The sequence below is a fragment of the Mixophyes fleayi genome, chromosome 1 (genome assembly GCF_038048845.1).
Source record: "Mixophyes fleayi isolate aMixFle1 chromosome 1, aMixFle1.hap1, whole genome shotgun sequence".
NCBI classification, from domain to species: Eukaryota; Metazoa; Chordata; class Amphibia; order Anura; family Limnodynastidae; genus Mixophyes; species Mixophyes fleayi.
This window is the reverse complement of record NC_134402.1, coordinates 331,914,414-332,058,592: the sequence shown is the minus strand read 5'-3', so window position 1 is coordinate 332,058,592 and position 144,179 is coordinate 331,914,414. Positions and strand designations below refer to the sequence as shown.

Genomic DNA, 144,179 nt, shown 5'->3' with positions numbered 1-144,179 from the left:
AGCGCTACTAACCTGAGAGGCGCGGAGTCTAACACACCACCGGTGTTCACCAGGGACCCTCGCAAGCAGGTTTGGGCTTTGCTGCGTGCGATGTGCAGGTCGCGGTTCTCCCAGGAAGTCACCAGTGCAGCGAATAGAGGGTAGTCAGACAGGCCGAGTCGAAACCAAGGAAGCGAGGTACCACGAAGAGTAGGCAAGAGTTGTCAGGGACGGTCCAAAGGTCAATACCAGTGCGGGCAGCGAAGTACAAAGGAAATCCGGAAGAGAGGTCAAACAAGCCAAGGAGTATCAGGAACAGGAATGCAACTAAATGCTGGAGCAGGGTAGAACCAATACTCTGGCACTAGACCTGTGTCAGAGGCTGCCTATATACCCTAATGTGCCTCCTGATTGGGTTAAGGAGATTTAGGCGGTTTAGACATGCTGGCTGCAGACAGGTGAGTAGAGATAGAGTTCTGCTGCTAGGCAACAGGACGTGGATTACGGAGAGGTGTCCGTCTACAGCGCCAGTGGAGAGCGCGGAGACGGCACCTGACACCCTTTGCTTGATCTCCTTGATTCTGATTTGCTTGCTTAATGCCCTGACCTCTGCTTTGTTATCTCGACTTCCTTTTGAATACCTCTGAGCGCAACAAGCTCTATGGGAAAGGCGGCTGCTATAGGTGAAGACCTCTACATCCTGTTCGACAAGCTCATAAAAGTAGTCGTTAGCCATAACAGAGAGAATCTCCGAAATCTCTGCCATCTACTTTCATTTACAAAGGGCAGCTTAGGTTTCACTGAAGAATAGAGCCCTTTCATATGTGCATTAAACACACATATTTAGGCAAAATGCTAGCGTTATAATTACTTGTGTAGTACATGTGAATAAGTGAGTAATGTTTATTTTTAAAGTAATATACATAATAAATGTTTTCTTAAATGACAAGTACTAATATCATCGAGACCACAAACCTGCGTTTTACATTGCATTACAATGTCAGATGCTCATTGGCCAATAGCCATAATGTGGAAGTGTTTTTATCCTTTGGAACTAATGCATATTTTTTACCATGCACATATTTAACAAAAACACATGTTTATGCATGTGCTAAATTACTCTAATTTATATATAGGTGTTTGGGAGTTATTGATCTAATATCTGCAACTGTGTGTAAACATATACAATGATTTTTATTGGAAAAAAAACAGTTTAGCTTATCAAGTAAAAATAGACATAGGAGATAGAGATACAGTAGTGAGAAACACTAACAACCAGAAATTAATACAACAAAATAGTATAAGCTGTAATTATGTTGCAGAACCTGCAACATGAAGGTCAGTTAAGCATAGGATGACAGTATGGAAATAGGTGCTCTATGGCGCTAGTAGTTAGCTTATTTTGGAAGTAGAGTTTAACAAGCAGTTTTAACCAAAGAAACCCACAAATCCAAGTTCCCCTGTGATATGTGCATTAATTATGGTCCCTAAAAGAGTCCCACTAGTAGACTTCTGGCAATAAACAGTTCAGAATGGTACAGATGCATAGAGAGTGACTGGTACAGAAGGTCAGGACAGGGCAATTACAAGTAAATCCATATAACAAAGCAAGTGGTCGGTAGGAAGCAAAGTATTTTTTTTCTTCTAAATTTTGTCCAAAAACGTAATTTACAAAGCTGCCATTTTGGATGTGCATCTATATTGTGTAATTGTGTCTGTACATGAAGGTGTATGATGGTGGTGTGTGTGATGGTGTAAAATTTTCTAAAGGTACAAGCTGAACCTGAAAAACAATTTGATTTTTACACTTCTTCAGACGTGCTAGAGCTTGGGAGGCAGACAATCCATTGAATAGGATGCCTTATACACCATCCGCCATGTATAGAACCAAAAATGCCAATTTGAATAAAACATTAAAGGAGATGTCCACAAATAGAAGTAAACCTAACTCCTACCAGATGTCAGAAAGGGGAAGTCCAATACCTGAGACTCACGCTGTTTGGAAGATACTCACTCCTCATGGTGGCTTTCTTATGGCTGATCCTCCTGGTAGAAGACTTTTGAAATTCCAATCTTTCGAAACACTACAGATTGTAATGTGTGGAGAGCAGTGGCCATTCAGTGCTCTGGACGAGAGTATTCCTAACAGTAGGGATTGCAGTCATTGGACCCCTGTTGTTATGAAATCTTGGAGCATGATGCTTTCCTAAGAAAATGTATCTATGGATGGACATCTCACTTATAATATACAATTGCGACACTTTAAATAAATGTAGGCTTTATGATCGATATCTTCCTCCATTCAGGTTCTAATTAAGATATAAAAGCTTCAGCAACCAGTATAATAAGTGGGGGAAGGAAAATTGTTAATAAGTTGGTGGGCCAAAAGTGAAAGTTGGCAGTACTTAACTGTTGCCAAATTGATGTTTAGACAAAGTGTCTAAATATCAAGAAGTGACATGGTGGTGTTACTCAGTGTATATGCTTAAGCATTTATGCAAAATAAGATGTGCTGTCCTTGTGTAATTTTCTGTGTTTGTTAATGAGCATTTCAAACACATCATAAATATTTGCTAGCACTGAACTCCTCACTGTCTGACGTAAATCTTGAGCAGTTGTTAATAGACATATTATGCCTACAGGGGGGTATTCACTAGAGTTGACTATTCAGAAGTGCTCATAGCTACACATTAATTAAAGGCTGGGTACACACTACAAGTTTTTCAGCTGACTATTGGGTCAGTCAAGTAAGGAAAATGATAATGGCACAACAGCAACACCTCTGGTATGCCAGAGGTACTGCAGGCCTGGTACAAATAATAACCAAACATACAGGAGCTGCAGGAGACAAGGAAGCAGCCCCATGGAAGATGCTGCAGTGCAGCCAGAGGCAAATCATGACAGTCCTCCAATTACAATCCTTCTCCATCCCCCTCCACTCCTCCATCACTTCTGTGACTACAACTTCAAGAGTGTTCTCCATATTGCTAAGCGTACTGCGCTTCGTCTAGGCAGATTTATAACAGAACAAAAAATTCTAAATCTGTTGCTCAATATACCAAAAGCATTTTGCACAACTCTCCTTGCTCTTGACAATTGATAATTAAATATCCTTCTTTCTGTTGACAGAATTTTTTTGCGGATAAGGTTTTAATACATTGGTATGTAGTGCAATCGCTTCATCTGCTACATGTTAGCTGCCGGGCAGATAACGAACCCGCAGAACTGTAGGCGGAGGTCTTCACTTATAGCAGCCGCTTTTCCCATAGAGCATTACGCGCTCACAGGTAATCGGATGCTCCCAGGACTTTACTCCAGTGTAGTGTAGGTTCGTTATACAGTACCGCAGCGACAGACCAGGAGGCTGAGAAGATGGAAGCGGATGGTCAGATATAAGCCGAGGTCAGGGGTCACTAGCAAGGTAGAATGGTCAGATAACACGCCAAAGCTCAGGGTCACAGGCAAAACAGCAGAGTCCAAGGTACAGGCCAAAGGGTCAGGGTCACAGGCAAGCAGGCAAGGTCCAAGGTATATCAGCAATACAGGAATCCAGAGCAGGCCAGCAACAGTGCAGGACTGGACGCTATAACCGGCATGGAGACTAAGCCCTCCCTGCCTATTATACTGAAATCAGCCAATCAGAGCCTAGTTCTGAAATCACCCTCAGTCCCTGCCTAATTAACAAATAAGGATTTAATTAGCCCGCAGGCTTTCTGAATCTACCACGCATGCGCCCGGCTGTCCTGTATTGCCGGAACGTGGAGCTAGAAGGCTTAGCGTCCGACCGTTGCCTTAGCAACGACCGGGCTGGACCCGGAAGTGGCATCCCTGTCGTTAAGGAGATGGCCGGGACGCCGGGCAGAGCAGAGAGCGAGCCACAGCGGTTATGGACACCACCGCGGCTCGTAACACTACAAAAACAAAATTTAGTCCATATTTTGATTCACTTTATGTGGGCAAATTAAGTTCATTATTTTTAAGTTTGTCATCGAAAGAGTCTGCTCCAATGCCCATCACTCTTTCCATTTTTTCCAATGTCCACAAATAGGAATTCATAGTTTGCATCCTCTATGGCCATCAGAATAATGCTGAAGAATCCTTTATTGTTGTAGTAATAGGATTCAGTTTTTGAGGGTGGCATAATTTGCATGTTTGCCATCTATAGCACCGCCATAGTTTGGGAAATTCCAAAGTTTCAAAATCTTCAGCAATAACTTGCTGAAGATTTTGAACAATAACATTTCAACAATAAATTGTTGAAATGTTAAATTGGTAAAAGCATGTATTGTTATACTAACTAGTTTACATTCTTTTTTCATTACACAGCCTTCTTTCTTAAAAGAAGTCGGATTCTGTGATTTGGCAGAGCAACATGGCACAACAATGCATGCCAGCCAGCTGACAGTAGACAACCAGGAGATCACATATCTACTCACACAGCCACAAGAGGATCAAGTGACAGGAGGAAAAAAAAAGGGTCCACAATCAAGAACAAAGTGATGCGCTCATATGAAAGATGATAGAGTATGGAACCCAATTGATGTCAAAAGAACCAGACAAATTTGATCTGCTAGGACCAACTCTTGCAAACAAAATGAAAAATGCAAGTAGAGAAATGCAAACAGAGATGGAACGTTTGGTGTATGACATGTTTTTATATGGTTTATGTGTTCCTTAATTATGTGAAAAAATGTTTGTTTTGCTTTCCCATCTTCAGCCCATCTCTGGTCTGCACACTAGAGATGGGTCTCATACCCCTCTACAGTCATGGCCAGGGGCGGGCTGGGCCGGGGGGCATCACCCCCCCGGGCCGCTCAGAATTTTCGCTTTTAGGGACGGCTGGGAGCCGGTCGGCCGCCTCCCGATACAAGTTACGGTTTTTTACCTGCGGCCGCATCTGATGACATCAGATGCGGCCGCGTCAGCGCACAGGCGGCCGCATCACATGATACGGGATGCGGCCGCGTCATCAATGATGCGGCCGCATCCCGTGTAATGAGATGCGGCCGCCTGTGTGCCCCCCGCCTGAAGTCTCCCAGCCCGCGCCTGGTCATGGCCAAAAGTTTTGAGAATGACAAGTATTGGTTTTCACAAAATTTTCTGCTTCAGTATTTGAAGACCTTTTTGCTATGATATACTGAATTAAAATTACAAGCATTTCATAAGGGTCAAAGGCTTTTATTGACAATTACATTAAGTTTATGCAAAGAGTCAATATTTTCAGTGTTGACCCTTCTCTTTGAAGACCTCTGCAATTCTCCCTGGCATGCTGTCAATAAACTTCTGGGCCACATACTGACTGATGGCCGTCCATTCTTGCCTAATCAATACTTGTCAGAATTTGAGGGTTTTTGTTTGTGCACCCATCTCTTGAGGATTGACCACAAGTTCTCAATGGGATTAAGGTCTGGGGAGTTTCAAAATTTTGATGTTTTGAACCCCAAGCCACTTAGTTATCACTTTTGCCTTATGGCATGGTGCTCCATCATGCTGGAAAAGGCATTGTTCATCACCAAACTGTTCTTGGATGGTTGGGAGAAGTTGCTCTTGGAAGATGTTTTGGTACCATTCTTTATTCATGGCTGTGTTCTTAGGCAAAATTGTCAGTTGGTTTGGTTTCCAGCGCTGTTATTTGCATTTTTGTCTTTTGTCTAGTAAGACCCCACAGGTCTGTACAGCTGCAGGCACTAAACCACCGTCACTCTTTTTGAAGTCTCATATTCCATTGCGCTAGGTGTTTGGTTTATTTGAAAATTGTGAGTGAGCCCACTCCCTTGATCGAGAAGCAACCCTACACATGAATGGTCTCAGGATGCTTTACTGTTGGCATGACACAGGACTGATGGTAGTGCTCACCTTTCCTTCTCTGGACAAGCATTTTTCCCAATGCCCCAAACAATCTGAAATGGGATTCATCAGAGAAAATGACTTTAAGCCTGTCCTCAGCAGTCCAATTCCTGTACCTTTTGCAGAATATCAGTCTGTCCCTGATGTTTTTCCTAGAGAGAAGTGGCTTCTTTGCTGGCCTTCTTGACACTAAGCCATCCTTCAAAAGTCTTTGCCTCACTGTGCGTGCAGATGAACTTACACCTGCCTGTTGCCATTCCTGAGCAAGCTCTGCACTGTGGTGCCTCGATCTAGCAGCTCAATCAACTTTAGGAGACGGTCCTGACACTTGTAGTGGGCGTAATCATCCTCACACATATTAGTTTCTTAAAGTGAACTGTTCCATTATTTCTGGAAGAAAGCCAGATGACATATGATAATATTCACTCCAAATTACAATGATGTATAATTCCATATAAACGTTACCCAATCAGATAACTTTAGTTATTTTTATGTATTAGTCCATTCCTTTTTCTAATGCACATTTCATACAATACATATTAAAGAAAAGAGAGAAGGACCCAGATTGAATCTACTTCACGCGGGCTTGGCCCATAAATCCACCATTCTTGTGGTTCATATAACGTTTACAGTACTATACATCACCCTTATTCGAATATTACAATAATATGTATAATATAATATATTTTCCTCTGGTAAGTATTTATTAATTTATGCTTTTCCCTCTTCACCCTGACTGCCAATACTTATTTGCATTCTGCTACAGAGGATTGCAATACACATAGACCAGACTGCCCCAGGGGTTCATTGACAGCCCCAGTATTTTCTCCCAAGCCTTACATGACTGTTAGCAATCCTTTCAACCCTGCAATGGGTCTGTTCTAATTCAATATGTAGACGATTTGTTGCTGTGTTCTGATTCTTTTATGTCATGTTTACATGATACTAAATTGTTGTTGCTTCATCTCTCACAAACAGGGCACAAGGTGGCAAAGGATAAATTACAGCCATGTCAGACTAAGGTCAAATACTTAGGACACTACCTCACCAAGGGGCTAAGACACCTGACAACCGACAGGATTGAGGCTATACAACACATGACTCTGCCGCAGAGCCAGAAGCAGATTCGTACCTTCCTGGGGATGTGTGGATACTGTAGATCCTGGATCCCAGATTTTTCTATTCTGGCATTACCATTGCAGGAGCTAGTCTCTTCCTCAAAACCAGAACGTGTTGCACACACAGAAGAGTCAGAGCAAGCGTTCTTTAATCTTAAAGATAGTCTGACTAGAGCACCTGCATTGGGAATACCTGATTATGAAAAGCCTTTTGAGCTATACTGTACGGAAGCTGATGGTTGTGCAGCAGATGTCCTCACACAGAAACATGGTGACGCTAGCAGACCGGTACTGTGGCAAGATCACTCCCAACATGTCTCAGAAGTGTAGCAGCAACTGCTCTTCTGGTAAGTAAGAGCAAAGACGTAGTATTAGGACATAATTGAATTGTCTATACACCCCATGCTGTATCAGCTCTGTTAAATTCAGCCCAAACCAGACATGTTTCTTCAGCTAGATTCACAAAGTGGGAACTAGCCCTGATGGCACCCTCAAACTTCACCATCAAACGATGTAGCACCTTAAATCCAGCTACATACCTTCCATATGTGTCTCTAGAGACACAAAGGGTGGGAGGTGAGGAGACCCTGGTTGATGATGAGTTAGGCAAGAGTACTGACATGCATGATTGTATGGAACATCTGAACCAGACCTTTACTGCAAGGCCCGACATATGTGACACCCCCTTAGAAAATGTAGATTTTACGTTTTATACAGACGGGAGTTGTCATAGACAGACAGAGACGGGAGAGCTATGTACTGGTTACGCTGTGGTAGAATCTGAACCCCTTGGCTCACCTCACTCAGCCCAAGTGGCGGAACTAGTAGCATTAAGCAGAGCGTGTGAGTTGGCAGAGGGTAAATCAGCCAATATATATACTGACTCTAGGTACGCCTTCGGGATAGTGCACGATTTTGGGGCCCTTTGGCGTTTTAGAAACTTTACGACAGCAGCAGGTACGCCAGTGGCACACTCACAACACATAAAAGGACTTCTGAGAGCGATACAGTTACCCAGAACAGTAGCTGTCATAAAGTGCAATGCCCATACCTTTGAAGAAGACCCAGTGTCATTGGGCAACAACAGTGCAGACGAAGCTGCTAAATGGGCATCAGGGCAACCTATGACTGTATCGACCGAGACTATGATGGTTTTTCAGACATTAGACATGCAGAAATTAATTGAAATGCAAGATTTGTGTTCCCTGCAGGAAAAGGCGGTCTGGAAGGCGAAGGGATGTGGTCAAGAGTCCTCAGGACTCTGGAGGGATGGACAAGGTAAGCCTGTAGCTCCCCGAAAATACTATCCAAGCCTGGCTGAAGCAGCACACGGTCTGACTCACCTGGGTAAAGAAGGTATGTGCAAACTGGTGAGAGCATACTGGTGTGCTCCTGGATTTTCCTCTCAGGCTGGTAAGAAAGCAATGTCATGTCTTACTTGTTTGAGGAAAAATGTCGGGAAAACTATTCCAACTGAGCCATCCCACATCCCTCCGACAGACGGACCTTTTCAGGTAATACAAATTGACTATATCCAATTACCACCGTGCAGGAATCTAAAGTATGTATTAGTGTGTATTGATGTGTTTTCCGGTTGGGTAGAAGCATACCCGGCAGCCACTAATACTGCTGTGTTTACTGCAAAGAAAATTGTACAAGATTTTGTGTGTAGGTTCGGTATCCCTAGAATCACCTCTTTACTGGTGATATCTTCCAGAATATGTGTAAGCTCATGGGAATCAGTAGCAGACTTCACACCCCTTACCGACCACAAGCCAGTGGTAAGGTGGAAAGAGTAAATGGCACTATAAAGAACAAGCTTGGTAAAATAATGGCTGAAACTGGGTTGGCATGGCCTGAAGCTTTTCCACTAGTCCTCCATAGCATTCGAACCACTCTTAGACCTCCTCTTAATCTGTCCCCCTTTGAGATACTGTTCGGACGACAACCTCATTTGATCGTGAGTCCGCAAGACGACTTAAAGTGTAATAATGATGTGACTGTGCAATATCTTATAAAAATGAGCAGACAGCTGAAACAACAACAAAAACTCAAAAAGCTGTCACCTGATATGCCAGAAACGAATTGTCATGATGTTGAACCTGGGGACTATGTTATGATCCGCAATTTCTTACGTTCAGGTTGTTTAACAGACCGTTTGGAAGGCCAGAACCAAGTGCTGCTGACCAGTACTACATCACTGAAGGTTGCAGAGAGAGACACTTGGGTCCATTCCACCCACTGCATGAGAGTCAATAACCCGGAGAAAATGCAAGATAAAACTGAGACCGACGACACAGATCTGTCACTCGTAAATCTGTTCCGGGAGACCTAAGGCCCGCAGTCAAGACACCTGAACCAGAGACGTTGCATCAAGACTATCGTTCCAGCTATGGAGTGGCGGTTTTTGTTTTTCTTTTGTTCCAGGATTTTCCTTGTTTTTACTTTTTCTAGGACATTCTATTTTTGTGAAGGAGGATGGAGGACAGAGGAAGGTTCTGGCAGTGATACGGATGTAATGGAAATCGAGGAAAAGTTATTAGAATACCCAGAGCAGTCCATTATCAAGCTTGGTCCAGGGGTTATGAAAAGGTCTGCTAGCTCGGGAACTCGGAGACAGTGTGAGGGGCTATTGTCTGATGAGTATTGTATCTGCAAGTTCTGTGACTCCCTAGTTGAAGAGAGATGCATCCAGCGGTCAGTCCACCGGTAATCTGAATGTGGGCGGGCATCCTTTGGAGGATTATCACTCCCTGGTGGGTATGGTGCTAAACCAAACCGAGTGTTGGGTGTGCTCTCATGTGCCGCAGGGGCAGCATAACATAGGACTAGTGCAATTCCCATTAAACATCTCCGAAGTACTCGAATTGAGTGGTGGGAGGCCCATAGAGGGGAGGTACAATAACACTAGGTCCCCTAGTCTAACGCTTCGACAATACTCTGTAGACAGATCTTTGCTGTGTCTAAATATCTCTCATGCAAAACGTCTGGAGAATTGGGAAGCTGACCCATCAGATCAGACAATGGCTCGCCACGCTCATTTTGGAGGGAGACTGAGGCCACCAATAAGCAGGAATGTTGATGTAAGCCACAAATTAGGGCGTGTATCCAAACATAAGAAAGTATCCATTGGAAAAGTCTCTATTAGATAATTGTAAGAATGTCATCCATGCTGACACGTGTCTTGAGCAAATGGAGACACTAGGCATGGGTAGTTTTATCGAAACTCTGTGTGATATAATTAATGGACACACTGTTCCTTATGTTCTCCCTGATGATGTGTACTTTGTTTGTGGGAGGAAAGCTTACTCCTGGGTGACTCCGAGTTCCAAGGGCTTGTGCTTCTTAGCTAAACTGGTTCCTGAAATCATGACTATTACTCATGAAGAAATGGTTGGTATTCACACGACTACATCACCACCATACAAACACACACAGTATGAACACCGTGGCAAGAGAAATATGATTCCTGGTGAGGAACCCATAGCTACAAAATTGATTAGTGAAACCGCAGGTTTCCAAGTTATGGTTGCTCTAGATCTCACCAGGACCGCTCGGGGAACGTTAAACTTTAAATATATCCAAGACCTAGCTAAATTATTTGACAATATCACCGAGATGTATGATGACACTTTCAGGTATACTGGAAGGGAGCTACAAGTGTACAAGAAGGAGTTGGTGCAACATAGACTGGTACTAAACTATCTCACCTCTATTACTGGTGGGTACTGTGTGACACCGGCCACCCAGTTCGGTGTGAAATGTTGCACGTACATCACCAATAATACGGATGACCCTAAGGAGGTTATAGACCGGAAGATGGATAAAATTCTGCAACTGAAATGGGAATTTCGAAGGAACCATAATTCTTCGTTATATGAGGTCGGGGAAAAGGTGGCAGGTTGGTTCTCATGGTTGAACCCTGTGAAATGGTTCTCTGGTCTGGGGGAGTGGGTAATGGTTGCTAGTGTAGGTAAGCTTCTTCTCCTTATACTGGGTGTCATCTTAGCAATTGGTTTATGTGTCAAATGTGTTCCTACTGTGTTGAAGTATGGAAAACAGTCTTCTAGGAGAAAAACTGAGAACGAGACTGAAAGAGTGGTGCAAGACACCGAGATCATGGTATGTGAAGAAGTGTTGTATAACCCTGAACTTGAAACAGTGATTAGGTGATAGTTTATTATACTATCAAAGGGTGGAGCTGTCGAAGTCAGCAAATTGGATAAAGTCATTTCAATTAAAATCGAGCAAACTTGGTTGTCTTTGTTTGAAAAGATGCGTACAGTACGCTACAGCGTGAAAGGGCACGCTACGGCGTGAAAGGGCACGCTACGGCGTGGAAGGGCGTACACGGCTGCAACACGTGGCAACAACAGTATTTAGTCTTTTACATACATTCGCACAAACATGCACACTTGTAAAATAGTACACACTAATGGTAGTTGCAACACAGTCATTTATGTCGAAATATAGTAGTATTTATGTGTAATATCATGAGTTATATGCATACCAGTAAAACATATGGTACACGTTGAAGGAATCATGTCATGTGTGGTATCAAACTAATCCCCTTCACATTTGTGACTGTCCGGTTCACTCTGTGAAGGGATCGCAGAGCGCATACGCAAGTTATTAATGTTAAGGAATTATGGACTATTAGGATTAGTATTCTTGGTGGGAAGATCAGAGCTCATCCCCTGGAGAGATGACCCCCTCCTTTGGATTCCTGAGCTTAAACTAGCCTATGATCTGCAACCCCCTGGACCCTCCTGATGCCTGGACCAATAGAAGCAAGCCACACCTTTGCATTGTTTTACTGTATCTCTGTTTGCATATAAGCAGCAGCTCCTCATCTAGTGTTCAGTCACCTAGACCACAGACTTCAGGACTGAATGACTGTTCACTGGATCCAGAGCGCCTGCGATAAGTAACGGCTGTACTTACTATTATTTCGCTAAGATATATATACTGCTACTTTTTGAGAATAAATCTTTGTGCGTTGGAAACACAAATCGAGATTCGACAATCGTTATTGAATAGCGACAAAACGCTCATAACAAGAGACATAGGGATTCAAAGGGAGACCTAAGAGGGGGGAGAGCAGCCCCCCGAGGAGAGAGCCCACAAAGTGTCGCAATTGGAAATACTCGTAGAATTTAGGATGGAGCCTTGGATATTTAGAACGTAGGGCATCCCAGGAGATAAAGGCCCCCTGAAATAGTAGGTCTCCGACAAATCAAACTCCCGCAGTGAGGCAGGGACTATAAAAGGCAGAGGAGAGCCCAGGAGAAAAGGCAGGGTTATCCCAAAGAGGTAGGACAGTAAGAGAGGACACCGGTATCTTAAGATGGGGTCGGCAGGTCTGCCATATTGCAGCTGAGAATAGAAGGGTAGGGCATTGGGAGATAAGGGGAGATCTAGTTTGTTTTAAGAGACCCCATACACAGGACAAGATTGGAAAATTAAGATAAGCGGATTCGATGACAACCCACGAGAGTGCCGCGGGGGGGGCAAAGGAGGCTACGATCTGGCTCAGATGAGCCGCCGAATAATAAATTTTCAAATCTGGGAAACCCCTCCCACCACCTCTGGTGGGTCTCTTTAAGAGAGCCAGCTTAGTCCTGGGAGACCGGCCGTTCCAGATAAACCTAGAGAGACATTTTTGGATAGATGTCAGATCCGAAAGGGGGACTCGGACAGGAAGGGTCTGGAAATAGTAGAGGAGCTTAGGAAGGAGGTTCATTTTGACAGAGATGATCCTGCCCAGCCACGAAATGATCAGTGAGAGCCAGGAGAGCAATTCAGATTTGATCTTGGCAAAGAGGGCCGGGTACTTCTCCCGGTAGAGGGAGTCATAGGAGTCGGTAATGAAGATACCAAAGTATTTAATTTTCTTTCTCTGACACCAAAAGTTAAAGCGGGAGGTGAGTACCTGTCACTCTGGGGAGGGAATATTAAGGAGGAGAGCTTCCGATTTCATAATATTGATCTTGTACCCTGAGAGGTGCCCATAACGGTGTAATATGCTAAAAAGTCCAGGGAGAGACTTCTTGTGCTGCAGAAGAGTCGCTTTTAGATAATTTTAAGTGAGGTTTATGAGGTTCTTGGTAAGAGAGGACCTGGGGTAGATCCTTGCTCCATTGGTTTGGCTAGTGGAATGTAAATGACCGCCAGATGGAAAGCAAACCAGAAGTTGCCATCCACCACTGTTTTCGCCTAGTGAAATGCAGTTTGCCATTTCTACATGGAGATGGATGTTCTTAGATGTGGTAAGTATGGTAGTATAGAACACATGGACTGGTTTATCAAAGCGCAACAAGCCTTTCTGCTGAAGTAAACTGGTATGTTCTCCATCAAAAGGATTTGTTTTTAATTTGCCCTATATATTAAATGGTTTACTGCTGACAATAACCCGCTACTTTGTTTTTCAAGAACTGAGACGGTCCTACCTGTTCTGGTAAAAGTATCATCAGATGGTGTTTCATTTCAAAAAAAATATTATTCTTGGAATAAAGCATTTCTAAAGCAGTATTGTTTATATTATATTTATTTGTAAAACAAATTTACTAATACGGATGCAACTGTACCTCACCAGTGCAATGGCAATTCTTACACTTGAAATCTGCTATTTAAATCTCTTGCTGGCTGGCTCAAGTCAGTGACTAAATCATCATGCCAGCCAGACATCAAAAGATGTCCATATAATTAGCAAGTACCAAAAGAAAATAAACTCATCCCTCCACTAGATACTGCAAAGTGCAGCTTAACTGATGTAAGTGAATGTCAGCTACTGAGAGTGTGTGCACACTATGATATAAAGATTGTGTTTTTATACAGTGTTGGATTACCAGACCTACTTAATTAGTGCAATCAACTGGTTATAGGAAATAATCAATACAGAGAGGATTTATGTAAGTAGAGTTATGGGGGAGCGGTGGTCAGTAGCCAGAAAGTTATACTGCAGAAGTAACTACCGATCATGGGACAACCCATGAGTTGATGTTCGGGGGGGAATCTATTATTTCCCGCTATATACTCATCAGTCCCCAGTGTAAGCACTTCATATACTCCAGAGCTCCAATTTGTTATTTCTGTACTGACTCTGGAGTATGTCAGTCTCCCACACTGCAGGAACCCGTGAGGAACACACAGAAAATGGCGGAGGAGTTACATGGTCAGTAGCAAAGGTTACAGGTGGGTAGACAGATATGACCACGTTTAGTAAACATGTCATGGAGTTAGATTACAATGCATAAGGTCGCCCTAGCCAGTACCGCGTATGACTGGCTCATCTCCACCTACTCAGCAGGGAGTATTCTCATACGTTATCTGTGGGGCTGCGGTTTATGTCCCAGCACCGCTGCTGGGATGTGGTGTCCCCGGAGGGAGAGTAAGCAGCTCCCTGTACCTGGCACATAGCGACGTTCTGACAGATGTCAACGTCCTAGCGAATCAGAGCTCTGGGGGCGGGGCTCTCGATATCACTGGGAGGGGTAGATCGAGCTCGGGCTGTGGTATGTGACAAATCACTACGTTTGGGGGCGTGGTTTTGTGCGTTGTGTGGGCGTGACTTAGCGCGCCGTCCGCTCTCCCGGAAAACGTCGTGTGACGTCGCTGCCGCACAGTAGCTGCGGCGGGTGCTGCGGAGAATGGTGTTAATCAAGGAATTGTGAGTGTGGGCACTATGCCGGGAGCTGCCGCTGGGGGGAGGGGACAGTCCGCGGGTCAGGGGTAATGGCTGGGTCAGGTCAGCCTGATGAGGTGGGCAGCAGCTGGCACGGAGGGCTCTGTCCCGTTATCAGGGAGGATAAGTGCGGTTGGTGTCTTACACCTGGGCCTGTACATTGCTGTCAGCACTTAGCGGGGGTGAAGGGCTGTGTCTGGGCCTCAGGCCGGCCGGCTGCAGTGTAGACGTTATGCCGGTCTTACTGGCTCTGTTCCCTGGGGCAGTGCAATGTTACATCATCGTTGTACTGAGATGTCACTGATTTAACTTCCCAAGCCTGCACTTACCCGAGTGGCATCATTACATGGCAGGGAAGAGAAGCACTGACACCTGGCTCCAAGCAGATCTCTTAAACTTTTTGGAATATTGTTACCTATTTAGACTTATTATCGATACATATGTTCAAGCAAATGTTTTTTTTGGTTTTTTTTAAAGTGTCACAATTACCTACTGTTTTGGAATCAAGAACCTGCTTTGACTTGTACTCAATATAAACTTCAATACATAATGTTTATAAATAGATAATATAAATATATATTTCAATGGTTTTACTGGCTTTAGTTGGTTTTGTATATAGCAACTCAATGTGGGTTGCACTTTGTAAATTATCGTCATCAGCAATTTATATAGCGCCACTAATTCCGCAGCACTGTACAGTAAATGTAAAGTAAATGGTGTAAGAATAGGCATGTCATGCCATGGTTTGTGTAAGGAAAATAAAACAGATTAAGGTAGTTTAAAAAGTATGTGGTAACAATGTGTGCAGGCAGTTTATTATTCCAAGTCTTGGGATGTGGGATGGACTTTCTCAGAAATATGGCAGCACGTAATGTTTCATTTCTGAATGGTTTTCTCTGTAAACCATGCAATTCTGACATTCAGCGATAAAACATAACAGTTCACCGTTGTCTGCTGTATATTAAATGCGTTTTGCCTGGTTTTGTTTCACTTTAAAGATTTGCACTGGATATTAACCTTTTTTAACACTTCATATATGGCCAAATATCATTTAAATTAAAACTAAACTGCTTTCCTTTCCATCATCTACCAATGTTACTGCTACAGACATTTTTTTGTCTCATTTCAAAATACTAACTCCTAATCCCTTATAAGTTTGGTCAGTTATTTACTAACTGCTGTCTTTTCCCTGCTCTCTTTCCTCTTTCTATAGCTGCAAATACTGTAATTTGGCAATATATGTCGGTCATCAGTCAAAATTCTTGAATGTAGCCACGCATGCATAAATTCAAGTTATAACTATGCAAAAACTGTCCCATTACCCAAACTATTAAAAAGTTCTCTAACTTATATCTGGAATGGAGCATTTATTACCTTCTAGTGGGCATGGGAAAATACCACATGTTAACAGGTATTATTGATGTCTCCAAGTGTCCATAGCGTTATACTAGCAACAGCTTGAGTGTTACTGGAGAGCTACAGGAGCACAGCTAACGAGTCCTACAGAATCAAGGATTGAAATGGATTATGTTTAAAAAGTGATGGTTAATTAATATGCCCCTTATTAGGCAAGACTTTGACGTTCCCACGATACACATTATCAGTCAGAGCTACAATGCAAGAGCAGATTTTAATTTTCAGGGTCAGTCTCCAAAACTACTTTGGTCTTGCACCTATAAATGTCCTGGACAAACATCAAAAAGCTCTGTGTGCCTGCATGCTTTGCACTTTTCATTGTAAATGAATTCTCCCGTCTCCCACTGTAACTGTAAATTATGGGAGGGGGATGCTGTAGTAGTGGATTTGCTGCAAATATAAACATATTTTCCTTGCCCTTGGTTGAAAATACACCACAACCTTCCCAAAGTGAAAATCTTATATCCAATATTAATTTTACTTACTATATAAAGAAAAATAAGTTGAATATATAAAATACATAACATTGTGATGTGAAATGCACTTCTTCATGAAACCAAGTGTCTTTCATATATAAGTTGAAGCTAGTACTTCAGCTATAATAACTGCCTTTCAATAATACTATGGTAAACTTGGGTTTTCAACTTCAGTTGTAGTTTATTATAATATAGAAGTAATGGAAAAGCTTTGTGTTAAGTTATAGGTATTTATATTCAAATCTTAGCCTGCTTAGTTGTATAGCTATGGACCAAGTGGGTCCTCCAGCGCCTTAGTACAGCCATAGGCCGGTTCCTGGAATGGGTTTCCAATGGGGACCCACTATTTGCTTTTGGGGAGGTATGTTATATTGAGGCGGTGTTGCTCAAGAGTGCAAACCATGCATGCTGGAGTCCCATTTAAATAGGGCAAGTTTTGCAGGAATTTTGAGTAAGGCATCCTCTGAACATTTATACTATTATCTCTCTTTGGTGAGCTTTAAGGATAATTGTGGACTGTTTAGTATTCAGAATTACAAACAGGTTATGTATAAATATAACCAGTGGTCGAAGTGGAAATTTAGATGGTATGGAAAATGTAAGTGAATGGAATTTGACAGTATTACAATGAAGGCAGTAGAAGTGGCGTTATGACATACCAGCTTCGACCACCGAGTATAACAATATAAGCAATTGTGGGCATGTTTTAATTTTATACATTGTTTTTAAACTATTTTAAACATATTTTTACTTTTATATACAGGCTTATTCTTCATTGATTTAAATAAGTAAAATAGTGGGAGGTGATAGAGGTGTTAAAATATGGTTATAGATATAACAGAACTTCACAGATTGCAGCATTCGTTATTTTAGCTTGTTACACTATTCAGAGGTATTCAGTTAGCCGCGATGGTTTACCGATACAACGGTACAAATATATGCTCTTTTGCGAGGAAAATTGAGCGAAAGTTTCAGTAAAAATATACGCGAGAATTTCTTCCGGACACTTTCCGCTGAATTGAATTCCCCTCTATGAATTTTTGCTCTATTATACCTAATCTGTTTTTACTTTGAGACAACAATGGACAACACCTTTTAAGTGTCATCATTAAACTGCAGATTTTATACGGTACATTGTACACTTGCTAGCAATTTTTACTGTTTGATGTAGTGTTAGGCTGAGAGAATTTTGTGATTTGCACTTCATATGTGTAAGGCAAATAAAGTGACTGTAAGAAATTTATTGTAGCTTCCTCGTAAGATAAGCATTCTATTTTTGCAAACTGAAATGTGCTGGTGTATTAGTGCATACCTCTGTAGACATCTGTTTTTGGCACCTCTCCACTTTCATTTCTCTAAAAAATTTAAGCTGGTTTCAGTGAGCTCTTTCTTATTACGGAACTGGTAAATAAAACCTGTTACCAAAATGCAGTGTCGGCTTAGTCTTGTGGTATGTTGTGTTTTCTGGTTGACTACATTGATAAATAGCTGTCTCTGTATAAGGAAGCATTTGAACACAAGTGCAGGGACAAATGTGGATCTACAGCTGAATAATATAAGGTCAGAAAGCAGCAATCCTCTTGGGACAATTTTGTGGCCCCCACGCATGGATCCAAAGAAGCCATGCACCAGTGGTGCCGACGGGCACATTTGCAGGCACCTTTGCTGTTTCTTCTTGTCTACACTGAGCTCATTCTATGGTATATTTTCACTATGTCTCCATGTCACATATAGCGTGCAGGCTCTGAGGTCGTTCATCACTAGAGCACGTCTGCATAAGAAATGCTCTGACCCTGGAAGCTCCTGACAGCACATGCCTATGTCTGACACTGGGGCAGGGGTATCTATGCAATCCATGGCCAGTATAGGGCTTGCACCAGAGGGCTACTACTTGTCAATAGAACAGTATTCCTGTTCCATGGAATATTTGCCTCATTTCACACGTGGCCATGAAGTTTTGCAGGCATAACTTGTCATTTTGTGTTGCCAGTCCTACTCCAACAACACCACAGCTGAATGAAATGACTATCGTCATCCCAGCTCTACTTATACACTGTCATTTCCATGAGTTTACGAATACTGTGCATAATGGCAGCCTACTGAGCAACGAAGCAAAGGCAGGAGCGGATTGTATGGCCGAAAGTTTGCTCTCCTGTGAAATGGCCTGCTGCTAAATGTCTCCACACTGTCAGTTGTGTGTACTGTCTGTTGTATAGTAGGGATATCTCTGTACTGCGTGTGGCCTGAATGTAGCCTTGCGGCGTTAATCATTTTTCTATAAAGTTGTTGGGGTGCTTTTTTTGTTGAACAAAAGTGTATTGTAATAGACAATTTTTTTTAATATTTATGTCATGCGTTGAGGCCTGGTGCTGATTTTTTTTTTTTTTTTTTGGGGGGTGGGGGGGGGGGGAGGTGATTTTTTGCACCTCTTCTTAACTGCTTTAGTTTGCTAGATACTCTTTACCTTACTCCAGTGATGGCTAACCTGTGACACTCCAGGTGTTGTAAAACTACAAGCCCCAGCATGCTTTGCCAGTAGATAACTAGCTGATAGCTGGCAGAGCATGCTGGGACTTGTAGTTTCGCAACACCTGGAGTGTCACTGGTTAGCCATCACTGCCTTACTCAGTACCTAACTTTCATGTTCTTTACTTTTCTAAAATCCTGTATTCGCTGTCTACGGTCCACATCTTAATCTGTGCTATTTGCCTGACATATTCTAGTCTTTATTCGCTGGCCCAAAAAGCTATTTACCCTGGGAATTTTAAGCATAGATAAATACACAGCAGCAAGTTTTTATTTTACAGCAGTGACATCAATGCACTGACCCACCATTATGGACACAAACACTGTAGTTATAACTTGGTTACACAGTTGGCACACTTCTACAGGCACCTATGCATGCAGGTAAAGCTTAATAGAACATGTGCCTACACAGATGATGATAAAATGTTTTTGCTGCACAGGAAGATTATTATATTGGTTATGCATGTCAGCAATGTTAATTGGCAATTTAGTAGGATTTTAGGACAACAGTGTATCTGATAGGAAACTACAATAGAACCTTCTTTCACTTTAGATGACTCCAATTTTCATGCACTTTTTCACGTCTTTAGCGTGTTTTTAAATATTTCCCAGGGTGTAGGCGCCATCATGCCGCTCCTTTGGTAGGTGTATGTGTTAAAGGGATATGTCCCTTAATTTGATCCTATAGGCTATTTTCATTCTTGAAACTTTTGCCTGTTGTATTTCATTCGATTCACTTTCTCTCTTAAAATTGCCAGCACAAATAGATTATATAACTAGGTATTTGCAAGCTATGACATAGGACATATGACTGCGGCGAGGGCTGCAGCATTTACAGGCTTGACGTGTGGGAGTTTCTTAATCAGGTTACCGTTAGATACACTCCGCTGCTATATTGTGTATCCAACCAAATAAAGTTGGTAGGTAGCGATTAAGTCCACCTCTCCATTTGTTATGTGCTCTGTACTGTCGCCTAATAAATTTCCCGTAAAGTCCTGTCTTCCTTAAATAGCAGTATATTTGTGATTACCTCCTGTAAGACTGACACTGACCCTCCCCAAGCTGGCCACACACCCTGCGATATCTGGCAATTGGACAAATACCTGTTTATTGGGCTCCAGAGTGAGTCAGATATTAATAGTAATCATAACTGCAGTTAGGAGTTTTCATGTATACTCTGTTCCGTAGTGTTCTACAAAATTGTGTTTTGTGTTCTAAAATATTTTGTTTTATTTTCAGCCGAGTAGTTTTGCCGTGCTCCATCGAAGAGGTATGTTGTCTCTGTCTTTTTTTGTTATCTTAATATCTTATCTTCAGTCTGCCATGTCAAGCCGATGTATTTCTTTTTTTATTAGTTATTTATTTTACCACAGCTAAGTGTTTGATTTGCAGTGCCGAGCAAATTGCAGTAATATTTATTGCCGGGGAACCTCAGAGCGTGGTGGTGGGGGTCTTTATTTAGATTAAAGTATTTATTTCTATGGTGTATACAAAAAACATTTTCCCTACTGCACTACAAGTCCTAGCAGGCCCTGTACTGGCAAGGCACTACAAGGACTGCTGGAACATGTAGTTCCTCAAAAGTACCTAGTAGTAAAAAAAACAAAAATTAGGATTTAGGTGAGTTTAAATATTGATTTAAATACTAAAACGTTACTTTTAGTGTCTTTTTAGTATGGTTTTTTTTTTGTTGTTTTTTAGACTTTTGAGTACCGCGTTTGTGTCCTGGCTGCATGTTATAGCGTGACCTGCTGATGATTTTGCAGGGAATTAAACTAATAAAAAAGCCCATGCCATAGCAATTATAATTGCTTATTTAGGAGGGAGTGCACACATTTTTTTAATTCTTGCTTATTTTTTATTTTTCCTCAATTCATTATATTGTGTTCATTTTATTGATGATTTGATGGTCATTGGGGTGTATCTTTACACCAGGCCTTGGGAAGCTGCAACAGAAACAGCCTAGTCTGTCTGTGTACACTACTGCAGTAAAGCAAAGCAGATTTTTTGCTTGCGGCCCACAGTTTGACTTTCCCTGAAAGCTACAGGTGATGGGTATCTGGCATTAGGTTTTTTCTGCTTATTTGTAACGCACTTGTATGTTGGCGGTTTTATCGGACATGTATCCTACAGTTTGAAAGGGTAATGTGAGCTCTCACTAGTCACTACAATGACAGGACTGTTGGAGACCATCAGGCCTATTGTTAGTTTGTATTTTGATGTTTGGCCAGACAATACAATCATTTCCTTTTGCTACTATGTTTTATAGTATCAAGTGGGCCAGCTTTATTCCGTAGCTGAAGCAAGTAAAAATGAAACTGGTGGTGGAGAAGGAATTGAAGTTTTGAAGAATGAACCGTATGAAAAAGATGGTGAAAAGGGCCAATATACACATAAAATCTACCATCTGAAAAGGTGAGCCCTGCAGAGGTATTCTGGTATAGGTAACACAAATTGTAAATAATATATGTGCCAGTAGCTAATGAAACATTTATCACAAACCCCCCCCCCTCCCCCCAGTCTTGTGCACATCAACTTTTAGTAGTATCCGATCACACCCTTTGCATAATCACTTCCAACCTATTTTTATTTTCTTGTTTCTATTTTCTAACTTTAATTTGTCTTTCTTTTTTGTTTATATCTATCACTTGGCTGCCAGTCATCTTATTTGATTAGATGATTGTGGAAAGTCCTCCATTCAGTTTTGTAAACGCCTGCGACACAGTGACAATACAATGACTGCAAGAGGAAACGCTGTTGCTGGAGTGTTGCAACCTGTTTACTAGACTAAAGCACAAGCACACAAACACCTAAATGTGATAGAAATGTGTATCCCTTAAATACAAAATACTATGGAGCATATTCAATTATCCGCCGACATCGTGGCTTCGGCTGCCCATGCCACCAGTTAATACGGGACCGCAACAACGCGGATTTCCCTCAAAAAAGTACAGCCAGATACTAAAATAGTTTAAAAGAAACAAACCTTTGTTTAATAACATTGTAATATGAAAGGGCATGTTTCATAATTGTGTATCTTTCTTTTTCTAGTAAAGTCCCTGGCTTTGTAAAGATGTTTGCACCAGAGGGATCTTTGGTATTCCACGAGAAAGCATGGAATGCTTATCCTTACTGTAGAACAAGTAAGCAGCATTTTTATTTATCTTGTCAATTCATCATGGGAAATCCTATTGGCCAGGCCTGTCATGGGAAGGTGACCATTATTGGTTAAAATGTTGTTTCCTTTCAATGTGTATCTCAACGCACAGAAAATAAATGTTTAGGACTCGTCAATTGTTCATTAAAAAATCATTATTATTATTATTATTAGTCTTCATTTGTAATAGCGCCAACATATTATGCAGTGCTTTAGACACAGTTTGATCATTCACATTCGCTTTTAGCTCTGGTTCCTATAGGATCAATTTGGTCAGGTGTGATAGATATCTATACAGATCTGTTTATTAATTTACTGAATTTACACATGAATTCCTCTTCAAGTGCAACTGGACACCAGTTTACTATATGCTTAACCATGCACAGTGTGACAAATCTTGCGTGTTGCATTTTTGTCTGGTAAAAAAAACGTTTACTGCCTTGACCCACTCAATTCTTCAGGTGGACATTCCCTTGAAGCCTAAATTCTTTCTTCCCGTGGGAGCTCCCTCGGCATCCCATCATCAGAATAAATGAATTGGGCACATTCTCTCGGCAGCTACTTGCCAATTAGCGGCAGACTGGCGGCTGCAATCCCGTCCTTCCTTGCAGTCCATAATCAATAGAGTTTGGCAGACCCAGCGGATGGATTTAATGATCAGTATTATCCACAACTCCTCGAGAGCCTTCACCAAGATCTGGGATCCGTTGCTATCCTTCAGGCGTATCCACCCTTCACATAACTCAGTCTTATCGCTTTTCCCATCTCTCACGCTGGAACTAGTCCCTTCTCGCCCTCCTTTTTTTCTTCTTTTACTTTTTCCTATTCCTTCTCTCTCTCCTCCCTCTTTCTTCTTCTCTCTGTGTGAAAACTGAGTCACTTTTTCTCCTTATATTTAAATATTTGGTTGACTTGTTGAATTCCATGTTCTGTGCTGGTCGTAGACCGTGTGTGATTTTCTTGTTTTCTTCGATTTGTGTATTTACTCTGTCAGCTGGATTCTTTTGTTTGTGTGACTTTGCAAAAGTAAAACTTTAAAAAAAATAAAATAATGTTTACTGGCCTGTACTACTTCACTATCCGCTTATTAACACTCATGAACTTTTTTCATATTTTTCTTCCTTAACTGTTACATCCTCAACCTGTGCTGGAAAACAAAATATTATCTCTCTCCTCTTTCAGGTGGTGATATATCACCATATCCAGGCTCACCCACACATCTCCCATACATGTAATTCTGATTCAGAACATTATAGAAGTCCAGCAAACCTCACACACCACCTTTCTTCCGTCACTTTAAAAAATCCTTTAAACGTGCCCTATTGGTTGCATGTTCTGTTTGTAACAAATGAACCTCCATCCATGACCTCGTTCTCTCAAATAACCTCAATTTACTGGCAATAACAGAAACAAGGCTCACACAATTGGACACTGCTTCACCTGAAGCCCTTTCAGACAGTGGTCTCCATTTCATCCACAGCTCCAGGCCTGGAAGCAAACACGGAGGTGGGGTTAGACTACTCCTTCCTCTCTGCTGTGATCTAACATTCCACTGCACCACCCCAACAATTCTTTGAACATTTTACTGCCTTGCTCCCTCATGTCTTATCTTCTGACATCCCCACCATCATCTTAAGTGATTTCAACATCCTCATTTATTTTCCACATTGTCCTTCTGCATCCAAAGTAATCTCTCTAACCTCCTCTCTAGGCCTCTCCCAGTGGACTGACTCCTACTGCTCTGCATAGCCACTGCCTTGATCTTGTTTTGTTTAGGCTATGTTCAGTTTCTGATTTCTTCAACACTTCGTTCCCTCTCTTAATACCCCCTTACAACCTCCAAGCTCTCCTCCACCACAAGAACCTGTTCTACGCTATCAAGCCTCTTTATACCTACAGAAATCAAACGGTTCCAACTCTCTGCAACAACCTCTCTCCTCAGTTCTACATTCTCTTATCCTGGTCTAGCACTACAACATCTTATCCAAACCATAGCAATAGCCCTTGATCAACTATCTCCAGCTACTCTTTACACTCTACGTCAACCATGAAGTCATCCAAGGCACACCAATGAAACATGATGCCTTTAAAAATGTTCTTGCAAAGTAGAACTGCATTGTTGAAAGTCTCTTGCTTCTAATTACTTCCTCAAATATACTGCTATTTACACCCCTATCAAAATAATCTGGACGCTGCCAAATAAACTTCCTTCCAATCTCTCATCTCTGCTTGGATTTCTAACCCAAAATGCCTCTTATAATACATTTAAATGTCCTCCTTGCGCCCTACTTGAACGGCAATAAGTTCTCAATGAAATGGTATCCTGTTTCCCGACTTACAACCTGCTCACTTCCTTCCCTGCACCTCTGGAACCTTCTCTTAATTTGATCTGACAAATGAAGAGATGGTAACTGCACTCTTCTTCTCTTCCTACTCTACTCCCTGTCCTCTTGATCCTATACCCTCAGAAATCAGTCACTCCCTGTCTACTATGCTCATCCTTAACTGAAAACTGCAATCTGTCTCTTCAGTTGCATCTCTCCATCAGTATTTGAGCATGCGGTGAGTACTCCTACTCTCAAAAAAATAATAATTCTGGCTCTAACGCTCTTTTTGATTACCATCCCATCTCTGTGCCCATACTCCTCTAAGCTTCTTGAGAGGCTTGCCTACATATGCGCCACAAATCACCCCCACCCCTCAACCTTTTGGACCTTCTTCAGTCACCCTTTTTGCTTCCAACATTACACTTACACTGCACTGACATAGGTGTTAAATGATTTGATAACTACTTAATCTAAAGGCCATTACTTCTAATTCCCGTGGACCTCTCTGCATGGACACTGTTGACATCCTAAACTTTTTCTGTTTTCAAACTCTTATTGTCTTATAGATTGTAAGCCTGCAACCAGCGCCTGCTTACCCATTTGTCTGTCTGTTAATACTCAGTCTGGTTTGGGAGTGTATAAGCGACTGATTATAATTAAGCATCCCACTACACACTTAGTGATGCAGTTGTTATTACACTAACTTGCATATCATGTGTTTCCCCACCTTAGATATTTCGCTCGTATGGGCAGGAGTCATCTTTGCCTTCAGTTCCATGTCATTGTTTGTTGTTTGCACAGTGCTGAGTACTATGTTGGCGCTTTAAAAATAAAAAATAACATAACTGCGTTGCTAGATGCTACAGAAGGCAAAGACGACCTCTGCCCATATGAGCTAACAATCTAAGAGGTGAAGATACATGTTGATGGATACACTGCGCTAATTTTTGGCTCCTGGCATTTGGTGGATACAGTTGTTTATAAAAACGTAATCACATTGGGCCTAGTCTGCAACCCAGTCCATTTTTGGGTTCCTTTTTATGGTCCGTAACCTACTGTTACTGACCATGACTACTGGTGTCCAAAGACACCAGTCTCTTACCAACTGCGAGTGCCTACTATGCACTAGTTGTATAAGAGCAGTCTCTACCACCACCAGCCTCCTTCACCTGTACCTGGAACCACTTATGGGTGTTTTGTATGACTGCTGCAGCACCTGCTTTCTGGTGACTGGCTGGTTCCTCCTGACCACTTACCTGATCAGGACTGCTAGATCAGAACTGGTGGGTGTCTGGTTCAACACAGGACAGCTGGTGAAATAATTAGAGTTTAGCTCTTATATATTGGTCACAGGAATACAGCAGGCAATAGCGGTCAGGCAGGTTATTCCAAGCAGTATGGTGTTTATTTGCTCTTCAAGAGTCCTTACAATGACTGTTGCAAACTGGTTTGTAGTATTGGTGACTCACCCAGAAGTACAGATGTTATACACATTACATGGGACTTTTAATGCTCATTTATAAAGGATTTTTTTCCCCACACGTTAGCAGGGGTAATCCAGCCATTTACCTTTATGACCAACTAGCTGGGATATCCCATATAATCCGGAAGCAATGTATAATATAGAAGTCGATTTAAAACAATTTATCACTATATTTAATTTCCCAAATAACTTGTCTCATTGACACCTTTCAGCAGATAGGTCACAGGGGGTAGAAGATTTAGTGTGAGCCTTCTGGTGTGCGCTAAAGATTGAGGACAGTCTGTCTTGCAGGTTACTAATCCTGTATCCTCTCCCCAGCGAGGATATGATGAAGTGGTAGTCTCCGACCAAGGCATACTCCCATAGCGTGCTTGTCTAAGACCACCATTCTGGTTCTGCATGTGACAACCTTTAGCATGGAGAGGGTTTGCTGTCAGGTAGGTCCAGGGTGGTGTTACTACCTTTGGTGCAGCACATCGGTGAGGTGCTGGTATGTCTGCGAGATGCTGCTCTGGATGCTGGACTTGTTGAGGCCAATATTACAGGATCTGCGGTTGTGGGACACTGTGCCCTCTGGGCTTAGTGTCTTGGAGGTGGACCCTGTCCAAAATAACTCTGGATTTTCTGCATTTTTCTGGAAGTGTCCTTTTTGGTCCAGAACTGGATAAGACACTTAACCTGGCCACGGGAGGAAAGCGCACCTTTCTGCACATTCCCTGCCCTAGGTTTCATTCCTACCATTTTTCAGGGAAGCCAAAAGGTCAGTTTTCCAGAGACCAACCTGTCATTCCTCGTGGAGGTCAGCCGAGACAAAAGCAGGCTTGGGCATCTGGGCGTCCAGCTCCCAAGCCCACTGACAACCATGTGGCACGATAGGCAGGCTGCCCACCTGGGTTCTCTAGTGGTGGAAGTCTGTTTATCTTTGATATTTCTTCTTTAAAGCTTTCATTATATTATCTGCATTTGTTATGTTAAGCCTGACAAATACATTAAAGTATTGTTACAGAAGTGAGCTTAGTATCTATTATAACAGGTTACAAATATAAGTTTAATCTCTTAATTGTAATTTGCTGTAGAGTTTTATTTAATTCTGTCACAACTGCCCTTTACTTTCATCTGGACATGTATCGCTGCAATATATCTCTTGCTACATGCTAGTGGATTTTTGTTTTATTATTTTTTTTTAAAAAAATAATTGTTGAAAACTGGAAAATAAAGTATTCAGCATTTATAGATGTCAAAAAGTTTTTTGCTTCCTATCAACAAAATTTAGTGAAACAGTTTATCTTGATAACTGTGAAATGATCTATCTGTCGAATGTTACTGTCCTAGTTTTAGAACGTATAACATTTTGAGTCTAGTGCTGTCTTTTTTTTATCCTTTGATTTTTAGATGAATAATTTGGGGTTTTATACATAGAAAATGTATATTTATGCATATAAAAGTTTGAAAATGCAACATCTGTACACACTGCTAAATATGTTTCTCCTAGATTGATTTGTGTCACAGCAATACATGTATATAATCTAAATGTCCTCTTATTATTTTCCATGTATGTTCCAATTCTTGGTGGATCAGTTGTAACGGTAAGTTTGTATTTTGAATCTTTTCTCCTGTGTATACTTCTGTTACTATTGAATGTTGCACAAATGCTAATCCATTTTGAAATCTCAATTTTTATTTGTTCTTGCTCCTTTTAGCTTTTCATTGGGTTATACAATTTATTGCAATAACTTTATTTTACTAATTATTAATGAAGGCTATGCTTCCAATGCTGTATTTACCTTACAGGCTGGCTGAGAACTGTTTAGTTCCATTGTATGCTTTTATTTTACTTTTGGTATTCTCATTTTGTTTTGACAGTTGGTCTTTTTGAACCATGTTTTGTTTTAACTCAAATTTAATGGTGATGTGGTGTTGCTCAGAGAGCATAAGCATGCAAAGGTCTTATTGGCTCACAACGCTTCCATGTAGCACTTATGTGTTTGCACAAAGCCCATGAAGAATTTTTATGTATGTATTTGTGTGTGTGTGTATAAATAAATAATAAGCATGTAGTGTGTATCACAAATTTATAGACCCTTATCTAAATTAAAATGAATATGGTTTTAAACAAAAAAACAAGCAAAATGTCAGTTTTCAGCAACCAGATGTTTAATTCTGGTCTGGAACTCCTATGAGACACTAAAACCATTTGTGTTTGATCTGCAGCTTCCCCTCCTGGTAACTAGTTTTCATGCTGTCTACATAGGAAGAGAGAGGGGAGCGCTTCATAGAGTGACATAGTGTAGAACCATCTTTATTTCAAAGCTTTGAAAGATGCAGATAAGTGTACTAGTTTAAATGTATGAAGGATTTATCATAATGAAGTGCAAGAGATCAGCTTCTGTCTTTAGATGGGATGCAGGCGGGAAAGTCTGTGCTACAGACTCCTTCATGTACGTGACTTTGAGGTATTTAAAGGCAGGTTTATATGTGTGTGCACTATATTACTCTCTTCTCAGTACTTTATAATGGTGCCTTTTAAGCAGAGATGTGGTTTACGTTACTTTATGTAATCCCCTTTCACCCATCAACCACCTCTTTACCATGTACACCTCTTGGAAACATTTTATATCAGCCAATTTTAGTCTGATTGACCTGTAGTGCAAATCTATTACTTGCCTGCACTTTTAGCTGAAGCACAATAAACCTGAGAATGAGGAGTGTGAATGTTGTTATAAAAAAAAGGAATTATCTGCTTTGTTTTGCAGCTTAATATCTGATTGCCCCAAGACAGATAAAACAAACCATTGTCTTTGGAGTGTAATGTTAGACTTTTATGTGCATTTGTGAATTCAGATTTAAAGTTCATAAGGTTAAATGATAATGGTTTATAGAAGTAGTAACTGTAAGGCACCTAATAGTTTAAGCTCTTGCCTAAAGAGTAAATGGATATAAGGCTTGTCCCAATTGAACTCCGTAGAATATAGATACATTTAATAAATTATTTTGTAGAATATAGTAGGTGGGGGGGCTACTTAGGAATGTGTTTCACAAGAAGGTGGCTTCAGCAGAATCCACTTCTTTGGTATAAAAGTGGTGTTTTGTCTTTCAGTAGAACGAGCTCTCTGCAGTAGTTTGATTACTATATTAAATATAGTTTATGGCCTACAGGACTCGCTACTCTCTCTACGGTGCTGTAGGCCCAATTTATCTCCCCAAAATATCTGGAGTAAGTGGGTGGGTCATCAATGTGTATTATACGGGGGTCTGCTGGGGTTCCTCAGTCACCCCATTGTAATATCAGACCCTTGGATGAGTAACCCGCAGAGAAAACAGTATAAAATTGTGGCTTTGTGTAATGCCTGCTCTTCAGTCGCCTCCCACAACCCCCACAATTTAGACGAGGGGCCTGTGAAATGTATTATAAACCCCTTAAAAGAGCGAGTGAGGACAAGGCACCGTCATATGTGGCTCACTAAGCCTTAAGAGAGAAGTAGCGGAGTTATGAGGCAATGTATGAATGTGCTGTAGTATAAGCCAATCAGGATGTCGGTCAGCACAGATGTGAAGTTAGCAGTGGTCATGCAGACCCCTGCTGAATGGGGCTGGACTCTGCTGCAGATTTCGCTTGGCCATATAAAATCTCTTCACAATCCGACTGAGGCGGATGTGCCCCTGTTTGTGGAGATTGATCTATATACACTATATAAGACTGACTACCCAATGTCAGAACACTGTCCAGGAGCTCTGATATGAAACGGCTATGTGCAATCGTCTGCCCACTGGATGTCCACATTAAACTTTTTAACATTAGTGCTATATTTTATTTCACAAGTGAGTCCATGGTGACCTTATGTGTGTATGTATATATTACATTTGATATCTGTTTAGTTTAACCTTTTTTTTTTTTTTTTGCTTCTGATAATTAGAACTTGACTGAAAGGGAGGGTTCGGGTCTTTTTAAAAACTCTAGATGGCACACGTAAATGATCAAACATCTATAATACATGGGTCAATCACAAAACCTAAGCAAACACCTCTTATACCAAAACCACAGATTGTGGTTGGTAGTGTCACTGCTCTGAACAATGTCATGTATTGTTTTTATTGTTTATATACATTTTGTTAACGTAAATATCACACAAAAACATTCATATTAACAGCTTTCTCAAGGGCCTGAACCACATCTCTTCTGTAAAATGTATATGTTATATTCTTACAGAATGAATATATGAAAGAAGATTTCTTCATTAAGATTGAGACTTGGCACAAACCAGACATGGGGACTCAAGACAATGTAAGTCATTTGCTTTTCAGAACACGTAAACATGAGTTTGGTATCCTACAAAGTGTGTACAATTTTATTTTTACTTTTTTGTAACTTTTACATTTGTGTTTTGCCATGTATAATGTAAAGGGCACCTGTCACCTATATGAATATCTTTATAACAAATTCTTAACGCTTTTACGCTTCTGTATTAAAATATGGCAAACTGAATTTTTGCATACAGCGCCTCAGTGTGAAACCATCGAAGATCTAACTAACTGATGGAAATTACATTTTGGGAGACCATTTCTAAATTGAGAGGACAGAGTGTAGTATTGTTGTTCTGATATCAAAGAACACCTTCTCCTTTTATTGTTTTACAGCACAGTGCAAAAAAAAAATGAGAAAGGGATCTCCAATTACCCTGTTCTTCCAGGAGAGAATATCCAGCGCGCTAATTATATGTTGTGTGCAGATTCTTCCAGACTGCACAACTGGGCTGGTGACAAGTCCTCTTTCATGTCTTTAATATTGGAATTATTGTAAATGGTTTTTCAGTGTTTTTTTTGTTTTTTTTTAATCAGTTGCTAATGCATTTGCTTTTAAAGGGATTATTAAATTCAATTATATGTATCTGTCTACCTATTAGTGACTTAGAATATAGACTGTGATAGTTGAATGTTTCATATAGAACTTTTTTTTGTATGAAAAGCAGTGTGTGTGTGTGTGTGTGTGTGTGTGTGTGTGTGTGTGTGTGTGTGTGTGTGTGTGTGTGTAGAGATGACTGTAGTACTACTCAGTAATGTGCCCAACTGGCAGACGCAGTGTTCAGCAATAAGTACAGAAGTAACCGTAATAAGCCATTAGTATAGCTGACTCCTCATTCCTAATCCTGCCACAGAAGCAATCACTCTTTCATAATTTGACATAATGTACAGGTTGCTCCTCTATCTTGAAGGCTCCCTGTTGAGCAGCATTGCTGGAGACAGAGGGGTAGTTGGTGAGTGTCATGTATAGGTGTTTAGCACTGTGTCTTGGGATGTTGGATGCAAAGAAATGTTTATGCTTTAGTGATGTATGTAGGGCTCTTAGTGTAAAGCAGACAAATTGGTGTTGAGGCCACATGCAGCCTTCTCGCTCAAGTCTGTCCTTTAAAATTACCCGCAGCCCTTAAAGCGCTTCTGAATTACCTGAAAGGTAAATTCCCTCCTGTATACAGTTGGGCTAGTTGTTCTGTTAATGGGGGTCATTTATTTGCCATAAAGTATGTGACCCTGCAGCATTTCATCAACATCATCATCAACATTTATTTATATAGCGCCAGCAGATTCCGTAGCGCTTTACAATTGGGAACAAACATTAATAAGACAATACTGGGTAACACATACAGACAGAGGGGTAAGAGAACCCTGCTCGCAAGCTTACAATCTATAGTGTTTTAAATTAGCCAAAGACAGACTCCTTGTGATCCTGGGTTTTAGGCTTTATACTGACCCTAAGAGTCCAAAACCACTTATAGTTTCATTTTTTTGCACCCCCCCCCCCCTCTCTGTTGAAGTATATACAGTGAAACACATAGGGGCAGAGTGCTAATACCTGCTCACTCTATCTTGTTGATGTCGTAGTACATACTGCCTGCCTCCGGCAATTCTGAATCAGTGAGCCAAATTCTGCCCACTCTCGTACTGCATCAAGTACTGATCATTTCTCTTGTCCACCCCCGTCCCATATTTCTCTGTCCATGCTGGATCTGTTTTTCTTTAGTTTTTTTTTTTCACCCTCCCTTCTGTATTGCAAGGAGTCCAATCCCTTACCACCCGGCTGGGCATGTGACCTGGCTCAGCTGTCTGTTTTGAGTCCCTTTAATCGATGTTAATGTAGATTCTCTGCTCCCACAGTGAAAGGGATTTCAGAGCACGACTGACCTTATGTCCAAAACCAGCTGTTATTTTTATCGAAGCGCATCCTGTCGGAGATTGCAGGGAGTAGCATTAGGATTTCCTGGATCTACAACTGGGATGTTGTTTAACATCTGTAGTGATTGCTATTGCTTTCTTTTTATGCAATCTATTCTTTCGGCATATATGGATGAGAGCAGGGCAGATGCAACATTTTGCATCTTGAATGCAAGTCATCCTTGTCAAATACAATTAAGATAAAAAGGCCTATTTTTCCAGGTTAATATATTTTAAACGGTAATACTTTGTGTGAGACCTCTAATTTACTAGCACATATGATAAGTGACATTTGATTATTTTTTCCCCCCCTCAGGTGCACTGCCTAGATCCCAACATGTGGAAGACTGTTGAAGTGGTCCATATTGATATTGCAGATAGAAGCCAAGTAGAACCAGCAGTAAGTGAATCACTATTTTAAATCAGTCTGCAGATGCAGGTTTTAGCAAGAGTTATGATACTTTTTTTTTTCTATGCTAGCTCTAAATCGATTGAGACACCATCATTTTCTGAAGCTCAGTCTCTTCATGACAAACTGCATTCATTTCAGGCAAACAACTGATTTTTATTTTGTTAATAGATATGTAACTATGTGTTTGTCGGCAGCCTTAGTGATTATATTATAATTCAGGTGCTGCTTTGATGACTTGCTTCCTGTACACACCATAATAGTTGGATTGTATGTCAGGGTAATGAGCTGCTGATGAGAATGTGCACCAGTGTTTTGTTTTTTTTTTTTTTTTTGTTTTTTTCTGTCAATGTGAAAAAAAAGAAAAATATATATATATATTTATTTTCATATTTATTCATGTCCTAATGAAGGTGGACATGTCGGTCCATACTATGACTATAATTTATGCAAAGTCTGGAGTGCAGATAACACTTTGTGTATTCTGTTTAGAGGGTGAGTTCCAGCACCCAGCAGTCTGATAAAACATGTTTGAAATATTGGATTTTGTTTGGATGTTGCATGGGGGGATAAAGGGCATACACTTTCATCTTCCACAGTCAAGTTACTTTCAATTCGCTAGGGCAAACCCAGAAGTTCACACCCAATTTACTCCGCTAGTTCTAGGTAAATCAAATATGTGTGCAATATGTGTGCTTTACCAAGCACTGGCAAAGTTATAGGGCCAGGAACAAATGGGTATAGTTTAATTTCAAAACTTGGGGCAGCCTGGTGGTTAGCATTGCTTTCTCACAGCCCTCGGTCAGCAGATGCTGTGAGTGTTCATTTGGTGTGGCTGACAGTGCCACAAGCAAAACAAGCTTGCAATTCACACCTGCATTATTCTTCCATTTGTTGTGTATGTTTGGAAACTAGCAGAAAACCACAGCCTTCGCACAACCAAAACGCAGATGGGGCCTACAGCAAACCTGCCTACGACTTGGCAGTATCTTTTTCTTGGTGAATCCATATTTGATTCCACTGCAGTCACCACAAGACAACAATCAAGTTTACATACTAATCCGGGAAAGAATGGAGCCAGATGCATTCCCTTTATTTCGAACAGGCATCTGCCTGTATTTTTGCTCATGCCAATGCACTACCCCTCTTGCATGGGAATTTTGACACTATAGTTTTGATCTTGCCTAATATTAAGTTACCATTATACTGACCCGCCCCTTTATTGGAAACCATGGTCCTTGGTCCATTTGCACACAGGTTTTTTCATCCTGGAATATTGTTCCCCCAAAATGAGTTCTTGGTTTTTAACTTACCTTTTGGAAAATCCCCTCCTGTTTCTCTTGCACTAACAGTAGGTGGCCACTGCAATTCTTCCCTCCCACACACACTATTTCACAGAGGGAGCGTCGCAGACAGGGAGAGCACCATCAGGCGTGTTAGTGTGTACCCCCAGGAAAAGGGTCACCTGTTACTAGGAGAGTGCTCAGGGACCCAGCCATTGACCAGGGCAGTGTAGCAGACTGCTCTTGGGGCCACGGTTACATGCCCCATTCTCCCAGGCAGAGGTGAGGTGACCTGCTGGCGGTCTATGACCAATCCGGATTTCAGCACCGCATCAGCTCTGGCAGACAAGGGATGGAAGTGCAGGTACAAGGGGCATATTTTCTGGTGAGGAACTGTCGCCAGAGTGCAGTCCTCGCCAGTTTAACTGTGTGAATGGGCGCCATATTTTTCACATTAGGCGGGCTACAGAACAGAGGAGGAGCAAAGGCTAGTTACTCCCTCTATTTTCCTTTGCTCTGTAGGCTGTAGACGCCATTTTAGCCGCGGGTGCACGCTGAGACAATGTTCCCTGGAGAGGGAGACCAGTTAGATATCTCTGGCTCAGATTTAGATATTCTAACTGTCTGTGTTATTTTGTTACTCCTTTGCATTTGCATGTAATTTGACTAAAGTATATGTATTTCTCCCTCTGTAGTGGCACTCTGAAATACATTTATAATATATAGAGCATACACTACACCCATTATTCACAGTGTATACTGTTAGACATCTCTTGACCTAGATTCTTCTACAGTGTCTCTCATAATTGTCACCTCTTTCTTTTTTTCACTATGTCAAGGAGGGACAGGTTCCAAGTCCATAGCTGTTTCTGTAAACAATTTCACCTGCTCCAGGTGCCAATCTAAAATGACTGGTGGGCAGTCCGACCCGGAGGCCTTTGCACTGTCTGTGGGAGAGGCCGACATTGCGGAACCGGCATGGACCAAGGACTTTTCTTCCAGTGGCTACTCAAAAAGCAAAGTAAAGCATTTTTGTTTATTTTGATATGTTGGGAACACCAGAGGGGCTCCTATAAGAGCTCAGTCCACTGCCCGAAGAGGAGCGGCCCAAAGAAGCAGGCAGGCTTGGACAGGCCACCGTCCTGCACCCAAACAGACTGAAAAGCCGTCTGCAGGGCAGCAAGCCATGCTCGCCGGCAAGAGTGCTGGTGGGGGCTCATTTGTTGGGATAGGCAGGTGAATTCTACTACTGATACATGGGTAAGAGGGGTAGTTACCAGGGGATACACCCTGGATCCTGCGGGACCGCCTCTGAGGCATTTCCGAAGCACTTCTCTTCTCAGGTATTCAATCAGATGGTAAGAATTTAAAAAGGCTGTCCGGTCTCTGGTGGATTCACGAGTGGTTGTTCCGGTTCCACAAGCAGAGAAAGGTCTGGGTTATCACACCTTTTCCTAGTCAACACTCAACAGCCATTTAAGAGTTCAAGGTTTTCAGATGGAGTCTATATGTTCTGTTATTAAACTCCATGGAAAAGGACGAATATCTAGCCTCTTTGGACTTCAAGGATGCATACCTACCCGTACCCATCTGGAAGGGACACCACCACCTTTTGAGATTTGCAGTGGATCAGGAGCATTACTAATTCTGGGCACTTCCCTTTGGTCTGGCAAAAGCTCCTCATGTATTCACAAAGGTAATGGCAGTGATGACTGTGCAGCTAAGGTAGCGAGGGGTAGTGCTCATTTCCTGCCTGAATGATCTTTTGATCAAAACGGTTTCAGCTGTTTTTCTGCAGTTGACAGTGGAATTTTTGCAAGCGCATGGCTGGATTATCAAGAAATTTAGCATGCTGCCTACCCAAGGCATGGTGTTTCTGGGCCTGTTATTCGATACCAGGGCCCAGATGGTGTTTCTATCTCCAGACAAAATTCGGACTCTTCAACTCCAGGTGAAGACGTTACTATCTCTGAATCGTGTCTCAGGTCTGCAGTGCATGAAACTGATGGGTCACATAGTGTCTTGTTTCAAGGCGGTTTGGTTTACCCGATTCCACACACACAAATTTCAACTGGACATCCTGACAAAGTGGTCGAGGTCACATCTTTGTTTGAAAGGTCAGTCTCTTCAGCTTCCAACAGAGACTCGTCAGTCTCTACTATGTGGCTCAGGTCTCTGAGTCAGGGGTGTCCCTTTGCACGTAGGATTGGACTGTGGTGACAACGGACGTCGGCCTTTTGGGCTGGGGAGCAGTCACTCTCAATCTCAGATTGCAAGGAACCTGGACTCGCAATAAGTCACGGTCACCCATCTTCTGGAATTTAGGGCCATTTTCAATGCCTTGAGTCAGGCTCAGCCTTATCTGCGGTTCCGGCCCATCTGGATTTAGTCAGACAATGCCACAGCGATGGCTTCTATCCACCACCAAGGAGGGACCAGAAGTTCTCTTGCTATGAAAGAGGTAGTCAAAATTATCAAGTGAGTGGAACATCAGGTTCCAGTCATTTCGGCAGTATTCATTACAGGGGTAAACAATTAGGAGGCAGACTACTTGAGTCATTATGCCCTTCATCCGGGGAAGGGGTCCATCCATCCGGAAGTGTTCACTCAGATTGCTCTCAGGTGGGGTCAACTGAAGCTCGACATAATTGTCTCTAGGTTGAACTAGAAGGGGAACAAGTACTGTTCCAGGACAAGGGATCCTTTGGCATTTTTGGGAGATGCCATGACAGTTCCTTGGTTCAAATTGATGTATCTTCCCTCCAATTCCAATGTTGCCTGCCGAGGGTCCTGAAATAGGTACGTCGCAAAAGGGTCCCAGCAATTCTGCTGGCTCCTGATTGTCCTTGGAGGTCCTGGTACGCAGATCTTTGCAACATGGCATTGGAAGCACTGTGGTTTCTTCCTGAGAGAAGACCTGCTCTGCCAGGGTCCGTTCTTTCACCAAGATCTGGCACTGTTGGCTTTGATGGCCTGGAAGTTGAGACCTTGATTCTAAGAAATAAAGGTCTGTCAGATAAGGTTATCCGGATGATGATCAATGCCAGGAAACCGTCATCTTCCAGTAATTATCACAGAATCTGAAAATCTTGTATTGCTTTGTGTGAGAAGAGAAAGGTTCCTACCTTTTCTTTTAGGATAACTAGATTCTTAACTTTCGTTCAGGATGTATAAGGAATTGCGTCTGGCTTCCATTCAAGTTCAGATTTCGGCGTTGTCAGTATATTTTTGGAGGCATTTGGCTCTGTTGCCAAACGTGCAAACCTTTTTGCAGGGGGTTCTCCATGTGCAGCCATGGGAGCTAAATTTGGTTCTCGGGGTCTTGCAGAAATACCCTTTTGAACCACTGGAATCTGTTCCTCTTAAAATTCTCACTGGTAAGGTGGTCTTTTTACTGGCCATTTCTTCAGTGAGGAGAGTTTCGAATATGGCAGCTCTTTCCTGTCGCTTACCTTTTCTTTCCTTTTGTGACGATAGGGCAGTACCCTGCCCTTCTTTCAGCCTAAAGTTGTTTCCATGTTCCACATCAGGACGTTGCCATTCAAGCTTTACCTAGAGATCTTTAGTCCAACAGTCAAGGGTTTCTTCGGCTCTTGGACGTGGTCCGCGCCTTGCGGCTCGATATGGATCGATCAGTGTCAGTCCGGAAGACTGACAGCCTACTGGTGCTGTGTGATGTTTGGAAGCATGGCTGGCCAGCCACGAAACAGACAATAGATGGATCATGGCTGCAATTTGTTAAGCTTATGTCTCCCAGGGTTCTCCGATTCCAGTTGGTCTTACTGGCCATTCCAGTAGGTCGGTTAGTACCTCTTGAGCAGCGAGGCACGGAGCTGCGGTCGAGCAGTTGTGCTGGGCAGCTACCTGGTCTTCCGTCTACACGTTCCGTCTACACAGATTCTACCGATTTCATGTCTTTGGTTGCATAGACGCAAGTTTTGGCCATAAACTTTTACATGCCGCACGGTCTGAGCATTCTCACCGCTGGGGGACCGCTTTGGAATGTCCCCATGGCTAGCAGTGTCTCCCAACTGTTAGTACAAAAGAAAAGACTCTATTATGTACCGTAAAATCTATTTCTCTAAACACAGTTGGGGCACACTGCTCCCCTCCCTTGTTTGGTTCTGACAGTTCTGTTGACTGTTCTCTTGGTTGTGTTTCACCCTCTCTTGTGGCTTGGTTAGTTAAATAAACGAAGTATTTCCAGCCAAATGGAGGGGGAACTATTGGGGAGGGAGCAGACTAGACAAGTTTGTAGTGCCTTTACTCCACAGCGCCCTCTATACCCCATGGTTAGCAGTGTCCCCCCAACTGTGATTAGAGAAATAGATTTTTACGGTGAGTACAAAAATCTGCTTTTTGTTTAGAAGAGCTATTCTAAACTGTACCATCTTCGCTAATTGTCTCAAACCCTGACCACTTCATCTTCTACACAAAACTGATTGTCTATGTATCTTAATATCCCATTGACATCTAAAAAATCTCTCATAAACAAATTCCCACATTGTTTTTCACAAACCTTATCATAGTTCTTCTTGACTTCCTTTGGCCATAAGACTAGAGGGGTTGCTATCTTTCTTAGAAATTTAGAAATGTCACTTTTGTGGGAGAGAAAGTATTGAAGGATGAAAGTAGAGTTAGTGAATTTCCATGTGTATTCATACCTCCTTACGATCTCTATTCTGCCTGTTTGTTTGGTACACAAAATGCAGCTTGTATTCTCTGAAATAATGCATCATGGTCACTACCTAAAAAGCCACACAAAGCTATTATTTGCTAAGAGTACTCACAGCTACTTTACTACACTGCCACAGCAACAAATACATGTGCTCTTTTACTTTAGTTTACTTTAAGCAATGTAAGGCTTTTGCATAACTTTACTTTTATTTTATTTTGCGTACAGCAGAATACACTGCAAACCTTCCAAACTGTATGGCATCTTGGTCAAATATGTTGTTTAAGTTATTTTTGCCATTTTCATCTTGGGACCAGCACTTTTAGTTGACCCTTCTTTGTGTTTGAGAGAAAACACTTGTTGATGCTCTTAGGATATCTACATAAGCAATTTGCCCTCATAGGTGTGCAAGGTAGATAGACGCAGTCATTCAGCATTCCAGTTGAACAGGAGGATGGCATGGAGCTCAACCAGTACAGATAGTCAGTAATTGCACACCATAGAAAATTAGTCACCGCCCCACTATCGCTTTCTTATTGGTCAAGAAAGCCCCCCATAAGCCAGTTGTGGTGCATGTAGTAGTAATGTGTGGCCCACTGTATATTCGTAAAGGGATTTGCATTCAAGGATGGAGTTTAGTTCTGTCTCTAGGGGCCATGTTTTTAAGCCTCAGATCTTTTTTTATCTCTTTGGGATTGGAAGCTTTTTATTGGTTCCAAGAACTTTTATGACTGAGACACTATTATCTGGAGGGAGAAGGTGAGCTGCAGCACGTTGCTTGGTTTTCTTTTATTGTGTAGCAGTAAAGATTAATCTTTGTCGACAGTTTTTGTCTTCCTGTATAAAGACTTGTAATGGAGCATTTCATCCCAGCATCAGACAGTATCTGTAATAGTACCTGACTGAGTATTTTATCAGCCAGACAAATTACTTCTGATGACACAACCGTACATGTGCTTCCATCTATACAAATATTAATAAACATTGGTGCTGGTTATGCCATGTGGTACAATAGTATATATCATAGGAAATACAACCAAGACCCAGCTATCCTGAGGTCCAACACTGCTGGAGGATAACAAATAGGTTGAACTTGAGACCTTTTCCCGACTGTTAGATAACAAGGAAAATAAAAGAAAAAAACACATATATCACCATTCATCTATTATTTTCATTTTAAAAATGATACATATTTTATGTCTTACACTGTTTTTCAGCTAACAAGAACAATGTGATTTATTTGTGGTTTTCCTTATCTTAAAATGAGTTGTTTTCTTTGATTAAGCGTTACATGGACAAGAAGCTCTTACATCTGAACTGACACATTAGCCCTGTTGCGTTTTTAACCTACTTCAGAAGCGTAAACTGTTTGTACTACCCAGTGATATGTAGTGGACATGCTTCTTCAAGGGCTGCAGAAATTGCACAGCGGAATTAGCCTCCAGAAGCCCTCAGAGCTGAAGATTCAAGTGGGTTACAGCTGTCATCCCCCCTGAGTATGTTCACAGCACTAATGAGATGAGAAGTGTACAGCTGGTGGCAAGCAAAATAAACCACAAGCCAAAGGCTGGCCTCCAGTGGCTCCGCTCTCCCTGTAGGATCCTGAAGGAGATTGCATGCTAATACAGCCAGGAGGCTGTCTCCTTCCACACTATTGCTCATTTGCAGCTGTAATTGGGAACCTCACAGAGTATTTTCTATGCTGAATTGTCATATGTATTGTATTTGTTTTTATTTTTGATAGGAGCGCAGTAACCTAAGCACATAGTTAATAACGATGCTAACTTGATATTTTTTTTTTTTATAAAGCTGGTAATAACTTGTACATTTAATTTATGTAAAGAAAATTAATCTGTCAAATTAGCCACTTGATAACTGGAAGGGCAATTTATTTCCATTTTAGCAATGTGTCTGAATTGGACATAACTTGTTACTTTGGTTATCCAAGGGATTAATCTATATGTTTTTGGTACCAGAATCTTATAAATAAAAGGAGCGCTCTCCCAAATATTTGCACAAATCCACAATGCAAAGCTGTTTCTGGCTTCCACCCTTTCAATGCCACTGAAGATGTGATGCGTGTATACAAGAAGAGTGCTCAAAACGGAAGAAAATCTTCCATAGATTCCGCGTCTTCACAAACTTTGAATCGTAAGATAAAAATGCACTTACAGGGTGACAGGAAAGTAAAGCGTGTAGTGAGTTAACCTGTGAAATTTGCTTGCTATGTGTTTCGGGTTGCTCCTTCCTAAGGCTACTCAAGGAACTAGTGATTACACCTAAGGACTACCCGGTAGTAATTGTCCTCATGTACTTTAAGCTTGTGCATAGCAAGTGCTGCTTTCACTTACATGATTCACTACCTAGACTTGTTCTGTTTAAAGCCTAGCCTTCCGGTGAGGGGGAAATAGGAGTGTATCTACTGCAGATTTGCATGCCTTTACATTTTGCAGTTATGTTTGACAGCAGTGGTCTAATATGAAATAAGAGGTCACATGTGGAGTCCTCTCTTCTGAAATAGTGGTTTTTACCATTACAATGGCAGAACTTTAAATGAATCATTTAACCTTTATACTGTGGTCTGGATGTTATATCTGAATATGCAGGCAAGCTATGTATGAAGTATGTGGGTCAGGAGTGTTGCATTTCAAGCTTTGGCTATAACCATATTAAAAGTAAGTCCCAAAAACCTGTAAAGTATTGACGTTTTTAGTAGGCTTCCAGTATTGAGGCTTTAAATAGATGAGTGTGTTTTGCAACTATATATTGCTGGTCATAAAGATGGCCATAAGCTGCTGTAGGCTATATGTAATAAACAGCAGTATAAAATGCATCTGGGTAAAAATAAAAAGTCTATATTTGGATTTACAGGATATGCAGGAATATGGGGGATTTGCATGTTGGGAGGTGTCCACACACAAGCTCACTGCTTACTATAGCTCTCTTTCCTCTCTGCAAACTACACCAGAACTGATACTTTGGGGTAGGTTTAATTCCCTGTGCTGTTCTTTATATCACAGAACTGCAAGCAAATATCAGCTGGGAAATTACCGTAGTAATGGTAATAATGCGCAGCTATTACCATAGTAAGGCTATTACTAAAGAACAACGCAGGGAATTGAATCTATCCCTTAGGGGGAGTTCAATTCTGCCACGAGTAACACGGCACTAAATCTATTACTTTTAATACGGTAATTTTAACCCTGCTTTCTGCTCGCGGCTCCATGAGTCTGCATTGAATTTTAACGTATTAACAGTAATTACGCGGTAATAGTGCACAGGATGCATTACTTTTTACAGTAATGCGGCCAATTGAATTCCCCTCTTAGTGTCCAGGTCCTCAATTATTCATACGGTGTATGAACACTCACCAATTTTGCGTATCAATCACTTTTTTTTTAAAGTGAACCTAAAATCATATATATGTACTAAAGTTTACATCTAGATCCTTTCCATTCACACATCCTCCCGCTCCCTGCGCTTGACCAATGAACGTGGCCTCTCCTCCATTCTGATCACCTCATCCCACTCCAGAATCCAAGATTTCTCCCGTGCTGCCCCCCTTCACTGGAATGACCTCCCTCCCTCACTCCATCCATCTGTCCCCTAACTTGTGCTCCTTCAGACTGGCACATTAAACTCACCTGTTCCTTAAAGCCATCCACATAACCCTTTCTCAATCTACCCACTTGTGCTTATCTCCTCTCTCCTCCCGGCCCCCTTTATCACTCCTCCGCTGCTATATCCCCTTAACCGACTCCCTTCTGTGCCTGATGTCTGCTTACTCTGTCTTAGGATGTAAGCTCTTATGAGCAGGGCCCTTTTCCCTCCTGTCTCTAGAACCTCTACTACTGCTCCAACTTCACCACAGTAGGCATGCCTGGAGTTTCTGAAGTTTTGCTATTATTTGTTTATTGTTCTGTACTGTTTCACCCTATATAGTTTGTATTGTGTACGGCGCTGTGGAAATCTTCTGGCGCCTAATAAAAAGGATGATTATGATATTATTATTATTTATATTTGTTATTAATAATAGATCTACCTAAAAACGGCCAACTAAATTCCTTAAAAAATAAAGTTTTAGTTTGTGAATATTTTTTTTTTATTTTCTCTGACTAAAAGCAGTTAAAAATAAAAATAAAAAATCGGGTATATAACAGTAACTATTTTTTGCAGCATTTCAATATAACCATGTTTATATTTTTACCGGGCTTTGTGTTGTACTTTATGCATAAAATCCGGAGTTCAGCAAGGTATAGGATTTGGCTCTTAATTTGAATTGGGTGCTCATATTTTAGTTCAAAATGTTGTGCTCTTACTAAGCAAGGTGCATGGTAATTGAAATTATCCCTATGAATACCCTAAAAACCATTTTAGTTGGTGTCCCTTTACTTATAGCAGCGAGATATAGTATTGGTTTTTTTTTTTTTGTGTTTTTTTGCTTTTTATCTTATAGTGAAACTTGCACTCACTATACAACACTGTTTTGTTTTGTAGGATTACAAAGCTGATGAAGATCCAGCAATATTTGAGTCTAATAAAACAAAACGAGGGCCTCTTGGACCTAACTGGAAGGTAATTACATTGAATATATGTCTTACATGTGTAAGTGCAATTATGAAATGGTAATTGACTATTTCTCTAACCAAATGCAAAAGTTTTGGACATAATTGGCTGTCTGTATAGTATTAAGTAAAACTGCGACATATTTGCCCTTTTTAGAAATACCCCCTTGCCCATGCTTTCATGAACTGTAAATAGTGAACGGAGTGCAAATTATTTGGATAAAAAATACTTTTGGATCTGTATGTTTGGAATCATTTGTGGGACTAAACGTACTGTAATATTTGTATTAAAGGTATACAAAAATATTTTGTAATTTTTATTACTGCTTTACATGATCCACTGTCGGTCCTTCCCCAATTACCTTTGGTGTATGTAGATTTATTTCTTATGGGACCTGCACCACATGACCATTACAAGTCATTCGATGTGGCCTTATTAGAAGTTCCGTATGTTCCTTCATTAAAACCATTCAAAGGATGCATCCACGACACTAATCAGCATCATCCAATAATGACCAAAACACAGAGCATGTCTGCTCTTAGCAGGGCGATCAAAGTCCTGTCACTCGGCATGTGGAGTGCAGCTTTTGCACCTAAGTGTGCCACACTTCCATAGATAAACAAAGGAGCACGTGTGGTTAACCATACACAGGGCCACATGGGCATGGAGCTGAAAATTATGTATGGCCTACTGCAAGCAGTACCGTGCCGCCTGAGTGGGTGTGGCCAGCATCATGGAGGGCATAGGTATCTGCTACCTCCAACCACCTCCATATCCTTGCCTTATATAATGCATGCACTGCTAATTGTTTCGTGCAGCATTTAAGAAAATGGAAGAATGGCAAGTGCTTCCAGACTTTTCCTCAAGTTCCTGGTTGAGCAGGACAGACCCCAGAATTGGCTTCTTATCGGAAGTTATGTTATTTTTTGGACTATGAAAACATTTATATGCAGTGTCCTGTTTATATAGATTTTGGCAATCAATATAGACAGAAGATCGCACTTAGAAATGTTGTTGATTAAATTAGTGTGGAGTAAGTTATGTCAGTACAGACAGGAGACTGTACACTGCATCCTCAAGGAGAAATAATAGGGATATATTACAAGTAAGACGAAGCAGGTATATTTTTATTTTATAGTCTTATGCATAATAATTTGCCCAGTACTAGTGATACATCATCATTTATTTATATAGCGCCACTAATTCCGCAGGCTGTACAGAGAACTCGCTTACATCAGTCCCTGCCCCATTGGAGCTTAAAATCTAAATTCCCTAACACAGAAGACCGACACACAGAATAGGATCAATTTTAATATCGGCCAATTAACCTACTAGTATGTTTTTGGAGTGTGGGAGGAAGCCCACGCAAACATGGGGAGAACATACAAACTCCACACAGATAAGGCAATGGTCAGGAATTGATCTCATGACCCCAGTGCTGAGAGGCAGAAGTGCTAACCACTAAGTCACCGTGCTGCTGCAATACAGGAGACCACCCTAGTAACCGTCACATATACAGCCTCTGCTCAGGCTGCACATTATACAGGTTTCCTCCACCATGGGAGGGACATGTAGGGTACACACCTCCTGCTCCATCCTCTTACTTTCTGCTGGGGCTGTACATGCACTGCACCTTCCCAGCACTGTAAGTACATGTGCGGAGCTACTCCAATTGGAACTCTGCACACATGCCTCTTAACGCTCCGCCTCACTGAGTGTGTGTGTGTGATTGGAGGAACTTAGTTATTGAATGCATGTAATGTCCCAGCTGAACTTGTACAGACGCCATTGGTCAGAGGCACTTGTAATAAAGTGGCTGGAGTTGGTAATTATGGAATTTTAACTATAATGTAAATGGTAAAATGGCCACTAATTTACACTGTAATGTCGCACAGCTTCTCTTACTAAACACAAATGCTGATGCTGATAGGTCTATTAACAAGAGCACTGTCTAGGAACACAATCATTGCATTGTTGCTGCAAGCACTCTAAATTACTGCCCCAGGTTTAGTAAGCTAATCATGTACTGTACATAGCTTCCACAGAAATAGCTGAAATAAACTTGCCACCTATTTCAATGGTTTACTTAAAGTAATACTATTTGAGAGCTTGTTTGTAGACATATAGATAGATTGGTGATCTGAAATTCCAAACCCTCTTGCTTCTCCAGGAGAAACATGAATGATTGATCAGGCATTTCAGGGAGCGTGCATGTCAGGAATAAACGCTGTCAATTCCACTAGAGGCTACACGTGCCCTTGACCAATATGGCCAGTATTACCTCACAATAATCTATCTTGATTCCTGTTTGGACCTAAAAATAGGCTCTTCCTTTCTGTAGTATTGTTTGCTTTGCTCTGGTGAATTTTGTATCCAGCTAATCCCTGTAACTCTCAATATACTAATTTTGTGAACTGAACCCACCCTGCACCTAACTGGACAATCAGTGTTACATGTTATACAAAATAGAGTCCCACATAGAAAGAGAGCAAGTACGGATGAGGTTGGAAGAGGTGCAGATGTGAAACAAAAGGTTAGAGAGAGAAGGTCCTGCATCTGAGAGTTTACAGTCTAGAGGGAGAGAGCAATGTTGAGAGTTCTGCTGAAAAAGGAGCGGTCATGGGACTGGAGCTTGTAGAACATGCAGAGGAAGTTGTATCAGCTGGGTATATGATAGGCTATAGTGAAGTTTTGAGAACCAGTGTATGAAAGACTGGAAGTTGGGGGAGAGTCTGGTCAGGAAAGGTAGGGAGTTCCATAAGTGGAGAGCACTACGAGAGAGATCTTAGAGGCAGGAAGGGGAGGTGATTACCATAGAGTAGGAGGAGAGGTGTATGTCAGAGGCAGATTGCAGAGGGTGAAAGGGAGTGTTTCTCATGATGAGGTCAGAGTTCTATGAAAGATAGTTGATGAGAAGCTTGTATTGGCTTCTGGAGGAAATAGGCAGCCAGCGTAGAGATTTAGTGCAATGTATGTGAAGTGGCGGGAAAGGTAGCACAGCCTCTCCAGGGCATATAGGATGGATTGTAGAGGAGAAAGACAGGTGAGGACAAGGTCATGTGGTTGGAAGTTGCAGTGGTTAAGGCAGGAGATCATGGGAGGATGGATAAGGGTTTTCATAATATTTTGCATAAGAATGATTCATATTCTGAGACTGTTTCAAAGATGGAAGTGACAAGACAGCACTAGGTACTAGATGTATGAACCTGAGGGCAGAGTCCAGATGGACACCAAGGCAACGAGCTTGGGGAACAGGGGAAAGGGTGATATTGTCAGCTGTTGAGGAGATTAGGCGGAGGGGTTATAACAGAACGGGGGAGATGATTAGTTCCATTTTAAGCTTCAGGTCGTTCTGGGACATCCAGGGATCGATGGCAGAGAAGCAGTTTTACACCTTTAACAACAAACTCCGCTGACGGTTATGGTACAACCCTTTGTTTCCATTGTTAGATTTCTAAAAGCACATTTGATGTTATTGCTGCCTTTGTAGTGAGATTTGCTTGCATTGGTTTGTGAAAAGTGTCTTCATAACGATCATTTTATCTGGTTGTGGTCATATACCAGAGGGCAGTAACCCATAGCAGAAATAACATTTGCTTTTAATAGTCTGTTTGTATAACATCAGTCTTAATGAAACTGCCGCACTGTATTTTCATAGAATTAAAAATCAAGTAACGTGTGTTTTATTTCACTTTTTTATAGAAAGAATTGGCAAACTCTGAGGGCTGCCCACGCATGTGTGCTTACAAACTAGTAACCATTAAGTTTAGATGGTGGGGACTTCAAAACAAAATAGAAAATTTTATTCAAAAGGTAAGGATCTCGGAATGGGCAGGTATGTGTACATCTGGTGTTCCCAATGAGTTTGTAAGCGCTCCTATAAAGTTATATTAGACTGATAACTATACAATATGTGTAGGCCTGTGTGATCTTGCAGCATTTTAAAATAATTATTGGGACCCTTTACAGCTGGTGAACGGGTTCTGTACACACATGCACATTGAACACTTATTTTAGACAATATTCAATATTTAATTAATGCAGGTGAAATAAAGACAGACCGTGCCATTTGATCTAGCATACAAATAAGACACTGTGCAGCTGGAGGATAAAATCTTTCATGGACTACCCCTGGAAATTAACCCTTCATTGATAAGCGCATAACATATTTGTAATATGACCATTTTCACCAAAAGATATTGTGAGTCACGGCCAAAGTCAAGAGTCCAGTTTTTTGGATTAACTGGTTTAGATAAATGTTTATTACAGATCCAGGCCATAACAGGTGCTTGAAAGGGTGGGGTTATCCTGCAAGGAACATACACACAACATTTTTCCCCCAGCACACTGCTATAGCCAGCAACAGATCTGCCATTTCTACTGTAGATAAAAATGCAAAAGTCTTTGTTGCACACATTTGCAAATGTATGTTTAAGCCATCCGCCACGCCAAGGCGCTTTTGCTAATAGGATGGTCCTACTCTAAACAATGAGAGTCCCATATATTTGGGCCATACATATCTGTTTTTAAATTGAGAGCCAACTTACCAGAGAGGTACCCCAGAAGCCTCCAAACAGCAATTCAGTGCCAGTACTCCCTCTCAGCTACTGACACCAACATGCCTCTCAGACAAATACAAAAGTGGAAGCTGCTCAAATCAATATATAGGCCATAACAGGTGCTTGAAAGGGTGGGGTTATCCTGCAAGGTCAGAATCAGGAAAAAGTGGTGACTGTTTAAAATGAGCAAAATCCTTTTAAAGTAGTCCTGGAAAATAAAAAGATGTATCTAAGTATATGTGTTTGTGTGTAATGGGAATAAACGTCATATTTGGGTATTGTGCGCTGAGTTTTACAGGCTTCATTCTAGCAATGCAGATATTGTGCTTTTGTGGAGCCCTGTCAGGGGCAAATTTAATTCCTGGCCCTGTAGCCTGTTCAGGCTGCATTCAGCTGTGGACGTTTGTTCAGCGCACCAGTGACGGGCAGTTCCAATGACATTACAATGTGAGGATCACCTGGGAATATCTCCTTGGTATAGTGAAACAGACCCAAGACCTGAAGTAAAAAGTACATATTTGGTATCGCTGTACTTGGGAGAATTAGATGAATAAAACTTTTTAGGACTGCTACAAGTATGTTAAAGGAACTGTGTAAACAATTATGGGATAGTGTAATTTTGCATGTTTTCCCTAGCTGTTGTCTGTAAAATACAGAGCTGTCCTTTTCCATATGTTACTAAAAAAAAAAAAAAAGAAAAACTTGTGTACCTAAAAACATTAAAAAAAAATGTGCTTGGATATATTAAGACATTTAACATAAAAATGACTGAAACTGATGTAGTTTGAAGTCATCGGTTTGGAAGGGGTTAACGACCGAAGGAGGGCAAGTGTACTTTGTCATTTAAACGCAGGGGTTTGTCACTCTCACACTGAATATTGGTAAAAGTAATATTTTGACTGAATAGCACCTTTAATGTATGTCTGTTAGGTCACCTATGCATTTCTTATCCGTGTTAGATAGCATATCTACCTTGATGAATAACATAATGGGTGCTTTAGACGTTAACCGTCACATTGGTGGAAGTTTGTAGCTGGTGGTGAAGTAAGGGCATTCTTCACTTGTTAAAAGCTATACTGGGGAAGTTCAGTGTAGGTGTTCTTTTATTTATCAACCATCTGGTACAGGAGTTAATTTCTTCTGTTGTAAAATAAGCCAATGTGTCTTATTGCTTAGCATGAATCAAACTGAAGAGCTCTGTTCCTCGCTGAAAAGGAATTAAACACATTTGGCCTGATTCATTTAGGAAAGTAAAGCAAAAAAAATTAGTAACTTTGCACCTTGGCAAAACCATGTTGCATTGGAGGGGGAGGTAAATTTAAAATGTGATAGCATCATCATCACCATCATCATCACCATCACCATCTATTTATATAGCGCCACTGATTCCGCAGCGCTGTACAGAGAACTCATTCACATCAGTCCCTGCCCCATTAGAGCTTACAATCTAAATTCCCTAACATACACACAGACAGACAGACAGAGAGAGAGCGACTAGGGTCAATTTTGATAGCAGCCAATTAACCTACTAGTATGTTTTTGGAGTGTGGGAGGAAACCGGAGCACCCGGAGGAAACCCACGCAAACACGGGGAGAACATACAAACTCCACACAGATAAGGCCATGGTCAGGAATTGAACTCATGACCTCAGCGCTGTGAGGCAGAAGTGTTAACCACTTAGCCACTGTGCCGCTACATGTTCTAGATCAACTTTAAATTTCAGTGTAAAAATAAAGCTATAACGTATTTGTGTGCTACATGAAAAAGCAGCTAATATTTATCTTATGTGCAAAATAATAAACTAATTTGAACTCCTTGCAGTGTAACATTGTTTTGTCCAGTAGAAAACACTCATTTTTTGCCTTACGTACCTTAATGAATCAGGCCCCTTGTGTATGTACTATAAGAATACCTTGTAAAAGGTCTTTTTGGTGACATGCTCAGTACAATATAGTATATAGTGAATAATACCTTGAAGTTACTCACCTCCTTTTTTTTTTTTTGTGTGTGTTTTGATTTGTTTAAGCAAGAAAAACGAATATTCACAAACTTTCACCGCCAGTTGTTCTGCTGGATTGACAAATGGATTGACCTAACTATGGAAGACATAAGACGAATGGAGGATGAAACACAGAAAGAATTAGAAGCAGTAAGAATTTCTTACCCCAAGTCAATTGTTGCATTGCATAAATATGCATTGTACTCCATAAATGGTATCATTATCCTAGACCAGTGAATTATATTTTTTTTTTTTCATGAAAAGAGAATGGCATTTTATGCAATGTGCATTATATAAGCAAATACAGTACTGCTTCGTTGTATACAAAGGTTTTGAAATTACTCTGAAAATTGCCTTAAAAGTATTGAAATATATAATATGTACGATTGTATTGATGAGCAGTTTCTATATATTTCTGTAATAGAAGTATTGTGTATTATGCAGCCAGCTATGAGGTATATTTATGTCTACCAATTATACATTTAGGCCTTACACAAGTTCATGCAGTGAATGTCAATAATTAACCTATCAAATATCTTTAAAATTAGCATAAATGTCATCACTATTTGTTAATAAAATGGCATCTAGGTACATATAAAACATTTGATAGGAAACGTTGCAAGCTACCACATAAGCCATTACACATACACTTTGACCAGGCAATGAACAGCTATGTATAATTTAACGAAGTGTGATATTCGTAAAGGAATATAGATTTACTGTATATACTTTGTATGTAACGCTTACAGTTTTGCTGTAAGGAAGCTGCTCCATACATCAGCGACACCATTAACCCTTTTATGTTGCAATGATTTACATTATTTTCTTTAGTTGCTTTCAATGTCCTTTTACATTTAGATACGCAAGAAAGGTGCTGTCCGAGGCACATCTGCAGCAGACTCCTAAGCAAGTCAACCCTAGTTTCAGGGGCAGTATTGAGGTGTGTAAGTAGCAGGCAAATAATCAGGTGATGGGCCTATACTTCAAATAACACTAAAAGCTCTGGTGCACTTTGAGTCGTGTGTCGTCTTCCTATGGGCTGTGCATTTCTGTGTAATTTCAAAACTTGCTTTAACCTGCCCTCTTCTATTCTCTTCACCTTACCTATTGGCTTGCTGTGTGTGAATGAGACGAAAGTTAGCAGTAGCCCACAACAGTATAAACTAGATATTACTTTTCCGGACTAGTATTGTAGTCCTTTTCCGTAAATTGAATATAACTTGTCTGATGATTCTTTTCAATGTGGTTGCACAAATTATATTTTGCACTGTTGTTAAACTGGCATTTGGTTGTTTTATCATTTTTATGTAAATAAAAGAAAGTGTTCATTTAGTAATAGGACTGTGTTATAGAGAGAGAAGAGTGAATGATTCAAAATCAACTTTCAATGCTGTTATTTTAACTAACTGTTATACATATAATCATGTATTGTTTTTTTCTATTCATAGCTTAGAACAGGGGTCAGGGAACTTTTTACCTTTTACCCCCAAATATATTTAGATACGCCGACGTTACCCCCTTGATTTGAAAGAAAGGAAATCATATTATTAATTATTAGAATTCAAAATTTTATTGAATCTATTCAAAATGTCTTTGAAAGCTTCAACTTCAAAACTTCAGGTTTTGGAGAAAGGGGCATTTTGATGTCGGAGCAATTTTGGTCTTCAGCGTCCAGTCGATTTCTCTGATTTGTTTTTATGTTTGTTAGAGTGGAAAATCCTTGTTCGGTAGGTAGGTTGTTGCAAAAGGCAGCAACTTTTTGACTGCCTCCTCATGTGCAATTTGAATGCCTTTGCAGCTGTTGACACCCAAAAATATGACAGATCTGCTTTGTTTTCAAATGCAATACGTGCTTCATTATTGCATCGAAGCTTAAGAAGTGCCTCTGCCAACCCTTGAGGCTCTTCTGGTACAACAGCAATTTCACATTTAAAGGGGTCTACAATCCAACTGACAGCATATGAATTGGCAGCATTACCCCCAGGAATTTCATTTTTACACCATTTGGGGTAATTTACCCCTGTTCCCTGACCACTGGCTTAGAACTACTTTTTATATGGATATTTTAGAGCTCTATTGTTTACCAACCTGATTCATGGTCTTGTGTTTAATTATTGTATTTCTCTCTTTGATTTAGCTACGCAACCAAGGTCAAGTGAGAGGAACAAGTGCTGCCAATGACGAATGAAGATGGACATGACCAAACCGCATGCAGAATTTTGTCATTTACACCCGTGTTTATATACCTGTACATTTTATAGCTATATAAACACTACCTGAGCATTAACTTCTTAAGTGTACTGTACCTGACATGAGCAAAAAATGTAAAGAAGAACGTGTACTGTATTTAAGTTGTTTACAAACCCTATTGAATGTCGCTAGGATTGTTAGGTATGGGCTCCAGATATACAGACCGTTTTTTGCAAAACTTGTTCCACTTTAACGTCATACAGATATATTTTTTTTTTACTTCTATTTAAACCTAAAATTATAATTAAAATGCTCCTGTCCACTGCACGCAATGGAAGTGGTCATTTTGTGAGCCGATCCAATATTCCCGATAATGCAGTCAATGAGCTGCTTCATGACCAAATATTCATGAGGTACAGGTGTCTTATTGAGCTAATATGCTGCATTCTTGTGAGTTATGGGTCAGCCCAGAACCAATATGGCTGCCTACGCAGCCTTCATAGTGATTTTTTTTTTTTTTTTTTTAACAACTTTATATTTCTGGTGCACTGAATTGTAGCATAAAATGAGTTAACAGATTACATATTTTGTGACTATTGTGAAGTTGGAACTAATCCTATTCTTATTGGCTTATGAAAAAAATGCCATCAACGCCCCTCTGTGCTTTAGGGAGGGGGGATCCCAATGACTCTTCCCTCATTGCTTTCCAAACGGAACTCTACAATGTTAAATATATCCTTTGAGTGCACAGACAGCTATGAAATATACGTGGCATGTAGGTTACTGATAAACTGCCTACTTTTCCTAGCAGCATGTTCTACGTGGAACGCAATGAGAAAATACGAAGTTGGACAAAGCCCTTAGGCTGGATGTCTCTTGTTTGCGACTTATAAATACGCTTCTGGTAGATGGATCGTGTGCACAAAATTGAACGGAAGAAGTTGCTCGTTTCAGAAGTTGCAGTTTGGAATCTATGCAAACTGTTTCTTTTTACATTATTTATGCTTGAGTCAGGTGTTTTATGTTCAAACTGTTCAAATGCACATCTAATTTAAAGTAATATATATAGAACGAAAAGTTATTTAGGTTTTAGAAATAAAGGAGTGAAAGGATGTTTAAATAATGTAATACAGTTCAATTGTAGATACTTCTGCAATAGGTATCCTCAGTTTGTTTGTTTTTTTTGCTTTTTTTTTTTAATGGAGCATGTTAAATGCTTAGTACTTGCTATGCTTATTACATTGAAATGGAAGAATGACAGAGAAGATTTTTTTACAAAATGTTCCGATAGAACTGCAACCTTAACCGATGTTCTTAAGTCCTCTAGTCTGGGTTCACACTTGCCTTTTCCCTCTCTGTATTCACTCTTAACAATCTGCCTCTAGCAGTAGTTCCCCTTCATCCAGTAAGAGCTAATGTTTGGCCTCAGATTATACCTATTTTGCTGCAGTAAATTGCCTATTTTCTATTTCTCCGTATTACAGAAAGATGTAAATGTCTCTATCTTGAAGTCTGTTCTATAATCATGATCCAAACATTTACCCCCTCAAGAGTCCAACACAACAAAACTGTTAAAATGTTTCCGTTCAGATTTTTAGATTCAGGGGAACTTCTATTGAATGTAAAATGTCTAGATTTGCAGTCTGATGTGTAAAGAGTACGTCATTTAAAAGTATAAGTAACCAATAAATTTGATCACCAAATATGACTTTTTTCATTGTACATGTTAATGAAGATTGTGTTTTTTGTTTTTTTTTATTTAAAATTCATTTGCATTAGCAAATTAGAAAGTAAAAAAAAAAATGTATGTAGACGTAAAAGATTTTGTAAACCACTTCAACAGTCTTCTCTAGGACAGTTAAGCTAATACTTCCCATTGAGTAAGCCAACAATGTGTTGTAAAATAATGGTTTATTATGGACAGGACCATGGTAAAAACAAACAAAAAAATGATACAGAAAAGACTACGGTCCGTCTTTTGACCACACGTATAAAATGAGGGGAAAAACGTACCTAGTCCAGATCACAAAAATAACTTTTTAAAAAAACTATCTAAACACATCCAGCCACAAGATTAACTTTGTCCAATAGTCTAAATCCAATAGTCCCAATCCGCATGCCAATTCATGGGTACACACTATACATGGATAGCTTCAGATCTGCGCTCTTCATCTGCCCTAACCATTGGGTGCTACTCATGATCTCCTCTCTGCCTGTTCTCTTAGTGACAGCACACTGATAGCTAAATTGTCGTTCCAATTCTGCAGAGTGCATACACACTGCAGAAATGGAACAACTTTGTTCCACCGTTGAAGTAGATTTTTACTTCAGTTTACAAATCTTATTCAACGATATGATCTTTGGAGTGATAATCGTTCTTTGTTCCAGGGTACACCCTACTGTGATATCGGGCCAATCAGTCGTTTATCATCTGATTGGCCTGATAATCTGCTGAAAACACTAGTGTGTCCCTAGCCTAAGACTGTATGGCTTATTTACCAACATTACATTTAGCTTTTATGTTTCTGGTCCAAGTTAGACAATGAAATCAATTGTCTGGTTGCTGTGAGTCAGTGTGAAAGTTATACCTAAGTTCAGTATTGATAATTGAACACTATATTTGATCTCTCTGCAGCACATAGATTTATCATAACTTAATGGTGTACATTAAATACTTTTTAGCTGCTGTTGGTTAGCTAATTATGCATTATTGCTGGTTACAGGAATGTCTCCCACTTTTAGCCCTAGAACAATATCAGTATAATGTTGTATACCTTACACTGCAAGAAAACAAAATACATTATGATCATACATAAGTCACTTTTATAGCTTGGATAACATCTGTGTCCCTGAGGGTTTCCCCCCTCCCCCATATTTGGGCTGCCATCATGATATATTATTGTTTATATGAATTTATGCATGTGACTGAATCAACCAATTTCGCACTGTCACCCTAGATCTGAAGGGGGTCTTCCCAAATGAGGAGTGGTATAGCATGGTATAAGAAATGATTGCACATGTATACTGATAGCTGTTCTTTTTCAATTACTCAGGCAATTAAACTTATGTTTTTGTTTTAAAATAATTGCAGAGAAAACCACATCTTGCAAAATGTCTAGTGTTTTTAATAACTCTACTTATTTTCCAGCATCAATTTACAAAGGGAGAATAATTTTGGGGTGCTGGAATGATTCTAAATTGGAATACAAAGAATTATATGAAACATAAGCAGCAATAGTGAATAACAGCCAAAGATGTTTAGAGGTGACATTTGTTTTGGGAAACTTGGCTCTAACCATAGTCTGTCACGTCTACCAATGTATAAAACGTATTTTGTTTTGCACTGTAAAATAGATATTCATATACTATAACTAAGTTGAATTCTTCAAAAAGATTATATCAAGCATACCCTAAATGCTAAAATATAGTTTCACCCTTTGTTTGATCCTAAATGAAGGACATGGGATATGACTTTGGTGTGAGTGTCAAACTGGGTCTCACTGGAATAGGGACTCACTCCTATAGTTGGATCCCCAGTGATGTGATATTGGGGATTCCACATGCAGAGCGCCTCATGTAACACTTATGCTATTTTTGAAAGTTCCATTAAAAGCATAGTCGGATTTAATAGCCTAGTTTCAATATACAGTTGTTATTATGTTAACATTGTTGAGAAATACCTTTTCTCTATCATCAATGCATTTGGTATTAATTAAATCAGCTGTTGATGTAAAGAATATATCTACAAACCCACAACAGCCAGGGACACATTGGTGGATCTGCAGCACAATCACTTGGCAGTTGACACCAAATTCAAGAAGGATCTGGGTGCAGGGAATACTTTTGGCTTTGTCATTAACCTGGAACTTAATCTGAGTGCCCGTGCAACGCAAAAGTTAAAGCCTTCGCCAGAACAAGAAGGAAGTTTAGTTAATGGAAATGGTGAAGGACAGTCATTTCTGCTAGCAGCTGACTGCTAAGATTTCTACAGTGACTCATGTCTGCCTTCAACTGTCTCCTCATTACAACCATACTGTACCATACCACAACAGCGGTGGCTGATAATGGCTCTGCCTTTTATAGTAGTAACAGTAATCACCAATTGTTCCCTATACCTGTTGGATTGTAAGCTCATTTGGGCAAGGTCTGTTCTATGTAAGTATTTTTTTTGTATTTATTATCTCAATGTACAATCTGCAGGGACCCAACTTATAATGGCTTAAATGCTTCTCTCATTGATAACCCACATGCCTGAAAACTGGTAAGTGTAGTGTCAAAAACCATGCCTCTTTTCCCTCCATCACAAATGCTCGTCTGAGCACTGCTAGACTCCCCTGATCAGGTTGAGTTTGTAGAATTAAGACCTTGCATTAAAATGAGAAAAGGGTTAAGTTACAGAAATTAAAAGCGCCCTTAAGGAAATGGACTGAATTGTTATTTATAGATGTAAGGATATTGGTGGAAAAATAATTCTGCCTAGTAGGGTCAGTGGAAGATTATACTATTAATCATTTACAGGAGTCAAGCATGTTAAATATTTGGACGGTAGCATTGATTGAATGTGGGCCAATACACAGAGTTCTTTAAAGATTGACAGTAGAGTCCACTTACCTTTACTGCATTTGAGTTCACAGGCACTAGAAGGTATATATGGTAGTTAATTTTGAGGACCTGCCAACTTAGCAATCAAGTCTAATACTGCCTACAAAGTGGGTGCAAGATTTATCAAATTGATCAAGGCATCACCGGTCTCAACAAACATATCAAGACTTCCACTTTTAAAGCCAATTATATTAGTCAACACTTTACCAACATTGGCAGGAGATCAATGGCCAAGGCAAATATTTGAGAAGACAATGATTATCCTAGCCAAGAATCTGAAAGTAATGCAAAACTACAAGAAAATAGGAGTTTTGCAGCAGGGACAAAATGCAGAATTTAGACAAACTTAAAAGAACGGCTGAATCTCAACTTTTGGAGGGTAACTCATAATTACGCTATTTGATAAGTTCAATTTATTTTTATTTTTGTAAGTGTAATGAAACAACTATTTGGGAGCCAATGTTATTGTGCCATATATGCATGTTAAATTTATATAAATCTATTGATTTAGAAGGCATAAAGTCACAGTACACAATGTAATTTATTATTCATGTGTGATAACCCTCTCACAATACAGTAACCTGTGGACATGTCCTAGGTGCAAGGGATAAAGCATAGGTATACTATCACTTAGAAAAAATTGTTTTTTTTATTTTTGTATTTTATAGAATACCATTAAAATACAAAGCTCAGTACAGAGAATTCTCATCAGTCTTTGCCTCATTACACTCTGAACACCCTACCGCACAAACACTAGCGTCTATATTTGTAAGCAGCCAATTAAACACAAGGGGGGGTATTCAAATGACGGCAGGATTGCCGAAAATCCCGCGCTCGAAAATATTACCGTTAATACGGTAATAACTCGCTGGATTTCAGCTTGCGGCTCCCTGAGCTGCGAGCTGAAATCCAGCGAGTAAATTACTGTTAACGGTATTTACACGCAGGATTACTGTATTAACGGTAATATTTTTCGAGCGCAGGGATTTTGGCGATCCCGCCGTCAATTGAATACCCCCCAAGGTATGTGCTTTTGCATTGTGGAAGTGTATACGGTCTAATAAAGCATGTCCCCTCAGTGCTCTCTCGCAGTGATGATGATATTTACATACCTTATGCATTTATAGAATGTTATTGAGGGATGAATATATATTAAAATGTGATACAAGTATTGTTTGTGAAAGTGTAACAGACCTAACAACATTCACAATTGGGATAAATTAAACCAACCCCACAATCTGCTCAAACCATGCCCTGATCCACCCATATCACAACCAAATCCAACATCCAACTCGCCTTTCCTTGGCCTCTGACTGTCTCATAAATATTGAGGTTGTATGGAAGGTACAGTGTTACTAAGCTGGCTTGCAGATCTCACTTCAGTAGTGTCGCTATTCTGTATAACTTCTGCCCCATAACCTGTTTAACTTCTAGAGCTCTCTTCTCAATTATACTGATGTGTGATAACCCATCCACTATACAATAACCTGGGGTCATGTCCAAGTCACAAGGCATAAAGCATCAGTATACTATCGCTGGGGGCAGAGGTTTGAAAGTATGAGAGACCAAAGAGGTGTCAGACACAACTGCGTAAGTTTGCTCATGTAGTAGGCCCAATTGGTGCAGAGTACATTTTATAATGCCTTAAATCAGTGTTGGCTAACCTGTGACACTCCAGGTGTTGTGAAACTACAATTCCCAGCATGCTTTGCCAATCTATAGCAGCTTTTTGCTGGAAGGGTATGCTGGGACTTGTAGTTTCACTACACCTGGAGTGTCACAGGCCGGGCCGCCATCAGGGGGGTACGGGGGGTACTGTTGTACCGGGCCCGGGCTCACCAGGGGGCCCGGTACAACAGCTCAGCACAGACTTACCTGGGGCCCGCCGCTGGTCTCCGCTATTCTGTCTTCAGCCTGGCTGTCACCGTGACAGCCAGGCACCACGATCCGATCGCAGGGGTGGAGGATTCATTCCCCCTGCGATCATGTGCTCTGCCTGTGACAGATCACATGATCGCAGGGGAAATGATTCCTCCACCCCTGCGATCGGATCCTGGTACCTGGCTGTCACGGTGACAGCCAGGCTGAAGACAGAATAGCGGAGACCAGCGGCGGGCCCCCAGGTAAGTATGAAAGTATGTGTTGCTCATGGGGGGAGGGGCACTCATGAGGGGGGGGGGCCCGGGTGGCACGGGGGGCCCGTACTGGGCCCGATTTTTTCTGAAGGCGGCCCTGGTCACAGGTTGGCCAACACTGCCTTAAATGGTAACTATAGGTCCACTTAATTTTATTACAGTCCCCATTCTGCAAAAGATGAACTTCAGGAACTGAATTATAAAATACCAGTTTGTCACCTTCAGAGTTGAGAAGCAGTTGAGACCTAGAAAACTGAATGTATGCAATAATGTGTGAGGTCCATTAGAGGGTGCAATTATCTAATAATTTATGGGGAAGGGGGGTTCCAGCATCACACCTAGCAATGCTTAGTGTCAATATATGATATCCTTGATATATTATATGACAAAATCTATAATTAAAATTGGGGTATACCAATAATTGTGTAGGTGTTTTTGAATGCTGTATTTTTCCAAGCCAGAAATATTTGATCTTCTAGAATATTAATATTATTTATTTATAAAGCACCGACATAATACATAGCACTGTATATTGAGGGGATCATAATACAAATAAATAACATAACACAATATAAAACGGAAAGTAAAAATAACCCTGTTCAAATTAGCTTACAGCCTAAGCATTGTGGGAAACAATTGCTGCATGAGATAACGGAACAGCAGTTGTAGCCGGTGGTAGGGAAAGTGCATGAGATTACTGTAAGCCAGAAGCATGATCATCCTCCAATACTAAAACAGCCATTGGCAACTGGCTTTTCTGTGCAGCTACCAGTGGTGTGTTACAGTTCAGTTCAAATGAGGAGATATAGTGGAAGGTCTAGACAGTCAGCTGTTGGAAACCATGATTGTTCCTTCATTAATTAAGTCAGCTGAACCTCGTCCCTCTTCTTGTTGCATGGGCACTACTGTTGCCTTCCACCAGCTCGGAGTAGCCGTTTGCCCGTTCTGTGGCATCATGTTTGCTGCTGGACACAGACCCAAAACACTTGTTCCCCATTGCAGCAACTGCTGCCACAAGGACCCTGCAGAGATCACAAGAGGAGTAGAGATGGCAATGATAGTTGAACTGAGGTGGTATTCCAGTGGATCCTCAAAACAACCCTGTCCTTGGTGAGCGGACACTCCTCGGTACCACTTAGTAATTTCCCACCCCCTTCACAAATTTGTGAAAACTTTTATATTTGTGAGAAGATGACTATGTGGGCGAGCGCAAGGCATATCTAAACAAATAGTGAAATGCCCCTACAGAAACCTTTAAGGGAATACTCCCTTTGGCAAGACGAGTCGGGTCAGCATCTTGTGTCACCTGTTATGGGGTGAATTTTTGTGTTACTTTAATGAGAAACACTGTTTCATTGTTCCACTGAAGTGCTAACAATAAAATAGTTACCCTACTTTATTATGTGTGCACACAAATTTATGTATTATAGTACTGATCAAAATCAACACTTTGGCATATCATGTTGTCTATGTGTTAGAATTATTTGACTTCTCTGGCATTAATGCTATTTTTTAAACATGCTAATATATATAACCCTTGCAATAGCTGCTTCATACTGAGTGCTGCTACACATCTTCAAATAGCTTTCAATTCCTGCCTTTTTTTCCCAGATATACACTTAATTGAAATACTGCCACCTGTTGATGCAGCGATGTATGTTCACCTCCACTGAACTTTATCACTGAAGCTATACAAGATGCAGCTCTTAATAGTTTGGTGTCAAATTGGGATCTGGTGATGTACTATACCCTCTGTAAGGTCATAAATAAAATAAACCAACTGTCACTGTTTACACACAGTCATTCCCCTAATCCAGGCTCTTTATTTCCATACAAAACGGTTATGTTAAAATATACATATTTAGATAATTGCAACAGTGTTTTCCAAGCTAAGCTGATTTGTATGGCAAGTCCTTAATAAAGAAAAACATACTTGTTTTATGTAACTTGTTTCTCCCTCATTATATATGAAGTGTACCACTTACTATACAGTTCCCCCAACATTGATATAAGGTTTATGATCTGGTCTAATGTTCTACCTTTTTTATTGCATTGGGGTCACTTGTGCTATTCAGCAGTCATTTCATCCTGAACCTGCAGAATTTTTTTTAAAAAAGTAGTCTACAAACACAAGTACACAAGCTCTTAGCTCAGGTACAAGTTAAAATAATATTTCCGACAGGAAGTTCCTCTCTAGTTTGATCACTATGTAGCTATATATCTGGTGTGAGAATATGATAGCTGAATAGGGATATATAAGTGTGCAAAGGGAAACCTTGTTAACCCAGGAAGATTTTAGCTTGAAGACAGCACTGATCTTAAAGAGAACACAGAGGTAAGTATGTTCAGATGAGTATTTCTAATTCAAATCATTAGCTAGTTTGTAGTGGTCCTTTTAACAATATTCTACTCCCACGGTCACATACGCAGAAATCACTGTTTGGTGGAGCTGTGCACCTCTATTTCCTTTGGTTCGCCTAGATGTGTTAAAGTGCATTGGCTTGTGGCGCAAGATGGTGATATTTGTGGAGTAGAAGTAGAAGTTTGTACCAGCTGGTGGCAGGAGTTGGGTAGAGTGATGACATGCCTTGCTGAGTATGGAGTAAGTGTACCTGCGTACAGGGATGCCAAGAGACATTTTCGGCCGGTCCAGCAATTTCTTGGGGCTCCTTCCATAGCCACCAAAAGGGGGAGGGGCCACACCAGGTTGGTGGCTCCCCATTACACAGACAGGCAGGCCTAGGCACCCGGTACTTTGTTCCTTACTCTCCCCTGCCCACTCTCGGCAACACTGCCTGTGCAAACACAAGATTTTATTCTGAAGAGCAAGAAATGAGACAGAGATGGAGTCAGTGCTTCCGTCCTATGAAGAAGGGAGCACAGATATTTCCACTCTACAAAAAGTCATGTATTTTGCACCATCTTCTATGTTGCAGAGGTGTCTCCCTAGTGTACTTCATAAATATGGTCCAATGCTTCTAGTGAGTCCTCTGAATCCCTAACACCAGAGTAAAACAGGTAACATTCACTAATAGGTCGGAATTTAATTGGCTGCGTTACGCTCAAAGTAACACAGCCTGTGCACTATTATGGTAATTTTAACCCGGATTACTGCCCGTGGCTCAGGAAGCCGCGAGCAAAAGTAAATGATAGAAATGACCATTCTAACGGTAATAATGTCGTAGTAACGTTAATAGTGTGCAGGCTGTGTTACTTTCGAGAGTAACGCAGCCACTTGAATTCCCCCCGTAGTGTTGGTAATTGAGATAATAGATTTAATTCTATTGGATTCAAGTTCACAGAAAGGGTTATTAAATTAGATTTTGGAAATATAAGTAATGAAAGCACAAAAAAGAAGCTAAACATTTATATCTAATCACTGTTTTGGGAGAGTCAACAGACAGACCCTGTAATATTTTTTTTCTTATGCTAAATTCTAGATTTGGATTCACAGTAAAACATTAGGACAAGGGGTTGAGTGAAATGAGATTTCCCCCTTGCATTTTTTATTTTTGCTGTTTTTCTTGCATCGGCTGGAGTTCCACATTCATCAAAGCAAAACCCCCCACTTTTCTTTTTTTTTTTTTTTACAGAGTGTCTGTTATGGTTATTCTGATTCTGAATATAGATTTCCCTACCTTACGTTTCATGTAAAATAGACCACAACCACACTTCCACTCTAGTCCACAAGATGGCAGTAGAGTATCCTTTATATAAACAGTTCACATTCTGAATCAAACCTTCCTTCAATTTTAAAAACAATATACAAATATAAACTTTCAAAGCTTTTTTAGCAGTAAATGGTAGAAAAATGTGACGGTGTGTTTTCAGAAAAGGTTTTTCTAATTTCAGTGAATTTTAATACAATTTTACAAACATATACTGCTATGTGTATGTATTATATGTATCTTAAGGATACAGTGCTGTTTTTTCTTTGTGAAACAGAGCATTATTGTTCTATGAACATGTATTTTCTGAATAACAGTAATAATAATAATATTAATGATGTATTGTAGCAATTCTTTATAACAATAGTAATCAGTTATGTTAATAATACATTGATGGACAACCTAATACACTTCAGGGGCCGAATGGGCCTCCCTCTAACCTGCAGAATGGCTGCACATTATCTATAATCTCAGTAATAATTTAATACATTTAATGAAAGAAAGAGACACCGATCGGTAGTAACATATCAGCAGACATTCTAAACAAGTGTTACAAGCTATAACAATCAAAGCTGGCAACCAATCAGGCAGGAGCTGGGGCCACAGGTAAAGGGCCGTATGATGCCAATAACTGTATTACCATTGTGTATGGTAATATTGTCATTTTCTTAATACTGCTTAAAAAACGGAACTCATGTTGACCTGCTGTCCTATTTATTGAGCCTAAATATTCAAATTTACTGAAAATATCATATCTATTTTATAGTGTTTTTTTGTAGCATATACATATCTATACTGCTTCTGCCATGATCTGGAGTCCGGCAGAGCACACAACGTCAAAAATATTTTAATTTATGTTTGTAATCAGTTTTTAATCAGTTTCTTATAAAAATAGTGAAATCAAAATTGCTATTCTTACGAGAGTCTCGCTAATGTATTATGCAATATTGTATATATATATATATATATACACTGTTTACCCTTTCAGGGACTGTATATCAGTATCCCTATAACTCAGAGAAGGTCAAGTATGGGCAGCACTGTGAGATTATGTCAGATTATTTGCATATTATTGATCTTTCAAACACCTTAAATAAACTGTGTAGGATGAGTGGGAGCAGCCAGCACGCAATACTAGTAGAGCTGCTGATTGAATGTTCTGTAATCAATAAATCACAATTGCTGTGATATAAATAGTGTTTGGTAAGCACATTTCATGTGGCTGGGGCATACACTTGTAAGGGTACGTCTGACAGGAGAGCTTGAGCAAGTATACAGTATTAGGCAACCACCCCTCACGCCCTATCCTTTCACACATTATAATGCACTGTATGATTTTACAATTTATATTCCAAGCAACACACTTTGATTTAGTTATTATATATCATACACCGGAGGCAGGGAAACACTGTTCAATTATGTTACTGCAAAACAGAGGTGTATATGCAGGACTATATACCTTTTTACCTTTCACAATACCTCACTTCCCATTGTGTTTTTACTTTCTCTAGGTGATATTTGTAAATGTTATTATCACATTGAGCAGTAGGATTGTTTATTTCTGAGCTACTGTCACATTTTACGTCAGACACTTTAAAATGTTATCCAAAATCAACTCTGCTGATGAACATTTTGGGCCTCATTTAGAGTCGGACGCAAAGTCCATTTCAGGCGCATCCTGCACATTTCCACTGATGGGGCATGCGCAGTAAGCAACAGTTCCCTGCAGTTCCGTCTGCTTTTCACACGCAGTGTACACAGTGACAGCTTGCGTCTCAGTACGAGGGAAAGGGTGGAACACGGAGTTATGTAGGCGTGACCGTGATAATAATAATTTAGATACTATGGGCGTCTACCCGCAAAAACTACCCCAGTCGGATCAAGACGCAGGCGGAACACACGTCAAAAAAGACAGAAAAAGTGCGGCAGGAATTTGGTGGCGCAAGTAGCTAGCTAGCTGCAGGAACTGGTCGCAGCTTGTTAAGGTATTACGAGTGGGACGCAGCTGGGGTTGCATGCCACTTGTAATACCCTACCAAGCTGCGGCACACTCCTCCTACTCTTTCATGTAAGTTTTAGACGCACATTGCGTCCGACTCTAAATGAGGCCCTAAGTCATAAACATACCAAGATACCAAGTATTATGTGTAATATCATGGTGCAATGTGCTAAAGATACTGTAAGCCATAGTAACCACTGAGATTGTATTTGTTTTACTAGACTTGGCAGATTACATATGATACACTTTGCATTCTCATTTGCTTGTTAAAGGGCCAGTAATACTAAACCTGCTTGTTGTGTAGCATTGTGGTGTAGGGGTTAGCACTTCTGCCTTACAGCGCTGGGGTTATGAGTTCAATTCCCAACCATGGCCTTATCTGTGAGGGGTTTGTATGTTCTCCCCATGTTTGCGTGGGTTTCCTCCGGGTGCTCCGGTTTCCTCCCCCACTCCAAAAACATACTGGTAGGTTAATTGGCTGCTAACAAAATTGACCCTAGTCTGCCTGTCTGTGTGTGTGTGTATGTTAGGGAATTTAGACTGTAAGCTCCAATGGGGCAGGGACTGATGTGAGTGAGTTCTCTGTACAGCGCTGCGGAATTAGTGGCGCTATATAAATAAATGATGATGATGATGTGCTTTAAACCTGTTAGCAACAGTTATGATGCAATAAAGCCTGAAAGTTTAAGAAGTTAAGCTGTGCAAGAAGGAGTTTGTTTGCCACCCTCGCAGCCACAAGAGCCCCTGGAACCAGGCAAAGTGAAGAAACACTATAGTGCTGTTTAGAAGATTATTACTTGCTATGGGGAAAAAAACGCATTTCCATATAGAAAGAGGAATTAATCTAAATCATACTTGCCAACTCTCCCGGAATGTCAGGGAGACTCCCAAAATTCGGGTAGGTCTCCCGGACGCCCGGGAGAGCAGGCATATATCCTGCAAAAGGCATCTTGCTGTCAAAATTACGCGATTCGCTGTGAATTGTGTCATTTTGGCCCCGCCCCACTACAAAAATGGCATTTTGTCGTGGGGGCAGGGCCAAAATGACGCCTCCAACCACGCCCCCCCTGCCTGGGATCTCCCGGAAAGAAGTTTAAAAAGATTGGCAAGTATGATCTAAATATTAGTGTAAATAGTGTTTTCATCTGGTAAATAAAGTGTCCCTTTCTTCAATGCTGTCGCTGCTTTTGAGGGTCCATTTACAGGCCTTGTAGGCAGTAGTATAAACCTTGAATTATTTCCACCTCCCCAAAAAACATGCTACCAAAATTGACTAGAAATGCAACATAAAAAAAAGAAAGAAAAGATTGTATTCAGAAATTGGTGCACACATCTGGATAGTGAACTTATGATGTACTTTTCACAAGAAGTGACAAATCATATAAACAAGTTAAAATCATAACTTTATTATATTTCATTAAAATTAGTAGCCAGCGAAATTAGGATAAAAGTGTTAGTGTGGTATGTTAAAATAAACTCCCTCTAAGGGGTGTATTTACTAAACTGCGAGCAGAAATCCAGTGAGAAAAGTACTGTAATAACGGTATTTACGCGCACTATTACCGTAATGATGGTAATAGTGTGCGCACTGCAAGATTTTTGGCTATAACACCAACAATTGAATATGTCAGTCAAAGTAATCAATATAAATTCTCTTATTTATTAATTCTTACAACAGCATAATTAAAATAATATAGTCAGAGACTTGACAACCCAGCACAACACAAGAATGCCAGCTGCATTATCTTTCAGCAGCACAGTGGCAATGATTTGGTGATGATATATCAAGTTTAGATGATCTGGGGATATCAAGATTCAATAATTCAGTCAGGCACTTTACAGATCAGCGCTACATACAGAAGACAGCTATGTTTTCATATTCACAGCACAGTGTTATTATTTAGCTGAATATTGTTCTTTCAGCTTTATAGATGGTAGTCTGTGATAAGACCAATAAAATGAATATCAGCAACTAATAGTTTGCAGATCAGCGCTGCATAGAAACGCCGGCTGCATTTTCTTATCAGCAGTGCAATGGCAACCATATTTTATCAGTGTTGGTAGTTAAGGTGTGGTGATAGTATACAAGGGCGGATCTTGAGAATACTGCTACCCGGGGCGATGTAGGGGGGGCGATTTAGGCCCCACCCCCTTTTTGACATCTGAGGCTGCCGGCGGCTGCATACTATGTGCAGGTCTGTTCAGCAGTGACAGGCAGGGACAGTGTGCTGCCCGGATGCTCTGATTGTGTTTAAAACACAATCAGAGCGGCCGGGCAGCACACTGTCCCTGCCTGTCACTGCTGAATGGACCTGCACATAGTGTGCAGCCGCCGGCAGCTCGCCCCGATCGCCCCCCCCCCCCCCTGGATCCGCCACTGATAGTATATCACATTAGAATGATCTAAAGGTAATAGGATAAAATAATTTGATCGAACACTTTACAAATCAGTGCTGCATCCAGAAGCCGGCTCTAGGTTCATATTGGCAGCGCAATAACATAGAATGACTGTCAATATTGGCAGTCAAAATATAGAGAAGATATGTTTAGTTTGGGTAGCCCAGAGGTATTAGAACTCTGATCCAAAAACTATTATCATTCAAGATCCTATTGTCTCAAAAATAGGTTATCTATCAGCACAGATAGTATATCAAGCATGGAGGTATTGCATCGCAGATGTAGTATCTCATATGAATGTGGGATCAGGAAATTTATAATATTATCTCATCTTGATTATAATTTTAAAGTTAACTAGTCTCTCTAAAAATTATGTTATGATAATATTACACTGGTATTTAGGTTTGAAAGTTTGGCAAACGTTGTTCTAATATATCCTTAAATAGTTCCAGCGATTGGTGCCGCATGTAATAAAATTGCACTTTTGTATCACTGAATTAGCCTTTAGGTTACCTTCACTGAGGGTTAGATTTTAAAGTTTACTCTATTGTTTTTATTCTAGAAATTAGCAGGTATCCATCTGATCTATACTCCGTTGGTAGTCATATCAACAGCATCATAATACACAGTCATCCATTCTGTCACTTCTATTTACCTACAGATGTCAGATCCGACTTGAAGAAATCTCTACAGTAAGAAATGACATCACTTCTCATCGGCACACTGAAAACGGTGCTTTTAAAGTGGCAATGGATGACCCATCACCTGTATTACATTATACAGATGATGGGTCCGACCATTGCCGCTTTAAAAGTGGCGTTTTCAGTGTGCCGATGAGAAGTGATGTCATTTCTTGCTGTAGAGATTTCTTCAAGTTGGATCTGACATCTGTAGATAAATAGAAGTGACATAATAAATGACTGTGTATTATATACTAAGTAGATATTGTGACATTGTCTGGGTTATACTAATAACTCTTTTTTTGTTGTGCTAAACAATGTTGGCATTTACATTGCCGCTTAATCATACCACACCCCTATACTCTGACGGTCATTGCCACATATAGTAAAATGCAGTACCGTCTTGCTGTATAATTAATCTATAGTATTGCTGATGCATTTATGTTATGACAAATCATCATCATCATCACCATTTATTTATATAGAGCCACTGATTCCACAGCGCTGTACAGAGAACTCATTCACATCAGTCCCTGCCCTATTGGAGCTTACAGTCTAAATTCCCTAACATACACACGCAGACAGAAAGAGAGAGACTTGGGTCAATTTTGATAGCAGCCAATTAACCTACTAGTATTTTTTGGGAGTGTTGGAGGAAACCGGAGCACCCGGAGGAAACCTACGCAAGCACGGAGAGAACATACAAACTCCACACAGATAAGGCCATGGTTAGGCATTGAACTCATGACCCCAGCACTGTGAGGCAGAAGTGCTAAACATTTAGCCACTGTGTACCGTGCAAATAATGTATTTTCTAATAGTGAGGATGACACGTGTTTCGCTGTCAAAGTTTTATCAAGTTAAAATATATTATCGCGCTTTATTACTGTTTATACGGTAAAAAGTAATGCTTACTTTTGCTTGCACCTCTATGGGCCACAAACAAAAGTAAGCGTTACTTTCACTAAAAAAAATTGCAGCATAGTTTCTCACACCCGTTCCGGGATCTACACGGCAATTTTTTTACTAATTGAATCTGTCCCTTAGTGTGAGTTTGTTTCAACCCACCACAGTAACACATACATTTTTATCCAAATTTCGCTGGCTACTAATTTAATGAAATATAATAAAGGTATTATTTTTCACTTGTTTATATAATATGTGAAAAGTACATTATAATTTCCTTATACAGACGTGTGCACCAATTTCTGAATACAATTTTTTTTACCTTTTTCTGCGAAAGTCCATTGCATTTAGGTAGCACCTCCCCCTAATTGAAATATTTAATATCATATATGTTAATGATATAATAAAATAAAGGGAGCTGGACTGGTAAAACTTATGCTAAACAAAGTCAATCTTGTGCGACAGTTTTTCTTCTTTTCTATAGAAATGCAACATGTTAATAATTATTTGAATATTTCAAGGGTTATTAATGTTGGGTTCTTAACCTATGTGATATAACGGTTGAATAGAATAAACCACACTGAGTGACAAGTCCCAAGTTGTACAAATTGTCAGTCACTGCAGGAGATAAGCAGTGAACAATCTGGCTATGAATGTTTGAATAGCACAATCATCAGCTATTTATATAGCGCCACTAATTCCGCAGCGCTGTACAGAGAACTCACTCACATCGGTCCCTGCCCCATTGGAGCTCACAGTCATAATTCCTTAATTACACACATACAGACACACCGAGAGACTGAGGTCTATTTTAATAGCAGCCAATTAGCCTACTAGTATGTTTTTGGATTGTGGGAGGAAACCAAAGCACCTGGAGGAAACCCACGCAAACACAGGGAGAACATAAAAACTCCACACAGATAAGGCCATCATCAGGAATCAAAGTCATGACCCCAGTGCTGTGAGGTAGAAGTGCTAACCACTAAGACACCGTGCTGCCCACAACACAAGGAAGCAATGTGGCTAAGGAAATGTAGCTATTTAAAGGCCCAAACAAGAAGTAATATGGCCTTTCAGTGAAGCAGTGTCAGCCATATTGGGTGAGGGCAGTGTTCAATAGCAATGACTGACTGGTAGTCAGGAGCAGGAAAACTAGTGATATCTTAACAGGTGGCCTTCAATGGTCAGTAGGAGAAAAACAAAATAAGCTGAAGTCATATCCTGAAATATACACTGCCCTAAAATAGTGTACAAGCCACATTCTCCATGTGCTTGTTTTTCAGCATCTCAGGTAATATCTTCCACATAGGAAATTCCACATATTGGAGTATATTGCTGTTATTCTTATAATGTGTAAAACAATTTCTACCAGCTCTTGTAGCATTCGCTCTGCTTTAATGCACAGAAAGATATTTTTTAAGAATGCTACAATGAGTTCCTCTAAACTGAGGGTTCACCTTGGACCTTGAGGCCCAGCAGACATTAGAGATCATGAAAAGTAGGTTTGTTTTACCATCTAACAAATACAAAATAAGGTTATTTTACTTGAATTAAGTACATATAATTTTAGTTTGTGCTTGAGTGTTTTTTTTACACGTGTAATAACGTTTTGCAAAACTGAAACACTTAAGTAGTGTTTACTCTTTACTGGAACTGGGTGTAATGGTCTATTAAATTGTAATGATCCATAAACTTGTAACACCCAAAACCTCTTAGTTCTTGTTTTGTGGAGTGAAAAATTAATAACAATGCTTTGCAATCAACTGGAGGATATGAATTTAAAAACAAAAAAATAAAATGTAATAGCACTCTTGTGACTTTGTAATTGAAAGTAAAAGGAATGTATTATTTTTCATATGGCATTTCTTTTAATGTTTCTAACTTACCATTACTTATAAATAATATACCACATTTCCTAACAATATGACGTAAGGTTACACCACTCATTTAAATCTTGCTTCAAGGGTAATGTTAAATTCTGCAAGTTATTCCCCATTCACCACGTTATGCAGATCTAAACCTATTGGTAACAATTAAGAATATCCACTTTAAGAGTAGAGGTCATAGTGTGACCTTTTTGTGTTTTTCTAAACCATTATTTCATTGGAACTTTCAAAGCATGACTAATCCGGGACCATGGATTCCAGCAGAATAGGAATTTGTAGCAATCTGGGTTTATAGAACTTTAGAAATTCACTTTCCAGTTTATGTATCAGGTTATTTTCAGTTTAGAACGTTGCCACGTCAAAGCAATCATTTTAAAAAGTCTCTCTGCATTTCGTATACATAATCTCTCGTATTTTAATTAGCATGAGCTGTTTAGTGAAGTGATTTTTTTCTCAAGAAGATCTTTGTTAAACGTCAACTTTTTTTCTCCTATTTAAGAGAGTAACATGTCACTTCAAGCCACATTCAATCAATGTGCTACAAAATACAAGAATTTTTTTGTAGTTTATCCTGCCTGATTCCTTTCAGAATTTGCTTTGATTATTATTTATTTATTTATTTATTTTAACATGTATTTAAACATCCACTTCAAAAATCTTTTTCTAAACCAATTTGGTGAACATCTGTTATGAAGGAAAATGTTCTAAATAACTAACTAAAAAAAACTAAAAGCCTTACTTTTAATAGTATTTTACATTTTTAAAAATTAGTATGAAAAAAAATATTATTTATTAGAGAGCACAGTAAATCTTTGTTTTTTTGGTTATTCCTCTGCATAGGATGCATGACAATCTTTTTGTCACCAGAAAAGTAAATCTGGCTACACACACTGGGATATCGGGAGTGGAATCAGGAAATCTTACAGAAATAAAAGCATGTGTGGCCCCTAATTGGGAGTGTGAGAGTGAGGGAGTAAGAATGATGTGGGTTTAAGTGATGGGGAATGTTTCTAATTATATAGGGGAGGAGAACAAGTACTGTTCTGTAAGTGAAACGATGTGTGGCTTGTGAATAGGGACCGAGTGCCTAAAGTTCAAATTATATAAATGAGAACCTTGTCTTTACTATCTCTGGTAGTAGATCCCAAATGATTATGAAAATGCAGACGCCATTAACACTGAGGACCTCATTAAGAGTCGGACGCAAAGTCCGTTTTAGGCGCAACCAGCAAAAAAAACACTACCACGCATGTGCAGAAAGCCCCAAATCCGCCTGCATCTTGGACGCAATTAACACTTGCGACAGCTTGCGACTCACTATGAGAGAATGGGAGGAACACAGATTTGTGAAGGTGTGACCATGTAAATACATCCTAGTCGCAGTGAGGCGCAGACACAACACACGTCAAAACAGGGCTAAAGTTGTGCGGCAGGAATTAGGTGGCGCAAGCGTCAGCTAGCTGCAGGAACTGCTCGCAGCTCAATAGGGTATTACGAGTGAGATGTGACTGGGGTTGCTTGCCACTCGTAATACCCTACCAAGCTGCGGCACACTCCCACTACTACACTTCTTAAACGGACTTTGCGTCCGACTCTAAATGAGGTCCTGTATGTCTAAATAAAAAGTGATCAGAGGCTACTTGGATGCTGAAACAATTTACTACTAGACTTTGCTGTAAAAACTTGCTGTTCCTTCATAGCGTGTAGGTGACAAGATATCTCAGGCATTTCACACATCTGGCCTTTGCAAAAAGGTGGCCAGAAAGAAAACATTATTATAAAAGCCCACCTTGACTTTTTCAGAGGGGGGAATACATTTTTCATTGATAGGAACTGGGGTCTTTGTCATTATAGAAAAGAGAGTTCATCTTTCTCCACAGTGACCAGCGACTAGATAAGAGAGATAAAGTTACATGATTATGTGTGGCCCAGTCAGAACCACGACCTACATCTAAGAGAAAATGTACATCATCATCAGCACTCCTCTAGGAATGTAACAACTTCAACTGCTGTCCAAAAATCTGAATAATCAAATATTAACACATCTATATGTCCATATGGAGTACAGGCCATCCGAATAGATTAACAGCTGAAACTGCTACTGTAAGCACATTCACCCGATATTTACTCTGTAGGTGGAACCTTTTATTTTAACCATTAGTTTTCAGTTTTGTCTACTAAATGCAATATTATTGTTTTTGCAGTATAGGAATGTTAGGCCAACAAATGCATTTAGATGCTCTCAGCAGTAAGATTACAGCTTTGCTTCAATGACTCCAGTATGACTAGATATAAAGTACATTTTTTGTAGCACTACACCACATAGGGTTCTCGAGCTTACATTGAATCGCAAACACATTTAAACCATTTAGAAATATAAACTACTTGTGGATGTAAAACAAGGTCAACTGCTTAAGTAGATTTATATAAATATATTGTTATTTCTGAGGCAAAAACGGACCTTTGAAAAATGCTGCGTGAGGTTCTAGCATATTTAATTTTTTGACTTGTGTTTACCATCAAGGTTGTGGGTATGGAATGCAAATTAGTGGGAATACTACGGCCAGAACTACACTAAGCAATTTGATATTGTCATGAAGGCATAACATATTTTCAGTTATAAATTGCATTATCTATCTATCTATCTATCTATCTATCTATCTATCTATCTGAGACCTCTTCATGTACCTCTTATCCATAAAGCAGCATCTATAGTTATTTCTAAATTACTAAGGTGTCTAATGAATTTGACTGATTTTCATTCAATACAGCTAAAAAGAACAAAACAATGAATATAACAGAGAATGTCTGAAAATATGGCCAATAAGACCTCTAGTTTTAACTCTGCAATACAATCAGCAAATGTTAATGCATGCAGAATATAGCCCTTAATTTCTCACCGATCCTGCATTTATGTAAGTATTGTAGGTTTTTTTGTTATTATTGTTCCATATTTGCCTTTATTAATATAAATGGGGCTGACATACTTATCAGTTATAGCAAATTCAATATTAGCCATAAATCCAAAAGGCAAAGGGGTCCCATTTTCGAACATTTACCATGACAAGTGATATAATATTTCTGATGTTTTATCAAACAATAACATTAAAAAACAAAACAATGTTTCTGACATGGGAGTTCTATTGAGTAAGAATAATTCATGTATGTACTGTATATTTTTAAGATAAATGGTGTTTCTGTATAATACCCATTTAAAACAAGCACTTCAATACATCTAGACCCAGTGGGAAGGATTTTTTTGCAACCTATAACTTCCAATCAGCAGCAAGTTTTAGCTGGTCCAAGTTAGATTAATGAAATCAAGTGTCTAGTAAATCAGCCACAATACCTGAAGGTGAGAGGCTGCATAATTATCTTGGCTTTCTACAGTCAGCTGTAAAAACGGCTTGAAGCAAAATAGAGAAGAAAATAATAAAAACAATTTAACATTTATAAATATAATAATACAGTCATAACTTCAGTCCTGGGAACTGCAAGCTTGTCTTTAAATTATATTTAAATATTTTTAATGAAGGATGCAGCTGCATTTAGCTGCATTTGTCAATACTGTAGCTTTCCTCCTTCATATTAATAGCTTGTCATTTTTCTGTGTGCTGCAAACAATAGCATTATCACTAATTTACTGCTAGTAATTGTCTATATTCTAGGTAGCCTGTGCCCGGCTAATTGATTAAATCGCGAGATGTCTCATAACGAGAACCAGCAGCTGTGCCAGGCTCTCTTTTGGGACACACTGGGGGCTTGGTTTTAAGTTAGGAGCAAAGCAATGAAAATGAGTTTCTTTGCACTTGGGCAAAACCATGTTGCATTAGAGGGGGAGGTCAATTTAAAATGTAAGGACAGATTTATAGTTGGGATACGGCATGTCATAGATCAACTTAAATTTCAGTGTAAAAATAAAGCTATCAAGTATTTGTGTGCTACATGAAAAAACAGACAGTATTTTCCTTGCATGCAAAACAATAAGTACATTTGTACCCCTTGCATTGTAACATGGTTTGTCCAGGTGCAAAGTTGCTCCTTTTCTTTGCTTCTAACTCAAAATCAGGCCCTGGATGCATACACATTTAGATTTTTTTTTTATCATGGTGCAATATATACAAATACACTGCAACCCATAGCAACCAGACTGTTTAGTGCAGTTTAGAAAATTAACGCAAATGTCTGGTTGCTATGGGTTACAGTGCTTTGTGAAAATGCCACTATATTATGCAATAATCCCTGTGATTCCAAATTATTAAACAGAGGAGCATGCAAGATGATATTTTATTTCTGTACTATTAATCAAATGGAGTTATGATTTATTTAAAATTACACAAATTTTATTGATGGACTGGACTCATACTAATTTGCTTATTACATATTAAATATTTTCACCACTAGGGGACACATAGGAGCTTGAAATTAAAATAATTAATTTTTAATACAAAAACCAGATCATAAATATGTTTGTCAGGTGGAGAATTGAAGACTTGATTTGTGGAATAGAATACATAACCTTATTAAGAGAACAATATATTATGGGACAATATTATATTACAGTAACAATTTACTAAGATAACGCTTCCTTACAAAAGGCTGTTGGCAGACAGCGCATGAAATAATATTTATGAAATTACTTAAACATGGCTTTGTTTAAATAGACTACGTGAATATAACACTGCATAATATAATATAGAGCTGTAATACATACCAGGCTTACTTGCAATATATATACTGAGAAATTCTACATGCTAGCCTTTAATGTGAGATTTCAATCTAAAGGCAATAAAAAATATAGTTAGCATAATGAAATAGTTCCACTGAAAGAAAACAAAACTGCTAAAGAAACTGGGGTGAAATTCGGATTTAGTAGCAGAATATATGATGTATTTCTGGCTATCAACTTACTTTACCCCTATGCAAATGGATGTAATATTATGGAAATGCTATTAAATGTGATAGTGAATGTAATTCCTAGCTACCAGGCCACAAGGTCTAAACGCTGCTGGAATATTCATAAGGACTGCGTTTCCCGAGAGAATATTCTCTGCTAGTTCCAGAAGAAAATAGATTTTTTGTTGTTGTAAATACCATGCTCTAAACAGGCTTCCTAGCGCCTCTATAAATGTAACTAATTTGTTCAGCACCGCAGATGACTGTATGATATTAAAATAAGGCATTAAAAGAAAAGTTACTTTAAAATGAATTGTACAAATCAATTGCTACCTCGTGGACGTTTTTCTTACCTTAGCTCACATTGACTTTTTGTGCGCTAGGGGGCAGTGTGGCTGTTTGGGAAAAATAAAGTGCTACTAGCTCAGTGGCCCATTCGTACAATCTTATAAGAAGAAATCCGCTCCTCTTGAACTGACTTTGAACTAAAAAAAAAAATCATTGTTACATATAATGAGATAGAACCCTTTTGGACTTGGGCTACTGATAATTAGTCTTAGATCTGCCTTTTTATGTTGATGAAAAACAAGTTATAAAGATGCCATTTACCAACATTAAAATGCATTATAAAAGCACAACAAAAGAAGACATTCCCAATGCCTGCATAATACATCTGATGCAATTTAGAAACTTGCAATTTGATTAGAAGACTTCTAAAAAGTGTCCCTCAATTAATGGGATAATTAGGACAATTGTTTGGTTAATCAAATATATCTACAGTATGATTGTGTGTTCATCTGATGGATATATATATATATATATATATATATATATATATATATATATACATCATTGATCGGTATCTAGATTCAGTTATCGTACTGCACTGTACATGAATGTTCTCATTTTATATACCCTATAAACTGTGCCAAGGAACGGATCGCAAGTCCCCATTCTCCCGTCACTTTGCAAAGTAATAATTTCCATGTCCAAATCCATTTCTTTTCTACTTCTGAAATCTCTAAGCCATCAGCAAGGAGGATAGTTCACATGAAAACTAATTACACAAAATCAATATTTAATCACAGCACAGCATCCAGATCCTGCAGAAAAATCCTTTTAAAATCTGCTGCAATATACAAATTGGCTTCCTCCTCCTTTAATTTACACATGTCAAGACTTAGATTATTTTTATTTATTATTTTGTAATATTGTGTTCTAGCAGCGTTTAATTGATTACAGGTCTATCATTGCACCTTATAACCCGTTACGAATTTCCCCATAATACCTGGATGTTTAATGCTAATATTTTTTTTTAAATAAAAGAAAATGTTATATTTTGTTATATAAGAAATACGACTCTACTTTGAACAGTGTTGGTGTGGGTGCTAAATACAGCGATTTGTATTTACTTTTGTTTTAAATAGTAACATTTTATACTTTACACTTATACATAATTTAAAGTGTACAAACACGCTTTTAAATATTGTGTTTAAAGTTCATACGAGCGTTTCTGGTTACCGGGTAAGAAAAGTGATTTAATTTATTGAATAAACACTGATACATTTTATTTATACGTATTAGTTATTTACAAAACAGTGATCTTATTTTGTTAAATCTCATTCCACTATGAAGTTTACCACTTGCCAGTCAGCGTAAAATAAGTGAATGCTTTAACTGAGATAAATATTTCATAAAGATCAGGGAAAGATATTAAATTACAATTATCGATTTTTGTATCACAACAATTTTACATCATAGTTGCACCGGACTAATTGATCTTTAAGAAGCCTTTGTCCTCTATAAACCAATTTAGTATGTTAAAATAAGCTTTTACGATTTTTATTTGATATATTTAATAGCTGAAGTCGTATGCTAGGGTTACATTCATGGTAACAGCAAGTCTAGCATCCGAGTCCAGCAATATCCACAGTGAATGATAAATACAGAGGGGTACATAAAAGATCACATACTTGGAACAGCTCAGCAGTGGAATGGGAAGGTACACACAGAATGAAAGTTTTTGTAGCTTGTGCCTATAACAGATCTGTAAGTGCCAGCATGTCAGAACATATTAAATAAAAATACACTGTACTATATCCAGGTAAGTAGGTCATTATTCTAACAGACTCGTGTCAGAGAATTTTAATGAATGCACACAAAGGAGAAGAGGGAATTATTCCCAAATATTGAAACGACTGCATTGCAAACATATAAATGATCTATGCATGGTATGAGATGATGATCCCACAGAGACAAGACTGATTCATCTCTACCAAAACTTCAGCAAGTGCATTAAGGACAGTCTGCAGAAATCCCAATACACAGTGTAACTGAACTAGTCTGACTTGTCATTACAGGGTTGTAACAAGCCGTCCTGCCATCCTGTGACCCCCACACCTCCAAAAAAAAAAGCACATTGTTTTGTCTCTTTGTGCCAGTTCTCAGCCTGTATTGCATGCGAGGGGGAGCCAGTAACAAAAGGAAACTGCTTACTGATAGATATAGCTGCTCTCCCAGCAGTCAGCTGCACTTCTAGGAACGGGACATGCTCATCTAAGTAAAGACAGACGGACAGGCTCGATTTCACCCAGCTATATTGTTATATGATGGAAATAAATGGCAGATCTTTATAGGTGTTTTACTGCTGTAATGTGGCAGGACCACCTTAAGAGACAGCCGCGCCCCCTCCGCTGACATTGGCTAGGAGCTAGTGTGAGGAATTGATTGCTGAAATGCAAAACTTGTTGCTGCTCTCTGGGGCTGGCTGATCGGCGAGGGGAGACACACAGAGTGAGGTATCTCACATTGCCGGACACATCTGCTCCACACAAGGGCGCCTCCGAGCCTGGCAGCTCTGCATACAGGGCACAACAAAAGGAGCGATCATTCGTGCCGTGCACACTGGTCCTGGGAGCCGCAACCGACAGGGGACTAAAGCCATTGCTGCGGCCACTGTATAGAGGAACAAAAGTGACTGCACCTTGCTGACAGGAGGGCCGATCGCTGCTTTGCCCGTGATAGCCAAGGAGATCAGCACCGAGTCAGATGGCACACGGGCACACTGCAGAGCTCAGCTAACACTGACAATGCAGGTGGTACAGCTGAAAGTTGCAATCGGTTGGACATACCCAGCTCCAAAGACAATCTACAGGGAAATCCAACTGAAAGCTGAATGTCTGCAGGAGAACAGCTAAACTCGTCTACTGTCAAGGACTGAGCAGCAGGGTTCATTTCATAATCATTAGTAGTATTTGCACGGATCGATTGTGACTGAAGTATTTCCAGGACTTTTGCCATTCGTGGTGCTGAACAACCACTTCGGGACTATTGTGGTGTATTTGGGACGTGTGTTTTGGTGGCTGTTCCTGAGCTCTGCATGAGATCCAGACAGAAAGTGTTTATTTGTGATCTCACAGCACAGGCCCTATCAGATTACAACATGTGAGCTCATCTGTGAGGGCTCCACATAACATCGCGTATACTTCTCACACTTGGATTCTGTGCAGAGATCTGCATGAAGCCAGCGACTCCTCGCTCTCTGGGCTACTTATTTTCACAGATCGTATTTGTTTTTCTGGCATCTGGAGGACTGAGTGTAATAGCAATTTCAGTGGGAAGAACTGTCATGACTTATTGATCAGTTTGGAATTATGTTTGGGCTGGAGCAGTTTGAGCCACAGATCAATAGCAGAAGCGCTGGCCAAGGAGAGAGAAACTTCTCTCAGCCCGGGATGAATATGAGCTCTCATTACAAAAACCCTGCATTCCACTCCGGGGGGACGCCGAATGCTGTTGATCCTTCTATCGGAGCTTTGAACGAACCTTCCATGTTAGGCATGAACCTCAATTTAAACGGAGAGCCTTATGGGTATCATGCCAGGGGACACTCAGATATCCATGCTAGTGGGATGCAACCGCAGCCTGTTCATGGTTTCTTCAACAACCAGCAGCATCATCACGGTCACCCAAACACCCATCCTCACCAGCATCATCCTCACTTCAGTGGCAACTTTGGTGGGCCTGATGCCACGGCATCTTGTTTGCATGGTGGTCGACTTATGGGTTATAACAATAATCTTGGAAATCAACAAGCCTTTGGTGAAGGGTATGAACAGATTGCAGAGAACCAGTCAGGTGAAGGCTTTGGACAGCAGAGATCAGGTAATATATCTGAATTTCAGCACCCTAACTCTACTGCCTCTAACCATGCTGTCCCTGCTCCTTGCCTTCCCCTAGACCAGTCTCCAAACCGTGCTGCCTCTTTTCATGGGCTTCCTTCATCCACGTCTTCTGATTCTCACAATTTGGAACAAAGGAGAATCCACAATCAAGGAAGTGTTGATCCACTGGAATACAATTATCCCAGCGATGGTCCGTCAGGACACTTTGAGGTACCTGTGTTTTCTCCTTCCGATTCAGAGGGCCATTATGGTGCTGGGAGGCAGGTACCCACTGGTTCCTTCCCTGGTGCTTCTGTTTTGCCTAGACCTCCTGGCATAGTGGGAATGACTAAAGTTCATCCACAGCAACAACATGGGGTATTCTTTGAGAGGTTTGGAGGTGCTCGAAAGATACCTGTGGGCATGGAGCCTGCAGTAAATGCCAGGCACCCACTCCTGCAACAGCAGCAGACAAGTTTACTTGCCAGGCAAAATTCATGCCCGCCAGCAATTACGAGGCAACAGCAAACAGAAGGCAATACCTCAAACCCAAACTTGCAGGATAATGCACCAGTGATGCAGAGCCAGCATTCACAGTTTGAATACCCTATTCAGAGACTAGAAAATAGAAATATGCATCCATACTCTGAGTCAATGTTCAATATACAGCAAGCACCTCCACAGCAGCCTCCAAATCAAAGATTGCAACACTTTGATGCTCCGTATATGAATGTCACTAAAAGGCCTAGGTTTGACTTTCCGAATAACCATGGTGTTGATAACTGTGCTGCATGGAATAACAGCAGCATTCACAATGCTGGCATTGACAGTCACCTTTCTCCCTCCACATACCCTGGTCTCCCAGGTGAATACACTCCTCAAGTGCCAGAAAGTTTCCCCACTGGTCCAGCACTTCAACACCCTGGCACTGATCACCAGTCCATTCAGCAGAGGCAAAACGCAGCAATGATGATTAAACAAATGGCTTCCAGAAACCAACAACAGAGAATAAGACAGGCTAATCTACAGCAATTGGGCCATCATGGAGATGTTAACCAAAGTGGCATTGTCCATGGAACTCCAGTAGGGAGTATGCCACAGCCTAACTTTGATCGTGAAGGAGGGAGGATTGGTAATTTTGACCCCCAGAATCCACATGTGGGTCAGGAAAATGCGTGGTTTCCTGGACCTCATCCACCTGGAGATATTCTGCAAAGAAGGATGGGTGGGTCAAATCTGCCCGCAGATCCTACAGCCCATGATATTAATTTGCAGCAGAATGGGTCAAATATGCTTTTTAGGCCAGGAGTTAATAGGATGGGTATTCAGGAGCCTTTGGGTTTGCCCGGAGAAGGACATGTTCAGGCCTTGCATTCTCCAGGTATACACTCTCAGTTTGGAAACAACATGGCTAACCTTTCACAAATGCAATCACCGGGCGGCGGGGTGGGTATGAACAGTACCCCGACTGACAGAAGGGGCGCTCCAGATTTCACAGCACCAGCCATAGGTCAGCAGTCAGGATTTCCATTTGTTGGATCAAGTAGACAGTCAACACCACACAATCCACCAGGTGTAAATTCATCCCCAAGTTCCTACGCACCACAGTCAGACTTCCAAGCTAGCCAGCGCTCAACAGCCAGCAAATTAGGGGCACTTTCCCTAGGTTCATTCAACAAGTCCAGTACGAAAGAAAATATGTTTGGACAAAGCTGCTTAGCTGCACTTTCCACAGCCTGTCAGAACATGATTGCTAGCTTAGGTGCCCCAAACCTCAATGTAACGTTTAATAAAAAAAGCCAAGCAGAGGGAAAAAGAAAATTGAGCCAAACAGAGACTGAACTAAATAGTAACAGTGGGAATAATACTAGTTCTGACTATTTCCCTGGAGGCACCTCCCAAGGCAATCAGGGTCCTGGTGCTTCTGGTAACAACAGTAAGTCTACAGGGCAAAGTGGGACATCTCAACCAACACAGGGAGAAACCAGTCTTTCTCCAAACTATAATATTGAAGTTACTCCTGGAAATGATGGCAAACCAGTGACTGGTGGTGGACGTGGGAGGGGCAGGAGAAAAAGAGACAGTGGACATGTAAGCCCAGGTAACTACTTTGATAAATATTCTGCAGATAGTGGGGGTGCTGTTGTGAGCCCAGGGCAACAGGGCCAATCTGCAAACTCAGTAGAACCTATTGTGACTCCACACGACAAGCCTCTAACATCTCCATCTTGGGGTAAAGGTAGTGAGTTGCTTCTTAGTGACCAACCTGATCACATGTCATCTTTGGACAGTGGAATTCAAAGCGTGGCTAAATCAGATAGTAGCTCACCTCATGTTGACTTCTCAGAAGATGTCAACACTACTTATGGTAATGAAGAGGAAGTTTCTTCCAGTTCAGATAACAACATATCTAAACCTAATAGTTGTCCTTTGGTAACAGGGTCTCCAAAACTTCAGAGGAGTGAACATGGACTTCTTAATGGACAAAAAACAATGGGTCTAAATTTGCTAAATAACACTACCTCTCTCCCGGACAGTTATGGGTTGAGCAGTACTGGGGCTGGCCACCCTGGCACACCAGGGATGGAACAGGTCCGCACTCCAACTAGCACATCAACCCAGGATGAGATTCACCCTCTAGAGATACTGCAAGCACAGATACAGCTTCAGAGACAGCAGTTCAGCATTTCTGAAGACCAGCCCTTGGGGATGAAGAATAAAAAAAATGACTGTACTGCTCAAAATGTGGACAGTGAATTGAACAGTTGTTGCTCTGACAATGTCAAAAATTCTATGAGTACGATAGACCTTGACTCTCTCATGGCAGAGCATAATTCTACCTGGTACATGCCTAATGAGAAATCATTGCTGGAGGGAGAAGAAAACGACAAATCTATCACACCTTGGGAAAAATCAAAGAGCCAACAAACCAACAAAGAAGGTATATACATTTAATTATATACTTTGAAAATATTTCATTTTTACATTTTAAAAAATGTTAAAACATATTTTTTTCCCCCGCAGTATTGCCATGTTAAAAATGTATTCTGTGTTTAAACAAACTAATGCCTGTCGTTATTACCAAACAAAAGGCTTGAATTCAGTTCCCAGTGACCAGCAAATAAAAAATATAGGTTCCCTTACTTTTGATAAACTCTTAGTTTTGTATTTCACACATGCAAGTGAGAAGACACATTACATAGTTCATTAAGCAACTTTACATAGGTTTAATAAGTAATCATCTGTATCTTTAATTCCAATAAACCTTGGAGTGACTACTAAGCTAGGCTCCAGGTAATCGCACATCTCATAAATATTACTACATGTGGACGTTAAAATGCAAAGTGTGAATGCGGGTCCTCCAAACGCTCACATTTTATACTGAAAGAAAAAGAGGAACAATTCTTTCCCATTATACTCCTGATAAAATGCTATCAGTTAATTAATAGAAGCTGCCTGCAGGGCAAGGACAGAGGGTAATCAATGTTTACAGTTCAATTTACAAACCCTAGAAGAGATATATTGCCCTTTACCTTATCATCATTACGGTTTACCATTTACACAACATAATACTGTAATATGTGTTAGTGCTGTGTGCATTTGCACAACGTCTATGCTCGCACATGAATATAAAGAATTTGTTATTTGAGGTTGTTTGTAAGGTCCGTAACTAATTTTATGCTATTCACCTAAGATGCTGCACGGTGTGTTTTCCTCTCTGTTAAGAAAAATGTAAATTGTACAGTCTTAATTAAATTGCCTGTGAGTACATATGTGAGAATATATATCTATATCTATCTATATATAGATATATATCTATATATGTGTATATATAAATATATATATATATATATATATATATATATATATATATATGTATATATATATATATATATATATATATATATATATACACACATATTACATCTATATATCTATATATATATATATATAGATATATATATCTATCTATCTATCTATATATATTTATATATATATATATATATATATATATATATATTTAGATATATATATTTATATATAAATATGTACAATAGCATATTTCTGGATTCTATGAGATGTGTTATAGATTATCTTATTCATGTTGAATAGCTTTGTTACTCCAAAATCATTCAAGGTTTCAGAGGAAAAAAAACAAAAAAACAACTTTTATGTAATGTATTTATTTCTCGCAATATTTTTTGTATGTTCTTGAAATTCATTCTAATATAACTTTATTTTCACAATTATCCCAGTTTATTGTCTTTGCTCTTTTTTTTACACCCTGTGAAATGTAGGTAGTTGTTACCACTGTCAGTGCTGAGTGTGGACTGGTGCTTGGTCATTTTAGATTGATTCACTGTTACCAACGTAAGGGGAAAGAAAAGCATTATGTTTAATCCAATCTTTTTTTTAAATAGGCAACACTTCATTCAATATTGTAATACTATGGGAATCACAGTTTGGTTTCTAAATAGCTGATTTTTACTACTGATGTGCTTTAGTCCAGCGTTTACTGAAGAAGACCATTAGAGGATCAAAAGACTTAAGATATTAGGGAATAGGTTAAAGGGAAATAAAAAGAGAGTTTGGATGGTTTAAAAGTGCACCATTTAATGGCCATGATTTTGGTTGGCTTTACAGCTTTGGGTTTTGAAGCATGAATAGAAGCCCCCGCTGTTTGCCTCTTTGTCCCTGTTTAATGCTCAGCTCAGGAGGGCCACTATTTGAGGAATGAATCTTTAGCATGCACAGCAGACTCCAGAGCACATCAGCATTCCCTATGCTCTGCTCAAGCAAGAGCATAAATTGGTGTGTTTGGGGCCCTTCATCTTGAATTTTAAATGGATCTACCTATTACAGCCTCCAGTTCCATTGATGTTTATTATGTGTATGTATGTAACACATATATATATATATATATATATATATATATATATATGTGTGTGTGTGTATAAATATATATATATATATATATATATATATATATATATATATATATATATATATATATATATATATATATTTCCAGGCAACGTACACTCGGGTTTTATTTAATTTACATGCACACAAAATCATTAAATAAGACAAGTATCCATACATTTTTTTGTTTATTGCTTTGGGACTTAAAGCTTCAATTTAGCTATCCTTTCAAAGAAATCAATAGCGTACATTGACAACTACAGTTTGGAATTATTATTATTTAGTGGGATTTTAATTGAATCATCTTTTTGAATAATAGAATAAACATCTAAGTGTTATCTAATAGAGTTTATATATTGTTTAATGGCATTTGACACCTTAAACTATTTTATATATAATATATTTGGGCTTAGTAACAGTTTTTTTTTTGTTACACTTCTTTGTGCCTGTTTCATCCTTCAGCTAGATATTGAGGAGTATGTATGTATATATATATAAATATATATAGAGGGATAGATAGATAGATAGATAGATAGATAGATAGATAGATAGATAGATAGATAGATAGATAGATTTATGTGTGTGTGTGTGTGTGTGTGTGAGTAATAGATAGATAGATAGATAGATAGATTAGTATTGCAGTTACTTATTACTTTCCCTGTCTGTGTCTTTGTATCATGATGTAAATGAGTCTTTCAGCTCCATATATTTTATTCAGATTTTATTATTTTCCCCCCAGTATTGTTCATCTATTAATTTGAACTAAGTGTTTATAAATATTTAATTTACCCATTGGGCAAATGGTATATCCAGGCACTGGTAAAAAAAAAAAAAAGTGAAACAAAGTGTTTAAGGAGAAATTAAGATCTAATTAATATGGGAAATTGTTCATGTACGATCATATTGTATTTTGTATTGCAATGTCAGTAGTAGCTTCTGCAGCAGGGGAATAAGATGAAACCCATTTGGTATTAGTAATCAAGTTCTACTTTGTCTATACGATATGTTAACTCAGTCAATACACAACAATTGCTCTCTGTTCTTTTTCAAAGCCATTTTCTGTTTATTAGAAATGGCCACAAGCATTTAACCTTACTGCGTAACCTTTGCACTTCAGTGACACATTTTAAATTTAAAGCAAAATAACTTAGTTGTCGAGAAAAGCGAGGTAAAAAAAAAAGACCAAAAGTGGTAATGATTTATTATAATATTTTTCTTTACAAGAATCTATTTATTTAAAATGTTATGGTGGATAAACAAACTCAGAACTCTGATTACGTTGCTCATCTATTGATATATTTGCATCATTTTTTTTATGTTAAGAAATATGTTTGGTAATACCTGCAGTCTTGTTTTGTTACATGTAGTGGCAGTCTTCATTCTGGCTCACAAAGGGATGGTTGTTTTTTTTTTTTGTATTGGGGGAAAGGGAATGTTCTAGCAGTGTAAGGGTTAAATCCATTATGTTTTTTTTTCCCTTAAAATTCCTAAGGTCTCTGCAAATGCCTTCATTTGACATTTGCTCTGCAGGAACATGTAACTTAAAACCACACAGGTGTTAATCGAGCTGGATGTAAATGGATACAAGTTACCCTGAATGTGTACTATCATGTGCATTTTGCCTCTTCATTTTCAAAATCAAAATCTCTTTTTGTGTGTGTGTGTTTGACTTTTCATGAATTGCCCAAAAATACCTTAGATCTATTTAATTAACAACCTCCTTCACGTACTTGTCACGTTTACTTCATTTTAGACCATTTTCACCAGGCTGATGACGCTGAACTTACTTTTTTTATAAAAATTAAGATTTATTTGAAGTTTTTTTTTTAATTGTCTCAGATGAGCACAAAACAATATGGATAAATACAGTTTGGTTAATGCTACTTTTATTACCTTGATAATAGCAGGTCCTGTACTTGTTTTAAATGTAAAATAGTCATCCATGAAGGATTTGTATGCAATAGACTTCATGTCTTTTAATAAATGCTCTAGATGAGCTGATTGCAGTGATAAAGAGCAGAGACAGATAATTCTCCCAGTGAACATTTCAAAGACCGCTTTGCTGCACTTTTTGTGTCATCTTGTATGGTGCTTGCTAAACTTTTTTTTTTTTTTTTTATAATTAGGCATCTTACCCCATGGGCAATTAAAGTATGTCTAAATTTCAATAGTGGCAAGGCATACCCTGTGACAAATTATAGTCATTAGCAAAAATGCTGTTAAATGTAATTTAAATTGCTTTTTATTTATTGACTTTAAAGACTAAAGTAGCTGAATATTTTTACATATTGTTTCTTATGAAAGGATACAAAGGGGAGGAAAAAAAATCAAGTGTTGTCATATAAGGATTATATACATTTTTCTTTATATTATGTCTGTTTTAATATATTTTTTTTTCCCCAAAGGATATTCCGTAATTCCATTTTAGTTTTATGCATTTTGATGTAGGATGTGGTATTACGATATACAATGTATATCACTTTATGTTGGAAAATAAGCTGTGGCGATATCAGCTGTTGTCATCTTTCATAGAAAATAAACACTGGAAAGAAAATAAGTATTATAAATATGTAACTGCTATTACAAAGATTTTTTTCAGTGTAATACACAATACAGATATTTGTATTACAATAATTATTAAAATTTGCAGGTGTTGGTTTTTATTTAGATACATTCTATAGCAGTAGTTGTGGGTTTGTGAAAATAACATGACATTAGTAATACATAGTACATGACCTTGGGGGGTAGACTTCCAAATAATAACCATGGTCTATTAGAAAGCACCTAAATAGTTAGGATCAGTAGTTTGTTTCATTTGTGTATTTACAATATTGTAAAAACTCCCAAACTGCCATTTAGTCATTCAATATCCATCCCTTGTATCCTCTGCAGCTTGATTTAAACCGCATTTGCGTTTTAAATAATTTGATAAAGGCTTTTAATAATATGAATATAAAATGACCTAGTATGGTAAAAAATATTTTAGTGAGTATAAAGGATACCAATATAGCTGTTGCCACTGGACTATAATAATTTCTCAAATATCATTCACCAGATCTATCGACTGAATGGAAAATCCTCAGAAGTTGTAATACATAAATGTAGCTTCTGATTTATGTTTTCTCCAGGAATAAACTATATCTATTTTACACCATATTTCCCCTGCACATGTCCTCCTATGTCAGTCACTTGTACTAGTACAACAAGACAACTAGAAATGAAAGCACAGTTAAATTGTGAATTTGATTGTTCACTTTTGATGCATCACATGATACTGTAAAGAAATATGACAGGACACTAAAGTGTTGGTGATGATGCTCATTACATACAAGATTAAACTAGGTATTGTAAAGGGTATGTAATCAAGGTCTGTAGCAATAATAATAGCAAATATATAACATAAAAAAATAAAAAAAAGAACACAATTAAAATCATGAAAAAAAAAATAATGCCAAACTTTCCTGTGTTGTAATAATAGGAATAGATGTTTTTTCCTTCACCCAGTTCTCCTCCCACTTATACGTCATTCAAAGCAGGGGTCAAAATTCAGTATTATCATCCTAGACTTGCTACATAAGGAGGAGTCACATTGTATTGCAGCAGTTTTTAGAAGTCAGCCTCTTATAATGCAGTTGCGCTCTCAATATGTCATTGTATAAAGATATATAGTGACCAACAAACCTGGAAATATAGCACAAAACAAAACAAAATTAAAACCCTTTACAAGCAAAATAGCGAGTTGTGAATGGGGGAAGGAACAGTGTGAGATGAATAGTGCATATACTATAAAAATACATAGGACTTCTCCATATTTGCTACTTTCACATTTTTTTAACTATAGAAAAAAAATGAGCTGTGGATGTAAAATATTATATTGGTATATTCATTTTGTGATTTTAACGTAATCTAAGGTGCCCCGGGTTTTCTCAGAAAAGTGCATTATTTGACATTCTATGTTCCAAACAATTGTCTGCTATAAAAAGAATTGCAATTAATTAGGTATTATGTACTGCTGCTTCTATGCCATTCACAGTTTACAGAATCGCTAAGGGTTTTGCATATCATAAAAAACAAGTTGTGTGTGATTCCAGCCTTGTAGACATTACTTGGCTTTCTTAGGAATGGGCACATTATTATAATATCTCCTGTATGTCTACGTAGGTTAAAAAACACAACATTACTATACATCACTGTCCTGATCTGATTCTGTAATAATGTCTGTGGTATGGCCTGAAAAAGCTCAACTGAAGTGACATCAAATAGCAGCATTAGACTAAAAACAAATTAAGATAAAAAAAAGTTTTCTTTACGCTTTGCACGGAGTATACGTGTCATTTTGGTGTCAGGACACAACAGGAAGGGGAAGAAGAAACTATGATTTAGATGTAATGATGTCATGGCTGTATAATGGGCTATTTTAAGTTAGATAAAATTGTGTGTGTTTGTGTGTATATAAAATGCTAAAATCACATTATCATCAGTACAAGAAAATAAGTAAAAATCACAGTGACTATTGCACAGTCTTAGGTCTTTACGTTCCTGTTCCTTCTATTCTAACAATAAGTTCATAAGAGGGGTGATGTGTAGCAGAATAAGGATAAAAATAAAGAATTTGACCTTCATATTGTGTGAGTTCCATTTATTATTGTATCATCAATTTCCCACTCTTTCCAATAGCCTATATTGGTTTCCTTTATTATAGGAATGACTATAATGCACGGTAAAGCAACCATTATCCACTCTATTCCAATCAATAGTGTAAATAGCCTTAGAGAGTGTTTGTATGAAGAGGTAATTAGTCTACAATGTCATGTAAGGTTTTGACAAAATATATGAATGTTGAGTGCTTATTTTATATGCAAGTTTGTATTATTTATTTTTGCTTAGGACACCACTTTTATGATTTGTGTTTTTAACCCATTTTCAACCAAAATAGTGTTTGTCCTTTATATAATGTAATCATATAATTGGAAGACATTTTAATCTCTTTGAAAACTTGTATAAAAAGCCACCACATTGAGGAAGATTTGTTTTTACTACAGTCCCGACCTTTTCATAGTAATAATCTCTCAGTTTAATTTCCTCATTCAAATGAAACCCTAGGATTGGCCATTATAATAACTGTGTACACAAGTTGTGACCTAAACTTCAATATGTGCAAAATATTTCAATGTTGTATAAGGGGTAAAAAATATGTAGAGTAATATTGCTACACTTTTCTTTTTATATAAAATCATAATGTATTACTAGGTGATACTTATGCAGTAGCATTGAACAACCGAACTGGGCGTGGAAATAATGTTAATTTGTACGTTGTTGCACTTTTTATTGGAAAAGGTATCGTCTTGTACAGCGCTACAGACTGTGCTGCCACTATATAAATAAATGTTGATGTTGATGATGATCTTGTGAGGATATCAGTATGACTGAGCTTCCAATACTTGTAGGGGGAGTTGCTCACATGACTAGAAAGATACCTTCATGTACTACAATAACTTTTAAATCTCTAACATATAGTCAACATTTTCTGCTGCTTCTGCTGAAAGTCTTCAGAGGTGACGTGGAATAGATCACAATGCAATGTTTTATTGTGCATCAAAATTCTCAGAAGATTAATCTAGTTATTGCTGACACATCTGCCTACACATATCTGCATAGTTGTCACTGACATCAATTGCCTTACAACTGGTTGAGTGAGCAACACCTAACTCAGGCCTTTTAATACAGTATCCAAATATGTGAATATTATTTTCTGTTTTTATCAAAACAAATCGAGACTCACTGATTTACTTAGATTTGCAATTATTTTGTCTAGAATCTCAACAAGATATTCCTACACCCAACCTGGTTCCTCCTTTTTACATAGAACAAGAGGCAATAGATTAGGAAATACGTATAGTGAAATCACATACACGTGCAATGGTATAGCTTATACTAGGGTTGATAGGATCTTGCTTTTAATAACAACACTTGCAATAGTATTGGTTGCTCACCAAAAAATGAATGCCCATACACATGCTCGTCTAACGCACTTTTATTTGTTCAGAGATTTTTAGAAAAGGAAATATCGTAACGCAGCAGCTGTATAAATAATAGATCACTAAATCCTAAAAATGACTTTGCTTTACACATCTCTTTGCCATCATACTTTTAGGATTGTAAAATTTAGCTTTAAGGGTTTGCAGCTCAGTAAACAGCAATAAACCATACAGACAGGGTCTATCTTATTTAAAAGTGTTTACACATTGATGCAGTGACAAACCTAGTAGTGGTGTATGCTAAAAGTACAATAACAAAGACTGAACATCTAATCGCACCAGTCACAGTGTAGCAATGTTTTCATAAATACACAATATAGTATAGAGTTAGGCTGTTTTATTTACTATGGACTGCATATAAAATATATGTGTGTGACAATCTAGGAGTGGTGGCAAAGTATAGCAAGTAAGGAAATAATCCAAATAACTTTACCTATATGAGGACATTTTTTTTTATGTATTGTTGGCATAGAGAGATTGTCAGATCGGTGTTCAGTGAATCTAGAGCTCTGTCTAAAGGAAAAAGACAGCAATAGCGCCATTACAATTACATAAAGAACTGTCACTTGCCTCAGTGCAAGTATAGATACGGTGTCCTCACATCTAAACGCAAGGAAGAAATAGCAGCTGGATGTCAAAAACAAAAGTGACATTGTTGAAAGTGCTTGATTTCTTGCAATATATGACAAACACTAATGCATCTTAAATTATAGTTAATGCACTGCGAGCTGTCCCTTCACATGAAAGAACAATGCAGATTATTTTGAAGGCAGCATTCAGTGGTATTTATAAGTGGGAATAAGCCAGATGGGATTTATTAAAACTGTAGATGTATACGGGTTAAAAATTCAAGTTTTAAGGCCGTTCTTGTAGACTATATAAATATGTTTCAGTTAAAGGAGTTTCTAATCCAGTGCAGTCATTTCCAGATCAAGAAGTTATCTGGCAATTTATTCATGCAAAAAGCAAAGGGTAGACTCCGTGAAAGAGGAATGAGTTTATTCTAGAAGTTTGGTTTTTGCAGTTAGCAAAATTTGCAACCAAATGTATCAATTAATTTAGTGTTAAGAACTGCTAAATGCATATATCAGGTTCAAAACAGTGATCGCCACGGTCCATAACAAAACAGAGATAGGGGCCCGACGTTGATGCACTAGCCCCCTGGGCTTGCTGCTCTGTGCTCAAAAGAACGAGGGGCCCTCGTGGCTAGTATATCATTGTCTGCTCCCTAACAAAGGAGTCCTCTTCTAAGCATGTGTGCCTCTGCAGAGCAGGGACCTCAGAGAGGGAGGGGGGTCTAGTCATTGTCTGGCCCTCTTCACCTCGGGCCCTATAGCACCCCCTGCAGTTCCACCCTTGGCGAATATAGGACCTCATTTAGAGTTGAAAGTAAATCCAGCTACAAAGTGCAATTTTGCCAGAACCATGTTTTGCCCTGTAGGTGGGTGGGGGCATAGTTAAAATGTGCGGACAAATTTAGATTTGTGAGGGTGGTGTATTAAAATAAATAACCCCAGTGTTTGTGTGCTACATGTAAAAGTAGGCAGTTTTCCCTGCATGCAAAAAAAATGCATTTACACCTCTTGCATTGAGCTTGTTTTATCTTAGTGCAAAGTTACACACAGCTGGATTTGCTCCTAACGCTAAATTATAACCATCATGGGCCCGATTTTGAGTTAGGAGCAAAGCAGAGAGAAGGAGTAACTGTGCACCTTCTCAAAATCATGTTGCATTAGAGGGGAAGGTAAATTTAAAAAGTTGCGACAGATTTATAGTTGGGGTAGGGCATGTCCTAGATCAACTTTAATTTCAGTGTAAAAATATATCTATCAAATATTTGTGTGCTACATGAAAAAAACGGTGGTAGTCAGTATCACAGTACTGACCACCCAGACACAGAAGACAACGACATGAGGATTCCGTATGAATAGTACAAACCTACTTACCGGAATGCAGATGACTCCAGATCACGACACCCTCTCTTGCCGGCTGGAAAAAATTACTTCATCAGCAACCGCGACTTGCCTTAAAGCGGCGATGGACGGACCCGCCTGTCATTTATGTCATGTAAGTACTATTTTAGGGGTTAAGGTTAGGGTTAGGATTAGGGTTAACCCTAACTCCTAACCCTAATATTCCTAACACCCATAACCCCTAAAACAGTACTTACATGACATAAATGACAGGCGGGTCTGTCCATTGCCGCTTTAAGGCAAGTCGCGGTTGCTGATGACGTCATTTTCTCCAGCCGGCAACACAGGGAGTCGTGAGCTAAAGTCATCTGCATTCCGGTAAGTAGGTTTGTTTCCAGGTCGGTGTAATATTCATTCGGAATCCTCATGTCGTTGTCTTCTGTGTCGGGGTAGTCAGTACATTAATAGGTACTACACCCCAAAAACAGCCAGTATTTCCCTTGTAAGCAAGAAATTGTACCCCTTGCATTATAACATGGTTTGTCCAGGTGCAAAGTTGTTCCATTTCTTTGCTTTGCTCCTAACTCAAACTCAGGCCCCATGTTTTTTTTTTATCCCATTTCAGTGTTATGGGTATTTAAGGCATTTGTTATGGATATACAGAAATATTTTTCCCTAAAAGGTTCACTAAATGATAATGGAAAAAATAATAACCATCCGGTTGAGAATACTCCCTCCTTTATCTACTCCTACTGCTGTTCTGGGCTTCCTAGAGACTTCTGTTGGGGAAACAGTGTTTCTCCTTGTTAACAGTCATCTTTTTCTGATTAGCACCATGTTTACAAGACTGATACTATAAAATGTAGCATTCCAATAGCTGAAAGCATAATATTTGGAAGCCTAAGGCAGTTGTGATAATGTTGCAAGCAGTAGTCAAAGTGGAAATTTCGAAGTGGCAGTATGGAAAATGTAAGTGGAAGGAATTTGATAGATTTACAATCAGAGCAGTAGAAGAAGTGGCGGTATGGCATCCCACTGTATACCAGCCTACTACTGGTTGCAAGGCTGTCCTGAACTTGTTCCATTCTCTGCAGTCCCTCTATTCGGATTTGAAAGTTGGTGGGCACTGCACAGTGTCAAATCAGTGCTGGCTCTCTTCCCTGGCTGAACAGCCACTGGTGTCTTCCCTATTAGCGATGGGGGAAAGTGTTTTCCTACCAAGGCTTGGGTGACACTCTGCCCATTGGCAAGTGGATGTCACAGGGCAGCACAGTAGCTTAGTGGTTAGCACTTCTGCCTCACAGCACTGGGGCCATGAGTTTGATTCCCGACCATGGCCTTATCTGTGTGGAGTTTGTATGTTCTCCCTGTGTTTGCGTGGGTTTCCTCCGGGTGCTCCGGTGTCCTCCCACACTCCAAAAACATACTGGTAGGTTAATTGGCTGCTATCAAACAAAAAAAATAAAAAATTGACCCTAGTCTCTGTCTGCCCCCCTGTTTGTCTGTGTCTGTGTGTGAGTGTGTGTCTATATTAGGGAATTTAGACTGTAAGCCCCAATGGGGCAGGGACTGATGGGAATGAGTTCTCTGTACAGCGCTGCGGAATTAGTGGCACTATATAAATAAATGATGATGATGATGATGATGGATGTCAAAGGACAGGTGAAATATCTGATTTTCAACAGCATTTGTGCGATGCTTCAATTTATAAAGAGCAAATCTATTCTTGTATAAAATTTGAACATGTCCCAAACAAAAATAAAAATCTCATAACTTGCAATCAAGTAAGAGTGACAATCAAAAATTACAAAATGCATAGTAGAACACATAGCAATAAATTGTAATGCAAGGGCATAGATTTTCAGTTGATAAGCCTGTAATATAATAAGAGAATCTCTATGTGTATTTGTCCTCCCATCTGTACTATTTGATAAGGTTGCGTGGAAATATACTCAAATTACAATTATGTATGCAAAATTTGGCAACTAATTTATGCAAATAAACATTGCTAATATATACAGAAGATTTACAATTATTAGAGTCTCACTATGTTTCACTAAGAGTTGAAATTGTTGACACATTTTCAACTCGCACCTTGTTGAATAACGTGAGAATACATAGCTTGATGGGTTTTTATCACCTTTATATATTTCTTATATACTCTATATTTTGGTTAAATAGTTAAAGAAATTACACATTTCAGACTTAAATATGTATGATGTGTGACATCCAATGTGACAAGATGAAGCTCAGAGTACTTTCTAGACATGATAGGCCTTAGGAAGAATATTCACACTTTAAGTTATATTTAATCAAGTGTGATTTGCAAAAAATGTATAATCTTTTCACATTGTGACAAAATTTCCAAATTATAATGCTGGCTACAATTGCTGTGATGTTGCACCTGACATGGGGCCTGACATGTCAATGTCAGTGTGTGTGGTGAATCTTCTGTGTGTGGCGTATGTTGTCATCTTCTGACTACACCAGTAGGCTTCAGTGTAGCAGGAAAAGAGTTGGCTGTTTGGATAAAGCATTGAAGAGTAGATTTAGCCATGTGTGGGCCAAATTAGACACTAATGAATGTGTCCAGTATGGCCTGCTTAAAACCAAAACCTCGCAAAAATGATGGGAAAATTTGTGTGGGCAAATGACTGGAACTCATCCAATACAATTTGACCCTCATCTGTGTGTGGCCAAATTGGACACTGATTGTAATAAGCGTCAGGATTCCTTCAATGCCTCATACACACAATTAGAGGTAAAATTTGGTGAAGTGAAATTTTTAGGGTAAGTTGGGTGTCAGTCCGGATGTGTGAGCAATTTGGTGATGCCCAGAGTGGCCAAATTGCACAAATGTGGCCATTCAGGTGATGACCTGAGGTACCAAATATCTGACTGCTCTGCTCTCCCTCCAATTTCGGGTAATCTCAGGGGCAAACGCAGGATTTGTAGAGGGGGGTTTCCACACCACGCCACCAGTGGGCGTGACCAGCATGCATGGGAGTGTGGCTATAATTTTAGACAGTGCTTGGCTGCTCTTCAACTCTTCCTATCCCAATAATATACATGGGTAATGCTGCATGCACTACTGTTAGGTGCACCCAGCTCTCCCTTTTCAAGAAGAGCTGTGTGAAGCGGGAGCAGGGTCCAGCCACCTCAATTATACAGTGCCCCAGCCTTGGAGGGGGATTTCCAGGCAATAGGAAGCCCCCCTCGGTTTGCCACGAATCTGATAACCTCTTTTCTGCCTGCTGGACGCCAAATGATCTGTATGTGTGTAGCCAATTTAACACATAGTTGTAGGAGGTCTTTGCATGGTAATACACAAAACCTACACTCGCACATCAGTTTGATTTGTGCCAGACTGGTTAATGCCAATGTCCGATTTGTTTCTCTGGGTTAAATAAACATCTGAGTAGTGGAAATAAATGCTGTGTAATATACAACTCCTACACTATTTTGTATATATTTTGCCTAAATGTATCAATTATCTGACATCACTCTCTTAGTGTTTGATCATTTGGCTCTGTAACATGACACAATGTGAGAGTTTATAATGTATGCAAAACCCATAGGCAAACCAAGGGGGGGGGGGGGGGGGGGGGGTGGGGTTTCCTAGTGCCTGGAAACCCCCCTCCAAGCCTGCGGCACTGTATAATTGAGGTGGCTGGACCCTGCCCCCGCTTCACACGGCTCTGCTCGAAAATAGAGAGCTGTATGCACCTAACATTAGTGCACGCAGCATTGCCCATGTATATCATGGGGATAGGGAGAGTTGGAGAGCAGCCAAGCACTCTCTAAAATTATAGCCACGCCCCCATGCATGCTGGCCACGCCCACTGGTGGCATGGTGTGGAAACCCTCCTCTGCAAATCCTGCGTTTGCCACTGAAATCAGTAGTGTAACCTCTGTGATGCAATGTGACACAGCAATGTGTGTCATGGTGACAACATTTTTCTGCCACTTTGTATATTTACCCATCTGTGTGTGTCTTCTATAGATGATAATTAATTATTTAATTAACACATTGTTATGCATCATAACCTGATTTTGTGCCATAAAACACTACATGGTACACTTTATTTTCACGTTCCACTACCCGTACAATAAGAACATGGTAACAGTTTTATGAAGGAGTAAAGGAGAATACATTACATTTTTCCTCAAAAATGTTGTGTGTTCTAGGCATTCAGCCATGTCTGTTTAACCCTCTGATGATCAGCAGATTCATTTTTTACTGGGTTATTTATTGATAGCAATTTTTAAATTTATTTTTAGTAAAAGTTGAAATCATATCACCACATCACATTTATACAGTCCCCTTTAAGTTGATTGTTTTTTTTTTATATATCATATTAGGTATATAATATTCTGTCTACATCTTTCTTTTCTGATAGCTCTTTAGAATGTTATAGTCTTGCTTGAAAGGAGTCCCACAGTAAAGACTCAGGAAGCATTAAATAATGAACTTTGATGACTGAGAAACATTGAATTACACACCCAGCAGCCTATGACGTTAATAGGTGTTTGGAGCACATAGATTCATCAGAGCTGGAGCAGGCTTTTGTGACTCATATCTATCACAGGAGAAGACAATCCACACTCTAGTATTACTTGTTTAGAAATGATTTTTTGATTTGTGAACTTTTTTGTTTCTTGAAACATTATTTTTGGAAGTTGGCTTGTTGGTTTAAGAAGGATATATAATAAGATGGAAAATAAGGGTCTATATTTCTAATCATTGGCAAGAGCTATGTGAATTCAGTACTAGCAACTAAACGCTTCTCTGATGGTGTTTATTTGTTACAAGACAACAGCTGACAACTGACTTATTTATGAGTGTAATGATGTATTATTTTTCAGTTAAAATACATTTTATAATAAGCAATTTGAACCCATTAGTAAATAAGGATTTGAAGTGCAAATGTGCAGTTCTAGAGCATTATTGAAGAGAAAATGTCTTTATGAATGGAGTTTATATAAGGGCTGCAGATATTTATATATTAAGGCACCTAGAGCCCATTGCACCATTTACGTTGCAGAGCGGCACCACATGCAGGGTTATAGAGTGCCCTCTTGGTGCCCTAGGTGGCATCTACCCGCCTACCACTTTCTGTTGGACATTATGTCACTCATTCTGTGTTTTAGACTTCCCATAAACCTTGATACCCTAGACAGCTGCCTAGCGTCACCTAGTAGGAGCACCAGCTCTGGCCACATGTAATTTTACAGTATGTAAAGGGTAAGAATAGATCCAGATTTGTCTGCTTACAAGGAGCTTTGAAAAGTCTAGAAATATGTATTGCTCAATTGCTAATAAAAATATGTTCACTGACATTCTATTTGGTGCAAGTTTACTGTACCTATAAGAAAAATTGGCAACAGTTACTGTTAACAACCTCTTTGGAAAAAGATAAGGGATAATTTCTCACTTGGTTGAGAAACTACCCACTTGTGATCTAACCATTTGGTGCAATTTCTGAATAATGGGATCAGTGAGCAATTTGACCACAGACATGGATGTCCAGCCAAATTCTCCTGCACTTACGGACTTCATACACCCGGCTATTATGGTCATCTATCAACCCTTTTCTCCCTATAGCCAATCAAATATCATCATCATCATCATTTATTTATATAGCACCACTAATTCCGCAGCGCTGTACAGAGAACTCACTCACATCAGTCCCTGCCCCATTGGAGCTTACAGTCTAAATTCCTGACATACACACAGACAGACAGAGAGAAACTAGGGCCAATTTTATAGCAGCCAATTATCCTACTGGTGTGTTTTTGGAGTGTGGGAGGAAACCAGAGCACCCGGGGGAAACCCACGCAAACACAGGGAGAACATACAAACTCCACACAGATAAGGCCATGGTCGGGAATCGAACTCATGACCCCAGTGCTGTGAGGCAGAAGTGCTAACTACTGAGTCACCATGCTGCCCAAATATGATCTAATAGGATCGGAAATCTCTTGGGCATAATTCTGTTTGTCTTGTAGATATGAAGGCTAGAGCCTGCTGTCCCATGCAAATAACATGATTGACTTTACATATCCATGATACATAAATACATTTTGTATCAATGTATTAGGAGTATTGTAATGTTGAAGCTTGGTGTTAATTTGTCAACACTTTAAACTGTATTCTCTGCATCCTCATGAGTACATCTTTACAGTATTCATGTGTTTTTTGTACAGTTTAGTAACTGTTATCCCACTGTAGTATTTAGTGTGAATCCTGCTCCTTTCTATCTCTACAGAACTGGTATTTCCTGCTCACATCATTTTTTTTAACACAGAGAATAAACTTTGAGATAAACCTGCTAATTGATTAGCATAACAATGAAGGGATGTTTTTGTTAGAAAATGCTAAAGATCGTCAAGTGTATATTGAAGGTGCATGCTTGTCTAGAAGTGCATTTAGCTCAGGTCAAGCTAGTTGATATTAACATGATTAACTAATAATGGTTTATACATTTTACTAATGTACTTCTTTAGCACTGAGTTAACTGTTTCCAAAATAATCAGTAGTAAGAAGCCGGTCTTCAGGGTACATGTAAACCCCATTTTCAATTGAATGATTTAATATGCACTCTAAAGAAACAAAGTTCTTACCACACTCTGCCTACTTCTACTGTCTTTAATCACTGAGCTGGTTGTCAGTATCAGATAATGTTCATTGTGAGCAGGGCCGGTGCTAGGATCCATGGCGCCCTAGGCATTTTTAAAAAATCGGCGCCCCCCCGCGCAAAAATCGCCGCCCCCCGCCCCCGCAAAAATTGCCGCCCTCCTCCCTCCTCCCTCCTCACCCCTCACCCCGTCTCTCCTTACCTTGTCTCACCACCGCCGCCTCTCTGCTCCGTCTCCCCCCCTCCACTCACTGACACTAGTAAGTGGAGGGGAGGAGACGGAGCAGAGAGGCGGCGGTGGTGACAAAATAGCCTCTTTCCCCCTCCCCGTGCATCTGAATGCTGTGTGGCGGCCGTGACAGGTTTGGTCAGCGGTCGCCGCACAGTTTTAAAGTCATTTAGTATTCTGTGGCGCCCTCCAGGCGCCCTCCAGAGCCCGGCGCCCTAGGCAAGTGCCTAACCTTGCCTAATGGGAGCGCCGGGCCTGATTGAGAGGCTGATCAAGTAATGTGACTGATTGCAGAAGTCAGAAAACACCCGACCACAATTGTACTTTTCTAATATCAATACTAGTGAAACAAGACAGTAGAGCAGTGGGGATCCCAAACTTTTTCTGTTCAAGGCACCCTTAGGGTCTCCATAATTTTTCAAAGCAACCCTAAGCCAAAATAATTACCAATTGGCTTCCCACCTTGCTTACCACCGGCCCTGGCCGCGGCACCCCTGTGAGATCGCCATGGCACCCCAGAGAACCCAGGCACACAGTTTGGGAACCACTGCAGTAGAGGCTAGATGCCTCCTACTTCCCTTTTATTTCTAGCGCAGGAAAAACAAAAAGGGTTAGTGGAATTAATGCAAATAGTTTGTACACAAATGTTCAGTAATCCATAGGAAAAATAGTAAACAATTGTAATCTAAATTAAATTGTTAATTCTGTTTAGAAGAACACACATATTATTAGTTGACATTATTTATGGATATTTGTGCATGTAACACCGTGCTAGTAAGTAAGCTCCAATATGTATTAAATTGAAAAGGGTCAACACATTTTTTGTTAAAATGGACCCTTACATGTTAACATATTTTTATGTTTACATGTAAGTACGTTAAGTTTGTACTGAAACTTAATGTTGGGAATCACTTGTAAAAAGAAAACTCCTGTCTCACCTCCAAAGCATACTTGCCTATTCTCCCGGAATTCCCGGGAGGCTCCCGATTTTGAGGGAGTCCTCCCTGAAGAGTAGGCAAACCGCCCGTATTCGTCGAAATTCACGGCAGTAAATGGCGGGTGGGGCTTAATCGCGTCATTAAGCCCCGTCCCCGCTATTCAACGTAATTTCAGCATCTCCCGGGAGAGAAGTTTTTTTGAAAGTTGACGTGTTTGCTCCAAAGTTGCCTTTGGTAAACTTCAAAAGTTGCATTTGGTAAGCACCTGCTGTATGAAAGATATACTTTGACTTCCAGGCAATATATTACAAGAATCATAGGCCAGGTTTCCTGTTATTTCACTGGTTTCTATAAACTAAAGCTGGGTACACACTACAGAAATTTCAACCAACTTTTTATGCTGAGCGATTTTACATGCGATCGATGTTTCCGATCGCTCGGTCCATGGACTGCATACACACTAGTCTTGTTTAGGACGATAAAGGGAAGAGCGGACGTCCCTTTAGCGACTTTTTACAGCCATGTTGTCGTGAGCAATGACTGCAATTTCGTACTCACTGTTGTGGATCGGTTGGAAGTTTATACACACTACACAACGGAAACGAGATTGGAGCGAAAATATTAAATGGTACGACCAACCAAATGAGGCGACAATCGTCCATTTGGGCAGACTTTCGACCATCGTGTCACTGCACACACTGACCCGACTTTTGAACGAGCGGTCGTATGTCAGCTGATTTAGCCGATTATTGGATGAAAACTGTGTAGTGTGTACCCAGCTTTATACAAGTTTAGTAGGCTCAGATAGGGTACGGATCCCTCGCATAGTGCCGGATTGTCCATTCACTTCTCTACATCTTCAGAATGTAGCTACCTGTTGCTAGGCATCTTAACTGATAGATTGAATTTAAAGGCACACTGAGATGGATCAGTGTGAGAAAACCGTGCCTGTTTTTTTTCTTTTATATCTATTTATCAAGTTTTGAATTGGGAGCAGTTTTGTCTCCACACTAAAGCGGCAGCCATATTTGAGGTTTCAGTGGCTTGTTCAACCTGTCGTTCCACAATGACACTGAAATCAAGTTTTGCTGGCATAACAGTGTTTGCTTAGAATACTCAGATAAAGGAATAAACAATTAAACTCTTCCTGCACTAACTTGGGAGAAGGAGAGGTAAGGGTGAACAGAGGCAAGGATTTGTTATCTCAGAAAACAATGAGACTAATGTATCGGCAAGGGGTGTAGAAGCAATTTTAGTGCCCGATTTCCATGTAACACACAGCTTAATTCTAACTATTGTTACATTGCAAATGAGAGTTAAGATAGGATATTCCCACTCTCAACTCTTAATCTGTTTACACATTTTAAATCCCCCCCCACACAGTGCAACATGGTTTTGCCATGGTACAAAATAACACCTTGTAGCTAGATTAACTCCTAACTCCTATGTGGCTCATAGTCTCTTTACACATCTTAATTGGCATTATGAAACATGTTTATCTAGAAAGTGACATTATGGCTCCTTAGTTCTGTGAAGGAGGCTGAATGTGCAAAATAATCCCTGACGCCCAGATTTGTTACAGTCGGATTTTGTTTAGGGTGTGACATTTAATGTTAATGTTCCCAATGGCAACAATGGATTTCAGAAGAGTTTTTTTAATAAACGCGTCATATACAGGTTTAAGTTACATTTCGATAAAGTATGTTCATGTGGTTCCTGGTATTAATATTTCTAGGCTTAATGGAAAATATATTGCTGTAAATGTAATGTGCGCTATTATGTTAATATGTAATAATCAATTGGTGGCCTATTCAATAACATGAAATATTAAATATAATTATATATATAATTATGTTTTGGAGAAATGACCCTGAAACTGAGAACAACATTCTCCAATTTGGTTTTGTAATTATACATAATAAAGTTTCTATGTTTTGAATTTTACAGCGCATAACAGGCTAAAGACACGGACACAAAGCTTTAAATATTGCAGCAGGAGCCTTCTTATAATTGAAATTATTCACAATCCAATAGCTAGTCTATAACCACCAGTGTTATTTCACAGAAGAATCAATTTGCATATAAGTACCCAGAATTCCAAGGGTGTCGCTTAATGCTGATTGCCATGAACTAGCTATCCGATGCGATTACCTTCTCTTATAATAAGGCTCAGACCACATTATTTCTAGTGGAAGGTTCTTAGGGTTCTTCAAACCCACCTTATTTACAACTGCAATGGGGGCACCGGTTGGCAATTATAATGGAACTGACAACGGCACACGAATGTGGTACTGTCCTTTCATGTTAAATTCCTTCAGCTGTAATTATGCACCAAAGTAGCAAAAAAAATAAATTTTATTGTCCGAATACAAGTTTGAACTTTCATTCTAAACATTTTCCTTCAAGACAACCAAAATGTTTCTTTCATATTTAATATTCTAGCACATGTCTTAGCCAAGGGAACATTCACCTCTCAGATAAGATCAAGTCAGTACCATGACCACATTCTACATAAATAGCCCAGGCATCTTTATCTGTGACCTTTTCAGAGCTTTTTGCCAATGGACTTTAGCCAAGGAGCTAATGAGACATGGCCACCGTTAGGCAATTGCAGCTAATCAGTGAGCTACAGGTGTGAGTCTCGGCTGCCCACGGGCGTCATCTGCTCTTTCTCCCCAGCTACAAACAGCAGCAACATCGCTGAATTTGCATTTGTTATATTAAAAGCAGAAATATATGTAATATTTGGGTGAAAGTCACATTCAGCAGAAGCACAAGACGATGACTGGAGGTTTTGCATTCAGATATTTTCATTTTATTATTTTTTCTAGATATGTGTCAGTATATTTCAGCCTATATGGTTGACTTGCTAACAACCAATTTGGACCTGGATGTAAAATACACCATCTTATGTGTACCATTGTGCTTTAAATGCAGGCACATTTGTGGAAATTGCCAGTAGAAGATATTCAGAAGCTTTATTTCAATCTTGATTTCATTTAAATCATCAGCTAAACACATGGATGTAAGTCATTTTGCAAAGGAAACCATACTTACCTGTATTTATTATCAAGGGAGGGACCTGCGAAAGTACTGCTTGGCTAAGTTAATAGTCAATATCGGCCATAGAATAATGAAGGACTGCCCCCAGAGGTTAAATCTACACAATACTTGCCAAGATACATGTTTCTTTCCCCCTAACAATCCACAATCAAAAGTCAGACTAAAATAAATACCCACCCTCAATCTGCTCAGGTCACACCTGTCCTACATCCTCCCCCAAATAGACATATCTGATCGTTTAATAATGATACAAATAGCAATCAGCAACCAATCAGATACCCAGTCTTTATCAGTCAGGTGCAGACAGACTAATGACAGCCGATTGGTTGTTATAGTGGTTGTAACATTTTTTTTTTTTTTAAAACAAGATCCTTAAAGTTTTTAATGTTAACAAAAATGGCAATTTAGAAGTGACAATTTATTACTGAGTAGGACTTCCAAGTGGCATGTTTTTCTCTGCAGTTTCTTTTGTTTTCCACTAGGCACACTCCCTCCATCCATCTGTCCCCTAATCTCAGCACCTTGAACCGAGCTCTCAAATCCCATCTGTTCATCAAGACCTACCAGTCATCCACCTAACCATCTCCATCCTTGTTCTCCTCACCTCCCACTTCCCTGTCTCCTCTTGCACTTCATCCCTTCCACTGACTCCTCTTGTGCTGCTGTCTGTTTCCCTTCCCTTTAGTATGAAGCTCTTATGAGCAGGGCCCTCATCCCTTCTGTCTCATTACCATTTATTTTCCTACGTGACTGTACTCGCGATGCTTGGAGCTATAGGAGTCTTGGTTATACTAGTTATTGTACTTGTTTACTCTGTACTGTTGTACCCTGTTTGGTCTACTGTTTGAATTGTATTATGTATTTTGTTAGGCGCTGCGGAAACCTTGTGGAACCATATAAGTAATGAATAATAATAACAATAATAACCCATAATACTTATTTTCGCAGAATTCATTCTCTGATGCACCCAGTTAATAAGATAGATGCCAATAACTGGATTACATTTTATTTGCACCCAAGTATGTATGTCTGGGGTGGATTTTCTGATGTGAACAGGTCGAATGTTTGTCCCCAACCTCCCCTGAGACATATTGCTCTCTTCTTGTACACATACAGCTAACTTCCCAGTCATATTAACCTGGGACAAATTAGTGGAACTCTACACCCTAAAAGTAAATAGATTTAGTTCAACCACTTGGCCACAAAGTACTCCCCATACTTTGCCTCTACTCAACTCAACGTAACTGTGCAGGGCTTCAGTCAGGAAGCCTGGCTGGAGAAAACCAGTCTATTCACAAACAGCCTTCCCACTCCCTGACCATTCAACCATAAGAGCACAGAACTGACAATGATAATTGCCCTCTGGTCTTCTAGCTTATTGACCACAACACAATGGTCCAAGCCGGGAACAGAACTTTATTATGTCAAAAATTGTGTTGTACGCTCTCGGAGTAAAAATAAAAGAGTTCCATATCAAAGACTACACTTTACTTATAATAGGATAGATGTTCTCTTTAAATATTCATTGCTTAGTAGCCGTTAGATCTGTTCCTGGCTCTTCATCTATTGAATTCATATTGTACAGTATGGGCACAATCTACAATTACATCTCTTGCCATCTTTATAGAACACATTATGAATACTGCTATCACAAGAGATTCAGTGTGCACTTCAGATAACACACTAAAGTTAACTCTTCTGAGATAACAGCAAGCAAGTAAAACGATCTACATTTCTCACACGTCTTATTTAAAAAGTTGCGCAGCTCATCGTTTTTTATGTGAATGGGTTTTTAGTTGTTGATGGCATTTTTGGTTGGTGGCGCTGTTGCTGTTTCTCTTACCAAGCAGTGCTTTTGTGTAAATTATGATGTGCCAAGACTGGTGACTGGACACAGTAATGTATTTTTCATTAATAATCTGTGTGTTTTTTAAGCATTTCCATATTATCCCTCAGAAACATTGTGTTCTGCTTTTCTGTGTTTTATTTGCATTTTGAAGCAAAGCAAGAGAACAGCAAGAAACAGAACAAAATATATAACAATACCTATAATTTGACTGCATCTAAAAGCAAGAACACAAATTTGAGTGTTTCGTTACACATAGGCAGGTCTATCCCTAAATGGACAGCACACCATACGGACATTGGTGCAATAGGGAACATGACTTCTCTGGATATTTGCATTCATACATATGCTTACATGCCTTTGTCTGACAGTCAATATGAGAGTAAGTGCTGAAAATACATTTGCTTGCTGTGGGTCTGGAAATGATAGGACCTGTAGAGTATATATCATATTGTATTCTGCAATATCCATTATTTGCATCTTAAAGACACATGATACTTCCACATTGAAGTATCTAGAATAGAGGTAGGCAGCCTGGAATGAGACGTTGTAGCATGTTGGGAGTAGTAGATGTGAAGGATCTGGAGTGCCTCTAGTGGCCTTAGGCTGGCAGGGCAGTCAGGAACTTGTCATTCCATAGCAGAGAGAGAGATAGCCATGGGATGCCTAATCCTGCTGGCAGGCTTGATGGGACTTGTAGTCCCACAGTACTTGAAGCACAAATTACTTCCAAAAGATATACATTTACTTTGTACATCTCATGTGAGGTTGGAGCTGCCATGGTTGCAATTTCTTTTCCTGATTCGATCTTTTGCTCTTATGACACAAATCCGTACACAGTACAGCACCCCTTCTACTAATTAGAGCTTGGGTTATCAATGGATAAAACAATATTTTTCTTCCTGGTTCTCGTGTATAAAATCATAAATTGTCATAAATGATTTACTTTATCTGAGTATGTCATAGTGACCTAAATGCACTCCAAGCTAATAATACTTTTTGGGTTCCTAGCTCAATGGATAACATACACTAAGCTTAAGGTGGAATGAAAAATATGGATTAACATTTTTTAATGTGGAAGCACACAATAAATTACTTATGCATTACAGTGCTTATATTACTTTTATTTACCCTTTATACTTTTTTGTCTGCTTCATCCTTCCCTTTACCACGGGCACTCTGACCAGTTTTCTTGCAGACAATCCCCATTTCTTTTGTGAAAAGAATGAAAAGTTAATCCATAAAAGATCAACACACCGGAAACAAATTGTTACATTTAATACATTTAAGACACCTGGTTTTATGTTGGGATAATTTTTTAAAAGGTGTTTATTATTATTATTATTATTATTATTATTATTTTTCTTTGGTATTATGTGTGCTTAAATTATGCAGTTCTTTTCTTTGATTATACTTAGCAGTTGGCATTCCTGGAATGCCACAAAGATACCAAAACAAAACACCACAATTCACACACTTTAATACATGTACCAAAAGCAACAAAAGAAACGTATCCATTTTCACAGCCCTACTAGACCAGGCTGTGATCCCTTCCATCCCCTCCAGCCCAAAGGTGCGCTGGCGTCCTGACCACAAGATTTTATAAAATGATCTGTTGGAACTAGTCTAAGAGAAATTGTTTTGTTCCCGCAGATCTCTCGCCTGTGAGCAGTGTGTGTATGTCTGCTGGAGAGAAGCAGAGTGGAAATGTCAAGGGTCAGGCAGAAGGCGGAGTATCAGGTCATAGGCAGCTACTACCCTAGTGTGAGAAACCTGAAACGTGTTCTGCAGCTTAACTGTTTGCACCCCAGCTGGTTCCCCAGCACAGCCCAGCTAAGGCATCAGCTGCACACGCTGGATAATATGCAAAGTTAAATGTCCTGATGGATTCTCTTTCTGCATATTATTACCCATTGGTTTTACAAGCTTAAGCCATTTTCCTTTTAACAACAAATATAATACCACATTATGGTTCTTTCAAGCTGTTATTAATATTCAAAAGTAATAAAATGAATGTGATAAAACCAAATGTCTGTGACCTCCTTGCAGTTATGTTCTGAATAGCTAAACAGATCATCTTCCAGGAATAGATACTAAGCGATACTAGGAGCATTCTTCACTGTGAGGACACTTGTGAATACCCTAAATTGGATGAATAATCCAGAGAGTATTCAAAAGTAATGTCAGTTGATGCCATTGTATCTATAAGAATACGTTGGTGATATTTTTATGATGTTAACAAATAATTATGATAAAAAATATATAGCTAAATCACCACATTGCGTGTCTTCATTTACAGACACATATAGTATGGGGGTAATTTCGAAAGAGGGCAATAATATATTACCATGTGTATGTGTTTATTTGTGGGTCCACCTGCTGGGGTGCTCAAACAAAGACAAATATATTATTAAATCAAATCTTGTTCCTTGCTAGGTCGGGTATATCCAAAGTACTGTAACCTCCAAGTAAGCTCTAGTTTCTTTCCATAATTGACTGAGCTGCTATGGTTGGCTAACCTGTAACAGTATGCATACACCAAAGTATCTATAGTCACCCTATATTAGGAATACTATGAACATTTATTTTTTTACGATGCTAGATTCTGTTTAGCAAATTGCATGTATTACATTTTATATAGCTAGTGATTTGCGTATACTATTACCTATTTAACTGTTTTATAAGTATAGTACTAATTGTGTGCTTCTGAGGAAGATGCCTGTAGTCAATTAAATACTTTATTATATTTGTGCTTCAGTAAAGTATCACATATGCTTGCACTAGGGACTCAATAAGGACACAGGGCCTTATGGTGAGTTAGAGGAGTTAAGCAAAAAAAAGAGCAAATTTGCACCTTGACAAAACCATGTTGCATTGGAGGGGGAGGTAAATTTAAAAATGTGGGGACAGATTTACAGTTAAAATGCAGTGTAAAAATAAAGCTATCGAATATTTGTGTGGTACATGGAAAAGCAGCCAGCATTTAACTTATGTGCAAAATAATAAACTAATTTGCACCCCTTGCACTGTAACATGGTTTGTCCAGGAGCAAAGTTACTCCTTTTTTTTTGCTTTGCTCCTAACTCAGCATCATGTCCACACTGTCTAAGGTGTGGTTCTGGGAGCAATAGAATTTAGTTTAAGTCTTGGCTGTTAGCTGATGTTCTCAGGTCTCTTAGTGAGTAATGTCATACCAGTAGGACTAAAAAGAGTTAAAGGAAAAGTTTGTTGAAACACAAGTTTGAAAGGCCATATTTTTGCTTGATGGAATGTTGGCAGATGTAGACAGAAAGAATGGATAGGAAGGACCTTAGTTTCAATACTCAGCAGAGCCAATTTAAGACCTCAAGGGGCCCTAGACAAGATATTATTTTGGGGCCCATTCCACCCCCCATTTGTGAAAAGAACATGTATAAAAACAGATAAGAGTAGTCCAGGCACCCTCCGTGTTCATTGGGCTCTAGGCAGAAGCCAAGTTTGCCTGGTGGAAGATCCAGCTCTGACAGTCCAGTTTATTAACAAAGCTATACATATTGATAGAAATATAACCTCAAAATTTGGACATTAAAAATGCAGTCGACATTATTTTTGGAAGATAAATAAAGGATACAATGTTATGCTTTCTTGCTTTAATAAGCAGAAAGCACATTCTTTCTCTATTTGTTAAAGAGAATAGCATACCTTAATAGTGTCTTTTTTGTACCTCGTAGCAGAATGACAATTGTGTGTATTGTTTTACAGTTTTTATATATTTCTATGCTTGTTATTAGAGGCAAGCAATTTTTAGATACATGGCAATATTAAGTCGTTTACAGAGTTCTAAGAGCCACCTGATAAATAAAACAAGGAAAAATAAATGTATTAAATAAGTTGCTGCATATTAAGGGTGATTTTATACCTTCAAACTAATTTCATTTAATGACCTATACATGTTCTCCTGCAAGCTTTACTAAATATATTTGAGGATCTTAACTTAAGAAACTTCTTATTTCAGTCTCCTGGACAAAACCATGTTACAATGCAAGGGGTGCAAATTAGTATTCTGTTTTGCACATAAGTTAAATACTGACTGTTTTTTCATGTAGCACACAAATACTTGATAGCTTATTTGTACACTGAAATTTAAAGTTGATATTTGTGCGCTACATGAAAAAACAGTCAGTATTTAAGTTATGTGCAAAACAGAATACTAATTTGCACCCCTTGCATTGTAACATGGTTTTGTCCAGGATACTTAAATAAGAAGTTTCTTAAGTTAAGATCCTCAATAAATAAGGCCCAAGCTGTTTATTTTCATTGCCTTGTGATAAGAAAATGTGCATTGCTGCCATATGAATACTGAGAGCAACTTTGTGTTGTATCCCAGGCAACAGAAATAAACAACATTGTAAGACCAGATACATCAGTGATGGGCAACAGGGGGCCCACCAGTGGCTCAGTGAGACTTCTCCTGCAGCTCCCCTCTCTGTGCTCCATTCTGCCTTATGCTTATACTGTCTTATATAGCAGAAAATAAGTCTGAATGGGAGCACTGTTTCTGCATCATGTGACCTCCTCTACACACTGCAGGAGGTCATACAGCACATCCAATGGGAGGAGAAGAGGGGAGAGTGCAGTGTATTCTACACCACATGCTCTCCCTCCTTCCTCTGCAAGCTCTGGACAAAAGGTAAGTAGTTTTACTAAAAGTTACTAGATCAGTCAGTGAGTGGGACATGTAGGGAGGTTTGAGTGTCATTTGGGGAAGCCCAAGTGAGATGTGGGAAGGTGTAAATGGCATGTAGGGGCACGTGGGGAGGTGTGAGTGGCATGTGGGTAGACATAGAGTGTCATAACCAGGGCGGTGCTATGCACCTATCAGTGGGTAACTGCCAACACAATCTCCATGTATATGGCAATTTTAATTGTTGGCTTTTTATTAGCTCTCCTGTACAATGTCAATGGCCTGCCCCTTGGAAGAAGAAACAAACACACACCACCTGCCCCAATATGACCTGTCTTAGGTTGTATTGGGGCTGTTTTTAACTCTTGAAATTGAGGTAATATGCAACCCTTTTGAAGGTTGGATGGCAGCTCTTCTGGCCCTTGAAGAATGTCAGGTTGCCCATCACTGATATAAATAGATGGGTGATAACTACAGATGGAAGAGAGACGTCAAAAGCAAAGCATTCAGTAAAAGTTCCATGGAGGCATGCACTAACCAAATGGTTATAGTCATCTGAATGTGAAAAACCTCTTTAAGCAGATCAAACATTTCACACTTTGCTCAATAACGTAACTAGCAGTCCATTTCTATTAGGATCTGCAGGTGACATTTCATTGTACCCCATTCCCATTTTGGTCACCAGCTAGCAGAATGTTAGGGGTACTGAATTCATTTTTCCAATGTCAATGTTAACTTAGTGCAGTGGAGAACTGTGCAACATGTCCTTGCTGACTAAATCCTTTTGCAAATGAATGCTAATACGTGGTATTTATCTAGGAAGAAATCCATGTTAGTGGGACAAGACATCATTTTAATTGTACAATCCTGCTGTGTCTGTTTTTATTATCACTACAGTACATGTGCTATTTTTTAGCCATTCAGTTTTGTATATTACATTATAAGACATCAGATTATGGGGTCTTTGTATTGAGGCACAGAAAACTGTTTTTGCAGCTGGTTCAGATAGAAGAAAATCTCTTCTTACATTTGACACAGATCATTAACCAGAGAGTTTAGGCCCATTAGGAGCACAATAACACATGTGTGTTAACTCCTCCTGTTGACACTGCTTGGATTATAATATAATATACGTGAAGTGGGTGAAGTTACATACACACCTAGGTGGACATGGTGTAAAATGTCTATCTGAGGAGTAATTATTTAATGCCTTGAAATGAATCATTCAGGTTTGTTATTGGATACAGTCTCCTTCTGATGTTTGTGTATGAGATTTAACCTGAGACATTGCAAAACCTCTGTGATTCTATCATTGTCATCTGATGCTTATATTTAATAAGTCACTTGGCTCTTACCTATAAGTTTTACATATAATATAACTATAAATGTTATTATTGTCCAGTGAACCAAAGGAAGAGTAATTGGACTGCAATTAGAGGCTGTAGATTTATAGTCATAACATTATGCCCACAGTGCTTGTATGTATGTATGTATGTATGTATGTATGTATGTATGTATGTATTGCATGTAGGTATGTATGTATGTATGTATGTATGTATGTATGTATGTATTGTATGTATGTATGTATGTATGTATGTATGTATGTATGTATTGCATGTATGTATGTATGTATGTATGTATGTATGTATTGCATGTAGGTATGTATGTATGTATGTATGTATTTATTGCATGTATGTATGTATTGCATGTATGTATGTATGTATGTATGTATTTATTGCATGTAGGTATGTATGTATGTATGTATGTATGTATGTATTGCATGTAGGTATGTATGTATGTATGTATGTATGTATGTATGTATGTATGTATTGCATGTAGGTATGCATGCATGTATGCAGTGCCAGCATATGGTCAGCATGCCAGAGTGTAAACCCTTGCTGCCACAGTCTTACTTTCCAACCTGCTATATCTGAAGGATAGACAGACACTTAGAAACAGGAGACGGCATCTGCCCGTGAATAATCCTGCCCTCTGAGCAGATTGCATCTTCTGTCAAGATGTTTTCAAAGATGTACCCCTGTGCAATCAAGCACCTATGTGCCCAAGGCAGCTGCCCCCTCTGTCTAACCCTTGCTCTAGCCCTGAGTGGGTGACACCTATTATCATTTTAGATCATGGCAACAACTGCCGCATACGGCACAGATCCAAAATAAGCATAGTGTTACATACAGAAATGTTTCATTTTTATGTTCAAAATATATACATTCAAGTCTTCAAAAGCATATTATTAAGCAAAGCAGGTTGTCAATCTCCTCCACGTATTACCAAAATGCATGGGGGGAAGGGGGGGCTGGGAAATTTAGTAGATATTTTATTATTTTAGATTAAGTTACAATTAACTGTAATATTAAAATCATACTCTGTATATATAGTTATATATATATATATATATATATATATATATATACATGCCATCGTTTAAAATATAGATATTTTATGATTGCAAATTACACACGTCCACTTTGCGATACGCCATAAATATTACATTGCTAGAGTAAAAGTACTTTTAAGGACAAAGGAGAGTTTATCAAGTGTGGCAACAGAGTTACTTTGAACAGACAGATTAAAATGTCACAACATCTGTATCTCTGTCTTACATCAGAAACAATTCATTTGTGGTAGGAATCTATGCTCGAGGAATCTATTCTAGTGTAAGTACAGTTATATATTTTCTCCTGTGCTGTTTGGTAAAATTGATTGAAATCCTTTTAATTTTAGGGAAGAACATTTGCTAGGGTTCTATGTAGCTGCTAGCTGGAGTTTGCTACTTCTGGGAATAGAAATTACAAGGATGCCCTAAAGAGGATTGAGAGATATTTCAAGGTAACCTAAAATAAACAGGAACACGAAAATGTCAATATTATTGCTGACATACTTAGCACCTGAACCTGTCATTGTTCTGCTACGTCCATTGTGTACCACAGACATTTTCCGTCACTCCAATGGCTTTCCGGAAAAAAAGGCTTTCTAGAACAAAAAGTATACTTTTAAATAAAAAATAACTGTGTTATAAGAATACATAAAAGTGTTATATCCATTGCTAATTTAAGTGTAAAGTTGGTATCATATCATATTCTGCCTTTTTAAACCAAATGATAACACTTAATGCAAAAAAAGAGAATTAAGGCTATAAAACTATTTTCAATATAGTCGGGTCCAAGACCAAAATAATTTGTTTTCTGATTGCTGGTTAAATGAATACTGCTCGATGATACATAGAGGCCCATATCCCACTTGTGACTGGCAACATTTCCTGAACCATATTGTTTTTCTGTTGAGCTATACAAGATCATAATGATCAATAACCTATATTGTAGCATGCACATTATGCCTTAATAGAGGGAGTTCCTGGCTATCTATCTGCCAGGACTTATTTGGGATCACAACAATTCTTGATGATTATCTGTTATTTTATGGGAAACTAAAATAACTTATTTTTGAGAAAAAAAAAAATCACTTCTAGAAATATGATTCAAATACATTTCACTCAGTATTGTTTTGTCTATTGGTCAATGGACCTATTGAAACACGAAAGATACACACACTCGTTCCTTAAAATCAATTCCCTTGGAAAATCTGACTTTTCCATGTGTGTAGACTTAACTGCCAAAACCAATATGTCATACTGTCATGTCGTAGATTTGTCAAAAACAAATACGCAACTACAACCTGTCCTAAGGCTGTGGAAATACTTTTACCATTGTCCTTTGCTTCATTTCTGGTAAACTTAGTAACTTCTGCAAATTAGGTAAATAGAGATGGGAAAGTAACTATACTAATTGCTTTCTGAGATAAGCCTGGTTCCTGATGAACTGTTCCAGTTATATGATCCAAATGAACTGATACTGCCTTACAAGATCACTGGCAGAGTGGTTCACGGATGCCTGCCTGTTAGTGGATGGCTGTGGTACACTGGTCTCATGCTGTGTGAGGGTCCGGGCAGTCAAGGAGCAGTAGCTGACGGTTTGTCAGAGCCTTTGAAGCAGTGTAAGGGACGAGCCCCCAGGCAAGTAGCCTTTCTAGGGATCCTCACCTCCTGTTTGTCACTTTAATCTTGCCAGCAAGCTGAAAGAAGGGAGCTGATTCTTCTCCAGACCTTTACAATGCTCCACTCTTTCCAAAGACCCCTCTTTTGATTCTGATTTCCTGTGACAAAAACAGTACACAAAGGCTAGCAAAAATGTGACTATTTCAGCATTCCGTATACCCTGCAGAATTTTCACGGTTACGTGATTTAAACATGTAATATATATATATATATATATATATATATATATATATATATATATATATGTATATTAGATAACATAATGAGCTCTCTGGTATAAATGATAAGGATATTAGAGGTCACTGGGGAGTAGTATGTGACAATATAAGAGCAAGCCACAGGCTAAGTACTTTTATATAGGTCATTGTTGACTGCTCATGACCTTATATCATTGTTTATAATTTTGATTTCCTTATAAACACTTAAGTGTGGTGTAATAACTCAGTGATGACTTCAGTGGTCACTGATGGGACAAATATTATTTCTATAAGTTCTCACTTGTATTATGTTTATGTTTTGTTATATGTCTTTTTAATGGCTGCACTAACGTAATGTATCATTGTAACCATACAAATGTGCAATACATGAAAATCTGGAGGATTACAAACAAAGAAATGAATTTCAGTTTCACTTGTTTAGTCTTCACACGGGTCGTTTGTGAGCACTGAATATGTCCTCCTGAGCAAAGGACTAAAAACTATCTGATATTTTAGGCAGCGACTTAGGGATATAGCTTTGGTAGAAGTGGCAAAAGTACAACATAACCATTTATTTACTGCCAAGCATTAATATTGTATTATCTTTAGACATAATGAAATATGCCTGCTTAATAAGCCATTATTTAATATTATACATTTGTTCTAAACAGTAGAGTGTGTTTCAGAAATAAAAGGGGGGGGGGGGGTATCACCACCATGAAGCTAGATAACTGGGGCAAGTATGAAAGTCAGATGTCTAATAGTAAATAACTAGTAGTATGTCAGTTCTCTATTTTTTTGGGCAAGTAAAAATATTAGAAATAAAGTTCTCTGTGCAGAATAAGATAAGCCATAATTTAAGTGGCAATATGTATTCCTGTCTATTTTACCTACTTTGGCATAATAATATATACTAGGTAAATTAAAAAAACACATTACTTTTCACTGCCTTGGAGCCGTTGTTTTGCAGAAGCACCAGCCTGGTGTGATGGATGCACCTCACTAGGGTGACACCTTGATTATCCATGCTCTGATTAACCGTGCACACTTGGGGCGAGTTCACCCTTTCACTGAACTGAAGAGAATAGTAGTATTTTTATGTTATTATAAGATGCACTTGGTTATAAGTTCTTCAGTGCTGGGCACTTTCCGGTGTTTGGTTACAACAATGCATTTTTAATTGTTTGATTTTAGCGATTCACTTTTCTGTAGTTCTTTGCCTATGCACTAGCTCTTTAAGGTACAACATAATTCTTATGGGGATAAATAAAAATACATACATATTTACTTACGACATAGTTACCTACTGCACCTAATTGCTAGAAACTGTCCTTAGCTTTAAAAAAGGGTCCTTAGAGGTTTCTGTCCCTATTTTTCAATGTTTACTAACTACACAATAACATTCCTCTTTTTCTGCATCTTAGGTGCAGTTCTTACCATCTATTCTTATTCTTTGGGTTTTAGAAGTAAATCGTTATTGAAAATGAGTACTCAAAATGAGCAAATTATCAGTAAACATTACACGATGGGCATTTTAATGCTTCAAGGTTCATGGGGACGGTAACACATTTCACTTGCAGTGATGCACTGGCTCAGCAGATAAGTGTCCCTGGAGAATATTTAAAAATGTTGCTACAACTATCCTCTTGCTTCCATCATTATTATGAATAATCATAATAACACTATATTAGAGATATTTTATGCAGCGACTTAGGTGTACAGCTGTAGCTAAACAGCAACATAACCAATCATTTAGTGCCAAGTATTAGTATTTTATTATCTTTAGAAATAATGGAATATTTCTATATTTGGTATCCTGTTAAGGTACTAGATAGCCCATCCATTAACATTATAAATTTGTTCTAGCTTAAACATTAAAATTCATCTTTTATTAAATTCCTTACCGCCGATTCCATTAATCTTAAACCACATTTTCTGTGCCCCTCTAAGAAAATATATTTTTATTTTCTATTCCGTAGAAACTTGACAGCCACTTTTTTTTCGTAGCCGCACTATTTTTATGTTGCACCATAATCATATAAGTTCATCTTGTTAAACAAAATATGACTGAAGTACACTTCCCAAGGTTTCTCTGGAATCCTTATTTCACTGAGTTCATTGGAGCAGAAAAGCAGAAGTACTTATGCTATCTCTCACTGTAAAGCTGTTATCTCGGCTACCCTTCCCCTCTGCAGTTCCATGCTACATTACATGCCATGCATATTTAAAAGATGCGGTAAAATGAATTTATCACTGCTGCCTCTGAGATAACAAATGTTTTAAACCCACATATACATTAACTGTTTAAAAGCTCAAAAGCATTGTCCTGGATTTTCAGATTAGTATTAATATTTTCTCAGTGTGTAGGGGATAGATGTGAATCTGGATTAAGACTGTATTTGGCTGTAGCCATGTTACCATTTTGGCCCCTAACAGTTAATTTGCCTGATTTACACTTGTAACTTAAACTGTACATATTTCACTTTAGCAGTTCTTGTTCAATGAGTGTTGCACTGGAATGAAAAAAAAAACGAGATGGAATTATTTAAATGAACTTTCTTTGGTGGAGAATGTGCATCTCGGGAGGAGTTTCCAGTATTACGGTTGGGCGCACAGCAAATTTTTATTCCCACCACCTCTGCTCGGAGATGGTGTAAACCAGGCCTCATACTGTACTTTTCATGGCAGTTCAGTTGCATTTCTAGGTCAAGTAAAGTAATAAAAACCTTCCAACACACAAAAGTAACACATGTAGTAATGAAGTTCTGATGTCCCATCGTTCTTTTGATTAATTTAAGGCCATACTTACCTACTCTTCCGGAACTTCCGGGAGGCTCCTGAATTCCGGGGAGTCCTCCTGGACTCCCGGGAGAGCAGGCATTCTCCCAGACATGATGGCACGCGGTTTAATGAAGTGATTTTGTGTCAAGACCTCCCCCTGCCTTGAAATGCAGTGAATTTTTGCATTTCTTAGCATGGGGCGGGGCTACGGTGATGCAATAACATCCCCATGCCTCTTCCCACCCCCTGTCACACGGCCTCTGCTTCAGGATCTCCCGGAGCAGAGGTCACAAATGAGGCTAAGCTGAGCAGTACTTTAGAACAAAAAGCTAATTGAGTGAGTAGATTGAAAGTGGTGGTGGGTTGGACATTTTCTCCTGTTTCCAGCACGCACATTTTCTGGAGTATCCGCAAACTGACAAAGCTAAGCATATCGCCCTTTAACGGGAGTGGATAGAAGACTGAGAATTGGGAACGCACTCTGAAATGCACAAATAATGAAGCTGTGTATGTCCACATTTTCTGCGCTTTGTAAATTTGTGTCCCTTCAAGAGTATTGCACAGCAGTCAGGTCTCACTTGGCAAAACTGTTGCTCAGCCACAGACTTTCTGAGCGATAGACAATAATATAAGCTTATTAGTAATAATATAGCTTATATATATTGCATCACAGTGAACGGAGACAAGACATTAAGATATCAATTTTAGTTCTATGATGTAAAGACATTTATTGCGTCAATAAAACTGTATATATATCTTGAGCAAAATGTTTTCTATAGAGAGAAGGTAAAATGTATTCTGTTCCTTAAACTATACTTAAACACAAATATCCCATAGATTGTAAGCTTACCCTCTTACCTCTCTGTCTGTCTGTATTACACAGTATTGTTTTATTAATGTTTGTTCCCTATTGTAAAGCGGTACGAAATTTGCTGGTGTTATATAAATAAATGTTCATTTTTTTTTTTCACAAAATGCTGGTACACAAGAACGCACATTAATGGTGCAGTATACACCATTGTAAGCATTTAACATACCTAAGCAAGGACAACCGTATTACACCGGATTAGTGGCATACTGAACATAAGGTGTATATATGTATAATTAGTGTGGGTATAGCAGCAGGTATGAGTGGGAAAGGGCTTTGAAGCTAGAGGTGACGGGAAAAGGTGCAGGGTGGGATGTGTTCAGTATTGGTGGGGTATTACCAGGCCCGGCGCTCCCATTAGGCATGGTTAGGTACTTGCCTAGGGCGTCGGGCTCTGGAGGGCGCCACAGAATGGTAAATGACTTTAAAACTGTGCGGCGACCGCTGACCATACCTGTCACGGCCGCCGCACAGCATTCAGATGCACGGGGAGGGGGGAAGAGGCTATTGCTCACCACTGCTGCCTCTCTGCTCCGTCTCCTCCCCTCCACTCACTAGTGTCAGTGAGGGGAGGAGAGGAGACGGAGCAGAGAGGCGGCGGTGGTGAGACAAGGTAAGGAAAGACGGGGTGAGGGGGGAGGAGGGTGCCGATTTTTGCGCGGGGGGCTGCCGATTTTGTAAAAATGCCTAGGGCGCCATGGACCCTAGCACCGGCCCTGGGTATTACACACAATTTTCGCTATATATGCCTTTAAGCATACAGACTGGGGAACTGTTACTGTTGTAAGGCCAAATACACACTGACTCTACAGGGCCGTTGATACTACTTCAGTTAACATATAGGTTACACTATGATGTGATTCTCTGATTTATTTTTGTGTATGAACATATGTGGAGGAGACCATTGGAATTTCATAGCAATTTCCGATGTATAGACTTCTTGGATTTTTGGACTTCTTATCCATTGAGTTTTTAATTATTTAATGCATTGTCGAGATTTGAACCTTTTTTTTACTTTTGCGATGCATTGAACTAAGTTGTTAGCACCCTATCTATTTACCATATTGTTTCTCCGTGGGGAACTAGATCTTCAGTGTCAACACTAAACAATGGATAAGAGTTCCCCTTGTTAGTGACTGTCTGAAAGCTGAACTTCTCCACATGTTGGAGCCTTTCTTAAAATCTGGTGCTAGAATGAGGGAATTTGTTGAAGTTTGGTATTTTTCATTTCTTTTCATGTTTATGATAAATTATGCACAATTGTTTCTGTTGATTCTTTGCTACTTTGTCTGCTTGAGCCAGGTATCCAGTGGCATCTGATTTGTATTTAAAAATGCAAGTTCAGATACAACTTTTTTAACCAACATTTTACTTGAATTTCGAGGTCATTAGAGGTCACTCTATTGACTTCAATATATTTAAATAACGTTAAGTGCATTGAAAGGAGCAAGAAGCATTAGCAAAAAACTAACTTAAGACAAATGCAATGTGCCCAAAAGTGAAAACGTGAGTGACGGGGGCGTAACTAGTGTACAGTGGGTGCCGCAAGTGAGAGGAAGGGGCAACAATGGCAATTAGCCCCCACCATCAGGGCCTCATTGCACTGCTGTGTCGTACTGTATAATTGCGGTTACAGTAACATATGTTTACAAACACCTGTACCTATACATAGCATCACCACATAAGCTAAGGTAAACGATTGGTCTAAGGGAAAGCATGTGTCCAGGTCTGATTAAACTCTGCAACAAAAAGAATGTTAGGGTCAAAATGTATTTTGTTTGTTTAATGTCAAGATACACACTGACTCTCATTGTCTCTTGTCTAACATAAATAAGATGAAGTAGTAGTAGAAGAAGTAGTGTTTATTATATTGCAGTTTGTTTTTACAGTGCTGTGTAGTTACAGAGGTGTATTGAATGAGCTCCTAATGTCTATGTCATTATTTCATTGCAGGCCACGATCTTCCCCAGAGCAAGACCTCAGCAGCGGCACAGAATGGAAGCCATTTGCAGTGCCTGTCAGTCCACTGCACAGATGATATTGGGGAGTCAAAGGGTAGGACTCCTGTTCCTACGTGGAGGTCACTTCATTCTGATATCTCCAACAGATTTGGGACTTTTGTTGCTGCCCTGACTTGAAAATTGAGAGAGAACCCATATTTTTTTTTGACTTTCCTAAGAGGCCACTAACGATAGGTGGACTAATTTTTCTAGGTTGGTACCTGCGTAGTGGCTATTGGACTTGGAAGGGTTAGTTTAAAATAAACCTCATATTTTTGAATCTTTTTGCCACAGTATGATACCAGTGTTAATTCTTCTTCATCCAGCACACTTTACGCATTTTTTTTCTACTTTCTTTTAAGTCATTTCCCTGTTACTCTGTAAACCTGACATACGGTTTATTTGGGCTAGAGAAGGGCTTTTGTATGTCAAAATGGTATATGTATTTTCTTTTCTGCTTTTTTAATGCTACATAAAAATATTGTTTCTTTTGTAAGAAAAAAAAATGACATTTCTAATTAATATTTTATATGTTATTTGACCACGGCTGATCCATGGGAAAGTAAACCATAATGTTGAAATGAATCCTGCTTCATGACTCTGTGATCCATATATTTACAGCAACCCATATATGATTAGAAAATGTCAAGCGGCCATTTTTATTGTTTACTTCCTGGGACTATGGCTAAAGCTCTAAAATGGATGTCCACAGCTATTTTGCACATAAGTTGTCGAGGTTTCTACAGCGTTATTTTGTTGGGTGCTAGTTCGCAAGGTAAATGATAAGATATTTTTTTGCATACATAGATGAAAATGCCGCACCTCAGTCACCAAACATATTTCTTGATTGTGCCCATTGGTATGCACAGTGGTAAATCCTGACTGGTCAGGTTGTCGATGATTTTAACATTTATAAAGGTACTGATTTGGTGAGCTTGCTATATAGGCCTGAATTCATCAAGTCATGAACAAGTTGATTGCACAAACATTACTTGGTGTCTGCTATTGAAATTCACATGAATAAAAATGACTTATTTTTAGAACATATTGTGCAGAACTGTACCAAGCTTGACATCTGGGAATGTCAACGATTACAACAGGCTACACATTTCAGTGATTTATTTGGTCACATGGTGGAATTTTGCGATCTTCCCTTGTTTAGCAAAACTCACAATTTCCATAAGACGTATCACCTGCAGAATCTTAGTGACAACAGAATAACCCTGAATAAAAAAGGATTCCGAATGTGTTTTTCAACAGACACATTAGTCTCTATTTCTAAGAAAATGTTATGTTAAAAGGTATCAAATGCAATATTTTTTTGCTGCATTAGTGAAATAAATGAGTCTAGATGAAACAAAGTAAACTGAATACAAATATACTGTTTGCATGATCTTTGATGGACTGTTGATAATGGTGACACCATATGTAAACTTTTTTTTTTAAACATTATAATCAGGAAATTTTCTGTCCCAGGATTTATTTGCAAGTTAAGGGACCACCGCAAAATTATAATGTTTGGAAGAACCATATCCTATTCTTGGTCAGAAACAATGAAATGAATAGTTGCTGCTTCAATCCCACTTATGCTTGTATACATGTCTGTCACACTACAGGCAAGATACCCTGAGGTATATTTACTAAACTGCGGGTTTGAAAAAGTGGAGATGTTGCCTATAGCAACCAATCAGATTCTAGCTGTCATTTTGCAGAATGTACTAAATAAATGAAAGCTAGAATCTGATTGGTTGCTATAGGCAACATCTCCACTTTTCCAAAACCGCAGTTTAGTAAATATACCCCCTGTTTTCTAAAGAAACTTTTTTCACTGTAATCACATCTATGTATCTCTAACATTTCAAGGGATTGTGGAAAATGTGGGACTGGGAAATTAGTTTACAGTTTGAATGTGGGACGTGAGAATGAGTTTAGAGTGGAAATTTGTACCTGAGGAATCAGTTTCTATTGGAACACAGCTCAGTAAATTTTTAATTAATTTATCATTGAACCCTTTGGCAGCCTGAAAAGTCACATGACCTCTTTCTACAGCGTGGAATAGGAAATAATAAATTATGCAGATAGCCACTTGGCATAAGTGCCGGAATCAGTTTTTCAGTTGTTCACACGTAAGTGTGGTCGAATAGGACAAATCCAAATATTCTTTGCTTCACTGCAATTGGTTGATGTCCACACATAAAAGCTGATGCTGGATATCTGCCAATGAGATTTTTGAAAATACCCAAAAGAGGTTTTCAGCAGATAATTTTTGGGCTTCATTTTGAGGCCATATGCACGTCTCTATTGGTCCAATATGCTGATATTGTTATAAGTGGCCAGATTTAGATGAAGAAATTAGGTAATAATGGGATAACATGAGAATGCCACTACTATCCGTGGTTCAAATTGCATCAGTTTTCTTGACACCAACTCCTTGATTAGCACTAGCTATCGGTAGAGAACCCATATTCAGTTTATATTACTGAGCAAACAAGTGGACTATTTTCTGTAGAACTCTTAAGAGAGCCATTTTGATAATATAGAGACAATAATGCAAGTATAATTAAAATAATTATGATGTATTTCAAAGCTAAAAGTGGATAAAATATGAAGTAGTAGGATTCATATACATGGGTGCTTTCATGTGTATCAGTGGTCCAGTGCCGTCCACTGAATTAGCTTGGTGTTTTTTTTTTGTTTTTTTTAATAGTGCCTATTTCCCCTATATTAAATGGACTATCACAAAATATGCTCATTTTTTCAAACAGATGAAGGGACAAGCTACATTCATGGCCTGTCTTGTGTTTGAAAAACTGATTGATCATCTTGTGTGTGAAAAAGGATAGTTCTACTCGTGGCATCATTAGTCTATGGCGGATCAGTGCTTTCTCAAGGTTTACACTGCAATTCAAGATCTCCATTCCATGTCACCACGGGAAAACAAACTGGCTTATTAATTAGTCTCTGCTGCCATACCCATCAAACCCCATATATAGGCAAAACTTTTAAATACATTTATTTTTTCATTCTTGCAAAACATTTGAAACCCTATATTCGTTGTATAATGGACAGAGATCCCTGTAATGGTCAAATAGATGCAAACATTGCTATAAACACGCTATTAAAACCAAATAATGAAGAAGAAAGTATCAAACGATCACCACAAAATCATGTTCTATTTCTATATAAAGAGTATTTTTTCTACAGACGAGCTAAGAAAAAATTAGAGTGATATTCTCTGTATGTCTGAAAATATGTTGTTTACTGCTGTTCATCTCCTAAGCAGTTTACAGGAATAATAATGTTTACATTAAAGGTGTCTTTTCATTTACCAGCCTGTCTTTTGAATATTACACAGTTTTAAAGCAATCAGCCATTACATTGCATTTAGTATAGTGAATTGCAGGTATTATAACAGTATTATCATTATTGTTATCACATATCAGTAATATTTGCAAAGCGAAGCCCCATTGCTGAATGGTGACAAGCACAAAACAGAATATATAACACCTGTAAGCTTTCACTAGTAGAGAACTTAATCCACACAGAAGTAGAAAATTATATTAGCAAATCATATTTATATTTGCTGGTCTATTGATTCAACACAGAAGTCTGTTTGGGTTTTCTGGGCTGCCCATAATGATCTGTGTAAGTGAAATTGCACCTTTAAGCTAGAAAAAAATATATATAAGGCACACCAAAGTTTCTATTATATTCTTTATCATGGTTTTACAGAGGTTGCACAGTCCTCAAAATCAATTACACTTACAATCAGTTTCAGCTATGTAGCAGTTTTGAAACGACTTAAATATTCTGAAATTCTCAAATAGGAGTAAATTTTTAAATGTTTAAACTAGAGATGATTTCATAAATAACCTGCCAATTAACATAAGCATATAGTGGAACTAATCTTTTTTTATTGCTATTCTTTTGTAGCGGAGGGGGAGCTTACTTTTCATTGAATGTCACAGCGGTTTACTGCACACTGCCATAATTCTTTAAAAATTCCTCCTACATTCCAAGTCACTGACTTGAATAATAAGTAAACAACCTTTTGGCATACCTTTTTTTTTTACTTTGTTCTTTTACAAACATTTCTAACATTAGTTAAAATAGACAATCAATGCAAAACATTACCATTGTCACAGAATGCTGTGACCTTAACTTATACAGTACAGTACCAACCCCATTAATACTAATTATTATAGCACTCTGCTAAAACTGAGAAAATAGAACCAATTGTGCTATAAGTTCTCATCTATTTTACTGCCAACATGGTATTATATGGATTTAAAGTGTTTTCACATATCTAGGTTTAATATACTTCATCTTGTTATAAAGACCATCTGGTTTGGAATTAATGTTGTCCAGTGCAGCAAACAATGATCTCTAATGGTACATCTTTAAAATAATCTGCCACCAAGCGTTATAAAAATGCAAGTGTTTAATCTGCTGATTATTGAGCGCTTTAGTCTGTATTATGTGAATTCCACTGTAATGTTGAGTCATTTAGGTCATTAACAGTTATGTTGCATATCTGGGGGTAAATTTATCCAGCTGCGTGTTTGAAAAAGTGGAGATGTTGCCTATAGCAACCAGACTCTAGTTAACATTTATTTAGTACATTCTACAAAATGACAGCTAGAATCTGATTGGTTGCTATAGGCAACATCTCCACTCTTTCAAACCCGCAGCTGCATAGATTTACCCCTGGAATAGAAAACAAATGGACTGCATACATGGCCTCCTACCCATACTCTTTCAAAGAACTGCACGTGAAGTTACAATTATTTATTGTAAGTTTGGCTACTGTTGTTAACTCTTTTACTGATCTGCTGCAGAGGGGATGGGTGTGGGGGGCAGGGGCAATAAAAAAAGATTAATTTTTGGGGGGGAGTACAAAGGTACAGATGTAAACCTATTTGGGGACATTCCAAATTTATGTGCATGCCCCGGAATTTCATTCATCAAAGGGACCACACAGCCTAAAATACACATTTAATGAAATATAAGAGCTGCTAATAACATTCACAAATATACATGTAAAACTTCCCATCCCCTAATGTCTCACATTAACTTTGCATTTGCTATGTGGCTAAGTATAAGCTAATGCTCTCTGTTATCATTTTTTATAAAAGGTAGTTCAAAGTGGCTGGGAGTAGCGATCTTTAATTAGGTTACTGGACTGGAAGCCTGCAGCGTGGAGCTCTTTACCATCATCACCACACATATCTTCAGTTCTGATAAGCTCCTGCCACTTTAGCATATGTATTTGTTAATGTTATTTGCGGCACTTTTTAGATAAAACAATTTGTGCTAAGGTTTAATAGACCTTTAAGACAGACACTCTGTAAATGGACAGGGATTCATTTTTTTGTGAAGCGGGGCACTGAACAGACGATTCCCCTACAGCTAGGTTGTTTTTAACACTATCATGAAATGAACACTTACAAAGTTTCTCTAAATATATGGAAAATAATGACATACAAGCTGCAATTAATACCCTGCAGCATTTTACATCAGTAACAAAACTAATTTTTTTTAGTTTATTACAGGAATACATAAAATATTTTGTTACAAAAGATTCATCCCATAATCAATTTTTGGGTAACAAATTTCAAATTTAATGTATAAAAGTGAACAGGTTTTTTTTTTTCTTTTTTTGTGAACTGCAGGTCAACGTCTCATTGAATATATTTTTGAGGTGCAAAAAATTTAATTATGATTTTTGATATTCTGTATGATTTGGGAACTCCTTGACGATTTACTTTATCAGACAGGACCATCCATTTGAACAATCTTAGTGTAAGCAAGTACTACTCCTCAGAAAAAGTACAGCTTTAAAATGTATGTGAGAGCAATTCATCTATCATTGGATTTGGTTAATGGAATGGGAAAAAAAACACTGGTAATCAGTACTGCATAGCAAAGTCTTCTTAAAATGTTATTGCACATGTAAAATATGGAAATGTTACTCTGCTGTGTGTTAAGCAATCTGTAATCTTTTATTGACTATTGTTAAATTCATTTTTAAATGCTTGTTTGGAAGACTGTGACAATAGCTCATAAAAACGAGTGTTATTTTTCTTTCCTTTTTTTTTTTGATAGGTAAAGTGCAGTCTTCTGTATTCATGCATATTGTATATATCTGTATATGTTTTACCAAACAACTAAATAACAATAAATATGATGTTAATGGTGATTTTTGTGTCTCTGTCTTGATGACATATGTAGCCGTTATTTTCATAGAGAGTAAAACAAGTAACTGAGGGGAGTTCTGTGATGAACTGCAATAAATGTAAATCTGGACACGGACTACGGGAACACCGGTGATATTTGGCATTTATCAATATTGCAGCATGCATGGAGTGCATAGTGTGTATTGTGTGTGTCTCCAATGTAATCCTGTCACTATAGCTCAGGGGTTGGCAACCTTTATCTATCAGTGTGCCGACTAAAATCTGCTAAAACACACATGTGTGTCAGGGCCCTCTTAACAACATTATGGGCCCCCGGGCAAAGCAGTGCACCGGGGCCCCTATATATGTATATACGTAAAAAAAAAAGAAGTGATTATATATATATATATATATATATATATATATATATATATATATATATATATATGTGTGTGTAAATAAAAGTGATTTTATATATATATATATATATATATATATATATCAGTTTTTTGTACACACACACACACATACTGGTCAGCCGTCAGCGTCCCTTGAAATAATAATAAAAAAAAAAACCTTAACTTACCTTATTCTTCGATGCGATCCTCTTCACTCTTCTTCCGAGTCACTGCTGCTGCCTGCTGATTAAAGTTGTTTTCGTGCTGGGGACTCCTCAGTGCTGCACTCCGCAATGGATGTCGGGCGTGATGACGTCACACCTGACATGCACTGCGAGCGCCGCACGGAGGAGGAGACCAGGGAGGGAGCCGGATCGCCAGCTGACCGCAAGGTAAGTATTTTTTTCTTTTTTTGCAGGATTTTTTTTTTAGAGCTGCCGCTGACGGGCCCCCTGGCACCTCTCCTTTGTGCCCAATGGAAGAGACAGCCCTGACGTGTGTGTGTGTTTATATAGACTATATGGACAAAAGTATTCAGATGCTTGACCATTAAACCAACAGGGACTGTAATGACATTGTATTTAAATACATATATATTAATATAGAGTTGGTCCCCCTTTTTCAGTGATCACAGCTTTCACTCTTCTTGGAAGGTTTTCCACAAGATGTTGGAGTGTTTCTGTGGGAATTTGTGGCCATTCATTCTGTAGAGTATTTATGAGGTCAGGTGCTGATGTTGGAGGAGAAGGCCTGGCTCGCAATCTCCGTTCTAGTTCATCCCAAAGGTGTTCGATGGGGCTGATTTTAGGGCTCCGTGCGGGCCAGTCAAGTTCTTCCACACTGAACTCATCAAACCAGTCTTTGTAGTCCTTGCCTTGTGCACTGGGGCACAGTCATGTTGGAATAGAAAAGGGCCTTCCCCAAACTGTTACCACAAGTTTGAAACATAGCATTGTCCGAAATGACTTGGTATACTGAAGCATTAAGATTGTCCTTCACTGGAAATAAGGAACCTAGCTCAAATCCTGAAAAACAGCCCCATACCATTATCCAACCTCCACCAAACTTCACAGTTGGCATAATGTAATACTGTCAGACAGGTAACATTCTCCTGGCATCTGCCAAAACCCAGACTCACCCATCTGACTGCCAAACAGAGAAGCGTGATTCGCACTCCACAGAACACATTACCACTGCTCCACAGTCCAGTGTCGGTGTGCTTTACACCACTCAATCCGACGCTTGGCATTGGTCTTGGTGATGTGGGGCTTGCATGCAGCTGCTTGGCCATGGAAACCCATTCCATTAAGCTCCCGCCGCACAGTTTCTGTGCTTACATTAATGCCAGTGGAAGTTCGGAGCTCTTCAGCTATGGAATCAGCAGAGCGTTGGTGACTTTTACGCACCATGAGCCTTAGTAGTCGTTGACCCCGCTGATATTACATGGTCCGCTTCGTCGCAGTCTTTGTTGTTCCTAAACGCTTCCACTTTCTAGTAATATCACTTAAAGTTGACTGTGGAATATCCAGCAGGGATGAAGTTTCTCAAACTGTCCTATTGCAAAGGTGGCATCCTATCACAGTACCACGCTTGAAGTCACTGAGCTCTTTAGTATGACCCATTTTGCATCACAAATGTTTGCAAATGGAGACTGCATGATTAGGTGCTTGATTTTATAAACCTCTGGCAATGGGTCTGATTGAAACACCTCAAGTAAATAATTAACAGGTGTGGCCAAATACTTTTGTCCGTATAGTGTATATACATATGTATTTAATTACCGTATGTCTTATTTTATGATTCTAATATCATAATATTAATAGTAATGGGACCAACAAATAAACATTCATGTTATGTCACACAGTACATTCAATTCATGTTATGTCACAGTAGTGTCCCCAATTTGTATAATGCCACATAGTTGTACCCACTATTCATATCATGCCTCATAGTTATACCACCAAATCTTATGCCACATAGTTGTGCACAGAGTTCATATTATGCCTCATAGTTGTACCCTCAATTCATATTATGCCACAGACTTGTACCCCCAATTCATATTATGCCACATAGTATTGCCCCCAATTCATATTATGCCACAAATAGGTGATCCTATTCATATTAAGACACATATTTGTGCCCCCAATCCAGTTTCAAACGGGCTTTAAAAACCCACCTTTTTCTTAAAGCCTTCCAGTCTCCCACTTAACTTCCTACCTTTTCTTCTGCCTCTTCCCCTCCCCTCATCCATATCCTCCATTCCTCCATCTCTCCCCCGTGTCTCTCTGTCTGTCTACCCCACCACTTAGATTGTACGCTCCTTTGAGCAGGGTACTCTCTCATCCTGTCTTCACCATTGTTAACTCTGCTCTCCAGCTACTTAGCCCTCCTCCTTGAGGACCCTCTTTCCCCCGTCCCCTCTAGCTCCCTCCTCTTCCCTTGGGGGTCTCCCTGTCATCCGTGCCTTCCCTCTTGGACTCCGTCGTTGGCGGACCTTCCCCTCTCCCCTCCTCCGCCCCTCTAGCTGTGCTTTGAGCTCACTGAGTTACTGTGATTATTGTTTACTGTACTGTGCAGTCTCACCTCGTATTGTAATTTCGTTTGTCCCTGTACGGCACTACGGACACCTAGTGGCGCCCTATAAATAAAAATTAATAATATTAATAATAATAATAATAATAATATTATACCACATATTATTGCCCTCAATATATATTATGCCACATAGTATTGCCCCCAAATTCATATTATGGCACAGTAATGTCCCCAATTCATATTATGTCCCACATAAGTACCCCCAATACACATTATGTCCCACATAAGTGCCCCCAATACACATTATGCACCAATAAGTACCTCCAATACACATTATGTCCCACATAAGCCCCCAATACACATTATGTCCCACATAAGTGCCCCAATACACACTATGTCCCACATAAATACCCCCAGTACACATTATGTCCCACATAAGCCCCCAATACACATTATGTCCCACATAAGTGCCCCAATACACACTATGTCCCACATAAATACCCCCAGTACACATTATGTCCCACATAAGCCCCCAATACACATTATGTCCCACATAAGTGCCGCTAATACACACTATGCCCCACATAAGTGCCCCCAATTAATAGTGCGCCACAGTAGCCAGCTATGTGTGTGACTCACCTCTCATTCACACAATTCAGCAGCTCCGCGCTGGAACCAGGAGGAACTGCTGACTCCTGCTCTAGCTGAACAGCAGGATTGGGCAATATGTGGGTAGCTTTAGATAGATTCACAGCCCCTGAAACACTGACAAAAATTAACGTACTATTGGGAAGCTTTGTATATCTACAGCTACTGTTACAACTGCCATAAAACCAAACGTGATAAAAAGGGGCTCCAAACCCTATAGTAGTTCTTGGGTTTTTGCCCCCCCCCACATGAAAATGTTCATTCATATATCCCGAACTGTATTTACTTAGGATAGGACCTGCTTTATGTTGTAAGTGCCTCTTGTCAATGTATTTCTGATGCCTCTGGTCATATGCCATATGACATCAATAAAAACTAAAAGAGGCATATAATACACTAGTGATGTTAACATATATGTTAACTCAGTGGTCGAAGTGGATTGGTAGAATGCCATACCGCCACTTCTCCTGCTCCTTTGATTGTAAAGCTATCAAATTTCATTTACATACATTTTCCATACCGTCACTTCTACATTTTCATGCCACCACTTCTAGAGTCACACTTCGACCACTGTATTAACATGTATGATAATATATTATTTACAGGAGTGTAGCATTGCTGTATACATGATGCGTTCAGATGTCATTGCTTATAATCAGGAGTCATCACATCAGTATAGACTAGGAAATACCCATTGGGCAGGGTGGTAACGTTCTGCCTTGAGTGCAGGCCAGGGGAAGGCTGTCCTGGGAGGTAGGGAGGCATCTGCCCCCCGGGCCAGTCCCATAGTGGGCTGCCTTGTGTTGTGTTACTTGGCCACCTGCATTTTTTCCCTTTAAAATGTTCCTAATAGGCTGCTGAGTCGAATCTTGCCCCCTGTGCTAAAATTTGCCGATCCTCCCGTGGTGCAGGCTGAAGCACAGTAAATTGCCCATGTACTTGTTTACAATAACAGATATCCTGCTATTAAGCCATTAAGAATATATATCAGCTGAAAAATGGATACATCAAGAAAGTGACATGAATAACAATATACAGGATTATAGTCACAGTTTATTTTTACATACATCCGCTGTGCATTGAAAACTGTGCATTAATCGGTCCATTAACAGTGCTAAAATAAGGATCACTTATCTCTACAGTAAGGGCTTTAAGTATACTCACCATAGCAATTTTTTGCAAATGCTGAAGGGACCAAAATTAGAACAAACTGTGTTTAGGTTCTTTCCAGCTTTTGTGGGTCTACAATGAGTATACTTCCAAAATGTATTATATGGAAATGCAATCCTTTTTGTTTGTTTTTTTGACCAGTGTTTAACTGTTCTCATAATCTGCTGAGTGCACCACAGGTTAGCTTCTGGCTAATGTAAAATTGCTTGTAATTACTTTAACTACAATACATCTGTCCTGCCTACAGGGCCATAACGAGGGCGTTGTGGGCGGTACGACTGCCCAGGGCGCAATCCACTGGGATCACAAAACCCGCCCGCTATGTGCCCATGCTTCAGACCCTGGGTGCATATAAATGCAGTGCTGCCATAGGGTACATTTCAATGAAAGGGCGCCTAACTCTCAGCATCCTGCAGCATCATGACAATACAACGCTGTCAGTGGAAAGGAGCCAAGAGAAGACAACAAGACAGAAAGAAGCTGAAGAAGAAAGAAGAAGTAGCAGAGAAGCGAAAGAGAAAAGAAGAAAAGGTAACATTAGGGAGAACAGGGAGAGAGGGGGCTTGAGAAAATAGGGAAGATATGGCTGGAGAAAATAGGGAAGATATTGCTGGAGAAAATAGGGAAGATATTGCTGGAGAACACAGTAGAGATGGATGTAAAAAACGGGGAAGAGGTGACTGTAGAAAACGAGAGGAGGGAGAGGTTGCTGGAGAGAAAATAGGGTATAGGGGACTGGAGAGAACAAGGGGGGGATAGAGACTGGAGAGAACAAATGATGAGAGAGGGGGAGGGAGAGAACAAGGAGGGAAGAGATCCACAGGGACTGGGGGATTGAGTAAAGGGTGGATTTCTTCTGGTGCATAAATATATGCCACATTAACACAATAAAACATAAAGGTAATTGAATAAAACGATAAAAAATAAATCGGTAATATATTGAGAAGGCTGCAATGTCTTTATTAGTACCAATGGTCTCTATCAAATGTGGGGGAAATTTGTAAGCTATTATTATTTTGGGGCTTGTGAGGATATAGGCATTTTTATTAAATGGGAATGGCAGATCAAATCATTATTCCCCCCTTACAGGAGCAGTTTCCAGATGCTCCACAATGTAATGTTGGAGCTGGCGGTGGGGAATATTTCTGTTTATTAAATAGGAATGCGATTAATTTAAATTTAGGGCTCGTGGCGGAGAAATAGAATAAATAGGAATGCTATTAATGTAATGTTAGGGCTGTTTGGGTGGAAGGAGGCTTACTTTTTAAACGTAAGCATTATTAATTTATTGTCGGACTGGTTAGGTGGAAGGCCTAATTATTAAACACTGGTGCTATTAATAGGCATATTTATTAAATGTGAATGTTACCAATTAAATCATGGGGCTGATAGAGTGGATGGTGGTCTGTTAATTAAACAAAAAACTGATTTAATGTCTGGCTGGTCTGGAGGGGGGGGGGGGGAGGCCTAGATTATTCACTCACTGCTCTGCTTTCTAGGAGGGATATGGAGATATTTGTGGAGATACCTGGTTGAACAGCAATTATTCAGCATGATTTTGCTACAAAGCCAGGGGTTAAAGTTAACCTAAAACCCTATAAAATACCTGAATCTAGGCAACATGCTATTTAAAAAGGAATCAAAATGTTGTTGAGTTGAACATCACACAGTGCTTAGTCAAGCCCCACTGTCCTGATCCCGAAACCCAACATGACTAAATTTGTTGCCAACCCTATGCCCCATGTGGATGAGTTAAATTAAAGATTGGTAACAGACTAGATTTAACAAAAGAGTTGTTACGAAACTGTTCCACAACATTGCAATTATAGCCACGGAGCCAGGCATATGATGAAAAACATTGAACAGTTTATTGCAGAGAAAATAACAATCCCGGATGCAATGAACACAGACCGGGTCAGAATATAATCAGATTTTCGGGAATAGCAGATAGCAGGAGTAATGTAATTGTCAGGTTACCTCCAGGAGAGATACAGGTGATTGAAATATGCTTTACAAGGAAACAGGAACTGGCTAAGCATAGATATCCACAGATACAGCAGGCAGTGATCCAGGGAACAAACATAAGGAACATAAATGACCAGCAATTAAGGCTGGAAAAAGCAGGTATATATATATAAAAGACCCTCAGGTGTGGATGATTAACTAGCTGTACTAGTTAACCCCTGATAGTGGGAAGAGACAAAACAGCAGCACCTCTGGCGTTCCACAGATACTGCAGGGTAACATAACTATAAAGTTGAAAGTAGTCCAAGAGGCAGATCATAACAAGGGTACTGGCAAGTGATATTAGCAGAAAGAAACATAAGGCAGTCTTCTCCACACCAGAGGGACTGTCTCAGTACAACATGTTGCATTTGGATTCTTGGGGGAACTGCCACATTTAAGAGAGTAATGATGTGATAGGATAGGCATACTCTGCCACCCTGTCTTTGCTGTTTATCAGTGGTAACAACTGTGCACCAGTTGTAGGAAAGTAGTTGGTGCCACCACCAGACTCCTTCACCAGCACGTGGAACAGCTTACTTCTGGGTGTTTGGTATAGCTTCTGCAGCAGCACTTTACTGCTGTGTCCAGTTCCTCTTGACCGGTTCCTTAGGATGAGGACTGCACAGTAGAAGGCAGGGAATTGACTCAGGTTGCTGGATTCAACAAAAAACAGCCACTAGTGAACAGATTTGAGTTAGCTCTCATCTGTAGGTCACAGGATTACAGCAGATAACAGGCATTGTGCAGGATCTTGTAGGAAGAATGTGTAACGCATATGTAGCCATTAGACAAACTGTTACATATCATTATGTGGCAGTGATGATACACCCATGAGTGCAAAATGGTAAGCAGTGTCCACGGATAAACAATTTATACACATAGTTTGGCAGGGGGTAGTTCAGCCCCTTTAGACCATCCAGGTTGATTCCTAAATTTTGCATGTGAATCATCCTGGTTATTTTCACACCTAATAATATTGCTTTCAAGGGTAGGGGGATGTGCTACTCCCCTGTCCGCCCTCTGCCAGGGTGAGGCTCCAGCCTTGCTTTAATAAATCTGGGTTGTAGGGGAGGGCTGGCAAATTTTAGCCTGGGGGACAAGACTCGTCTCAGCAGCCTATAGAAACATTTTATAGGAAAACAATGCAGGTGGCTACAGTCAGCTTCGGACTGGCCCACCTGGATACCGGAAAAATCACTGGTAGGCCCCGCTGCCCTACGGCCACAACCCCTTCTAGAAGAGGGCGGAGCCCATCCAGCTGACCTGGGGGTCGATGTCCTCTTCGGCGTCCCCGCTGTCCTCCTCTGCGTTCCTGCTGCTGCAGATGACTGGCTGTCAGTGACAGCCAGTCATCTTTCAAATAAGATCGCAGTTGCGATCATGTGACCCGCCCCCTCCTCTTGTCAGCTGACTGTCATGCTCCCTGAAGGATTAAGGACCAGAGAGGCTGCAGCAATGGGTAAGTAGATTTTTTTTATTTTATTTAATACTACTGGATATATCTTTTAATTTCATCCAAATTACAGGACTTGCAGCATGAGACAGAATTCTCATATATATATATATATATATATATATATATATATATATATACTAGCAGAATACCCGGCGTTGCCCGGGATTTAAAGAATGTTTATTTACAAAAATCAATCTAAATATTAAACATACATGTAAATATCATGTTAAAATTGGACCAGTAGAAGGGGAAAAGTGAAAATGTAAAACTGTATTTGAACTGTATATGATGGAACGAACCGATAAACAATTACTTCAAAACAGCTTGATAAACTATATTTCTTATTTCTCGTTTCTCGTTTCTTCATTTTCTTTTCTTTCATGGCATTTTATTATTTCAAGTTCATGCGTACCAGGAAAGAACAATAAAATATTAAGGAAGATAATATGTGCACAACTGCTAACACATTTGTAAAAGAAAAGAAAAATACATAGGAAGACAGAAGGACAGCAGTCTCCAGGCCTCAGCTAGAGCCACTGTTGTCATGGTGACGTGGCATCAACTTCCTGTATGCCATGAGGTTAGATAGTTATATGTGTAATGTGCAGTGATGAGCAGCAGGGGCCTCAGCTTTTGTTGGGGCTGCTGTTCTCATGGTGACACTGCTCAGCCGCTTTCTCTTATTTTTCCGCCGTGGCCCGAATTACCCGAGATCCTCCGCAGTGTTGAAAACTGTGGATTTGTATAGAAAGATAGAAGGACAGCAGTATATAGGCCTAGGTATTTGGGGCCACCGTTGCCTGGGATTTTAAGAATGAACCTGTAGAGATTTAAGTAATATGCCCCCACAATATTTGTTGTCAGATTAAAATTCATATGTGTACCAAGTTTGGTGTAAATTGTTCCAGACATTCCAGAGTTATGGTCGTTTTCAAGGATTTTTAGGTGTTACCCCCCTCGTCACCCCCACCCTTAGGAGTGCTAGGGGTGTCTTGCCCCCACAATATTTGTTGTCAGACTGTAAGTCATATGTGTACCAGGTTTGGTGTAAATTGTTCCAGACATTCCAGAGTTATGGTCGTTTTCGATGATTTTTAGGTGTTACCCCCCTCGCCACCCCCACCCTTAGGAGTGCTAGGGGTGTCTTGCCCCACAATATTTGTTGTCAGACTGTAAGTCATATGTGTACCAGGTTTGGTGTAAATTGTTCCAGACATTCCAGAGTTATAGTCGTTTTCGATGATTTTTAGGTGTTACCCCCCTCGCCATCCCCACCCTTAGGAGTGCTAGGGGTGTCTTGCCCCCACAATATTTGTTGTCAGACTGTAAGTCATATGTGCACCAGGTTTGGTGTAAATTGTTCCAGACATTCCAGAGTTATGGTCGTTTTTGATGATTTTTAGGTGTTACCCCCCTCGCCACCCCCACCCTTAGCAGTGCAAGGGGTGTCTTGCCCCCACAATATTTGTTGTCAGACTGTAAGTCATATGTGTACCAGGTTTGGTGTAAATTGTTCCAGATATTCCAGAGTTATGGTCGTTTTCGATGATTTTTAGGTGTTACCCCCCTCGCCACCCCCACCCTTAGGAGTGCTAGGGGTGTCTTGCCCCCACAATATTTGTTGTCAGACTGTAAGTCATATGTGTACCAAGTTTGGTGTAAATTGTTCCAGACATTCCAGAGTTATGGTCGTTTTCAAGGATTTTTAGGTGTTACCCCCCTCGTCACCCCCACCCTTAGGAGTGCTAGGGGTGTCTTGCCCCCACAATATTTGTTGTCAGACTGTAAGTCATATGTGTACCAGGTTTGGTGTAAATTGTTCCAGACATTCCAGAGTTATGGTCGTTTTCGATGATTTTTAGGTGTTACCCCCCTCGCCACCCCCACCCTTAGGAGTGCTAGGGGTGTCTTGCCCCACAATATTTGTTGTCAGACTGTAAGTCATATGTGTACCAGGTTTGGTGTAAATTGTTCCAGACATTCCAGAGTTATAGTCGTTTTCGATGATTTTTAGGTGTTACCCCCCTCGCCATCCCCACCCTTAGGAGTGCTAGGGGTGTCTTGCCCCCACAATATTTGTTGTCAGACTGTAAGTCATATGTGCACCAGGTTTGGTGTAAATTGTTCCAGACATTCCAGAGTTATGGTCGTTTTTGATGATTTTTAGGTGTTACCCCCCTCGCCACCCCCACCCTTAGCAGTGCAAGGGGTGTCTTGCCCCCACAATATTTGTTGTCAGACTGTAAGTCATATGTGTACCAGGTTTGGTGTAAATTGTTCCAGATATTCCAGAGTTATGGTCGTTTTCGATGATTTTTAGGTGTTACCCCCCTCGCCACCCCCACCCTTAGGAGTGCTAGGGGTGTCTTGCCCCCACAATATTTGTTGTCAGACTGTAAGTCATATGTGTACCAGGTTTGGTGTAAATTGTTCCAGACATTCCAGAGTTATGGTCATTTTCGATGATTTTTAGGTGTTACCCCCCTCGCCACCCCCACCCTTAGGAGTGCTAGGGGTGTCTTGACCCCACAATATTTGTTGTCAGACTGTAAGTCATATGTGTACCAGGTTTGGTGTAAATTGTTCCAGATATTCCAGAGTTATGGTCGTTTTCGATGATTTTTAGGTGTTACCCCCCTCGCCACCCCCACCCTTAGGAGTGCTAGGGGTGTCTTGCCCCCACAATATTTGTTGTCAGACTGTAAGTCATATGTGTACCAGGTTTGGTGTAAATTGTTCCAGATATTCCAGAGTTATGGTCGTTTTCGATGATTTTTAGGTGTTACCCCCCTCGCCACCCCCACCCTTAGGAGTGCTAGGGGTGTCTTGCCCCCACAATATTTGTTGTCAGACTGTAAGTCATATGTGTACCAGGTTTGGTGTAAATTGTTCCAGACATTCCAGAGTTATGGTCGTTTTTGATGATTTTTAGGTGTTACCCCCCTCGCCACCCCCACCCTTAGGAGTGCTAGGGGTGTCTTGCCCCCACAATATTTGTTGTCAGACTGTAAGTCATATGTGTACCAGGTTTGGTGTAAATTGTTCCAGATATTCCAGAGTTATGGTCGTTTTCGATGATTTTTAGGTGTTACCCCCCTCGCCACCCCCACCCTTAGGAGTGCTAGGGGTGTCTTGCCCCCACAATATTTGTTGTCAGACTGTAAGTCATATGTGTACCAGGTTTGGTGTAAATTGTTCCAGACATTCCAGAGTTATGGTCGTTTTTGATGATTTTTAGGTGTTACCCCCCTTGCCACCCCCACCCCGTAAGGAATTTCAATTTTAATTTTTTTTTAGTTGCCTCCGTCATGTTTTAATACACTCGTATGCAAAATTTCATGATCTTCGCTTGAAAAATGTGGATTTGTATAGAAAGACAGACAGAAGGACAGAAGGACAAATTTTCTCTTTTATATATTAGATAAGATATATATATATATATATATATATATATATATACACACACACACACACACATTATATATATATCTATATCTATATCTATATATATATATATCTATATATAGTGTGTGTGTGTGTGTGTGAATTGAGAGCTCTATTCCATTGCATATGTGAATTGGGGGGCACTATTGCGGGTATAATGTGAATTGGGGACACTATTGTGGGCATAATATGAATTGGGGACACTATTGCATGGTATATGTGAATTTCGGGTACTACTGTGTGGCATAACATTGGGGGCACTACTGTGTGGAGTAACATTGTTTGGGGGCACTACTGTGTGGCATAATATTGTTTGGGAGCACTAATGTGTGGCATAACATTGGGGGCACTATTGTGTGGAGTAACATTGTTTGGGGGCACTATTGTGTGACATAATATTGTTTTGGGGGCACTACTATGTGGCATAGGGGGTCTGCCTATCTATACTAAACTATACTAAACTATAGTGAGGGGCCTATGTTAAACTAAAATTATTGGGGACTGCCTATGTTAAACTATAGGGAGGGGGGCTGTACAGAGAACACTATAGGGAGGGGTGATGGTACCTTTAATTTAATGCTGGGGTGGTTTGGGTCTATAATTGAATATGGGGGTGAGTGTGGGGAGGAGGGCTATCTATTAAATGTGAATATTAATTATTTAATGCTGGAAATGGTCGTGGGAAATGGATGTATTAAACGTAAATGCTGATAATTTATTGCTGGGGCTGTTTGGAGGGAGTGTAATAGGTTTATTTATTAAATGGGAATACTATTAATTTGATGTTTGGGTCGGTTGGAGGGAAATAGATCTATTTATCAAATGTGAGCACTATTACTTTAATGTTGAGGCTGGAGAGAGGCCTAATTATTAAATGTGGGTGCTGTTGATTTAATGGCAGGGAATATTGGCGTTTCTAAATGTACCCATTATTTTCTTCAAATAGGGCCCTCAACATTCCAGGATCCAGACAAGCTGCAACTAAAGAAACCAGCAGCCACAGGTGATAAAAGGGACAACAACAGGTAGGACAGTTTGTCAAATGTTCTGAATCTAGTGCAGGCTTGGCTAACCTGTGGTACTCCAGGTGTTGTGAAACTACAAGTCCCAGCATACCCTTCCAGCTGCTATATATTGGCAAAGCATGCTGGGGCTTGTAGTTTCACAACACCTGGAGTGCCAAAGGTTAGCCAAGCCTGATTTTTGGTGACTGTTCTGCCCAATTTAAGGGGCAGGTCAAGACTGTATATTCTTTATACACACACTGCATTCTTTATATACTACACTAAGGTGCTAGCTGTCCTTCATGGACTGACCACTCCCCCTCTAGTGTCTGGTCCTGCCTCTATGATGGCTGGCCACACCCCCTCTGGTGGGCCCCTAGTGTTGCAGTCCCCCGGTGGGCCCTTCATGCCCCAGTCCGACACTGGCTAAGGTGACCCAGCTCAAGGTAGCCCACTATAGAACCGGCCTGGGGGGCAGATGCCCCTCTGTCCCCCAGCCCAGACTGCCCCTGCTGGGTTGGAAGATTTAATCTTTAGATCGCCTACCCAGCATACTCCAAGGAGATTGTTAGGGCAATATCAGATGGAGTAATAAACCCCTAGAACTTTCTTCACAATGTCTTTACCTATAGCAGCGCGCTTTCCAAGGAATGCAACATGTTCCATACATACTCGGAAGCACCCAGGTCTTAACTTGTGGTAGTAGAGGCTTCATAAAAATGATTTTGCTGATAGGGTGAACAGGACATGGAGGTAGCAGATGGTAGCAAGAGCAGCAGGAAACAGTCCAAGATACAGACCTTAAGTCAGGGCAGACTGAGATCTGTAGCGAGGTCAATAAACATAGGGCTCTAATGAGAAAGATTGCTATGCAGCTGCTGCTGCATAGCCCTGAATGACAGTCACATCTTCCCAGGGTACAAGAGGTATTAATTAGACTCTATCCGAGAGGCAGGGTTAGAAGCCAACACAAAGCAGCGCTGTACAGGGATGGGAGAGGTAAGTACCTTGGATACAACATAGGAAAAGTTTAGGAAAACCTCAACTTATTAGAAAGGAGGTTATTCAAGACTGTCCCTGACCCATAAACAAGTAAATAAGTAAAGGATATTATTGGAGATTTATTCTCAATTTTGCCACTTTAGCTGTCTCTTTGACTTACTTTACCAATGGTAAGTAATCACTCATGGTAAAGTGGAATCCTCAGTTGGAAAAGGCTTTTAGTAATAGTATATATTGCCCAGGATTTAAAAAAAAAATATTTTCCAGTATAGCATAGGCCTTGAAACCAGCTAGTGAATGTGGCTGCTCTGTCCCAAGTACATTGTTTAGGGGCTAAGGTGTTTTTCCCTCTAAGCTGAAACAGGAAGGGAGATATGTGAGACTGCAGGGATAATAATACTTATTATTATTAGGGATGTGCACCGGCGACTTTTGAGGTCTCGTGTTTTGTGTTTTGGATCCGGATTTTCATTATTTTTGGGGTTCGGATTTGTCTCGCAAAACACTTGACGAAAGGTCTCCGTTCGGATTTAAGGTTTTGGATTCGGATTTTTTTTGGAAAAAACATAAAAAGTTTAAAAATCAAGTTTTTGGGCTTATTTTCACTCCTATGCTATTAGTAACCTCAATAACATTCAATAACAAGCATTTCCACTAATTTACAGTGTATTCTGAACACCTCACAATATAGTTATTAGTCCAAAACGTTGCAACGAGGTATCTTGCTGGACTGCGTAGAGGAGTGGGTCACCACAATATATATAATAAGAAAACCATCAACTTGTATAATTCGCACCAATAAATGTACCTGGACTGCGTAGAGGAGTGGGTCACCACAATATATATTAAAAACCCTGAACTTGTATGATTCGCACCAATAAATGTACCTGGACTGCGTAGAGGAGTGGGTCACCACAATATATATTAAAAACCCTGAACTTTTATGATTCGCACCAATAAATGTATCTGGACTGCGTAGAGGAGTGGGTCACCACAATATATATAATAAGAAAACCATCAACTTGTATGATTCGTACCAATAAATGTACCTGGACTGCGTAGAGGAGTGGGTCACCACAATATATATTAAAAACCCTGAACTTTTATGATTCGCACCAATAAATGTATCTGGACTGCGTAGAGGAGTGGGTCACCACAATATATATAATAAGAAAACCATCAACTTGTATGATTCGCACCAATAAATGTACCTGGACTGCGTAGAGGAGTGGGTCACCACAATATATATTAAAAACCCTGAACTTGTATGATTTGCACCAATAAATGTACCTGGACTGCGTAGAGGAGTGGGTCACCACAATATATATTAAAAACCCTGAACTTTTATGATTCGCACCAATAAATGTATCTGGACTGCGTAGAGGAGTGGGCACTGGGCACCACAATAAAATATATAAAAAACCTTCAACAGGTCTGCATTACACTGCACATACGGATGCTCCTCCATCCTCTCCATCATATACATGTTGGAGTTTTAGCGTGTGACAACCTCTTGTTTTTGATAATGTCAGTGCATTTTGAATATTTTTCAATTTGCCCCACACCACTGAATGTACTTTATCTATGATACGCATCTATCTATCTTGACTGCGTAGTGTGGTGGCCCCGGTACACAATTTGGTACCGAGGCCACAATATAATTAAAAAACCCTCCACGGGTCAGAATTCCACCAAAAAAGGGTATGGACTGCGTAGTGTGGTGGCCCCGGTACACAATTTGGTACCGAGGCCACAATATAATTAAAAAATTGGGCATCAACTGTCACCGTTGTTTAATATCTGATACACCTAAATATGGACTGCACAGTGGAGTGGCCCCGGTAGTAAATTTGGTGCCGGGGCCACAATACCTCCTCCAACTTCCAAGTGTAGTGTTTATAAAGACAGACAGCGTCGAAGTGTTATTAGTTGACTTACTTAACCCTAAAATTGTCCCTGTTGCAAATATTCGTGCAATGGACAGTTACTTTTTTATTGAAAGACTCAAGCTTTCAAGTGTAGTGTTTATAAAATATAAACAACAATACAGTAGTTTTAGAGCACGTCAATACCTCTTGTTTTAAATTATGACAGGGCATTTTACTTTTGGTTTAATTTCTTGAATTTGTTTAAATTTGGTTTTACTTTTTGAACATGGCAAACGACTGTTGATTGGTCATATAATGCAAAAAAAAAAGTTCCAAGATGGAATTGTCCTTGGGCCCTCACACCCACCCTTATGTTGTTGAAATAGGACATGCACACTTTAACAAACCAATCATTTCAGCGACAGGGCCTACCAAACAACTTTGGCTGAAATGATTGGTTTGTTTGGGCCCCCACACCAAAAAAGCTATTCATCTCTCCCTGTACAGACTAAACAGGCTCTACTGAGGCAAGATGTCGTCCTCATCCTCAACCTCTGATTCCTCTCCCCCTACAGTGTGTACTTCCTCCTCATCACACATTATCAATTCGTCCCCGCTGGACTCCACAACCACAGGTCCCTCTGTAGTATCTGGAGGGCAGTGCTGTACTTCATTGAGGAATTGATTATTCATTTTTATAAACATCATTTTTTCAACGTTATGAGGAAGCAACCTCCTTCGCCGGTCACTGACCAGGTTCCCCGCTGCACTAAAAACTCTTTCCGAGTACACACTGGAGGGGGGACAACTCAGGTAAAATAGAGCCAGTTTGTACAGGGGCTTCCAAACTGCCTTTTTTTCCTGCCAGTAACAATATGGACTGTCTGACATGTCTACTTGGATGGTGTCAGCAAAGTAATCATCCACAATTTTTTCTATTGTGACAGCATCCAATGCAGCGAGAGTAGACATGTCTGCAATGGTTGGCAGGTCCTTTAGTCCGGACCAGATGTTATCAGCATCCCCGCCAGTGCCTCTTTTGGGAAAACTGAGCTTAGCCATAGATGTGGAAGAAAATGAGGGTGAAGCTGTTGGCATGTCACGGTCCTCTTCAGAGGACAATCTCCTGACCAGCAGGTCTTTGCACCGCTGTAGACTTGTGTCCGCCGGAAACAGAGACACAACATACGCTTTAAACCGAGGATCGAGCACGGTGGCCAGAATGTATTCCTCTGACTTTAAAAGAGTGACCACCCTCGGATCCTGGCAAAGCGTACGAAGGGCTACATCCACAAGAGCTACATGCTTGGTGTAATCGCAATGGCTTACCAGCTCCTCCCTCACTTTCTCCAGCTGCTTCTGCAACAGCCTGATCAGGGGAATGACCTGACTCAAGCTGGCAGTGTCGGAACTGACTTCTCGTGTGGCAAGTTCAAATGGCTGCAGAACCTTGCACAACACGGAAATCAGTCTCCACTGCGCTTGACTGAGGCGCATCCCCACTCCTTTGCCTATGTCGTAGGTGGCTGTGTAGGCCTGAATGGCCTTTTGCTGCTCCTCCATCCTCTGCAGCATATAGAGGGTGGAGTTCCAGCGCGTCACAACCTCTTGTTTGAGGTGATGGCAGGGCAGGTTCATGCTTTTTTGATGTACCTCTAGTCTGCGGTAGGCACTGGCTGAATGCCGAAAGTGTCCAGCAATTTTGCGCGCCACCGCAAGCATCTCCTGCACACCCCTGTCACTCTTGAGGTAATGCTGCACCACCAAATTAATGGTGTGGGCAAAACATGGGACGTGCTGGAAATTGCCCATATTTAATGCCCGCACAATGTTACTGGCATTGTCTGACACCACAAATCCCCATGAGAGTCTAAGTGGGGTAAGCCACTGGGAGATAATTTCCCTCATTTTCTCTAATATGTTGTCAGCGTTGTGCCTCTTATTAAAGCCTGTAATACACAATGTTGCCTGCCTTTGCACGAGCAGCCATTTTGTAGTTGCTGCTACTGATGCAGCTGTTGCTGTTGCTGCGGAAGGGGATGCATCTACCCAGTGGGCTGTCACAGTCATATAGTCCTTCGTTTGCCCAGAACCACTTGTCCACATGTCCGTGGTTAAGTGGACAGTGGGTACAACCGCATTTTTTAGAGCACTGAGGACACTTGATCGTACTTCTCTGTACATTTTTGGTATCGCCTGCCTAGTGAAGTGGAATCTCGACGGGATTTGGTACCAATGGACACAATACCTCCATCAACCCTCTAAATCCCACTCCACTGATGGCGGACACCGGGCGCACGTCTAACACCAACATTGCAGTTACAGCCGCAGTTATAAGCTTTGCAATAGGGTGACTACTATCGTATTTTGTGGTCATGGCAAACGACTGTTGGACGGTCAATTGTTTTGTGAAAGACTTAGCGGTCTTACGACTTCCCCTCTGGGAAGATGACCGACTAACAGCAGCAACAGCAGCAGTGGCAGTAGTAGGCGTACCGCTGCAGGATTCCTCGGATGAATCCCGTATTGAGGAGGACTCAGTCTGGCTGCTGACTTGGGCTGCAGGACTGAATCTGATGGAGATTGTGGAGGAAGTTGACGAGGAGGGTGTTGCTGGTGTGTATCCAACTGGACCACGGGATTTAGGTGTCCCTGTACCGATGAGGGTCCTAGCCCCAGTTCCTGAACTAACCACTGAACTATGAAGGTTATTCAGGTAACGTATAAGGGAGGATGTTCCTAGGTGGGCAAGATCCTTACCCCTGCTTATTTGAGCTTTACATAAGCTACATATGGCCATACATTGGTTGTCTGGATTTGGATAAAAATAACTCCAGACCGAAGAGGTGCATTTTTTGGTCTTCTGACCAGGCATGACGATGGGCTTTTTCATCCCATGGACATCAGCTGTTTCCCCCCCTGGTGCCTCATTTACAATAACCACATCACCATCCTCATCATCAAGTTCCTCCACAGCGCCAGCTACATCATCAATAGCCTCCTCCCGAGCCACCTCTTCCCGTACAGTGATGGGAAGGTCAGGCTTGACAACCACCAACATCCTTGGACTC

General features: G+C 39.6%; 2 protein-coding genes across 3 annotated transcripts; both read left to right on the top strand.

Moving 5' to 3' along the window:
• The first annotated feature begins 14,501 nt into the window (after positions 1–14,501).
• On the top strand, positions 14,502–53,610 carry PITPNB (phosphatidylinositol transfer protein beta). The gene is made up of 11 exons (XM_075214595.1): positions 14,502–14,613; positions 20,286–20,316; positions 21,316–21,461; positions 22,098–22,189; positions 27,592–27,599; positions 30,221–30,295; positions 32,537–32,620; positions 43,085–43,162; positions 46,856–46,966; positions 49,740–49,862; positions 51,850–53,610. Exons 1-11 carry the CDS (start codon positions 14,594–14,596, stop codon positions 51,898–51,900), a joined length of 819 nt encoding a protein of 272 aa, XP_075070696.1. The 5' UTR covers positions 14,502–14,593; the 3' UTR covers positions 51,901–53,610.
• Positions 53,611–77,607: 23,997 nt separating this feature from the next.
• Positions 77,608–119,985, top strand: MN1 (MN1 proto-oncogene, transcriptional regulator). 2 transcript variants are annotated; one of them, XR_012693002.1, is made up of 3 exons: positions 77,608–82,175; positions 112,225–112,329; positions 119,354–119,438. XR_012693002.1 is itself a non-coding variant. In XM_075214578.1 (2 exons), the coding sequence occupies exons 1-2, from the start codon at positions 78,725–78,727 to the stop codon at positions 119,536–119,538; spliced, it is 3,636 nt and encodes a 1,211-aa protein (XP_075070679.1). In that variant the 5' UTR covers positions 77,609–78,724; the 3' UTR covers positions 119,539–119,985. The 2 variants fall into 2 exon arrangements, 1 of the variants encoding a protein (XP_075070679.1); XM_075214578.1 differs by lacking the exon at positions 112,225–112,329 and having other exon boundaries at positions 77,609–82,175; positions 119,354–119,985.
• Positions 119,986–144,179: the final 24,194 nt, after the last annotated feature.

Excerpts from the sequence above, each read along its gene's own strand:
- PITPNB (XM_075214595.1), top strand. The coding sequence starts at position 14,594 with ATGGTGTTAATCAAGGAATT. Across the intron at positions 30,296-32,536 it reads ACATGGGGACTCAAGACAAT|GTGCACTGCCTAGATCCCAA; the intron begins GTAAGTCATTTG and ends TCCCCCCCTCAG. Across the intron at positions 32,621-43,084 it reads GAAGCCAAGTAGAACCAGCA|GATTACAAAGCTGATGAAGA; the intron begins GTAAGTGAATCA and ends TTTGTTTTGTAG.
- MN1 (XM_075214578.1), top strand. The coding sequence starts at position 78,725 with ATGTTTGGGCTGGAGCAGTTTGAGCCACAGATCAATAGCAGAAGCGCT. Across the intron at positions 82,176-119,353 it reads CCAACAAACCAACAAAGAAG|GCCACGATCTTCCCCAGAGC; the intron begins GTATATACATTT and ends ATTTCATTGCAG.